General features: G+C 44.6%; 1 pseudogene; it reads left to right on the top strand.

The window, feature by feature from the left end:
- Window positions 1-49,275: 49,275 nt before the first annotated feature.
- On the top strand, window positions 49,276-49,393 carry LOC146038287 (5S ribosomal RNA; annotated as a pseudogene).
- Window positions 49,394-144,179: the final 94,786 nt, after the last annotated feature.

Genomic DNA, 144,179 nt, shown 5'->3' with positions numbered 1-144,179 from the left:
GGTTGTCCATTCCATCCAGCCCTCGCAAAGCTGATAAGGGACTCAATGTATACTTTCATTTGCTTGCTTAGAATTGAACCAGCTAATGCACTTTGGCAGCAGGGTTCAGCGCACTCCCAAAAAGTGTAAACCTATGGTTTGAATAAAAAATGCATAAAAAAAAGCAAAAAGAAGTATTAAATAAGAGTTTTCCAGGGAAAAGGTACTTTCAGGGCTTGAACTCAATCCAACCAAGCCTGTTCCAGCTACCTCCTTACTCTACTCCAGCAGTCCTATCACACAGTCCAGCCCATCAGGCTCCGGGCCTACAGGAGGCACTTTTCCATTGTCTTCATTTCCCTGCTCCTGAAGAGCTGTAGGGTGAAGCACCTACCATCAAGCTCCTCGCGTGACCCAGTGCCGCTACTTCTTGAACACAGCGCCACTCCTACTGCTACCCGGCACCGCTGCTCCCTGTACGCGGCACAACTACTCCCTGTACATGGTGCCACTACACCCTGTACATAATGCTGCTGCTCCCCATACACAGCACCGCTGCTTCTGTGATCCGGCGCTGCTGCTCCCCTTACAATGTGCCTCTCCTTCCGTGACCTGGGGCTCATCCACCTGTGTTCCCTGTGACCCAGCACAACTCCTTCTGTAATCCAGCACCTCTCCTACCATGACCTGGCTGTCTGCAAGGAGTGACTGAAGAGATCGGAGCAGGAGACTCCCTGAAATAACAGCGAACCTGCGAATGGCGGATGGCAGCAGGGAGCTCCGTCAGAACAGGGCACGCAAGCGTCTTGTGTGCGCACGCCCCCTTCCGACAGATGGCGGGGCCTGGTGACTGGTTAGGGCTGTCCATTCTATCCAGCCCTCGCAAAGCTGATAAAGGACTCAATCTGTACATTCATTTGCTTGCTTAGAATTGAACCAGCGTAGATGATGCACTTTGGCAGCAGGGTTCAGCGCACTCCCAAAAAGTGTAAACCTATAGTTTGAATCAAAAATTCATAAAAAAAAAGCAAAAAGAAGAATTAAAAAAGAGTTTTCGAGGCAAAAAGTACTTTCAGGGCTTGAACTCAATCCAACCAAGCCTGTTCCAGCTCTCTCACTACTCTACTCCAGCAGTCCAATCACACAGTCCAGCACGCCAGGCTCCGGGCCTACAGGGGGCACGTTTCCTTTGTCTCCATTTCCCTGCTCCTGAAGAGCTGTAGGGTGAATGACCTACCACCAAGCTCCTCGCGTGACCCAGCGCCACTACTTCTTGAACAGAGCGCCACTCCTACTGCTACCCGGCACCACTGCTCCCTGTACACGGCACAACTACTCCCTGTACATGGTGCCACTACTCCCTGTACACAATGCTGCTGCTCCCCATACACAGCACCGCTGCTCCTGTGATCCGGCGCTGCTGCTCCCCTTACACTGTGCCTCTCCTTCTGTGACCTGGGGCTCATCCACCTGTGTTCCCTGTGACCCAGCGCAACTCCTTCTGTAACCCAGCACCTCTCCTACCAGGACCTGGCTGTCTGCACTGAGTGACTGAAGAGATGGGAGCAGGAGACTCCCTAAAATAACAGCAATCTCCCTCTCTCCCTCATTAGTCTAGCAATCTCCCTCATTTCACCTAGCCCACATTGCACTGTTACATTTTTGGGGAAAAAAGGAATGAAAGATTGATATATTTACATTGAATCATCAGAATCATTTCTCAGCACTTTACCAAGTATAGTACAGATAGGGCAGGCCTTATGCTTGCTGGCGAATCGCCAGCAGCATGCTGCTGGCGATCCGCCAGCAACACGGCGCGCCATCTGACTGAGACGCGCGTGCGTCCCCCACGCACGTGCGTCTCAGTATCCGGGCGGCCGGCGGGCGAGGCGGACGCAATACTGTCCGCCTCCCGCTCGAGGGGGGCTGGGGGGACCCGAGGAGGCTGTGGGGGGGGTGCGGGCGCCCGGTGTGGGCACCGGGCGACCGTCGGAAGGGGACGGCAGCACCGTCGGAAGGGGACGCGCGCGCACCTCGTGCGCGCGCGTCCCCTTCCGACACACAGATGGCGCGGGAGCAGGGAATGGCGAATGGCGTCGCCATCGCCATCCCCTGCAAAGATGAGCCCGGCCCCATCTGTAGCTCTTACTAACTGCTTTGGGGCTCATCTACATTTGGATATAAGTCATTTTAAAAGATTCTTCGATCTCCTTTCACAATCTCTCCATATATAGAACTAGACACGCCCTTTGCGTGGGGTATGACACACCCCCTCATTGGGACGCTGTGCAAAATTCTACTACCAATTATAATCTCCCTGAAACTAGTTTTTAAAAAAAGGCCAGTATGGATGGGAGACAGTGTGCGGGGCATCTGCATAGAGGGACTGTAAATCTGTCAGATTCACAGTCCCTCTCTAGACCAACGCTAGCAACAGCACTGGTATGAGATTTCACTGACTGTAGCAATGAATTCATACTCTATAGGGGTGAGGGATTATAAATGCATTGTACCCAGCACTCCTCTTTAGTGAGAGCAACTGCTCCAGGGGGATGCAGTCAGCATCCTGGTAGTCAGGATACCAGCATTCACTATACTGATGCCGGCATCCTGACTGCCATCTAAACACCTGCCGACAGCAGTTATTCCAATCAGTAAGAAATTGTGTCCTGCTAGTGTGTGGCTGGGGAAGTGGGGATTAGGTTTAGGCACTAGTGGGGGGACTTAGGGTTAGGCTGCAGGGAAGGGAAGGTTAGGCTGCAGGGGGTAAAAGTTAGGCTGCAGGGGGAGGGAGTTAGGTTTATGCACTTAAAAGAGGGATTAGGGTTAAACTGCTGGCCAGAGGAGTTAGAATTAGGGGATTAGGGGTGCGGGGTTTATGTCTATGCTGTTACAAGGAAGGGTTGGGGGGGGTTGACAGGTAGAAGGTAGGCATACTTATCTGACCTTTGTTGGTATTCTGACTGCCAATAGTCATCGGTATTTATCCTGCTCCTGGTGCCCAAGTAACAGTGTGGGAGAGGGGGGCATGATAGGATAGCTTTTAAGAAGTCATCAGAAGTATATCAATGTAGGCAGTGTTTCAGAGGACCTCATTCCTCCTTCGTCAGTCCTGACAAAGGAGAACTGAGGTCCTATGAAACATTGACCACATTGATATACTGTTTCAGCGACTTTTTATAAGATCACATATGAAGTCCACAAATAACTCCTGGTCCACATAATAACAGCTAACACCCTGTCCCAGTAGGTCTGTCTATTTGGGAAGACATTGCTATAATCAAGGCCATAATTAGGGTGCTGCAGCCGGTGCCCCTTTCTGAGTACAGGATACTCTAGGGACAGAACTAGTCACTGCAGCAATGTCCTTTTCCTGAGCATCCAGTAGGTTATTGTTACTAACCAGATGGTCTCAAGGACCTTTCAACTGGAGCAAGGGCTTAGTCTAGCTGCTGGAACAATTCACTAGAGCAGTCCATCAGCAGCGTTCCCGTCAGCACTTATATAAAATTTGGCTAGGCATTGGTACACCAATGATACACTGTCCCCAGCATCTATTTAAAATCTGTGGCCAACCTCTACTGTGTCCTGACCATTTCCTCTAACTATGGCACCTTTGACACTTTAAAATAGTATGTAAAGCCAAGGGTGAGGGGACTGGAGCCATGGGGAAGGGGGCACAACCTTCTATTTTGCCTACGGACATCTACTATGAACTTATGCCACTGCCTCCAACAGTCCTGTCACAGCACTTCCCTCTTATGCCAGAATATCAGTGATATTAGTATAAACCTTGAACCCATATATTGAAATAAAGGAGGTAGGAAAGCAAGAAAAAAGTGGGAGAGGGACAGGGTGGAGGAGAGAGAGCACACCTGTACTGCCGACAAAGCCGACTCACGTGTTTCACTGCCACCACCCTTCTCTGAGGACACTGACAGCAACCCTGCTCCAGTGACACGCCAAGGGGGATGCTCTTTACCGCCGCACATCGCTGGCTACCGCTAACATAATTGTCGCATATGCTCTAAAATATGCGATAATTATGGCAAAAGACAGCTCTTGCATTAAGAGCTGTCTTTTGCGGTGAGCCGGCAATGCGCGGCGGGTCCAACTGGCTCCCCCTCCCTCCCTTACCCTGCTAATTTTGCTGCTGCTGCAGGGGGGGTGGGATCTCCTCCTCCCTGCACTCGGAAGATGATTTTCAGTGCAGGGAGGAGGTCACAGGTCTGGGCAGCACAGCTCTGTGCTGCCCGGACACAGGTGAGGGGGGTCGGTGAGAGTCGGTGGTGGTCGGTGCAGGGCGGCGTGGGTCGCATTAAGAAGCCCATAGGCTTCTATGGGGTATCGCCAGCATTTGCTGGTAATACCCCCGCAGCGAAAACCCGCCGTGCGTGTTTTGCTGCATATCAAAATGCCCCACACTGTATCAAACTCATGCTTTATCAAACCTGCACTCTATCAAACACGCCCTATATCCTGCACTGTATCCAACCTGCTCTATATGTGACCCACACTGTATCCAGCTCACTCTGTATACGACCCACAGTATATCCAGCACTGTATCCAACCTGCACTCTATCCAAACCACACTATGCCCCGCACTGTGTCTAATGCATAAATTGCCGGCGCGCACTGTCCATATTTTGAGTATGGGAGGGTGGCACCAATTACCTTTTGGGTATAAGCCCTAAGTGGAAACAAAATAAAACGAAACTTAAACTACAATACCATAAAAATATTTATTACAGTTTTCAACATTTAAAGCTTTTGTTTTACTAACGGTATATTTGTATTTCTTTTATAAAATAAAATGATTCCTACAAACTTATTTATTGCAATTTGATGCTGCTGAGGTACCAAGTGCAGCCTATGCCAGAAGACTGAAGGGTTAACTATGTTCTGGTGACCTGTTCTCTTGCCTTGTTCACACAGTCTGACACCATAGCAACAAGGACCATTAACTTGTCGCGATCTTGTCACCACCATGTTAAACCCTAATAGTTCAACAAAAGAAAAACATAAAACAAAATTTTATCCAAGTCGATCTTTTACACAAAGTAATTTCTCAGAAACATGAGCAGCACTACAGACAGCAATAATCTAAAATGAAATAAAAAAATGTGGATGGTGGGAGATCTCATTCAGCCATTTAATAGATGACAGAAAAATGGCAGGACACATAATCACAGCATTTGACCTTTTTGACTGACAAGTGAACAATTGGCCACCACAATATGATTATGATCCTTTTATTCAGTGCAAGATAAGAGTAAATCCTTTTTGTAAATCAGTTACCTGCATTTTAAAACAGCACAACAAATTACTTACTGAATTCTAAAGAAAACACTTGCAAAAGTCTTAATAATAATATCTTAAAGAAATAGTTTTTGCAATAACTGAAAATTATTATCGAGCAATAAGAGTATTTGATCTCTCTGGAGGACCTGCTCTCTACTACGGAGCAAGTGTGAGTGCCAATTTCCTGTTTGGAAGTAGAAAATAAAATGTTATTTTCCTTATGCTGTTATATGAAGTAATAGAATGTGTTTACAACTTATTTTTTAGACATGCATTTTTTTTTCAACGTCCATGTGTATGTTTAAAAAGGCCAGAAGAGTCAAACACACAGGGCCACTGACAGGGAGGGTGCTGTGGGTGCAGCTGTCCCGGGCCTCGGCCTCTGGAAAGGCCCGGGCAGCTAATTTTGCCCACGCAAACCCCCCCCCCCCCCCCCCCCCCCCCCTGACTGCCTCCACGGTGCAGGTCCGGAAGCACATGCTTCTTCATGCAGGACGCCAGCGGCCAATTAAAATGCTGGTTTCTTTTACACAGGGGTCAGCTTAAGTCCTCCCTTTAGGACCTTCCTTGGGGTACGACAACAAATTTTCTGTAGGTCCCAAGCACCTAAATAAATACTGACTTCTACTCAGGGCCAAATGTGCACATAAGGGTTTCTTTATGCACTGGGTGGATTGCCAGAAGTCTTCCCGATTACCTCACTCAAAGTGATAATACAGATGACCAAATGATGGGGCGTGTACTTACCTTCGAAACAGGCCCTATATTTACATCAAGGTTTATTTTATTCAACAACGTCCCTTCAACCTTTCAGCAATAGATCCAAGAAAACTTCAACACAGGTCCCTTTTGTGTATCAACTCACCTCAATAAGAGGCCCTATATGCCTCAAAAGGTTTCTTTAGGTTCCACCTTATCCAAGTTCTCACAGAAGTTCATCCATACAAATAGTAGTTTATTCCAATAAATAAGGGACAAATACTATGTATCAAAAAATGATGAAAAGCACACAACAAAACTGATAAAAACAACACCTTGATTGTAGAGTCAAAACTAACACCCCCCCCCCCCCCCTGTATCCGGAACAGGAAACGATAGTACCAGATGGAGAACACCGTAGGTCTCAAACAATCCCAGGTGCCCCTCCACTCACCAACATGTTTCAGGCATCCATAATGCCCTTTTTCAAGGTGTAAAGGGTGTGTCTTGCATACTGGTAATTATACCAGAACTAAAATGCATGTGCTGAGATTTCATACAAAACATGGTAAGTACCATCTAAAGTCATGCCAAGATGATGAGAACTTGTATCCCCAAGGCATGGTTAGTGACTATTGCTGAACATACTGTATATTATAGATATGGTCCCATGCAAAAGTGCATATCACGTTTTTGTTATTGTGCTGAGGCTGAGAGCTGTTTTTAAGAGGACTTGTCCACATTCATAATTGCCACAACCAGAAATGCGCATGACGCACTTCCACCCTTCCCTTTGGAATGTACAACATCCGGCTTCATGAACTGAAAATCGTGGAAGTCCATAGGCTTTAGGTGCTGTCAAGTTTGCACAGCTATGATGTAGCAAACCATGATTGGCTCTTTGTGATGCTTCTGATTGGCTGCTGGCCTGTGAGCTTCAATTTGTTTGAGACCAGTCTATTTTCAAAATACTACATTTCTATTGGATGTACCCACGGCCGGTGCAAGTCCCCCCCACACCACCCGTTCCCCGCTCCCCTCTGGGGGGGATTTCAGCGTGGCACTACCCATGGTCCAGGGAAGGGGGGGTGCGGATGATACTGCGGCACGGGGGCGGTGCGGGCATTACTGTGGCGGGTGCCCACACCCCCCGTGTCCAGGGGGGGCAGTGTTGATTCACGGGTGGGATGGGGGGGGGCGGGAAGCTCACTGACTCACCTGCTCCCCGCTCCCTGCTTTCTATGGTACCTATCCTCAGTGGCTCAGTACTGCCCTCCAGTGGCAGGTGCTCTAGGCAAATGCCTAATCCTGCCTAGTGGTGGTGCCGGCCCTGGATGTACCTCTAAAAGGTATTTACATCAGGGCCACAGAAAATGGTAGCCCCCACTGGATCATTTGGTGACACGAAGACATTTGTAACTACGCCTATCCTACCTGATGGGTACCTACTGTTTACATATATAAATCTTACGATGCAGGGGGGGGGGGGCGGCACTCGGCAATAACGACAGTAGACGGCAGCTCTTGTGACCGACGTTTCAAAAGCCCTTAGGCTTTTTTTATCAAGGTGCTGTGATGGTGAGAACAAGTTACAAATGATACAGTGCTTACCTAAGTAGTGTTGAGCTCCGTCCGTGGATCCTGCACGCACCGGCAGGGGGGGAGACGCTGGGGGATGACGTCACACCACCATCGAGGACGCGCAGGGCGCACGGAGGGGGGGGGCTCGCCACTGTGAACCAATGAAAAAACGGCAGCAATGAGTATGAAGAAAGTGCATAACAAAAACATACTAAGAGTATCCTGAATGCAAAATAGGGATACATAAGTGCAAAATACAACAGTTAACTCATTGCGGCATCTTGGATATATAGTGAGAAGATGCAATAAAAAGGATAAAAAAAATTAATGTAAGGGTTAAAAAGCAATGTGCATGCCAGCCTGTGAAGATATTATAACAAGTTATAAAGGTTCTCAAAATAGCGACTTAGGTCTACAAGAGGCAAACATCATAAATGGCATAAACGTTAATCTTAATGTTTAATCGACCTGTGTCGACACAACACTGTTAATGTTAAATACTCTTATTATGGTATAACCGATGTGTACATAAAGTAAACATATGGAAATTTCACAAGAAGCAGCTGAGACCCAGATTCTCATTGAGCCCTCTGGGGGCCAGGGTGCCCAATGTGTAGATCCATCTACACTCTTTTTGGAGTAGAGCGAGGGATCTATTTCCCCCTCTTGGGGGTGGTGGCACATGGTCAATGATTTTGTAATGCAGTGAGGTGACGGGATGCCGTGCCTCACTGAAATGGCGGGCCACTGGTTGCTCACTTTTACCTGTGGCAATTGCGGCTTTGATGGCCGACCTATGCGCAGCAGCGCGTTCTTTAAATTGGCGGTCAGTTTTACCGACATAGTGTCGGCCGCATGGGCAACTGATTAGATAAATAACGTATTTGGACGTACATCCCAGCCGGTGTCTAATCTTATACTGTTTTCCTGTATAGGGATGATGAAAACTATCCCCTGGCAATAAGTGGCTGCATGTGGCACAGCCACAGCAGCGATAGCATCCCAATTTGGGTTTGCTGAGGAAAGTGGGGGGCATGGCTGGAGGGTACTGGATGTTATTATGGACCAAGAGGTCTTTTAAATTTTTACCCCTCTTGTAGGCGCTCATCAATGATTTAGAGTGTAAGGAAGTGAGTGCTGGGTCTGTTTTCACTATTGGCCAGTATTTTTTGGCAATCCCATTGATTTTAGGGCTGTGGGAATGGAATGTATTGACCCAGATGACTTTTTCAGCTGTAGAGCTTTTGGTTTTAGCTGTCAACACTTCCTGTCGACTCAAATTGGCCACTTTGTTTCTGATTGTGGTGAGTTCTCCTATAGGATACCCTCTCTGTGCAAATTTGTCGACCATTTGGTCGAGGGCTGGCGGTACGTCTTCTGGTTCACTGGTGACTCTGTGAACCCGCAGGAGCTGAGAATGTGGCAAGGCTTTAATGAGGGAAACTGGGTGGTGGCTAGAAGCCAACAGCATTGTATTCCTGTCGGTAGGTTTAACATACAAAGAGGTGACAATTTTGCCCTCTTTAATGCCTATGTTGACATCTAAGTAGTGCTCCAAGTTGGGGTGCATGGTGTATGTAAACTTAATGGGGGATGTGGACAGGTTATGCTGATCTATATGATTAGTAAAGGTGACTCCATTCCCTGACCAGATGACTAGGAGGTCGTCTATATAGCGAATATAGAACTTCAGTTGTGGGCCTATAACAGGGTTGTTGGTAAACAGATACTCCTCAATGACAAACATATATGCATTAGCAAACGATGGGGCCACTGAGGACCCCATCGCGCATCCTTGTAGCTGTAAATAGAATTTGCCGTTAAATAGGAAAAAGTTCCTTTTGAGGGTCAATTCCAATAGATGGAGGAAGAATCGGATGGGAGGTCCTGTATACAGTGGGTTGCTATTTAGCAACTGTTGTACTGCTGCAATTCCATCTGCATGTGGAATGGATGTGTACAAATTGACAACATCAATTGTACCTATAATGCAGTCACTAGCAATCGTGCCCAGTTGTGCCAATTTCATCAGGAGGGTAGTAGTGTCCTTTAGGTATGATGCTTTCTCTTGGACACAGGGCTGCAGGAAGTAATCCAAGTAGATGGAAATTTTTTGGTAGAGTGACCCTCGGGCGGAAATAATGGGCCTGCCCGGAGGTTTCACCAAAGTTTTATGGATTTTAGGTGTCAAGTACAACAGTGGTGTGATAGGAAAGTCTGTTGTCAGGGCCTCCATCGTATGTTTGTCAATGATGTTTTCTGAAACCGCCGCGGCCAAGATTTCATCCAGTTCTTTCTTATATGTAGGGGTGGGATCTTTATCCAGCTTCTTGTATGTACTACCATCCGCCAATTGTCTTTCCGCCTCTGCTACATAGTCTGCTGTGTTGAGAATGACAACCGCGCCTCCTTTATCCGCTGGTCTAATTGAAATTGCAGGATCTCTGCTCAGCTCGTTGACTGCCTGCCACTCTGCTTTGGTAAAGTTGGTATGTGCTGGAGATTTAATGTCCAGTGCTGTAATGTCCTGTTCGACCAGGCGGCAGAAAGTTTTAATGGAGGGGTTGTACGATAAGGGGTCAAACTTTGACTTTTTTTGTAGACTTGAGGGGAATTTCGGTGGTTGAGTAGTCAGTGTCGGTGTCTCTGCAGGGCTGTTTTGGAAAAATTCTCTGAGCTTCAAAGCTCTATGGAGCTTAAATTGTTCAACCTTAATAGTAAAGGGATCCATTTTGTTATGCGGCACAAAGGACAGTCCCTTGGTCAGTACAGACTCTTCCATAGGTGACAGCGGTCTGTCTGAGAGATTGAAAATTAGTGCTTGGGGTGGCGAGGAGGTTGGAATCGGACCTTTGTTCCTCGATCTTTTATTCTGCCCCCCGCGCCGTGTGTACGGCCTGGGTCTCTTGGGGGCAGCGCGTGGGAAGCTGGTCCTAAAGGGAGCTGACCTGGGATATTGGCTGCGACATCTTGATCACTAGCTGAAGATCTGTCGTCTCGCGATGAATCGCTATCAAGGCCCCTGCGATTATATCTGGAAAATTTCCGTCTGGCTGTGTATCGCGGTCCTGTGTCGCCCCCTGTTAGCCATGGGTAAATTGCGTGCTTTGTATAATCGTCATTCACCTTGTCTTTTTTGCTCTTTTTATATTGGACTAATTCTTTTTTATATTTGTCCATTTGGATGTTGAGCTTGTCCAACCAATTGGTTGTAGTATCCAAGGTGAAGGTGTCGTGATGTTCAGTTTCAAAGGAGTCGAGTTTCTCACGGATTTAGGTGCTGTCAAGTTTGCACAGCTATGATGTAGCAAACCATGATTGGCTCTTTGTGATGCTTCTGATTGGCTGCTGGCCTGTGAGCTTCAATTTGTTTGTGACCAGTCTATTTTCAAAATACTACATTTCTATTGGATGTACCCACGGCCGGTGCAAGTCCCCCCCACACCACCCGTTCCCCGCTCCCCTCTGGGGGGGATTTCAGCGTGGCACTACCCATGGTCCAGGGAAGGGGGGGTGCGGATGATACTGCGGCACGGGGGCGGTGTGGGCATTACTGTGGCGGGCGCCCACACCCCCCGTGTCCAGGGGGGGCAGTGTTGATTCACGGGTGGGATGGGGGGGGCGGGAAGCTCACTGACTCACCTGCTCCCCGCTCCCTGCTTTCTATGGTACCTATCCTCAGTGGCTCAGTACTGCCCTCCAGTGGCAGGTGCTCTAGGCAAATGCCTAGTCCTGCCTAGTGGTGGTGCCGGCCCTGGATGTACCTCTAAAAGGTATTTACATCAGGGCCACAGAAAATGGTAGCCCCCACTGGATCATTTGGTGACACGAAGACATTTGTAACTACGCCTATCCTACCTGATGGGTACCTACTGTTTACATATATAAATCTTATATATAAAGCAACATGTACAACCAAAGTGAATCTTTGTTTTACTCTAAATAATATAAATAAAATAATCATGCTTCCAAAGGATTTAGCATTTTTGAACATTTCAGAAATGGTCACATGGGCATGGCTTAGTAAGTGACATGTATTGCAGTTGAGCCCTATTGGTTTTGTAAAGCCCACTGCAACCCCTAAGTTTCTTTAAAGCATTGTACAGATAACTAAGAAGCGATATTTCACTAGCAAGCTCATTGCCTATTACACATTATACTACACACCGTAATGCCTATTACATATTATGTCACATAAGTGAAGCTTACCTACATTATTATTATTATCGTTTATTTATATAGCAAAACAATTGTTCCACAGTGCCTGATAATACATAGACAAGCAAATAAAAATGGAAATAACGATTACAGTACAAATGCAAAGTACATGGTAAGTAAAAGACTGTTGAAGCAGACACTGCTCGTTGCCAGGGTGGAAGTTGAATGGTTGATGCAAGGGAGGGATACATGCTCATTGCTAGGGGAGTTTCATGCTCAATGCCAGAGGGGGGGGGTTACATGCTCTTTGCCAGGGAGGTAGTTATATGTTCTTTGCCAGGGCGGAGTTTTAGCTTGACGGTCAGTGGGAGGGTTTGCATGCTCATTGCCAAGGGGACTTGCATGATCATTGCCAATGAAACTTAAGTGCTCATTGCCAAGGGGACTTACATGTTTGTTGCCAGGGTGGGGAGGGGATACCTGCTTATTGCCCAGGGAGTTCTTAACAGCGCACCATGCTCCTCTGTCTACCGCATCTGGCCTCCAACCCACAGCAGGCCATGCACACATTCTGTGGTGGCCCCTCCAAAAATGATCTCTGCCTTGGAGGAGACAGACACTAGAGGTCCAACTGGGTTGGAGTGGAGGCCCAAATTCTATTTTTGCACCTGCACCAAACACTCACAAGTTCTGCCATTGGATGTGCCTTTGATGACATGTCTTTGTATACAAGTGGTAAACTTGAAATGCAGTAGGAAACTCACCTTCACTTAATAAGCATAAATTTGCAGTTGCGCTGCGATATAAAATGAGGTTGCAACTGCATTAGCATGCACCTCTGAATAAGGCTCATTGTCTAAGACTGCATTACTGACCAGATAAATAGTGGAAAGCTCTTCCTTGCCAACATTATTAGTTCCACACCCCATTACTATTGCCAATAGGGCTGGTTATACTAAAGAGGTATAACTCAATAGCTCATACTAAGGTGGCATGTGCTTTGAGACCCAAATTCTCAGGGGGTTATTGGGCCCATACAGCTGTGGATAAGGACTCTATTGTACGCTGTAAACAAGCGAGGAGGTGTAGCTTATGAAGGGTGTCACGGCCAAAGTAATGACACAGTTATATTTAACTTCCAAGTGTTTAGCAAGACTGTCACTGCATTCCAGAACTTGTTTCCATCAGCGCTGTGTGCGATCAGCCCACAGTGCGGGAATACAGATCCTAGTGCCCCTGTCTCTGTGGTGATCCAGAAGCCATCCAGCATTGCACTTACTGCATCTGACCATCAATTCATGTCTACCTGTCAGCACTCGCCTCCCACGGCTTCCATGCCGCTGCCATTGTCATAGGCCAAACTTCATGTGCTGTACAAACAGTTTCCTGCCTTCCATGAACATGGGAGCAGCTATGTTCTTCCTGGTCACATGTTATTGCTCAGTCTTTCCTGTGAGCCTCTCCACAGTTCTAATTGCCCAGCCAATCATCACCCCTCTGCTGCTATAAGTTTGCTGGGTAAGTACCTGTATGGAATTCTCTCTCTGAGTCTCTAGGCTGCTTCCAGGTGCCGCTATCCAGGGCTTTCCATCCTGCTCCAAGTCCTGAGTAGCTTGCCTGGCTCCATCAATGTTCTGCCATCGATATCCATCTCAATCGGTGCTCCGCCAACGATATCCATCTTCATTGGTGCTCCGCCATCGATATGCATCTCCAACGGTATTCTGCCCTCGATATGCATATCCATCGGTGTTCTGCCATCGATATCCATCTCCATCAGTGATCCTCCATTGGTCTCCAGCTCTATTGGTGTTCCGCCATTGATACTCAACATCGGTGATCCTCCAATGGTATCCAGCTCCATCTGTGTTCTGCCATCAATACTCACAATTGGTGATCCTCTTTTGTTATCCAGTTCTATCGGTCTTCTGCCATCGACACTCACCATCAGTGATTCTCCATCGATATCCAGCTCCACCCTCTAGACCCACATTCTCCAAGTCTTCAAGGGTCAGTATCACCACTCCATTCTTCTTGTACTGCACTCCCGAAATTGCATTATTATTTGGAGTTCATCAGTGTTCCCACACTGCATCTATATCCTGTCATACTTAGTGTGCTATTATCATTTGGACTCCATCAGAGTTATGACACTGCACCATAACCCATTATACTACAGTTGTTGTTATTACCTGTTATCTCTAGCTTCAGTTAGTTCCTCTTGTACTGAGGAGTAGATTTATTATTAGGCGATCAGGGGAATATGCGCTATCCCCATGTGTTATGGCCGGGGATAGAGCTTGCCCTGATCTATGACACCCATCGGGTAGGGATAACGCACTCTCATAACGAAATGTTTAGCACTAATGCATTTGTGCGGACTGCGGGGCCATTTCACCACGATAAAGTGGTGAAGCAAACCAAGATTAATAAAGAACGTCAGGGACATGTTAAAAAATGTACCCCTGAATCCTGTATGTGTTTATTGCCATTTATATATTTTCCAAGTCCCATTATTCATCACCTGTGCCATCTGTGGTATTAATAAAGACTTGAACTTTTAACTTGTGGTCCTCCTTCTAAGTTAACTGTCCTGGGTGCATCCTGGTAATATGAAATAGCCTTATTAAGGCACCACAGTTTGTGTACCAGTCAGCCCCAACGCCTAACAGGGCTTTCCAGCACTGCAAAGTCAATGCTAGGTATGGGGCATTAAAATCCTAACATTGAGGTTACTATCAAAGATGTCATAAACATATGACCGTCAGGGATTATTAACCACTGATATTTGCAAACATCAATGTTGACTTTCTTGAATTTAAGATGCTATCTGGTCTGCCAGATGCTGCAGTCTGGGTAACTGTCATCTTAACCCAGATCACTATGCTCTCTGCATCCCCTCCATTCTATCCGAATTGTAATAAACACTATGGTGGCCAATCAGTGTATGAAAGCAGAATATTAAGCCACAGGGGACTGGGGGCCAGATGCACTAAGCTTCAAAAGTGCTAAAATGGAGAGTGATAAACAATCAACCAATCAGCTCCTACCTGTCATTTTTCAAACACAGTCTGTGACATGGCAGGTAGGAGCTGATTGGCTGGCTGTTTGTCACTCTCCATTATCACTTTTGAAGCTTAGTGCATCTGGCCTTAGCCTGTTCTGTTCCACTCCAGCAAGTCCAGTACTAAGGACTAGTTGTATAAACTTTGTTACATGGACATGGGAAGTAAGACAGGCCCTAAGTGCTCATACATGTGTGTTTAGCAGCATTACAAGCTAAATGTGTATTAGCCCAGGGCACCTGGAACCTTTAATCAGGCCCTGTTCACCAACATTTAATAAATCTCCCCTTAAGTCAACTGAACACCTCCTCTCATTTGGGGAAAACCTGTTGAACAGTGATACTACCCATTGATTCTTCCCAAACATCAATAGCTGACTGGATTACATGTCTGGTACACTCCATCACTCTGTCTTAAGGTCTTTGCATGTGTGTATATGCGCATGTACAGGCCCCCCTATGCATACACCTACGCGAGATATATATATATATATATATATATATATAGATTCGGGGGTCGGTCGGCACTCAGGTTGTCAAGCTGCAAAGGACCGCGTTGCCTTCCCAATGTAAGGTGTTTACAAAAGCGATCGAAAAAGAGGCACAGAAGCCTCGAAACATCGGTTCTTTGTGACACCAGCACTAAAGTTTTCTTTTGGATTTAAACCCGTGAGTGCCGCCCGTTCTTTCTTCGCTTTTATATATATATATATATATATATATATATATATATATACTGTATATAGAGGGACATAGGCGGCACTTGGGCGTCTTGGAGAAGAAAAAGACCACGCACAGGTTCAAGATCTTTCGAGATTAAATCTCGAAAGATCTTGAACCTGTGTGTGGTCATTTTCTTCTCCAAGACGCCCAAGTGCCGCCTATGTCCTTCTATACATACTGTATGCCAGCCTGGAAACAGCCTGTTGCTGAGGAAGGCACGGGGTGCTATTTTGTCTATTAAGCAGTGGAGTGCCGGCTATATATATATATATATATATAGTCTCCAGTGCATTCTCTAGCTGTCCTAGTTGCGTAATGCATTGTATATTAATTCATGTACCAATTTGCCTTGTTTATGTATGCTTCTTTATTGCTGACTTTATAAGGTATATATGGTATTAAGTTGTTGATGGTATTGTTTCCATAGTATCTTCTGATTCACGCACACCGGGGGAGTCGGCCTTGACGCCGATCCTGAGCACATTGGGATGACGTCACTGCGATCAACGCCGGGAAGCGGCGTGCCTACACGTGGGTTGGGAACAAAGCTTCGGTAAGCTATATATACTGTTATTCTTGTCATTTTCACTGTATGTCCTGACGAAAGAGGTAATTAAAACCTCAGAAATGTTGACCACACGCTAAAATGGTGTATTATCTTTATTTGCGTATGATTAGACTCCCAGAGTGCCAGCCTGGTCCATTTACGGACCCCCTGGACTATCTATTATTTGTTGGCAGGGCCACCGGGAGCAGCTGTATGTTTATCTGAGTGCTGGACTTATTGCACTATATATATATACCGTATAATGCAATATCACTAGATTTTTGCGCTAGATAAGAGCGGCCGCTATTAACACTAGATCCCCTACTAGAGGGATCAACACAATCCAATGTAAAACCCAATAGTGTTATACAGCGCCCATATATATAACTTGCAATGTGATATTTTCTGTCTTTCCTACTTCTTAAACAAATATAACAATTACAATCAACCAAGACTTCTTCTTAAATATAAAACATTTATTATAAAACATTTAAAAATAGGTTCACTTGAAATATAGAGGTATTTTCTTGGGATTGGGGATCATACCAAGTCCCCGACGTGTTTCGTCTCTTTATGAGACTTCATCAGGGGTTTGATACTTTTCGTATGAATCTACAAAAGTAGAACATAATTGTGAATATATACAGTAGGAAAGACATTAATTCCATTTAACAATGATCTATTTTACAGCTTAACATGGAAAACATTGAATGAGAAAGAGAAACAGAAGGAATTGAGAACAGATGAATAACGGACGGAATGATGAAGAGTCTGTTATATTTAACAATAATTAAATTAATTTATGGCTACTTCAAATATGTAATAGAAAAAGTTTTCTTGGGAGTCCTTTTTAGAAAAATAGTATCGTACCTTTAGGGATTCGAAGATGTTTTAACTCTTAATGGAGATCAAATGAATTTCACCACAATAGATGTTTTTGGGGAATTGACGCCATCATCAGGGCCTAAGCTGGTACAGAGAAAGTGCAGTGTTTAATACCAATCATGAGCATGCTTATAGAGGTTTAGATATAGAGTTTTGCACAGTGATAGTCCCAGAGGGTTGCTGAATATCTCTGCAATTTCCGATATTGAGAAGGTTAACAGAGTGTGATGCAATGAGGTCCAAATATGATGCTGTCCTGAATACTGTAGCACTGCTCATGGACAGGGTTATGAAGACTAAACGCGAAATGTACTAAGGGGAAAAAGTGGAAAAATCCTTGTTTTACTGCATTTTCCTATGTATTATATCCCTGCCGCCACGGGTGGCGATACCCTATAGAAGCCTATGGGCTTCTTTTCGCCACCCAACACCTCCACCACAAACCCACTGACCCCCCTCTCCCCCACCATCTGGCTTACCTTAGTCCAGGTCCTCCTGGACCTAGAAGGTAAGCCCCTCCTCCCCCTAGTAAAGCAGCTGGACTTCCTTCCAGCTGCAGGGGGGAGGAGGAGGCGCAGCGGACAGCCTGCTTAGCTGTCCCCACCATGAGGGGAGCAGGAGGCGTCAGGGAGGTGACGGAGACCCCCCGCACACCACATTAAAGGTATGGGCGGGTGCCTCCGTCACCACACCGCGATGCCAGCCGCATATGTTAGTACATATGCGCTGGAATCGTGACGGTCGGGGGGCAAAGGGCGGCGATGTATAATAATACATCCCACCCTTAATGCTGGATAAAATATCTTTAGACTGTATAAATAATGAAGCTGTCCCTTTAACAGTAAAAATTAGAGATTGGGACAAAAAAGGCAAGCTTCAGGCAGGGTCACAGGGTTGCACGTGATCCCACTTGCTGGCGTAGGTTCACTTAAAATATAGAGGTATTTTCTTGGGATTGGGGATCATACCAAGTCCCCGACGTGTTTCGTCTCTTTATGAGACTTCATCAGGGGTTTGATACTTTTCGTATGAATCTACAAAAGTAGAACATAATTGTGAATATATACAGTAGGAAAGACATTAATTCCATTTAACAATGATCTATTTTACAGCTTAACATGGAAAACATTGAATGAGAAAGAGATGGAGAACAGAAGGAATTGAGAACAGATGAATAACGGACGGAATGATGAAGAGTCTGTTATATTTAACAATAATTAAATTAATTTATGTACAATGTAAGTTACAGGCACCGGGACTAGCGCGTGCGCCGCACCTATATAGTTACTGCGCATGCGCATCTGCTGTTTTTGCACAGCAGCCCGCACAAAGGCATCCCGGAGGGAGGGAACACCACCCAATGGGACTGCCTTCTTACTGGCAAGTCAGACTTTCATTTGGAAGTCACAGACAGTCATAAGGAAGCCAGTGCAGTCTCACAGACTGCATCTGGCTTCACTACAGTGGCAGATTTTACCTGGGGGGGCTGCAGCCCTGCACCCCATAGGTAAAAACCGCCACTGATTTTCTATATTATTGTTCTGCTCTCTGCTGCATTCTACTTGCTTAATTTTGTTGTAGTGTGTATGTTATGTATGCTGTATGTGGATAGCAGAGGTTTCATCATTGCCATCTCATCACTGCCTGATTTACAGGAAGTGCTCCTGCAGCCATTGTTTAGCATGACTTGCAGCTAGTAAAGCCACACTTCTACAGTTCTCCAGAGTCCTGTGGTGATTAGTCTTAACACTGCTCTGTTCATGTCTGTTGAATGAATCTTTATGCACATTACTATATACCTATCTTGATGTATGTGGGGAATTTCTATATTTACTTAATCTCACACATATGGTACATTTTATTTTTATATATATATATATATATATATATATATATATAGCAGATCCAGGGGACACTCCAAATTGCAGTAAAAAGGCTGGGTGCCCTCCCAGGAGAAGAGGGTGAGACTCGCTCCAATATATGGGTACAGGACGGGCGGCACTCCAGAAAGACAGCAATCACAGGTGGTATTCCAACGTTTCAAATGTTATTACAACATTTTTCATCATATACAAATATATATAAAAATTGGGGGATCCCCTTCCTGCGCTTACAGTATAGGAGCAGCACCTCTGAAGGGTCCTCTGTTAGGCAAGACCCAAATAACAGAAATGGGAAAGGGGGGTTTCAGAGGGCGCTTTTGATAATAAAACAATCACTTACAGTTGACATTAACATTTAATATGATGTATAAACATATAAAAATATATTTAAAAAAACCCAAATTAGGGTGTCAAATGTACACAAAGTGGTGAACAATCGTATGTAGATATAACTAAGTTCAGTTGGTCAATTCGGTCGAAAGCAAGAGGCCCAACACGTTTCGTCATGTCATGACTTCATCAGGGGCAGAAAGTGCAACCGACAATTACTATGTTTGTCCTATACAAGAGGAATTTAGACGGGAATTTCAATATCGGTCCTGATATAATTCTCATGGATCTTTTAATCGTTTTTAATGATGAGATTTCTTTTATATGGCTCAAATAAGAAGAATTTCCTTAGAAGTTTTTGTGGAAGAGCTTCTGTTGGCACGACGTGGAATAAAAATCAGTATGTGGGTGAATTCCTCCTTATAAGTTTGTATATTTCCCTTTGAAGGTAGTTCCATTGGTACCTTATTCTCTGTGCATGTGCTCTCCTCAGTGACTTGCAGTTTGGTCATTCGCCACGCTTCGGGTTCACGTTTATACTTGGGGGGTGGCGTGGGGGTGCATTTAAGCATTGTAAGCACCCATTAGGGTGCTTATACAATTTATAATCGCATCCCATCGCATTGTATGGCATTGTATGCCATATACAATGCCATACAATTTTAAGATTGACTGCATCTTTTTTATATTATTAGGTTAAGATGGCCCTGCTCACTTGTGCCTATACCTAACTCTCATTCCCTAGCCTGACCCACCCCACATACTCACCGATGGGATGACAGCTGACTCTTTATTTTATTTAGCAGGATTCATTATAAGCTGGGGATCTCAGCCAGCACATATGGGGCTTACCATTGTAGTATGTTTGTGAGCATAATAAAGTTGACATAAAAGGTAATAAACAGTAAGCAATGAAACTATCATTAGTTAAAAATGATGTATTAATATTTATTAATAAAGTGCCTGATTATTCTATTGTGCTTTACAATTGTAATTTTCCCTGCGGCATTCCATTTTCCAAGCCAAGGGACATTTTGTAATTGGATGAGTACAGATAAGAGAATCACTGTAAGTTGACCTGAAGTTTACAATATTTTCACCATGTTTCAATTAGTATTGTGCTAGAGTCGGGTATTCAATGTCAGGGTCACGGCAGTCGAGCTTGCTCGACCGCCGTGACCCAGTCCCGTTCTCGGTCAGCTCGACCGAGAACACGGAGGCGGGATTTAATGTCCCGCCTGCCGGGGAGCGAAAAGGGGGCGTGGCCGCGAGTTGCGGCTGGGAAGAGGCGAGCTGCAGCCGGCAGCTCATCACTTCCCGGCTGTTCTCGGCAGAACGAGCCCGACAGCTAGTGATGTCGGGCTCGTTCTGCCGAGATACCCTGCTCAATGCTGTCGGGGAAGACAGCATTGAATAGGGCCCGGCGGGCATCTCCCGGATGGGAGGTGCTCGCCGGAGATTGAATATCCCCGTTTGAGTTAATATAATTCATATATTCCTGTAAAATAACTCAGCTTTAAAGCTTAAATACACTTGTACAGTAACTATTAATAAAGCATCTCAACATTATCAACACTATCTCATTAATATCGCACATAACTGGATGTCCATAACATCTGGAAATCTAGCATGCATATGGCCAGAAAAGCACAGGTGGAGATATTTGCCTCCCCTATTTGAATTTTTAGTTGTGCTGTAGCCCCACTTTCTGAACCTGCAACTGGTTGGTTTCGCAATCCCAGCACCATGGGCAGATGTATTAAGCCTGGGGAAGTGATAAAGTGGTGGTAAAGTAATAGGTAATAATGCACCAGCCATTCATCTCATAAGTCAAGTTACTGATTGGCTGGTGCGCTATAGCCTTCCACATTATTACCACTTCATCACTTCACTTCATCACTTAATGCATCTGCCTCTCAGTGGGCCTTATTTTGGTTCATTCTTTCTGACAAAATCCTTCTTAGATAGGCAAAACCATGTGCACTGCAGGTGGGGCAGGTGTTACTTGTGCAGAGAGAATTAGATTTGGGTGGGGTTTTACTTCAAAGTGAGATCTATATTGCAGTGTAAAAATAAAGCAGTCAGTATTTTCCCTGCACAGAAACAAAATTACTCACCCAAATCTAATTCTCTCTGCACATGTTACATCTGCCCCCCCCTGCAGTGCACATGGTTTTGTCCATCTAAGAAGGATTTTGTCAGAAAGAATGAACCAAAATAAGGCCCAGTGTCTTGATTGGCAGAATGCCAACAGCAGCACCCATTAAAATCCTTCTAGATCCCAGAAAGTATTTTAAACCTAACCCTGACTCACTCCTCCCAAAGCTTAACCTCAGCTGTACCATCCCACATCCCAACCCCAATCATCCCCTCCCATAGTCTAACCCTAGCAACTCCATACAGCATAACCCTAAACCTCCCCTAATGCCTAACCCTTACCAAAGTACTTACCATCGAGTTCCTTCAGGATTCTGACAGTTGGGATCCCATTGTCGGTATCTAACTATCATGATACCAACTGCCAGCATCTTGACCGCATTCTGGTTTGCATAGTGGCAAATACATCACCTACTAGAATTATGGGGCAATGATTTGATTGAAGTTTAGAAACCCTTTACTATACTGTAGGTACTGTAAAGTAAGGCTTCTTTTAACAGTAGATATTGTAAACCCTGTGTGATTTGATTCCCTATAACATAATTCTGGTTGCTATAAACTATTATATTAACAACTATTTTGATAATTATCAATATATATGCTTAATAAGTTTTGAAAAGTTAACTAAACAAATAATATTTAACCAACAACCAAGTCATTGGTGCTCTGATAAATGTACGGGGACAATACAAAGGAGGCAACCATGTTGGGTGCTCTACATGGTTTACTCAGGTGTGGATAAGCAATAAATGAGTATACAATTATATTTAATAGAGATACAAGATAAAAAATGTAACTTACAAGATATACTGTACAAAATTATTAGTTCCACCGATTTTTCATCCTACAAATAAAAGTACCAGATAACTAAGCTAACTTGGACGCACTTCATAAGGGATACAGTATAGGATAGGTAGTATGTAGATAAATGATGGAGAAACCGTTTTCTATGCTTTCCTTCTCAAAATATCTCCCTACTTGACCTCTGAGCTCTCAACCACACTTTTTACATGATCCAAGTACCTGTTAAAGTACTTTTTTGGACTACATCCACTGTTTTTTACCCCCCTCCATCATACCACAAGATTTTCTCTAGTCTCCAAACCTTCAAGCATTTCCATGAAAATAAAGCTTGTTTGGTAATAAACCACCATCTTTACTATTTTAAGCTTTTTTACCCAATTACCACTCTACACAGTGTACATGTGTTCTCTTTCCATATGTTGACCCTACATGAGCAATGCTGTATGACATGATCATATTGCCCACAAAGGAGATGTATTAAGCCTTGTATATAGGACAAATAGAAAAGATGCCAATAGCAACCAATCAGATTCTACCTATAAAATTATAGAATGTAAGGAAACTATTTTAAAATGTTTGATTGGTTGCTTGTCCTCTTAAGAAGGTTTTTTTTACCTTTGCAATTTGAATGCAATTTGAATGCTTGTCATTCCATTAATACCCTATTTTGTTTTAATACTGTATTAAAAATTTTAAAGCCCCATGGAATATTCTGGTATTACAGTATTTAGTGAAATGTTGTTAAATAAATAATTTTAATTGCATTTGTAAATTTGCATTTCAAAGAATTTTTTGTCTTATTATTGTGAACATAACTGGAAAAACGACAGTCAATTTAATCTTCTTTATTGTAGGTTTGCAGTAAAAGTTTGTGCCAAATGCAGATTAGACTACATATTTCATGAAATAGTTTTGCAAATTTCTGCATGGTATAATATTAATTATTGCATGAAATGAAGCATTTAATAGATTTAAAATAATAAACAAAGTATCAGGGTTTATTATTTTCAGTACCAACTTTAAATTCTATAAGATTAGAGGAAGTACAGCCTTTCTTCTAGACAATTATGGTTTGTTGTCTGGCTTGACTACACCAAGACAACATGGAACACAACTCAGACAAGTATTAGACCATCTAACTTAGCTTTTACATTAGTTACTCCAGACCCTTGAGAGTAATAATTTGTGTGTTCACAGGTACTGTAGCAGGTATATCACAAGGGTTTGCTAACTTTTCAATTTGCATGTTAGTTGACTCAAATGATATAAGAAAAGAAACAATGTCCCTTTATGCAATGCAGGTCTTGTTTTGTTCCACAAATAGCCTGTTGATGAACGTGAGATGGCAAAGCCATCTTCATTAGGCGGAATTTAATAGCAAATCAAAGTTCTAGCGGAGAATAGACTGATCTAAACTTTAGCCTCCCCTGGGTTCTGCTGAAAGATTAGAGGGAGAAAGAGCAGTTCTTGGGTAAGTTGAATGTATCGTATTATTTTTCACTAATAGTTACTTTTGTTATAACCCCTGAGAATGATTTTAACCCTATGTAACATTGTGAAGCGTGGCAGTGACTTGTCTTTTATATTCCTTTTAGTTTTTTTTTTTTATTTGTTACAATTGTTTAGGTGCAGCACACTTTTAATATGACAAGTTTTATAGGTACTTGTGAGTTATCCGGGCGTCCGATTTTTTGATTGTATGCCTTAAGTTAAGGCATACAATCAGATGCGATGCGACGCGATATCGCATCGCATCGCATGCGATCATCGGATGCGATGACCCGATTTTTCCATAGGAATCAATGTTAAAATGATTCCTATGGAAAAAGGGGTCCTTTTCATACCCCTACTATCCAAGTGGGCATGGAGTTGGATATAAACCTGTGGCGAGCGTAGCGAGCCACCGAGCCCGAAGCGTGGCGAGCGAAGCGAGCCCCGCGAGGGGACGGTATTCTGTGTCCCCTCGCGGGGCTCGCTACGCTCGCCACGCTTCGGGCTCGGTGGCTCGCTACGCTCGCCACAGGTTTATATCCAACTCCATGCCCACTTGGATAGTAGGGGTATGAAAAGGACCCTTTTTCCCATTGAATTCCATGTTAAAATGGACTCAGTCCATTTTAACATTGATTCCTATGGAAAAATCGGGTCATCGCATCGCATCGCATCGCATCCGATGGTCGCATGCGATGCGATGCGATGTCCCGATCCGACCCGATTTAAAAATCGGACGCCCGGATAACTCACAAGTACCGTTTTATTTATTCATTTATAATTGTATTGACATGCAAACCGTCTCACAAAGCCTTTCATGCAGTATGTCATTCAAGCTGCTGCCACTTTAAATTAAGGAAAAGATGCAAATATTATTTCTTAGTTATGATTGAGATTGAGTTTAGTTTAGTCTATAAAAGTTGCTTTTGTTTCAGTTAAGCATCCTGGTTGTGTATTGCACATAGTACACAAACAAAAAATGATCCGCAGGAGGGGGAAAATCCTATTAGGATGCCCCCCCAGAAAATATTTTTCTTGCAAAAAAAATACACAGTGAAACATGTTTTCGCGGTCACAGTGGGGAAACTTTCAAGGATTTTGTTATTGCCTGCCTAAAGCAGGTGCAACAAAATCCCTGATAAATATTGGCTCGCAATATTGTGGCTAATACATTTAGACACCACCCCAAGACTTATAAAAAGTGCTGGGCAGTTTTGTGGGGCTAGGAATCCTATATGAGCACTTAGGCGCACACTTTTATGGATCTGTAAATTGGTTTGTGGTCCAAGATGGCATCACAAAATTTAGCAACTTTACTGGAGAAACATTATATAGAACAGTTCAGTTTCTGAAAGTCAGCTATGCATATAAAAGAACATGTGTATGCACTCATATGCCAAAACAATAATTATGTTTTATTTTTTGGGACATGATTATTATTTTAAAGAAATGTGGAAAGTGCCCTTCTGTTCCACATGAGATTTCTGTCCTAGGCAGCCTTAGGACACCTGTGCTACAGTTTTACATGTGTACTGCCCCATTCCCATCCTGCAGAGTTCAAAACATTTCTATCTTCTCAAAATTACTTAAAATGTACCCATCTTCTAAGGCTTCAGTCTATATTTTCAATTCCTTTTATTCTTACAAGGTACACTAACGTATTAGAATCCACTATGTTCGTGTATCTGCACCAAGGTAAGACAAGTATTAAACCACATACCCGTTTAACATGTACTAAAGATAGCATAGTTGTCCCAATACAGTCATTATTGATCTTGACATACATGATTTGGCAATAACAGAATCTTAGTTGACCTACTCACAAATAATCTGTATGGCTAACACCAGAGCCATACTTATACTTGCACATTTTGACCAATTTATGAAACAACAATTTCACGATATTGGATTATGCTAAATAATGATATAAGTGGGAAGAAGAAGAGTGATATTATTTGTTTATGAAAGAATTTAGCCTTCTATTAATATGTAGCTTTATTAGGGTAGCCTAAGAGGCTAAGCTAAACTGACAACTTATTCCCTCCTTTTTTGATTGAACCTAAGCATATCAACACATTGTTTAATTGTTAATGATAAAATGAGATGCAACCTTGAGTAAGGCAGATATTGTAATAGGCTGGTGAATCTTATTTGCACAGCTATATATTTTTCCTTACTGTCATATTACTCGTATTCCAATTGTCAACCTCAAAACATGAAATTCTAATTATATGTATTTTCTAAAACAATATAAAACATTAACTTTATGTAATATAGTATATATACCTGTTTACATACACAATGTTTACCATTGCTACTGGTCTCACAATGAAACACCTAATTACTGTACCTCTACACTGTTTACATTCATTAGTCACAGGCAAATACACAAAGCCACACACGCATTATTTACAGATACGCGTGCCTACCAGTTCTCCCTCACATACTCACAGACTGGCATTTCTTTCATGTGCAGGTGGTAAAAGCAACTGTGCAAACAAGGAATGAGATAATATATCACCTATTTGGCCTAGGAATACAGTAGGAATATATATACATACATAGGCTTCATGTAACTAATTCTAATATTCTATTAATGATTTAAAATGAAAGGACAAATGTGTTGTGTCCAGAGATAGCACACTTAAGAGGAGGGTCTCTTGAAGAAAGTTGAGTGGGGGCTGCAAACCATACACACTAGCACCTGTCTACGAGGATCAAACAAACAAAGAAAGGGAAAGGAAACAAATGTGTTAACTGATCTGCGTGGTCTATAGACGGTCCCAGTAGTGCCGATAGGCATCCGCTACATGCTTTTTTATTTTCAACTTCCTTTCAAACAATTCATCAAGTTAAAGGAAATCCTATTGTGGCTAAGTATATCAAAGAAAGGGCGGTTGTATGATTGTTACCAGCACACTTGCTCTTTTATTGTTGGTTTATGATGTTATATGATACTGTAGCAAGGAAAACACTTTCGGCATAAACAAGCAGATCTACAATAAATGATATCAGATCCCAATAGGTGGTGCTTTCATTAGTATTTCTTTATTTTGTTTGTATCCTATTTATAGAGAGTTTGTTTTATCATGCCTCTATCACACGTGTATAGTGTAAATATGCAGCAAACATATTTATTATGGCAGACAAATATCCTCATATTAGGTGAATCTATTACTGTGATATAATATAAAATACATGATTTTTTTAAAAATACAATGTTATAAAATAAGATAAAGATACTTTATTTTTGCGTTTAAAGAATACATATATAGAGTAGCTTTAAATAAACACATTTTGTATTTATTTAGCAATTATTTATATAGCTCACATATTCCGCAGAGCTTTCCAGAGAATATTTGCCCATTCACATCACTTCCTGCCCCAGTGGAGCTTACAATCTATATTCCCTACCACATGTACACACACACACATTAATTCTAGGGTTAATTTTGTTAGGAGCCAATTAATCTACTGGTATATTTTTGGACTGTGGGAGGAAACTGAAGTATCCAGAGGAAAACCACCCAAGCACTGGGAGAATATACAACATCTGCACAGTTAGGGCCATGGTGGGAATCAACACCATGACCTCAGTGCTGCGAGGCAGTAATGGACCATGGTGGGAATCATGCTAACCATTACACCATCCATGCTGACCTACAAAACTCTAGATATACATTCAATCTGTCTCCAAATCATGTTACATACATCTAAAAAACATATCCAAAATACGACCCTATCTTACACAAGACACTTCTAAATCCTTTATCCATGCACTCATTATATCCCGCATTGAATATTGCAATAGTCTCCTAACTGGTCTTCCCAAGATCAGACTCTCGCCACTGCAATCCATTCTTAATGCTGCTGCTAGGCTGATCTTCCTAGCAACATGCTCATCATCTGCTGATCCACTCTGCCAGTCCCTCCATTGGTTGCCTATATTTTACCGTATTCAATATAAAATACTTCTACTCACATAAAGCACTATTAACCATACCACATCAGCATACATCTCTTTACTTATCTCAAAATATCTCCCAACTTGACCACTCTGCTCTGCACAATACTTGCGTCTCACTTCTGCACAGATCGCTAGCTCCCATTCACTATTAGAAAGACTTTCATTGGGCTGCTCCCACCCTATGGAATGCTCTTCCATGCACAGAGACTCACCACTAGCTTCCGAACTTTCAACCGTTCCCTGAAAACTCACTTCTTCAGGCATGCCTATCATATATAAGTACCACACACATAACCCTCTGAGGGTGTGTGGTACATGGTCCCGACAGTATGGATCCCGACAGTCATTAGCCCAACGTCGGGATCCCAACTGGACGGACTCAGACAGCGAGGCAAGAGCAACAAAGCCCCTTGTGGGCTCACTGCGCTCACTGCGCTCGCCACGCTGCGGTCACGGTGGCTCACTACACTCACCACCTGTTCTTTTCTCCATCTATGGGGGTTGTGAACCCCCACGAGGGAGAATAGCCGGTGGACATCGGGACCCCGAGTGTATGGGTTTTGACTGTCGGCATCCCGACGTCGGGGTAATGGCTGTCGGGATCCCGACTGTTGGGAAACTGTCCGGCACCCCTCTGAGGCACTTATGTATTTTATAGCTTCTGTTCTGGACTTGCAACTTGGTGGGACTGCTATACTATTTCTGGGGACTGTCCTTGTGTTTCCCTCCTATGTCCCTATGGATTGTAAGCAGGGCCCTCTTACCTCCAAGTCTGTCTGTTGTTACCCAGTTTGTTTTATCACTGTCAACAATTGTAAAGCGCAATGGAATCTATATAAGAAACTGTAAAAAAATAAATAAATATACATATCCTTCATTTTTTTATCAGACGCCAGAAGCTTTTAGACTAGGTGATATAATGTATTTGAATAATTATGATTTACTTTGGAAGGAAATGGCAGTACTGTCTGATCTGCTGTTTATTATGCCAGTTTTTTTATGTTATTTAAACTGCCATTTCATTTTGATTTGCCGATGACAATAAATGTGTATCCTATTATATGTAGGGCTACATGGTTTGACATTCAGATGGCAAGACTTTGGTACTGGGAAAAAAAAAGATGACTCTCACTGCAGTTCCTCACCTCCCCCCTCCTACACAAACACACACACAATGTAGCTTTGGAAACATTAATAAATAGGCCCCATACCATTTAGATGGCAAAGACCCTTGTGCCTTCCCCAGGTTTGCATTTAGATGGCACCACAAAAAATAACCAGGATGTAAGACTAATGGGCCCTACACACAGAGCGATTTTCAGCCACTCAATGAGCGATTTTACATAATTTTAGTAAATCACTCAGAAAGTGGCTGACCATCGCTGTGTGTATAGCCCACACAGCAATATGGATAACAGCACTGCTGGTAAATTGAAAGCAATCGCTCAGAAGGTGATGCACATCTCTGCTGTGTGGTGGCCATCCAAGCGTTTGCTGAAGGGTCCAGGGGCTCCTGCGACAGAGAATTTACCTGGGCATCCCGGCTGTGACTGAAGAAGGACGAGGTTGCAGGGCTTGGAGGAAGCAGCAGGCAGAGGCGTAGCGACAGCGGAGCCGGTGGAGCACACGCTCCAGGCGCAGTAAGATAGCATGGCGCCGGAGCTGTGCTGGCACCGGTACCGCCAGCTCACTCGCCCGTTGCCCCCTCGCCCGTTCCCCGGCTCCCCTGCCCACTGTGTCCGGGACCGGGAGAGGGAGAGAGACGTCCACTGCTGGTGGCTGCTGGACCGCGAGTGCCTATTGGCTAGCGGTCCAGCACGGAAGATATGAATTTTACATAGCAGCAGTGCACGTCTCTCTCCGTCTCCCGGACACAGCGGGGAGCGGGGAGCGAGGAGCGGGGGACAGGACACAGGACAGGACGCACACTGGCTGGGGGGAGGTGAGCGGCTGGCTATGTAGGTGTACTCCCTACTGCAACTGCAACTGCACCCACCCTCCTGCAGTCACCCACCCTCCTGCAGTCAACCACCCTCCCACCCTACTGCAGTCACCCACCCACCCACCCTACTGCAGTCACCCACCCACCCTCCTTACTGCAACTGCACCCACCCTCCCTACTGCACCCACCCTACTGCAATACTGCACCCATCCACCCTGCTGCACACTACTGCAGTCCACCCTGCTGCACACTACTGCACCCACCTTGCTGCACACTACTGCACCCACCCTCCCACACCCTACTGCCATCACCCCCCACCCTGCTGCACCCCCCACCCTGCTGCACCCTACTGCACCCACCCTGCTGCACCCACCCACCCTGCTGCACACTACCGCTCCCACCCTCCCTCCCTGCTGCACACTACCACTCCCACCCTCCCTCCCTGCTGCACACTACCACTCCCTCCCTCCCTGATCAGCCCTTACACTCCGACAACTGGCGTACAACAGAGCGTACGCCGCCGTTTACGGACGTCTCTCGCCCGTCTTCCCACCGACTTCTTGCGGAGATCTGAGCGTACGCCAGCTTGCACGGACGGGTCCCTATTGTTTTCAATGGAAAACTCAGCTTATGTCACCGCTCGTGAGAGTGAGCGTACGTCCGTGTACGCTGGCATACCCTTCACATATATGGACCTGCAAATCTTGCCTTTCAACTCGAATTCTGACAATTGATTAATTAATCTATTTGTTATTCAATTATTGTTTCCTATTAACTCAATTGTCTACCTTAATAAAGACCCTAATAAAACAACATTTTAACCCTCATTACATGTATATTTGTTATGTTCTAATGTGGCATTTTAATCACTATCTATGTGTCCCCATATTGCTGTTACTTTTAAATCAAGTTATGTTGGTGTTTCTGTATATGTACTAAATTATGTCCATAATTAGTTTGTCCAAAATGTGTAACATGTATACCTACCCTGATGTTATGTGTGATGTTTTAATCTAACAACATTAAACATTCATGCATTTTCACTATGTGTGATATTACTCAAAAACACACACATTCACACATCAATCATTACCCCTCACCTCAAATTACAAATATAACTTACATTACACATCTGTATGTACCTACCCTTACAAGCCCTCTAACATATTTATTATTAAAAACACAGGCAATTTATAACACAATATAAACTTTTATTTATAACAAACATAATAAGGGGGGGGGATAAAAATAAATTAAATGCGGGCCTCCAGTAGGCCAAAAAGAATTTGCAAATAGAGGAGGGTCAGGAAGATCTCCCGAATAAGGGCTGCCACCTCCTCCTGCTGCTGTTCAGTGTCTGTAGTGAAGGGATAAAAAAAAAAATTAATATATAACATACACAAATGTTTGTTGTATTTGTACATAATAAAAAGTTGTGAGTTATGTGTGAAGGCCACATACATTTTTAAACTACATTGAAGATGGGTCTGCTGTAAACACAGTAATAAAAAATAATATGTTAACACACACATACTGTACATAGTAAATAACATTAATTAAATTACTCCTTCTTGGATGAATGTATGCTGTATCCCATTTGGTAGTTTGGTTTTGGGGGACTCTCCTCTAACCTCACAATTAGGCTGTGCTATTTAAGGGTTATGACATTGTTGTGGCTTAAGCACTCCTTACTATTTTAAATTTAGGACATTGCTGTACAAATTATAGGCCTACAGCTATGTTTGTAAAGCATGCATCCGCATGGCCTCACACACTATTAACAAAACAATCTCTACATTTATGTTGCACATCATGCTGGGAACTGGAGTTACCCAACACCTGGAGCCACATAACTACCACACCACTAATGTCGGATATCTCATTGGATGTACTGTTATGTCAATTATTCAAGGGGTGAGGCATGGCCACACTCAAAAAAACCACCAAGGGGACCCTTGTTCCTGGAGAAGGACAGGACACACCTCATGGTCGCCCTGCAGTGATATGTTGCAACTAATGTTGATGTTGGATACACATATGTGGTTGTTGTGATTGTTTATGTGTAGAAATGTGTAGGTAAACATTAGACACATTATTTACTTACGGCTACTTGAGCCATCCTGGTCGCCGCTGGTTGGGTGTGCGGTGGTTGGGGGGGTCAGGAGCAAGGGGGATGGGATTGGAATTTGGATGCTGGTAGTGGGTGTGAGTGGGGATTGGAGAGGTTTGGGGGTGGGTGGTGGAGAGGTGTAGGGGGGTTGGAAATGGGGTGGGGAGGGGGTAGGGGTGTGGGTGTGGGTAGGGGTGGGGGTGGGGGTTGGGGAGGGGGTGTGGGTTGGGGAGGGGGTGGGGGTTGGGGAGGGGGTGGGGGTTGGGGAGGGGGTGGGGGTGGGGGTTGGGGAGGGGGTGGGGGTTGGGGAGGGGGTGGGGGAAGGGGAGGGGGTGGGGGAAGGGGATGGCGAAATTGGGTGGGCCCCAGCTTGACCCATTGTCTCCTCCTCTTCTTCCTCCTCCTCTTCTTCCTCCTCCTCTTCTTCCTCCTCCTCTTCCTCCTCCTCTTCCTCCTCCTCTTCCGGCTGCTCCTGGGCTGCCTAATCCCGGGCTGCCTGCTCCCGGGCTTCTATGCGGGCTCTTGCCCGTGCTGAAATGTTCATGTTGATGGCATAGAAATCGAAGATTGGGTTTCATAAAAAAGGGGGAAAGAAAAATTCACATTAGTCATGCTCATAACCTTCCAAATTATCATTGCTGTTATATTTCAGACATTTATCATGCAAACTAATTGATATGCTACACCCAAAAACTGAGCAACTACTTAAACCCCCCCTATACACCCATATACACCCCCTATACACCCCCTATACACCCCATATACACCCCCTATACACCCCATATACACCCATATACACCCCATATACACCCCATATACACCCCCTATACACCCCCTATACACCCCCTATACACCCCATATACACCCCCTATACACCCATATACACCCCATATACACCCCATATACACCCCCTATACACCCCATATACACCCCCTATACACCCATATACACCCCATATACACCCCCTATACACCCCATATACACCCATATACACCCCATATACACCCCCTATACACCCCCTATACACCCCCTATACACCCCATATACACCCCCTATACACCCCCTATACACCCATATACACCCCCTATACACCCCATATACACCCCCTATACACCCCCTATACACCCCATATACACCCCCTATACACCCATATACACCCCATATACACCCACATACTCAGGAACATATTTATAAAAAGTACAGAAAACATTTGCAAAAAAACGCAGACATACTAGTAATAAAAACTTACATCGGGCAATATGGCGGCGAAGTGTGCAAAGCAACACTGGCTGCCGCCGGCGCAGGTCAGACCAGCGCCGCTCAACTTGCCCCAGGCTTCTGTGGACGCCGGTCGTGGAGTATATTAGGCAGCGGGCAGCAGTATACGCCCGCCGCTTGTCCATATTCGAGACATATGGGCCCCTGGGCCCCAGGTGACGGTCCATGACCTCAACCAAGGCCAACAGCTCCTGGGTCGAAAACGGCCTAGCCCTGGTTGAAGTCATAGTGGCAATGGCGCAGTTAATAATTGCAGGTACATATATCACTGTTGGTGCTTGCTGATTGGTCTAAAAAATTGTTTGTTTGGTATTAACTTTATTAATCCTTCTTACATTAACAAACTGGATGCGAATAGAAACTTACGCGGACCGTTCCGATATACACAGACCAAAACCAACAGCATGCATTCAATGTATAGAGAGGAACTGTATATACAGTGTGCGAAAAATAATACACGCAGCCGTCTACTAATAAATACGCTGCTTAAAGGGGGCACAATACACCGTTTTCCATGGAGAGACGTACTGTATATACAGTGTGCGAAAAATAATGCACGCAACCGTCTACTTATAAATACGCTGCTTAAAGGGGGCACAATACACCGTTTTCCATGGAGAGACGTACTGTATATACAGTGTGCGAAAAATAATACACGCAACCGTCTACTTATAAATACGCTGCTTAAAGGGGTACAATGCAACATGTTGGTGTATGACAATTTCATACTCATTACATATGCAAGGAAAGCATTATAACGTGATGTTTTGAAATGTGACTCAGAAAGCATACACGAACTCCAACAGATACCAGCTGACAACACTCATCATTGGAATGACAGGTGCACACATTTCACGATGTAGCACAAAATGCTCCACAACCTGTGTATGTGCATATACAGGTGATTGATCAGGTGCGTTGAGACCTGCGTAATTTAAGCGGCAATTATCGGCGGGAAATATCGGCGTAAATGAGCAAATACATTGCGGGGAAAAATATACGCCCCCTTGTTCATGGCGGGAGATTAACATATAAATATTCAGTCAGATGCAGGCCACAATTGCTGCAAACATGTCTAGTTCAGACGATTCCGCAGCTGAGGACGCTCTCCAGAGAGCAAGAGCAGAATCCTTGCTTGAAAGGTTGAGGCAGAGGGAGCAGGAGAGGACAAGGAGGACCCAAGACCAAGCGGGCCCCTCAGTAACAGGCCCTGTTCAACCTCCACCAGCTCCACAAGGGCCAAGCAACCAGCCAGAACAAGAGGTTGCATCTCTCCAAACAGGTGTGACCCAGCAGGTGCATGGTGAGAGAACTGGGGCCACCAGAAAACAAGCTGCAACATCGAGGGTGAGGACTGAGCAGGATACCACCACCAGAAAGAGAAACCCTGCATTTGTAGAGGCCGAATTGCGAATTCTAGTGCCCAGGGCACGCGAATGGATAGAATTGGCACCCAGGAAGCCGGGTGCCAGTGCAAGGAGAAACCTTTGGGACAAGATCACAGAGGAAGTGAACCAGGTGTCACCAGTGGTCAGAGATTGGCTAGCGGTGAAGAAAAGGTTAGTGTGTTTGTCAGGGCTATTTTTCAGCAGCCTCCAGCAGGAACTGAGGCCCTTATTCTAGTTCACTCAGACAAAATATTTCTTAGATGGACAAAACCATGTGCACTGCAGGTGAGGCAGGTGTTACTTGTGCAGAAATAATCAGATTTGGGTGGGCTTTTACATCTGCCTCACCTGCAGTGCACATGGTTTTGTCCATCTAAGAAATATTTGGCCAGAAAGAGTGAACTAGAATAAGGGCCTCAGTTCCTGCTGGAGCCTGCTGAAAAATAGCCCTGGTGTTTGTCCCCCTGATAATGTCATATGTGTGTACATATGTAACATGTATGTTTTGAGAATAATAGAAAGGTGTGTTTGTAGATAGTGCTACACTTCAATGTCACATGTGAACACAACCATGTCTAATAACCCACATTGATATATGAAACATGCACCATTGGTGTGATGTGAGGTTATGGGCACAGTTCTGCTCATGTGAAGTATGTGATGGGACAAGAGAAAGTGTGTTTTTGAAAGAGTTGTTGTAACATGTTCCATATGATGCTACTGAAACAAGAATGACCAAACTGTGCACATGTAGCTGGTGAGAAACTACACATCCCAGTATGCCATCCCATAGTTAAATTACTCCATAATAACCACATTGTCAAGCTATGGTGAAATGTGTAGTTTCACAACAGGTGGAGGTGCATAATTTGGCCATGGATGATGTCATTTCTGCATAGTGATGTATGTATGTGCATTTTGTGGCCTAATGAATGAGATGAGACACTGAAATGCCTCCTAATGGAGACATTAATGTGTGTGTGGGACACATATGGCTAAAAAACATAAGATCACCCACACTAGGAAATGTCACGTAGCTAGGGGTACCACCTAGTCCCTTTAATTCCGGACACATATTAATTACACAGGTTCTGTGGCTGGCTGACTTCAAGACTCCACTTCACCTAATTTTAAACTGCCACAGAACCTGTGTAATTAACATGTGTCCGGAATTAAAGGGACTAGGTGGTAACCCTACACGTAGCACAGTGGTGCACATATCTCATGGTGATATTTGTATTTTTAAACTTGTAGGTGGACTGACTTCAAAATGGCAATGAAGAGGAAGATGACTGACCGGTACAACCACAGCATGTCCACCGGGAGAGGGCCTATGCCCGATCATTTGGAGTATACCCCCCTGGAGCAGGACGCCTTGGACGTCATTGATGTGGCCGAGGTCAGGGGGATCTCCAATATGGACAGTGAGCTCCCGGCGGAGGTCTTTGATGCTGCTTTTGATGGTAAGTCACAGTAATGCATTGTATTTTGAAAGATATTTTTTAGTGCGTATGTGATGGTGACATTGTTTTCAATTATTATCCTAGCAGAAGCAGAAACCCAGGATGTACCGGCAGCATCTTCCTCTGCAGAGCCACAGGTGGAGCAAGTGGTCCAGCCTCCACCAAGAAGACACCCCCAGCCCCAGCCACAGGAGACATGGGATGAGAGCGTGTTGGTGATGCTGGAGAGGATCGAGCAGCAAGGGGTGGATGCTGCGATCCGTCAACAGCAGGTGGCGGAATTTCTGGCGGAGTGGAAGGCCACAAACAGGCTGCAGTGTGAGGCCTTGAACCGCATTAATGACACTCTGGCGGCTGGCATGCAAAGCATTGGCCAACACCTCAGCCGCCAGAATGAACTTCTTGCGGAGCAGCTGACCACCGCCAGGTCCCTAAGGGACAATCCCCCATCTGCTGGCCCACCCCAAGCTGCTCCTCAACCTTCCACCTCTGCTGACCCTCCTGTGTCCACTAGGGGAAGACGCCGCAAGCCAGCTGAGCCAAAGGCCCCTGTCCCCAAGGCCCCATCTAAAAGGGGGAAAAAAGGGCCCAAATAATGAGACCTGGTTCACTTCCTCTGTGGTTGGACCCCAAATGTTTAAATTGCACTGGACATCCACTTCCTGAGTTGGCCATCTATCCATTTGCGTGCCATGGGCATTAAAGTTCGTATTTTGACCTCTACAAATGCAGGATAAATTTTTGGTGGTGTGTATCTTGCTTAGTATTCACCCTGGTTGTTGCAGTACGTATTCTGGTGTCCCCATTTCTTTCACCATTGCATTTGCAGGGTAACACATGTTTGGAGATATGCAACCTCTTGTTCTGGCTGTTTTTTTATTTTTGTGTCTATTTTATTTGTTTATTTGATTTCTGACATTAAAGTGTGAAATAAGCTGTGATGATGAACAGCAAATAAATTTATTTGACCAATTAAATCAAAATTGTGGTATGTGTAATTTCTTGTGTGAAACAAATACTAGATTTATGTGTACTTACTGACCAGGGTATTTTTGAACATTTGTTGAAGTGTGGTCGAAGTTTCCCATGTGTAACCCTCTCCATGGCCATTCCCATGTTCCTATCCAACTTTTCCCTGCTAATTAGTTTGTGTCAGCACATGTGCAGAGCAACTTAATAGGTGAGAAAGCAGTTTGCGTGCAGGTGAGGTAGCTCCTACACTAGTAGGTAAAAGCAGGTCCAGAACAATGCTTTCCTCATGGAGTGGGTGAGGCAGACAAACAAGGGTGAAAAGGTAAATTTGTGTAGGAATGCATATGTGTCCTCCCTAAAAAAAGATGTGTGAATGGGCCAAACATGATAAAATTGCTTGTGAACAAACATGTATAACTTTTTAAATATATATGATTTTACAGTGTCATAAGCAGATGTAGGAATCCTTTGTTAGAGAGATGTGAGTGCAATAATGTGATTGGTGGCATCTTACATCCAGAGTGTAGTCAAATCCAATTCATAGCAGATGAGATAGTGGTACAGTTCTGTATTTTGGGTACTATACAAAGATTGTGTGCAAAATAGTGGGCATGGGCTTAAAACATTGCTGAAACATACTTTGTAGGTGTTAGATGTGGTTTATGTTATTGTATCCTAAATACAAAACCTATGTTTGTATTAGAGTGAACACGTTGACACATGTCGACTTGTGTAGATTGAGTGTGCTACTGTGTAAAGTCTATGAAAGCACGTAGTGAATGTGTCTAACTGTTTAGCAAATACCTACCTTAGCATATATAAGCAGGTCTTAAAAAGATTCTTACCTTAAATTAAACAAACCTTTAAATGTCGAGAAGTATAGAAAGATAAGCTTCCAATGTGTTTGAGTGCTGTGTGTGGCTTGCAGGTTGTGAAATCATGGTTTGGACTTAATAGACTGCAGCATTGGTTATTACTAGAGACAGGATTATATGCATTTGCATATTTGCATATGCATTTGCATATTTTGCCCATTCTCACTGGTTATTGCATATTTCACCTGAAATCTAGTGATGGTGCATATTTTAGGCTCTGCCCCCTTTCCACCCGCGAGTCACAGCACTGCTTTGCCCTGCTGCTGCTGGCCAGGTAGTGGTAGAGTGTGCAGGCTGGGGCAATATGTGCGCAGTGTGGGGAACCTTGGTTGTACGATATGTCTGACACTGCTCTAGGCTGCCAATCCATGTTGATAAAAGTCAGTCGGGGCAGATGCCATTACGAAGCTCCTGAACCTTTGCCTGCCCCTGGCCTTTACACCAAGAGACAGACTTCTGCAGCAGAGGAGGCGGGCTGAAGGGTTGTGACATCAAGTGTTGCGGAGGAAATGCCATGTCACAGTGAGTATGCAGCGCAGGGAGGAAGCCTTCCACTGTGCCGCCCTCACACGCTATGCTGACATTTGATCCATCGGCGCTGGAGATGAGGGTCCGTGCAGTTGATGCAACAAGAGCTTTGGACACTGCAGTATGCTGTAGCAGCCAGGAAGAAAAAAAATCCTATGTACAGCACTAGACATCTGCAGATGCTGTGGGCCTATTTTTGAGGTTTATTTGCAACTAATTGTATGCTGAAATTTAAATAAATAAGTAAAAAATAACTTTTTTTTATTATTTAATGTAGCATATTTTAACACTTTTCATGCATATTTTACGTATTTTTTATGCATATTTGCATGCATATTTCAAGCTTTTTATGTTGCATATAATCCTGTCTCTAGTTATTACATTCAGGTGTATGTGTTTGGTAGTAATCAGCGTAAATTAGCAAACCCAGGCGCACGCTGGCATGCGGTATCTGTAGGGGTGGTTTGAGATGGCGGTTGGCGGCCGCCTGTTTTGTGTCCGAAATGAACGGTGCCTTAGTCGATCGTGCGGTAGTAGCACCGCTCATTTTGGTGCACACCCCCGCTCCCCTCATCACGCCCCTATGCCGCCCCCAATGCCCGTACACTCGCGTATAGGTTTTTTCGCACGTAGAGACCCGTCCGTAAGCATTGTGGAGTGTTCGCGCCTGCGCATTAGCGAATGTACGCATGCGCAGATCATTAAAAACCCTGGGACGTACGCGTACGGCCCGGCTGCTCCAACCAGAATAAGGCCCTGTATGTGGCTCATTATCTGAGAGAGTGAAATCTCTCGTGCTGAATCTCCCATTATGAATCTCTGGCACAAACTCTGCGTATGTAGGGCCCTTTAGATATGGCCAAAGGAACAGTCTCCCACATTTACCAGTGCTGCTTATGAGTAATAAGGCTGGAGATCAATTTAATTAGATAAGAAAATGTAGTCAATTTGAACTTTTTTTCCAGGAGCGATGCTCACTTCAAATCCTCTAACAGAATTGAGGTCAGATGCACTAAGCTTCAAAAGTGATAAAATGGAGAGTGATAAGCAGCCAGCCAATCAGCTCCTACCTGACATGACACAGACTGTGTTTGAAAATGTCAGACAGGGGCCGATTCGTTCATTGTTTTATCACTCTCTATTTTATCACTTTGAAGCTTAGTGCATCTGGCCCTTGATCTCAGATACATTACTGAACTAAAACAATGTGGCCGATTTAGACCTGCCCACATTCCAAATTTGGCCCAATCCCCGATGTAGGGGAGTGGGCATGCACATAGTTGCTCAAAAAACCACATGCGCGCCCATGGAAATGCTGGGTGGACACCTGTGAATGCAGGCATGCCTATGCCTGCTGGGGGCGGGCAGCATATGTCAAATGACATCAGCGCCTGCCACCATTTCGGCAGGATAAAAGCAAGTATAGATTTAAGGTGCCAATACGTGGTGCAATTGAATGGGTGCAATGTGATGTGCTCTCCTGCACACATCACATTGCACAGCACAAAATGCATGCAATGCATTTCATTTTTGTACTACATTGAATTGCATTGAATTGCATCGGGTTCAAAACGCATGCAATACGATCGAGTACAAAATGCACGGTGCCTATCGCCCCACTATCCACGTCGGCGTGGAGTTGAGAACAGAAAGTGTGGCGAGCGCAGCGAGCCACCGAGCCCGAAGCGTGGCGAGCGCAGCGAGCCCCGCGAGGGGACGCGGACAGCTGTGAAGCCCGCGAGGGGACGCAGATACCTGTGAAGGTATCCGCGTCCCCTCGCGGGGCTCGCTGCGCTCGCCACGCTTCGGGCTCGGTGGCTCGCTGCGCTCGCCACACTTTCTATTCTCAACTCCACGCCGACGTGGATAGTGGGGGTATGAAAAGGTCGTAGGACGCGTACCGCCGCCCCTCGCGGGCTCGCTGCGCTCGCCACGCTTCAGGTTGACGTTGATCGTGGGGTGGCGTTAACAATTCGGGTGGCTTTTATACACTTCAGGGTGCCTATTTGGCCTCTGTGGCCCATTTAACATTGTTTCCTATGGAAAAATTGGGTCAATTGAGGCATTGAACAGGAAAATCGGGTCAATTGAGACATTTAACATTGTTCCCTATGGGAAATCTCGGGCATCTCGTCGGTCGCATCGCACCCGATTTTTTAGTGCATTCAATGCCCGAGATGGCCATGATGGGCGCCCTTCTAAGTAAAGAGTACCGAAAAATCATTTGATGGTGAGCAACCATCGTATGATTTTTCATCTGTGCAGCAGCATGTGAGTGCATGTGTAAGCACACACATCCACTTGCATCGTGTCATGGGGATTTGGTCCGTAGGAGGGGGGGGGGGGTCGAGGGGGTGGCATTTACCTGCTATCTAGGCAGCTCAGTGGCGTAACTATAAATTTTGCTCCCCCCCTGCCAAAAAGATTGTGGTGCCCCCACCCCCCTTCAGGCTCCTATCCAGCATGTTTCCCCAGCGTGCGACGTGATGACGTCACATGCATAACGGAGAAGCTGAAGCAGGAGAGAGGAAGAGAGACCAGCATACACTGCTGCTTCCCTTGGCTCCGACGCATCCCAGGCTGCCCTAGCATGCCCATCCGCCCGCCCATCCTGTAAACAGTGTCACAAACCGCAGATCTTACCATCGGAAACATCGCTCATTACCATCTCGATGGTCGGTACTGCGTGAGAGGCCTGTCATCCGCATGGCTTCTGATGTGTGGCGCGATGTCCCCTGTGTCCCCGCGGTCAGTTGCCATAGTTCCCTGCCAAGCGCACGCCGTTCCCGGGCAGCATGGGTGCCGCCATGACACTCTCAAGTCAGCTGATTCCCCAGACCAATCCCCGCTGTCCATCCCCGTCACCTCTGACCCACACACCTGTACCTGGATCAAGGTGTGTGCTCATTTCCCAGCATTGATTGGTGCTACAGCCGGCAGCCAATCACAGACAAGCAAGGGGGATAAAGCCGGCCTGCGGCCTTCCTTCCTTGTCTTGAACAATTGCTTACCTGCTCTCAGTATTCTCCTGTGACAGAGAAGTTCCCAAGACTCCGAGATCTCCAGGCTCCCCTGTGATTCTCTCCAGCGTTACCTGCACCCGCTATACCTTCCTGGGTTATCCATCTCCAGAAGACTCCTGCCTTTCCACCTCTGCAGTCGAGTACAGGTGCCTCGCCATTACCACCATTGGCTTCCAAGTCTTTCAGCGACATTTACCATCTTGTCCTGAACCAGCGACTGGCTCTGTCGACACCAGTGTCGACATTTCATCTGCTGTGCTCTATAGTGACTTTGCCACCTACGTCCTATTGCTCCAGCATATACCTGAGCCACCTACCAGCCGTCGGCACCATTGTCGGCACCACAGTCTACCTCAGTTGTCGACATCCTGTGCAATCCTCCGCAGTTTCCAGATTGCCTTACCTCCAGTATCATCTCCCTTGCCTGCGTCCAGTGGACCAGGGCAGGGGGCCGCGACCTGCCTGTCAGACGCAGCTAAGTCCAAAGTTCCTTGCGGGGCTCCCTGGTGAATACCGCTGGCAGGTTAGACTCCGCGCCCCTGTTCCTGGTCTCCGCCAACTCTCTGGTTCGCTGTGCCCTGATCTCCCCGTGTATGTCCTACATCAAACCTTCTGCCTTTGGCTCTCCAGCGCCCTCCACTGGTCCACCACGGTCACAGCCGGGAACACAAAACCCGCCTGCGCTGACAGTTTGTTCAAGACCGATGTACTCGGCTCAAGACCCCAGTGTGGGACCAGCGGTCATTCAAAATGTTACCGCTCGGATAGAGACTCAAGAAGCCACGCAGCAGCGAGTGATAAAATTCCTTCAAGAAGTATCCAATCGCTTGGACACATTGCAGCAGTCATTGCCGACTCCTGTGTCAACTACCCAGGGGAATCTATCTCCACCCGCTGCTTTACCTTCCCGTCTCCAGCTACCTGTTCCTAGCAAATATGACGGCGATCCAAAACTCTGCCGGGGATTTATCAACCAGTGTCAGATCCAGTTTGAACTTCTTCCACACAATTTCCCTACCGCCAGAATTAAGATAGCCTACATGGTTTCTTTGCTAACTGGCTCCGCCCTCAATTGGGTATCACCGCTGTGGGAGAGATCTGATCCCCTGTTGTCAGACTATGGCAAATTCTTACAGACTTTCCGCCGTATATTTGATGTACCTGGACGCTCTACTTCAGCATCCACAGATTTACTACGGGTCAAACAAGGGTCCCGATCCATGGGACAATATGTGATCCAGTTCCAGACTTTGGCCTCTGAGTTACAATGGAATAACGAAGCCCTGACAGCCGCGTTCTGGCTAGGGGTATCAGACCGCATTAAAGACGAACTGGCCACCCGCGATCTTCCTGATTCCTTGGAAGACTTAATCTCTCTTTGTGTAAAGATTGATCTCCGCCTCAGAGAAAGAGGTCTGGAGAAACAAAAGAAGTTAATTCCCAAGTTTACCCCTCGAGTACGCTCAGAGTCCCCTGCGAGTGAAGAACCAATGCAAATAGGTAGATCACGCCTGACTCCTGAGGAGCGTTCCCGTCGACAGCGCAACAAACTCTGCATTTACTGTGCTGCACCCAGTCACTTCATCAATGATTGTCCCGAGCGGTCGGGAAACTCCAGGGCCTAACCTGTAACGGAGGAGTTAGGTTAGGTCATGTCTCAAAATCTCCTCCCTGTACTGACTTTACCCTTCCAGTGTCCTTAGAGACCCCTGCTGGACTCAGATCAAGCTCCGCTTTGGTCGACTCCGGGTCGGCAGGAAATTTCATTTCTCAGCATCTTGTTACCAAGTTACAAATTCCAGTGATGCCTCTACATCCTCATCTCATTGTCACAGCAGTGGATGGCAGTAAAATTCCGGGCAGTGAGGTACGTGCCAGTACCGAACCGGTTCTGCTGAAAGTGGGCACATTACATCAAGAGCACATTAAATTTTTTGTCATTCCTAAAGCGTCTTATGATATTGTATTGGGCCTTCCCTGGCTCAGGCTCCACAACCCCACCATCAACTGGTCGCTTTTACAACTAGAGCAATGGAGTCATCATTGTCATCAGCATTGCATTAACCCTGTGATACCTGTGCGCTCTGCCGTGGCCACCTCTGTGCCTGGTCTCCCCGAAGTTTACAGAGACTTTGCTGATGTGTTTTGTGAACAATCAGCCGACACACTGCCGCCCCACCGTCAGTGGGATTGTCCAATTGACCTCCTCCCTGGAAAGACTCCTCCCAAGGGACGTACGTACCCCCTATCGGTTCCTGAGACTCAAGCCATGTCTACATATATTCGTGAGAACTTACAGAAAGGCTTCATCAGGCCCTCAAAGTCCCCAGCGGGCGCAGGATTCTTTTTTGTAAAAAAAAAAGATGGTGGTCTGCGACCTTGTATTGATTACAGAGGGTTAAATAACATCACAGTCAAAAACAGCTATCCGCTCCCCTTGATCACAGAATTATTCGATCGAGTGAAAGGTGCCACCGTCTTCACCAAGCTGGACCTCCGTGGGGCATACAACTTGATACGTATCCGCAAGGGTGATGAGTGGAAGACTGCATTCAATACGAGGGATGGTCACTACGAGTATTTAGTGATGCCCTTCGGCCTCTGCAATGCCCCAGCTGTCTTTCAACAATTCGTTAATGAGGTCTTCCGGGACATGTTGTACGTCTGTCTTGTGGTCTATTTGGATGACATTCTAATATTCTCCAGAGACTTACATTCACACCGCTCCCAAGTCAAAGAAGTCCTCCTCCGTCTCAGAAAAAATCGACTCTACGGCAAGATCTCCAAATGCACATTTGAGGTACCCTCAGTCCCATTTCTAGGATATCTAATTTCCGGGTCACAATTGAGCATGGACCCCGAGAAATTGGAAGCCATCACTGGGTGGTCTCAACCCACTACATTGAAAGCCGTACAACGCTTTATTGGCTTCGCCAACTATTACCGGAAATTCATCCGGGGTTTCTCCACTCTGATTGCTCCTATTACAGCTCTCACCCGCAAGGGTAGCAACCCGTCTGTCTGGTCCCCAGAGGCCTTGTCGGCATTCCAGTTGCTGAAACAGTCATTCATCTCTGCACCCATCCTGTCCCAGCCTGATATGGAACGACCTTTTTCCTTAGAAGTCGATGCCTCCAACATAGGGGTAGGTGCAGTACTGTCTCAGACATCCGAGGATGGGAAACAGCATCCCTGTGGTTTTTTCTCACGCAAGTTCTTACCAGCAGAGAGAAATTATTCCATAGGCGACCAGGAGTTACTGGCTATTAAATTAGCACTCGAAGAATGGAGGTATCTCCTGGAAGGCGCCAAGTTTCCAGTCATCATATACACTGATCATAAAAATCTCCTGTACTTGCAGTCGGCTCAGTGTATGAATCCTCGTCAGGCCCGATGGTCTTTATTCTTTTCCAGATTCTCCTTCAAGATCCTGTACCGTCCTGGTTCTCAAAATGTAAAGGCCGATGCCTTATCTCGCTCCATGGAAGAGGATCCTCTAGTACCCGAGAATCATCCCATCATTGACCCCATCGCATTTGCTCCCACGCAACTTTCTCCGGTACCTCCTCCTGGCAAAACTCTTGTACCCCCTGAGCTCCGCCAAAGATTGCTGTCCTGGGCTCACAAGTCCTTATTCTCCGGACACCCTGGAGTTCAGGGCACTTTTGAAATCCTCCAACGTTCTTACTGGTGGCCCCAGATGAGAAAAGACGTCAAAGACTTTGTGGCATCGTGTACTGTCTGTACCCAGCATAAAACCCCTCGTCAAATTCCTGCTGGAAAACTTTGCCCCTTATCTATTCCAACGCGTCCATGGACGCACATTTCAATGGACTTCATCACAGAGTTACCCAAGTCCCAAGAATACAACACCGTCTGGGTGGTAGTTGACCGTTTTTCGAAGATGGCCCGATTCATACCTCTCTCCGGGTTACCCTCCGCTCCTACCTTGGCACAGTTATTCGTGCAGCACATCTTCAAAAGCCACGGCCTGCCTACAGAGATCGTCTCTGACCGAGGAGTGCAATTCGTGGCACGCTTTTGGAGAGCCCTGTCTTCAGCCCTTCAAATTAAATTGAAGTTTTCATCTGCTTATCATCCGCAGTCCAATGGTCAGACAGAAAGAGTCAATCAGGACCTCGAGACATTCCTACGGCTGTACATCTCATCTTCCCAGGATGATTGGTCCAAGCTACTCCATTGGGCTGAGTTTGCCCATAATTACAGGTACCATTCATCCACAGGTCACTCCCCTTTCTTCATTGTTTATGGCCAACATCCCAGGCCACCCACCTTCGAGGCATTAACAACCATCGAAGTGCCAGCAGCTACCGCAGCCCTAAGACACTTTTCACAAATCTGGAAAAAAGTGCACTTCAATCTAAAAAAAGCTTCTGTTCGTTACAAGTTCTTTGCGGATCGTAAGAGACGTGCAGTACCAGAATTTCGTCCTGGTGACAAAGTATGGCTGTCTACCCGAAACATACGACTGAGGGTCCCCTCAATGAAATTTGCACCTCGATTCATAGGTCCATATATTGTCGAACAGAAGATCAACCCGGTAGCATACAAAATAAAATTACCCAAGTCTTTACGCATTCCCAACTCCTTTCATGTCTCCTTGCTACGACCTCTAATTCTTAATCGCTTCCAGTCTTCATCCCCGGTATCACCACAAGTCAGAACTGAGCGAGGAGTGGAGTTTGAGATAAAAAAGATCGTGGATTCTCGCCATCGTTATGGACGCCTTCAATATCTCATTGACTGGAAGGGATATGGTCCTGAGGAGAGAAGTTGGACCAATGCTGAAGACGTTCATGCTCCTCATCTAAGAGAAAAATTCCATCAGGAACATCCTTCCAAGCCCAAAGGGTGTTCGGTGCCCACCCTAAAAGGAGGGGGTACTGTCACAAACCGCAGATCTTACCATCGGAAACATCGCTCATTACCATCTCGATGGTCGGTACTGCGTGAGAGGCCTGTCATCCGCATGGCTTCTGATGTGTGGCGCGATGTCCCCTGTGTCCCCGCGGTCAGTTGCCATAGTTCCCTGCCAAGCGCACGCCGTTCCCGGGCAGCATGGGTGCCGCCATGACACTCTCAAGTCAGCTGATTCCCCAGACCAATCCCCGCTGTCCATCCCCGTCACCTCTGACCCACACACCTGTACCTGGATCAAGGTGTGTGCTCATTTCCCAGCATTGATTGGTGCTACAGCCGGCAGCCAATCACAGACAAGCAAGGGGGATAAAGCCGGCCTGCGGCCTTCCTTCCTTGTCTTGAACAATTGCTTACCTGCTCTCAGTATTCTCCTGTGACAGAGAAGTTCCCAAGACTCCGAGATCTCCAGGCTCCCCTGTGATTCTCTCCAGCGTTACCTGCACCCGCTATACCTTCCTGGGTTATCCATCTCCAGAAGACTCCTGCCTTTCCACCTCTGCAGTCGAGTACAGGTGCCTCGCCATTACCACCATTGGCTTCCAAGTCTTTCAGCGACATTTACCATCTTGTCCTGAACCAGCGACTGGCTCTGTCGACACCAGCGTCGACATTTCATCTGCTGTGCTCTATAGTGACTTTGCCACCTACGTCCTATTGCTCCAGCATATACCTGAGCCACCTACCAGCCGTCGGCACCATTGTCGGCACCACAGTCTACCTCAGTTGTCGACATCCTGTGCAATCCTCCGCAGTTTCCAGATTGCCTTACCTCCAGTATCATCTCCCTTGCCTGCGTCCAGTGGACCAGGGCAGGGGGCCGCGACCTGCCTGTCAGACGCAGCTAAGTCCAAAGTTCCTTGCGGGGCTCCCTGGTGAATACCGCTGGCAGGTTAGACTCCGCGCCCCTGTTCCTGGTCTCCGCCAACTCTCTGGTTCGCTGTGCCCTGATCTCCCCGTGTATGTCCTACATCAAACCTTCTGCCTTTGGCTCTCCAGCGCCCTCCACTGGTCCACCACGGTCACAGCCGGGAACACAAAACCCGCCTGCGCTGACAAACAGTAGCCAATAGCTGGCTCTGTGTACAGTCAATTGAATCAGTTGGGGAATTTGACATCTCTGCCATGGCCCCACCTGCGCTGCGGCTGACTCGCCTCCAGTGCTCAGTCAGTGGGCAGCAGCATGTCAATGCATCGAGCGGGTGCCGGCACCCACACAGACCATGCTGATGTTTGCGCCCCCAAGCGGCTGCTGGGGCTGCCTTACAGTAGTTACACCACTGAGGCAGCTAATATACACAGCCTAGCGAGCAGGTCTGCATTACCTCCAATGTGTGAGGCAACAAGCATCAAAATAACTGATCCAAACTCTGTGGCTTATTGATTTTTTGCATTGCACTTTACACATTCTTAATATTCACTCTCCTACTTACATTTGTTAGTTCTATGTATCCAATACCTTCATAGCAAAATTACAGTGGTAATTATCCGCCTCTCCACGTTCATCAGCCCACACGGCCTGTCAATCCCTCACGGTCATACCAACCCTCCCCTGGCTCTTATAGGCCAGAGCAGGACATTAATATCGGCTGTGTTATCCTCCTGACAGCGTCCTTTGAAAAAGCTCAAGCGAAACACGTGTGAGGTACGCCTCTGACACACCTCCCTCCTCCGTCTTCCACACCGATCACAGCGATCACCTCAAGCAGCAGCTCCCGCTACATGGCGCCGGGCGCCACTCCTCGGAGCTAAGTATTCTACTTAGATTCAGTGCAGTAAGATATCGCATTGCCAGACCTGCTACTTATATTATATGCAGCGTCATTTGTATTTATTTGTATCATTTGCAGCCTCATTTGTATCGCTTCTAGCCCTCTGCTGTAAACGGCTTGTGCCAAATAGGCACCAGACGCCGCATCGCAGAAACCTAGCACCGCATCCTTGAGTCATTAGCGACTGGTCTGTACATTTTACTAAACTACACCTGCACTCTTTAGTGCAAGCGGCCTCTGCCACTGTATTCAAGCTGCCTAGTTTTCTAAAGCCCTACACCGATTATTCGCATCTGTCATTTTTTACAGTTGGACATTTATTACTCCTTCTGCTTGATGTGGATACTTTATATCGGGCTCCTGTTTACATGCATTGTACGCCGCATTTTTCTATCCAATCCGCCAAATGTTATTACCTGACAACTTGTTAATGGGTATCACTACCTAATAAATTATGCTATACGGCTCATGCTAAACGTGCTACAGGATACTTGTATGTATTTTTCATCTCTCAGCCTCCCACATAAATTACGTAGTGAGTAACTGCATTGAGATTATTTTTCTGGCTCCTGTGAACATACAAGTGTACGCTGCATTTCCTATCTAACCTGCCATACGCATCTCAGTCAACCTGTAAAAATCACTTGCTATCAGTGTATTGCATCAGTGTCCCACAGGACACGTGTATTTATTCCTGTGAAGCTCCAGTCATTCGGCACGGTGTGCTGATCACATTAACATTACCAATTAACTTGCTGCAAGATTTCCGTAGGGAGAAACCGCATACTGTTGCATTGTTTTATATGTATCACATGATTTAGATACCATATATTCTGTCTGTATCTTCACAACTTCCAATGCTCAGTACGTCTGGTCATTATTTTCTCAGTTAATGACAGCCACAAATCCCCAAATCTGTCTGTGAAGTATACAGACTGGACAATTCAGCAAAAACTTCCTCAAGGTGTCACAATAGCCCCAGTCGGAATTATCAAATACTGACACCTATGGTGACTAACGTGATTCACCAATGAGGATACAAAACACTACTTTCGGATCATAAACCCCTGCCAGTTTAGTCTATCCGAATTAAACCTCTGGCGACACCATCGAATGTTGCTTCACCTGAGTCATCCTCTCGTATTTCCGGGGAAGGGTCAGCAACCCCTTTACTCTCTCATCCACCATTTGATACCGTTAGTAGATGGTGGACAGCAGAAGTAAGGGTCCGCATTATTGACACCAACCCCTTCTTGATACTAAACCTATATCTCAGTGCTCTCTCATCAGTCGCTTTAAATCCGTCCCCCCTGCAATGCATGCAAGCAACAGGGTGGACCACAGTTATACGCCACTGAAAGCAGAAGCACCCTACTTTCACTTGGGCTACAACGCTGGTGCCCCTTTATCCTGTCAACATTACTACCATTCCTCACTGGATCGCCTGAACCCATCCCGATCTCAGTAGCTAAGCAGTGATGGGCCCGGTTAGTACCTGGGGGGAGACCCACTGGGAATACCTGGTGTTGTAATTATCAGGCAAACAGGGGATCACCTTCTGGACCCAGCCCGAGCTTTCTATATCCCTTATTTTTCACACTTTCTAAACCTTTAATCTCTTCGCACTCCCCCATATTACATGCTGTGACCCACTAATACTTGAATACGACGGAGGTTCCATTTTTAGATTTGCATTATTATTGCTCATGAGGTGTGTTAAGCATCCTTAAATTATACCTGTACCAACCAATCCACACTTCGGTGTCAATGAATTATTTAAACCATATCTGTTTATAAGAATCTAGTTTATAGATACAGTGTATATTTATCTCAACATTGCGCAGACTTTGTGAATTGTACCAAGGACCCCCCTTTTTTTGGCAATTAGCCTTTGGATTTATATATCCACACTTTTTAGTGTCTCCCCCTTTTTTTAGTAGCAACCCTAATAAAAGTTAAGCTTTATTACACTCAATATTCAATACATCATTCACTCGTTATTATCAATATTTTTTCAAGTGTGCCCCAAAAAACCTTACGTATGTTCCTTTGTGGTCATCTTCGTGACCCCCTCCCCTTTTTTTCAGTCCAAACACTGAACATCCTTTTGGGAGCACCGCCAACCGGACACCGCTTAAAATCTTCTCCAACAAGCGGTAATTATGTTGGTCTTTTCGATTAATTGATTATTTAATAAATTTCAATTCATTACGTCTAACCAGTGCCAATCCTTCCCGCTAATCTACCAAACTCTGTGGCCTCAGTTCCCACAGCATCTCTTCCTATTGAAATAGAATGCTAACAGTGAAAATTCAGGGTAAGACTGAACAATGTGTTTTATTATTCAGAGAAGAGAATCTAATATTGGACATTTGCTAGAAAACGTACACTAGATGGATTATTCACACATTGCGGGTTATTCTAGTTGGTTCAGTCCCCTGTGCATTCGCAGTGCACAAGGGGGGGTCTGGGTTGGCGGCAGGTCGCATTACCCATTGGATCGCCTAGTGTATCATGGGCATTCCCATGAAAATGCTGGGTGTTCACATGGTAATTGCCCGGTGACGCGGGCGCGGGAGTCGGGCAGATGACATCAGCGGATATCAGCTGCCCGCCTGCTTCCCGCACAGGGTGCTCACAGATCAGAGACAACATAGAAGTGTCTCTGATCTGCGAGTGCTGGAGAAATCATTTAATAGTCGCCGACCATTGAATGATTTCTCCCCTGCTGCGAATGGATTACTATGCAAATAATCCATTCACAGCCATGTGTGGATTCACATGGGATCAAGGTGTGCAAGGGGGGGGGGGGGGGGGCAGCACTGCATGTGGTGGCCAGCGGCTGGTGTTCTCACAGAGCTGTGAAATTCACAGGCTTGCGAGTCAACCAGAATAAGGTCCATTGTTAGGAGCCACCTCTGGCAAGTCTGTGTTACTGCAGAATGACTCCTGTATGTGTGGCCTGTCCAGTCTCAGCTGCTACATAATTAGGCCATTACCTCTATGTGTATGGTTGTCCAGCTGCAGTTAATCTGTGAATTAGGAGGTTTATCCTATTCTGGCCATTCTGATTGGGACTTGCTCTCTATATTATCCAGCCTGTCCTAGACTCAATGCAGACAAACCTTAAGCCTGTCTGGGTGCATATAGACCAAACCTGTGTTATCCTGTATCCTGACTCAGTCTTTACCTGTATATCCTGATCCCAGAATCCTGACTCAGTCCTTGCCTGTAGATCCGGATAATGTTCAGCCCTGTGTTCACCTAAATGGATCCTGTTTCCCAGAGTTTTCTTAACCATTCATGCGCCTGTGCTGTGTTTGGTCCTGCTGATACTTGCTCCATTGGAGCTTCTGTTTATATCTGGGGATTAGACCCATGTCCTGTCTGTAAACCGGAACTGCTCCTCAGTCCAGTCCCTGTAGTCTGTAAACCGAAACTGCTCCTCAGTCCAGTCCCTGTATCTGTTTGTCCCATATGTGCCACTCTAGCGTCTATACTGCTCTTGCAGATTCTGTAGGAAGTTGTTGTATGTCAGTGTGTTACTGGTATTAGCTGCTTGTTACAGCTATTCCTGCAGTCTGTGTATTGCATTTGCACAGCTCCACAGTTCGGTCTGGTTGCCAGTAACCAGTGTAGTTCCTTTATACTGCAGTTAGACACTATCAGTGATCATTACATTACACTTTGGCCTTTGCGGTCCAGTAACCTCTACTTGCGCTTACATCTGCAGTACAGTAATGCTAGTGTGCACCATCTGCCGCAGTGGTCCGATGCCAGTCACACAAAGTAGTGTATTCTTGTTCCTTGTTTGTCTTGTCTGTCTGGTCCTTCCTTTGTATCCCAGCCTGACTCTAATTCTGTACTTGCCTTGCCCAGTTTCCTGTAGCAGCCTTATCCCCTAGTAAGTCCTGGCAGCACCAAAGCACCTGTTGGACCTAATCAGACCCCTGGGGAAATGTGGCTGTTAAAGGTGAAGTTTTACAATGCAGGAGGCTTTTAGGACTGCTGGACATTAGCAATAGCGCCACCTAGTACCACCTGGTGGACATCATAACACACACATTTAGAAAATGGTCAAAATTGTGTGACAACCAAGAGTCTTGTCAAATAATATATTGTCACTACAACATTAAAGAAAATGAATAAGTGAAATTACATAGTAGAAGAAGAATACAGGTTGAGTATCCCTTATCCAAATATCCATTATCTAAATTAAACCATTATCTCCAGAATGTACTTTTTTTGTGCTAAAAGCTAATGGGGATATCTGTAACTGGCACTACTGGGGACATGACATGTAACTGTCATTAAATATGTGCAAGAAAATGATTACTTAACATTCAAAATCACACGCAGTGATCCCAATTCGGCCCCTGCCCCAGTGTTTGTGCATGCACACTTCTGAGCATGTTCAAACCCTGACAGCAAATGGCTGCGGTGAGTTACACACACATTTTGGATAAGGGATACTCAACATGTAATAACAAATCACACAATGATATTAAAAGCCCAAACTTAAAATAACAGAGGGACAGAAACTGTTCCGCAATCAGCTAGTACGGCATCCTCAGCACCTATAATGTTTCCTAGAAGGCAGCAGGGAAAAAAGAGAACATAATAGCAAGGATGACTAGGATTGGAAATGACCTTATTACATAGACGGCACTAGTAAGTATCACTGGTTCCTCTATATCAGAATAGCAGTCATCCTGATCACTAAGAAAGCTCCTTTTTAGAGCAGCTGTCTCTTCACTAGTGTAATATTGAATTGCTTTGCGAACTATGTCTATACTGCCAAAACTCGGTTACATTGGGGTTAGCACAGTCAACACAGTTGACATGGACACCGCGTTAAAAGCATGGCTTGCTGCTTTAACCATACTTCGTGGCACACTATTTCATTCTCCCACCATGCCCTAGAGGATGGTAGGGCATGAAATACCGCCTGTCGCCACATGTTGGGTCAAAAAACAGTGAAAAACCCCATGTCGACCTAGACACCTGTCGACCATGTCCCATGTCAACCTAGACACCTGTTGACCTTGTGCCATGTTGACCTAGACACCTGTCGACCTTCCAGTATGTCAACCCAACAGTGTCAACCTCATGAGTGTCGACCATCTTAAGGTCGACCCACCCACCGTATCCCCCTCCTCCCTAAATGTGTCTGTCACTTTTTTTGCAATAGATCCCAAACTTGTAAGTTTACCTGTTTTTCTGTATGAGCGGTTTCTCTGTGTCTTAGGGCCTTATTCTAGTTCACTCTTTCTGACAAAATCCTTCTTAGATGGACAAAACCATGTGCACTGCAGGGGGGCAGATGTAAAATGTGCAGAGATAATTAGATTTGGGTGAGTTATTTTGTTTCTGTGCAGGGTAAATACTGGCTGCTTTATTTTTACACTGCAATATAGAGCTCACTTTGCAGTAAAACCCCACCCAAATCTAATTCTCTCTGCACAAGTAACATCTGCCCCACCTGCAGTGCACATGGTTTTGTCCATCTAAGAAGGATTTTATCAGAAAGAGTTTACTAGAATAAGGCCCTTAGTGTGTGCCTCTTTGTCCTCCCTTTGTGTGTATTCCCATTGTCCAAATCTCATCTGTTCCCCCTTCCTTTTCTCCCTGGCTGTCTACTTGCACCACAGCTCTGTTCCTGGCTGTCCACTTGCACCCCTTTGTCTTCCACATCTTGCCTCTTCAAAGTTTGATTGATATAATTGCCAGTCAGAATATATGCAGATAAACAGAAGCACAATTGGGTCCACCATATAGCTGAACCTAAGCATGACATGCACACAAACACAGGGAGAACATACAGTAAATTAAGGGAAGATTCATTGAGGTACAATGTTTGCTACTCAGGTAATTGTCAGCACTACCAGTTTTAGTGAGCTCAAGAATCCCAGATAGAGGACAACCCAGCAATGGAATCAGAGATATCTGCTGCGATCCCTCCTTCATATGTCCAGGGGGGTATGTAATATTTGTGGCTTACCTTTGAAAATTGGTGTTTTCAAGGATATAGATGCAAATATAGGTTTCCTAGTTAGAATATCTCATTTTAAAAACATCTGACATTCCCCTTACCTATTCAAAATGATGTCCTAGCCTTCTGTTTATTGTATAACAAATATTATACATATTATAAAGAGATAATACATCCAGCACTCCATGCCTAATGCACAGGTTGCTGACTGCTGAGGTTGGAGTAGAGCTGTCTGATGAGGTTGGGGTAGAGCTGTCTGCTGAGGTTGGGGTAGACCTGTCTGCTGGACTTGGGGTAGAGATGTCTGCTGAGGTTGGTGTAGACCTGTCTGCTGGAGTTGGAGTAGAGATGCCTGCTGAGGTTGGAGTGGTGCTGACTGCTGAGGTTGGGGTAGTGCTGACTTCTGTGCTTGGGGTTGTGCTGTCTGCTGAGGTTGGGGTAGAGCTGACTGCTGGAGTTGGGGTAGTGCGGTCTGCTGGAGTTGGGGTAGAGCTGTCTGCTGGAGTTGGGGTTGTGCTGTCTGCTGAGGTTGGGGTAGAGCTGACTGCTGGAGTTGGGGTAGAGCTGTCTGCTGGAGTTGGGGTAGAGCTGTCTGCTGGAGTTGGGGTAGAGCTGTCTGCTGGAGTTGGAGTTGGGGTAGAGCTGTCTGCTGGAGTTGGGGTAGAGCTGTCTGCTGGAGTTGGGGTAGAGCTGTCTGCTGGAGTTGGGATAGAGCTGTCTGCTGGAGTTGGGGTTGTGCTGTATGCTGAGGTTGGGGTAGAGCTGACTGCTGGAGTTGGGGTAGAGCTGTCTGCTGGAGTTGGGGTAGAGCTGTCTGCTGGAGTTGGAGAAGTGCTGTCTGCTGAGGTTGGGGTAGAGCTGACTACTGGAGTTGGGGTAGAGCTGTCTGCTGGAGTTGGGATAGAGCAGTCTGCTGGAGTTGGGGTTGTGCTGTCTGCTGAGGTTGGGGTAGAGCTGACTGCTGGAGTTGGGGTAAAGCTGACTGCTGGAGTTGGGGTAGAGCTGTCTGCTGGAGTTGGGGTAGAGCTGTCTGCTGAGGTTGGAGAAGTGCTGACTTCTGAGGTTGGGGTAGTAGGGTGTGGACAAAATGTATTATTAGCTTAGAGAAGGAGATAGTTAGGGGTGCCTGTTAAAAAGGGATTTTAGGCTTGCTACCATCTAGATACACTTCTGGTCTAAATCTCAAATAGGGACATCCAGTTGATTTTGAAAACTGATTTTAATTTTATATATCTGTATACAGTATACATTTTTTCAGTTGTGGGTACAGGCTCTTAGACTGATGTTTCCTCCCTATATCTTCTGCTGTGACTCATCATTATTTGCTTCAAAGGCCTCCATAAGCCTCTTGATCTTATATTCCTACTCTAACAATGTTTGTGTTTTGTATTAAAATTATCATTTCTATTTATGCATTATGTAAATAGTTTAGTTTTTACTGTATGTTACTATTTTACTATTCAAAAATTGTTATACTCATTGGCATACCTGAGGGCAGCAGTCAAGTCCTACCTGCCAGTCACCTGCAGGACAGGCCATGCTATTGGGAGATTTAATTAGCAGAGAGCTGCAGCAAGTAACTCCCTGCCTGATCATCAGTCCTAGCCAGCTCCTATGAGCTATGGCTGATGCTGACCAAAGAAGCCAGGGGTTGCACATATGCAGACAAGCTGCCACCTGTGCGCATGCACAGGTCCCATTTTCACTCAGCTCCATTGTGCAGGCACACTATGCACTCTTCTCTCCAGACAAGGCAGAATAACCCCTCCATACACATAGGAGAAGGCATTGGTTATACCCTATAAATTAAAGTTAATAAGAAGAAGAATAAGCAGAGGTAGAAGATTTGATGGTACTTGTTTCCTAGAACGGCGCCCACGATTTTGATCTTAGGCATCGCAAGGGAAAAAATTGCGTTGGTCGCATCGCATGCGTCCAAAAAATCGCATGCGATGCGACCGACGCGATTACCGCGATTTTAGATAGGGAACAATGTTAAATGGCCCATATGACCCGATTTCACATAGGGAACAATGTTAAATGGCCCACAGACCCCAAATACCCACCCTGAAGTGTGATATGGCCCCCCCAATTGTTAACGCCACCCCACGATCAACGTCAACCCGAAGCGTGGCGATCGCAGCCGGTACGCGTCCTCCGACCTTTTCATACCCCCACTATCCATGTTGGCGTGGAGTTGAGAATAGAAAGTGTGGCGAGAGCAGCGAGCCACCGAGCCTGAAGTGCGGCGAGCGGACGCAGAACACGCTCCCGCAGCATGGCGAGTGCAGCGACCCCCGCGAGGGGACACGGATTACTTAACATGTATTCCGCGTCCGCTCGCCACGCTTCGGCTTCGTATTCCGTGTCCGCTCGCCACGCTTCGGGCTCGGTGGCTCGCTGCGCTCGCCACACTTTCTATTCTCAACTCCACGCCGACGTGGATAGTGGGGGTATGAAAAGGTCGGAGGACACGTTCCGCCGCCCCTCGCGGGTTTGCTGCGCTCGCCACGCTTCGGGTTGACGTTGATCGTGGGGTGGCGTTAACAATTGGGGGGGCCATTTCACACTTCAGGGTGGCTATTTGGGGTCTGTGGGCCATTTAACATTGTTCCCTATGTAAAATCGGGTCAATTGGGCCATTTAACATTGTTCCCTATGTAAAATCGGTAATCGCGTCGGTCGCATCGCATACAATTTTTTGGCCGCATGCGATGCGACCGACGCGATTTACATTTTACCATGCATTTCTATGTAAAATCGCGGCCATCGCAACGGTCGCATCGCATGTCATTATAATGGCATGTGATGTACATGCGATGCCCGCGATGGGCGCCGTTCTATGAAACAAGTAGTGAATTGATTTATAGCTATATATTTTATATTCTGAACGTTACTTGATCAACACCAATATGGATATATTAAAAAATATATGTTATTTTTATTATTGCGCCAGTTTTATACTGTGCTTATTAACATGGACGTTTTTAGATAATAGCAATACTGTGATGATAAATGTCTACCACAGTGTAACTCTGTATATAGGATCAAACAGGCAAGTTTATTGGGTGAGGCAATATGCCCCAGGCAAGATTCCCATTGTTACTGAGAGGCACCCTAAATTCGCGGACCATTTAGCTCTGCTTGCCCCCCAACTAGCTGCTAGCCCTTGATTGTTCATAGCATAACAAATACAATGGTCCATCATCTGAATAATGTATATGTCCGTTATGAATCTGTATAAGGTGGAAAAAAAGAGAGCGGAGATTTATCAAACCTTTGAGAGGCGAACAGCTTTATATAGTTTAATAATTAACACTAGGGCTATTGTTATCATCGCTTCACCTCACCTCAAACGCCGCCCCGGATCTGGATATTTGGGGGAAATTAATCCCTTTAACTCCAATGATAGTTTCTCATAATTTGCACATTAACTCTCACAGGTGGTACAGGTGGTAAATTAGTGAATGGTACTCACTAAGTGACCACTCTATGGTATGTCGCGGGAGATGTTTGGTTCCTTGCTACTGAAGTTCTACAGTTCTGAATATAGCAAAACTATATCCTGATGATGGATAAAGTCCTATGAAACGATAACTGAGGTCTGAGCAGGGAGGCTGAGAAGGGGTTTATGTGTGTCTGAAGCTCTATGTTTTCTGGGACGGCATGACCACTGCCCCATCATGATGCAGTTATTCTCTATTGGAGTGTCACAATTCCAAAGAGGCGAGTATTGGGATTTATGTTACTGGAGCAAGCAAGTGAAAATATAGGTTATGGCATTGGTAAAAAAAAAAACATAGTGATGAGTCCACGGTAGTTCTGTCTTCTTCGGCTGTTTTAATTTTCGTTAAGCCATCACTGATCGCCCTAATATATCTCCATCACAAAACACAGACCCTCAAACTGACAGATCTCATTAAACTCAAATGTATACATTTCCTCCTTACATCCCAATAAACCAAAGGGTCCATCTAAGAATGAAAAAGTATGGTTCCTGGCAAAGGGATCCAGCAAATGTCAGTGCAGCCTTACAGACATTGATTTGTCTTGCATTAACCAGCTGCCCACTGCCAGCAACTGAGCAGAAGAGGAGGGAGAAACTGCAGGACTTCAACGGATGGGTAAGGAGTAAGGAATACTAAATACCAGTGGCATATTCATTACTACCATTAGGACACCATGGTACTGTAAGTGTGCCAATATAATATGAGCCAATCAATTACTAAAAATGGATAACTAGGTGGGTATGAGGTTAAACATACTAGTCATTTTTAAGTTCAGATTCCCTTATGAAAGTGTGCAAAAAACTATCTCTCTCTCTATCTCTCTCTCTCTCTATCTTTGTCTGTCTGTTTGTTTGTCTTTCTAACTACATATTACAGAATTAACAAATACATAAGTTTATTAAAACTTTTTAATGTTTCTGTTCTAAACATCTTTAGAAATATAATTTTGTCACTGAAATAATGATGCATAGTTGTTTACTATTAAAAAAAACATTGATAAGCTTGATAAGCAATGATTTTTTTCTGTTTTTTTAAATCATACAGAGATTTATTTGAATTGGTTATTATTTATTAGTTGTTAATTAGTAGTTCTAAGAATACGCATTCCAATATACAGTATTTCAAGTCACTAAATTATATATTTGACGCCACAATCACACTTCTAACATAATTACAATATTCATTTCCTAATTTATAAATTACTCAGAACAGGTTTATAGCATTCCTAATGTCAGAAAGAAACAATGAATGATAATAAACTATTTTGAATGACAGAGAGAGAGAGAGAGAGAGAGAGAGAGAGAGAGAGAGAGAGAAAGAGAGAGAGATGTTTGTAGCATTCACCTAGATGCATTACAAGTCACACACAATATCACAGCATGGTATACTGTATGGTATATCAAACAATAAACTGTAATACCAATAGAAATTGTTTTCATAATCGACTATAAAAGACTGTGCAACACTATATACAAAGATTACACTTTATAAATAATAAACATGATCATCATGATTTGGTCCTATTTTTGTTGTCTTATTATTAGTATTAATAATAATAACAATAATAATATAATTATAATATATATTAGCTTCTTGCATAATAAAATATACAGTTAGTTTATAGATCTTAAATAGAAATTGAGTTAAATATACTTTTATTTTCTCAAACTAAAAGTTACAATAAAATCTCTTACAAAAGCTAGAACACTTATATATATTTAAATATATATAAACACTGTATATATATATATATATATACTTGTAGTACGGTCCGGCACTCCGTCCTCATGGGCAACTGCCCCGGTGCCCGTCTCGGTGGACAGCAGAGATGAAGAAAAAGACTGGCACTCGTGGGTCTTTTTAGAAATTGTATTAAACTGTGGAACAACCAACATTTCGGGGCTGCGCCCCTTTGTCAAGGTGTGTGTGAACCACAGTTCACACACACCTTGACAAAGGGGCGCAGCCCCGAAACGTTGGTTGTTCCACAGTTTAATACAATTTCTAAAAAGACCCACGAGTGCCAGTCTTTTTCTTCATCTCTATATATATATATATATATATATATATATATATATATATATATATATAATTTATTTCTCTTAATTGTACACATATCAATTTATTAAATAAAAAAAACAGTTTATTTGCACTCATTTGCATTGCATTTATGGTAATTTGTCCAACACAAAAATGTTCATACTAATAATACTTAAGAAACACCTGATCACATTTAAAAAAAAAAAAAAGTGGCACAGAGATCAAATTCTACAAACAGGGAGGAAACAGATCAGACAAAAGACCTTTAACCTGAGCACAGAGAAAGAACACTCACCTGGGAAAAGAGAGCAAGCCAAACCTATTTGGAATGCTAAAAAAATGAGACCCGTGCACAACTTGGTAGGAACAATTAGGAGGTAAGAAGTCAGATAGCATGCAAGTAGTTGTAGCTGCTACCAAACCTATGAAGGTAAAGAGTTTCAAATCAAGATTCCTCAGTCTAGATGGCCATTTACAGTTTGAGAGGTGAACTCCAGGGAATTTTACTAATCCTCTAGGTAACACTCACTGACCTCTGAGGATTGGCCTTTCACACAATCTGACTCTGAGCCAGGAACACAGTGGTGTAATAATGTACTCAAGCTAATTAAAGCTGCTTTTCTTAACATTTCTATGGAAACCTGACCTAGCCAGAGGCAACAAGAATGGAAAGGGCACATTTCAATGACAAAAAAACAGTTCATTGGATTAGCTCTCTCATTGCAGCTTGTTTCTTCATTAAATTATAAGATAAAATGAGAAAATTAACCCAGGAAACAAACTCATTTAACTCATTTTGAGCTGTTCAGCAGATATTTAGTTTTGGTGCCAATTCCCACTGAATTGATATCCAGTTCTTGTTTTCCTTTTCCAAATCAAAGGAAGGCACCACCCTATAAAATCTTTATTTTAACAAGGTGTACATTCCTGGACCTATTTTTAGATATATATCTGTGAACTGTATTAATAATTATTATGCAAGCCAACTTGTATCATAAATGTGTTATCCTTAACATAGGCCTTACTCTAAAAATAAGTGTTGTTAACATATATATATTACTTAGACCGTTGTGTAAAAAAGTAGTTTTAGAAGAAAAATATGTATTTTTTAAATGAAAGTAGTATGAAACTTTTCCTAATTTCCTGGTCAGGGGCAACTATATACTGCACAGGGATTAGCTGGTTAATGGCTCTAATAATAGTAGGCCAAGTAGCCTGTTAATCAAATATGAGCCATTGACAGCATAAATCTACTAGAAATTATAAAGTTCTGTTGCACCCTCTTTGTTATGATCATTACTTTCTTTCATTATTTTCTGCTTTATATTGTGTTTTATGCATATTGTGCATATGTAGTTTGATTATGTCTATAGTTAGATATGTCTAAGATTGAGCTGATCATCTTCCCACCATCCCAAATAACCTCAACTCCCACAATTTAGTGATCTATTGACAGCATAACCATTTCCTGTAGCCCATGCCTATGCTGTTATCCCTGACTCTTTCCTCTGCTTCAATCCACACATTCAGTACACATCTCAGACCTGCAAATTCTATCTCAAAAATATTTCCAGGATTGGACCCTTTATATTAAGACCCGAAACCATCACAAATCTTCTCTAGATTGGTATACTGTACCCTTCTCTTTATCTGGCCTCCCTGACTAACACTTCTCTCCTCTCCAATTGGCCCTCAATGCAACTAACCTCCTCATCTTTCTCATCATTCCCTACACTGGTTCCCCTTCTAATTCATAACCCAATTCAAACTTCTTGCATTCAATAACAAAGCCACAACCATTCCTCTCAATGTATCTTTCTGACCTCATATCCCTTCACACTCCCACCCTCTTCACTCCAAAAATGAATGCAACCTCACCTATCAACTAGTTACTGCCTCCTACTCCCACAGCCAAGATTTGGCACATGCTTCTCCCTATCTCTGGAACTGTCTTTCTGCCTATCAGACTCTCTACCTCACTATACAGCTTCAAATGGCTCTAAAACCCCACTTATTTATATAAGCCTTCTATCTCTCATCCTTACATTACGCTCCATGCTCCTTGTTTACACCTGTCTGTCAGTCTGCCAATCCCAGTTAGAATATAAGCTATCATAAACTGGGCCAATTTACCTCATTTGCTTATACCATCATCTCCTTCCCCACTGCCTACCATGACAGAACCTTAAGCTGGCCATACATCAGAAAGATTGATCTTAAGATCGATTGCACTCATGATTGTGTACAATTTCCCTTGAAATCCCCAGCAGTCCTTGGTGGTTTTTGGACACACAATCTACACACAATCCATCATACAATCAGTCATACAATCCATCTGCTGCATGATTTTGTACACAAGATGTGCACACAATCTGCATACAATCGATCATACAATCAGTCATACAATCCATCTTATGATTGATTGTATGATTGTGTACACAAGATGTGCACACAATCTGCATACAATCCATCTTACAATCAATTGAGATTGTATGATTGGGTACAATATCTTTCTGATGTATGGCCAGCTTTAGGGTTCTGCCACCCAGCATGCTTATTTGGGTATTGTGGCTGCTGATGCAACAATATTTATAAAGCTTTTCCCCTGTCCTGCAATGTTCTGTACGGTAAGTAATTTCAGTTTCAGTACTTTGTAAGGCACTGCAGAACCCTTGTGACGCCATATGAATATAGGAAAATAACAATATGAACATTTTATTTCCAAATATTGGACCATTCCCAGCTTCAGGTGTACTTGTGCCATGTTTGAGAATTTTTATGGCACCCCTGACTGGATATTATGAGTGGAATTACAATACGGGTGATTCATTGATTGGTGTCTCACCCACTCAAAACACTGGGAAAAGCCAAATTCACATAGCACACTGAAAAGGCCACATCCACAAAACATACCGAAAAGGCAAAATCCATATTACACACTGAAAAAGCCAGACCCACAAAATACACTGAAAATGCCAAATCACATAAAAAAATATTGACAGAGGTGCTACTCACTATGAAATGAGGACTTCTTATGTGGGTCCCTCACGATGGAGGCTGCAGTGGAGGGAGGAGCAGGAGCTACTCAGTGAGCAGTGAGGCCATGGACAAGGAAGCACTGGCAGGGATGATTCTGGCATTAAAATAACAACCAGCAGGGGCAGAGGGTAGAGGAGGCTAGTAGTGAGAAGGCTCCCCAGCATGATAGTGTCATTGTAGGATGATATAACAGCAACCACGGTCCTGCACCAAGCAACAGGATGTAGGCAGGATGGGGACAGCTGGGAAGAGTGGTGGTAGTCAGATGACTTCTTAAGCTATTTCAAATGTGGCACCGGTTAGCATGTCAACTGAAGCTTGCGGTCTGGCAGGCAATTAAAAGCTGCTGTGCTACATTTAAAATTCCTCTTCTCTGCAAGTTTTTGGGTCACTGGGCCACAGAACCCTTTCAGCTTTTATGCTTAGTTTGGATGAAAGTGCTTCGAGCCAGCCCTGCTCCAAAACATTACACTTAGATTAGTTAGGTACCAGTATAATTAAAATTGATCTATCAATTTGCAGTTTATATATATATTTTTAATTCATAAAGGGTGGCAATCTGCTTTACAGTGAGTCTCCTCGAAGAAACATTCTTCTTTTAGTGGATATCTATAAATGTTTGAGAAGTTCAAGGAGGTTCTACCACACCTGTTGTCACCTCTTCCCAAAGATGGAAGAGCACCTTAAGAATCAATACTTCAACTCTGAGGATGAAGTTAAAGCAGATGCTTGGTCCTGGTGTCAACAACAAATGCCAGCTTTCTTCTCTGACTGGTTTGTACGACTCTTCAAGTGTTGGCGCACATGCGTGGAAAGGGATGGGGACTACAGTATGTTGAAAAGTGAATATTGCATTACATAGGGAATAAACTTATCATGTACAAAACAAGTGTTCATGTGTGTTCAAATAAAAACTTACTATTCAATCCAGCCTCATATTTAGAAAATGCCATTTTCAACAATATAATGGTCAACTGAAAATAGCATTTACTGAATCATGGTTTAATTCTTGGACAGTTGACTACATTTGAAAAAATTGACCACTTACAGTACAAGGCCATTATAAGTGGAAAGTAGTAGGGTGCTTTTTTTAGACTGTGCAATTTTTCATCAAAACCGGGATGCAGTTACAATCCCGGCGGTCGGGATCCCGGTGTTCAGAATCCCGACGCCGGAATCCCGACCGCCGAAATGCCGACACATTCTCCCTCTGTGGGTGTCCACGACACCCCTGGAGGGAGAATAAATTAGCGTGCTGAGCGTAGCAAGGCACCGGGCCCGCTGCGTGGCGAGCGCAGCGAGCCCGCAAGGGGGGGGCGATCCACGTCCCCCTCTTGTCGGCATTTCGGCGGTCGGGATTCTGGCGTCGGGATTCTGAACGCCGGGATTCCGACCGCCGGGATTCAATACTGAATCCTCAAAACCAGCTAAAATTGCACGTTTTCCACAAATCGTACATGTAATAGTATGTGATTTGCTGTTTGCCTTGACCAAAAAAAATCATACTATAAAAATTGCATCCAGTCTTCAAATCACACCCAAAACACCCAAAACATGAACAAAAATTGCAAGAAAAATTGATCTTTGAGCTGGTCCTGGTTTCCCAAATCAAATACGGAGGGGGGGGCGTTGTTGGGGTTCCCTTGTATTTTAGAAAAGAGCATTGGGCTCTTTGACCAGTCCTGGTTCCAAAAATATGGGGGATAAAAGACTAGGGGTTCCAATTGCACCCAGGGCCGGCGCCACCACTAGGCAGCTCTAGGCATTTGCCTAGGGCGCCGGCAACTGGAGGGCGGCAGTTCGCCCCTCACCCCCAGCATGGAGGGTTAGCGCACTGGTGGCGTTGGCGTCCCTGCAGTGCTGGAGCGGGCAGGTGCTGGGGCGGGCAGGGGTGTCCGTACCGCGGGGTACCTGCGGCTCTGTCACTGTGTATAAAGCTGCTGTCGGTAGCGGCGGCAGGGTCCCTGCAGTGAATAGAGAATAACTAGCGCTATGCGGCGGCGCGGGAAGCGCTTCTGGGTTTGAAAACACTTGCCGCACGCTGATTGGCTGAGATTTAAGAAGCATCAAGTTTACATAATAATAGTTATTATTATTATTATTATTATTATTATTATTATTATTACCAATGAACACAACACTATTGTACAATATAATTCACCATGTACTGTATTTGTGCTTTGATCCAACATCATTGTCTCCTGGGTGAAAGTGCTATGAATACGTATTTTTTTCAACTATGCATCTCTAGTTATGATGAAATCATCCCAAAATGAAAAGTATCTATTTTTTACTTTAATTCCACATTCATTTTTCAAATCAGGAATAAATACAGCACCATGCAATTGCTATTGTGACCATAATATGAGGGTTGCCAACCCTCCCGGAATGGCAGACCCCCTTCCCGAAAATTGGGTCCCCCTCCCGGCCCCCCGGAAAGGTGGGCCACCCTCCCGGATTCCGGCAGACCCCCTTCCGCCCCTAACGTACCTGGTTGCAGAAGCTTTGGTACTCTTTACCTAGAAGGGCGCCCGTCGCGGGCATCGCGGGTACATTTATGTATGGCCGCGACGCGACCGACGCGATGCCCGCGATTTCCCATTGAAACCAATGTTAAACTTTGAAATCGTGTCGGTCGCGTCGCGGCCGTCCATAAATGTACCCGAGATGCCCGCGACGCGATGCTCCCGATTTCCCATAGGAATCAATGTTAAAAGGCGCGATGGACCCGATTTTACTGTTAAATGGCTCAATCCACCCGATTTGGCCATAGGAATCAATGTTAAATGGGCCACAGAGCCCATTTACCCTTAAATGTCCCCCAAAATTTTTAACGCCACCCCACGATCCACGCCAACCCGAAGCGTGGCGAGCGCAGCGAGCCCGCGAGGGGCGGCAGTACGCGTCCTCCGACCTTTTCATGCCCTACTATCCACTAGGGCGTGGTGTGAGAATATAATAGTGTGGCGAGCGCAGCGAGCCACCGAGCCCGAAGCGTGTCGAGCGCAGCGAGCCCCGCGAGGGGACGCGGATACCTTCACAGGTAGACGCGTCCCCTCGCGGGCTTCACAGGTGTCCGTGGCGAAGTGGACACCTGTGAAGCCCGCGAGGGGACGCGTCTACCTGTGAAGGTATCCGCGTCCCCTCGCGGGGCTCGCTGCGCTCGCCACGCTTCGGGCTCGGTGGCTCGCTGCGCTCGCCACACTATTATATTCTCACACCACGCCCTAGTGGATAGTAGGGCATGAAAAGGTCGGAGGACGCGTACCGCCGCCCCTCGCGGGCTCGCTGCGCTCGCCACGCTTCGGGTTGGCGTGGGTCGTGGGGTGGCGTTAAACATTTGGGGGGACATTTAAGGGTTAATTTGGCCTATTTGGCCCCAAATCGGGTCCATTGAGGCATTTAACAGTAAAATCGCGGTCAATCAGCCGTTTTAACATTGTTCCCTATGGGAAAATCGCGGTGATCGCGGTCATCGCGGTCATCCCGATTTACCCGCGATGCCCGCGATGACCGCGATCACCGCGATTTTTACCCCCGACGCCCGCGATTTCAATCGCTGGCGCCCTTCTAGGTAAAGAGTACCGAAGCTTTAAATTGCTTTTCGGTGGAAGGGGGCGGGACTAAATATGCTAATCATTCATATTTACCCCCCCCCACCGGAGACCCACATATTGCGGGATTTGCATTACTGGGGGCAGGGACTGATGATGTCTCCATCAGGCCCCGCCCCCAGAAGTGATGCTGACAGTCTCCTCTCAGGGCTTCTCCCAGAGAGGAGACTGTAAAAGTCGGCTACCCTGGACAATATACAGTATATGTGGATGGTGACTTTGGAGCCTGAGACATAATTTTCCACTATCATAAAATTACCCTGATAGAATTTAACATAAAAATGGAGTTACAGACATTGCAGCATATATGGTAATGTATAAGAGACCTGCTCTTGTATTTTACGGTGGCTTTTAAAGATACATTTTAATGGCTATCATGGCATTTCGGTAAGAGTTGAATTATAGATGGTGCCACTATTGAAACGGGTATGGTATGAATTTCCAACAGTTGGAATTCGAAGGTAATTTCTATGACATCAGAACCCTGAGTTTCGGGAGCCTGACAGGGAGGCAAGCGGATTCAAGACACCTATTCATTCTCCCTATATGGGGGTCATGGAACCCCATGAGGGAAAATAGTCAGTGTAAGTTGGGATTCAGATGTCAGGGAAATGACTGTCTGAATCCCAACTGCACCCACCAAAACAACCAGAACGCCAACAACTTTTGGCCCCAAAAATCCTTACTGTTCACTCGCAAACTCATAGAGTAGTGGTTCCCAATTTTTTTTGAATCACGGCACCCTAGAGTACCAGAATTTTTTTGCGCCACCCCTCGGCCAAAAACAAAAATGTAGAAAAAATATAAATAATGTATAAAATGAAGTAAATTGTGTTTACATGTGATTCCTTGGTTCAGTTATGTGGAAAAAGCAGTGTTTTCTTCTATTTGTACATTTACATGATTGGCAGCCACTAGCACTGGTTTTGTCCATACAAATGATCATAAATAATTTGAATTGTTCCTGCACCACCAACCTGTGGCACCCCTGCAAGTGTCCCGAGGCACCACAGGGAGCCACGGCACACAGTTTGGGAACCACTGCCATAGAGCATTGAAGCCAATATCATGCAGAGATATCAGATCAGCATGATCAGATATCACAGTGTCCCCATCTATGTTATTGTCTCCTATATTTAAGTAGTTGCTGCACTTTAGTAACTGATGCTAAATATTTTCCACGGCTAACAGAATTAGTTCAATAAGACAATACTCACATTCACTAACACTAATGCTGGCCACACATCAGACCAACTTTCCTCCAACCATCCAACTAGTTGCTTGGTTGGACTTAAAATCTGGTACTGTATGGGGGCAAATGCCAATAAGCAATTTGCTCACAAACTCAGGAGAATGGACAAAAACATTCAGTGAAATTGTTTAAATCAAATAGGTCCAACTACTGTACATTGTCTGAGTGACAGTTGTTGTTCATTTTCTGATTTAGGAAACAAATTACTTAATTACAAATTACATTTGCTCCTATCAAGTACCAGGTTTTTATTCCATCCGACCAACTAGTTGGATGGTTGGAGAAAAGTTGGTCTGATGTGTGGCCAGCATAAGGATAACAGTGGCAGCACAGTTACAAGTATACTATGCTACCCAAGTATGCTACATGTGTTAAATCCTCCTCCTGCAGGTGCTAGTCATGTAATTAGGGAGCTTAAAGGAATAACATGTTTGTCATGAACTCTCCAGCAATGTGGATATTAGGTGATGTCATCAGAAACTGCACCCTTCTTCACAATATCATCACAGAGCTAAGATTATTATTTCCCTATAAGTAATAAAGTGCTATTTTCATCCAATCCACATCACAATATTTAGCCGCATATAAGTTACATTTTGTACATCTAAAAACAAAAAACAAATTACTGTATACAGTACAACACTGTTACAAAAGTTACCAGACCTTGCATCTCGAACCACAAATTGAATAGAAACATACTCACTCTGTTTAGATAAGAGACACAAAAATCTAAAAGAGTAAAAATGAAAATGTGCAGTGTTTTCTATGTGGAGCTAGAGAGTTATATAGAACCTTCTCGACAATATTAGGTTTGGGGAAGCACAATCACATCACAAAAGATTTACTTTCACACAGTTAACTCAATAGAGGGCAATAACAGTCTATTACAAGCAGAACAATACAACGTCAAAGGAATATTTAAAAGAACAAGACAGAACCTTTAAATCAAACAAACAGAGTTATACCTGCTCCAAGGGAAAGCACCGTAGAGAATACAGAACTGTGTTTACTAGTCAGGTGACTAATTTATTTTGAGTTATTTCAGAGATTGTTAAAATATAATTTGCCATCCACAAACTTAGATCAAAACAATAAAAGACAATAAATGATTAAAACACTGAAGATGAAAACTCATAAATGTAGTTATTGTTTTGAAGCTCTTGTACGGTAGTTTGAAATATACCACCAGACCAGTTTATTTGATTCTTATTTGTGGTGTGTAGCCTTTATCAGTCTTTATCAGCTGTATCAGGTGATTGACAAAACAGGGTTACAAAGCTCTTTGATATAAAGAGGCCTACACACGGGGTGAGGGATCTGAGCAATGTAGATCTGCAAGATCGCTCAGCAAGATTGCTCAGCACACATCACTGCACAGTGCTTAGCGATCTTTCAGGACCAGTGTTCTCTGGTGAGAACACTGACCCTGACCAGCGATAAACTAGATTTATCCAGCATGCTGGACATTAATCACTGGGCAACAGCAACGCGCGGTCCCATGCATCGCTATTTACCGCTATGGCCCCAACACACAGAGCGATGTAGGGGCATTTTCTAAGCAATCTAGTGAGATTGCATAGAAAATGCCCTGAAATCTCCCCATGTGTAGGGGCCATAAGAGGAAATGTGTTTTACATTATCCCTGGTACTTGTATACATTCACGGCTCCCACGATGTGCATCGTACAGGGAAAAGTCGCATCGCATTGCATCGCATGCGATCTGATGCGATGCGATGTCATTTTTCACTGAAATTATGGACATGAGTTGACATCATGTAAAATGCACCCCAAATGTCATTTTTCCCACTGTACCACCCCCACTATCAACGCCAACCCGAAGCGTGGCGAGCGCAGCGAGCCCGCGTGGGGCGGTGGTACGCGTCCTTCGACCGTTTCATACCCCCACTATCCACGTCGGCGTGGAGTTGAGAATAGAAAGTGTGGCGAGCGCAGCGAGCCACCGAGCCCGAAGCGTGGCGAGCGCAGCGGATACCTGTGAAGCCCGCGAGGGGACACGGATACCTGTGAAAGTATCCGCGTGCGCTCGCCATGCTTCGGGCTCGGTGGCTCGCTGCGCTCGCCACCCTTTCTATTCTCAACTCCACGCCGACGTGGATAGTGGGGGTATGAAAAGGTCGTAGGACGCGTACCGACACCCCTCGCGGGCTCGCTGCGCTCGCCACGCTTCGGGTTGGTTGATAGTGGGGGTGGTACAGTGTGAAAAATTACATTTGGGGTGCATTTTACATGATGTCAACTCATGTCCATAATTTCTGTGAAAAATGACATCGCATCGCATCAGATCGCATGCGATCGCATGCGATGCGATTGCATGCGATTTTATCAAAAATGCCGAAAAACACGGGGAAATCGCATCGCATCACATGCCATCGCATGCCACTACATATGGCATGCGATGGCATGCGATGGGAGCCGTGAAAGTACACAAGTACCTTATCCCTTAACTAGACAAATAGACAATCTGCAAAGCTACTGAACATATAAGTGCTATTGTGTTGTTTGTAATTTTCCCATACACTATGGTCTTTGGGTACCCATGAATGGAGAAGGATTCAAATGCTGATGTCTCAAGAATCCTATTCATGTTTAAAAGATTATATACAATAAGATCACCCATATTTCCCATGTATGTACACAATCATAGAATATACTTTACAGTACAGGTGTAAGCATCTATTTGCACATATATATATATATATATATATATATATATATATATATATATATATATATATAATAAATAAACATGCAGACTAATATAATTAAACATATACATACATATGTAAAAAGAAACACAGAATTAGTGTTCTGTTAATATTTCTACTTTCTCCCTGAGGGAGCCCGGATCTAGTGGAGAGCTGTGATCCTTATAGCTGGGAACTAGTGCTACTGCAGTCACTTTAGTGGACTGAACATTTTTTTCATTGATCTCCCCGCACCAGGTAGCTGTATCTTGCTCTATACATTAACTAGATACCTTCATATAATGACATGATTACATTGACACATCTATTACAAGGTCAGTAGAGATAAATGGCATATGATGTCTGCATTGCACAGTCTGAGAAAGGTACAGTATCAAACCTTGGAGAGAGATGCGATAAGTACCAGGCAATCATCTTCTTACTGACATTGTTAGAACTTAGAAGCTGATTGGTTGGTACTTTATCTTTGTTAACTTATCTTCTCTCATATAGAGAGAAAGTTAGATAGATAGATAGATAGATAGATAGATAGATAGATAGATAGATAGATAGATAGATAGATAGATAGATAGATAGATAGATAGACAGACAGACAGACAGATAGATAGATGGGCAGATTGGCCATAGACCTTACAGGGAAGATTTCCGGGAGACTGATACACCTGGGAGGCTACCTTCATCCCAAGGCCTTTTTTAAAAAAAGATGCGGTCCTGTCCAGAATAGTAGCCATGTCCCCTCCTGTCTCACACAAAATGACCTTTGACAGTTGACAGAGCAGAGTACCCATACTCATCCAATTCGTTCACCGAACTATATCCAATGTGAACGGAACAGGGGTAGGTTATATCTGGAGTGTAACAAATTTTGGGGTGTTTCTGGACTCCCCAAGTGTACTGGATATTCTGAGAATGATGGTGATGAGATGTTTGTCTGCTTGATGGAGGTTTTGGGGTCTGTGTTTAGTCTCCGTGGGGGGGGAGATATTATTTGATATGTGAACTGAGGTTTGTTACAGCAGCTTAAAGGTCTCATTGCCACTAGTCTGCTAAACAAAAAGATGGAGCGCCTCTAAACTTTGCCCGGGGATTGCCAGCATGCGGCGGCATCCTGCCCGTCTCCTCTTCAGGGAGACGGGCAGGCCCATTCCTCTTCAGGGAGACGGGCAGGAATAGGAGGGTTGGCAGGGTGGCAAGGGGCACCGAGAGAGGCGGCGTGCGGCGGAGAAAGCTCCGTAGCCACAGGACATGCGACCGTCTCATGCACGCGCGCCCCTTCCTAGAGCCAGCCGCAGGCGGGGGGGGCTGGTGATAGAATATAAATAAATAGAAATAGGCCGGCTCCATCTGTATTAAAACGAATGGCTTCCACACAGATGAAGTGATATATTTAATCCTGCCTATTCTGGTGTTGCTTCCGCCTACATTTGATTTGGTGCTGTCCACGTGAGGCCACTTCTAAAAAAAATTCAACGGCCACTTTTAGTTTCCAATCTGCCCCTGGATGGATGGATGGATGGATGGATATATAGATAGATAGATAGATAGATAGATAGATAGATAATTACTTAGACAGCAAAGTCAAAAATCATAAAAGCACCTTTACATGTATTACAATAAATCATAATTAGATATAAAATGTAATTGTATGAGGATTAGATGTTCAACACAAACTGTAGTCAGCAAACTGATGCCAAACCCCAGGGTCTTTAATAGTTAAATTATTTTAGTATAAGAAAAAAAGTGAATCTGGAATTATTTTACGTCCACATTGAATGTGAACTTGATTCCCCTTAATGGAATAGGAAGGCATGGTAGTTAACTAAACTTAATTCATATAAAAGACAATGTGGTACAGGTCAGGAGATTGGGTTAACTGCAAAAAGCCTTTTGCCCAGTCCCCAGGTGATACCTGAAACAAGGAGGCACTCACTTTGCAGGCTTAAGCACAGAAGATATGCTGAATGTCACACAGCGACTCTTTTGCATTTGACCCATCAGCCAAGCTGAAAAGCAAAAAAAATCAGCCTCTTCTACTAAGCAAGTGAATGACTTGAATGTCAGTGAAGCATTGTTAGACATCTATCTTTATGCATAAGAACTATCATGTGTTTAGTGGTGAAAAGGAAGCCTTGAATACAGGCAGTATCCCATTTTTCCCTTTAACGACTCAATTTAGAGTAGCTATTCAACTCTTAACAAGATAGTTTGTTTTAGAAGTTTACATCAAAATAAACATATGCACATTCGACTAATCGAGACAGCATATTTCTGCTTTACTTTTTATATAGTATCATTGGAAAATGGACACATCACTAACACCTGGAGCTTCAGTATAGGCAAATATAACAATTCCCAAGAGAGTTCCCTGCATTAACCCTAATTCCACCATGTATCCTTCTCTGATGACACTTTTCTATAGGGAAATGGAATTGCTTTTCATTATTCTTACGTACTGTAAATATATTGTAGCTCTGGAAAGAGATTATAGGAGAGCAAATTATTATATTGACACAGCACAATTATTCGAAGCACAGTGGGGAAAGTATACGAAGTAGTGAAAAGAGTGGAGACGTGTGTCAGTAGAGAAGTTGCCCGTGGCAACCAATCAGTTTTAGAGGAACATGTATTGGTAATAGCTGATTGGTTGCCATGGGCAACTTCTCCATGGGCATACAACTCCACTTTTTTCACTGATTCATACATCTACCCTAATGTGTCATGAAGAAAAAAAGTGTTGCAGGTCATTTACAATGTACCCTAAGAAATTTGGGATAATAACTTGCATGTTTGGTTATAATTTTGCACAAATTACTGTATATGTATTTCTATTCAGGTTTGTATTTAAAAGCCTAAGCATAATCCATCATACTGACTTTCTTGACTAAAACTAAATATTATCACTCTTCATGTACCAGTGCCACCAAAAATGATAGAATACTTATTTCTAATTATTAAGCAATTCTTGTTTTACTCATTAATAAGTAATCTATTAGATGAAGATAGGAAATCCTTAATTATAAGTAATTATAAGTAAGTAAAAAAAACACTTATTTTAAAACTTTGTACTATTAATCTATGTATGTGAAACTGATAATTAAATTTTTTTATGTTCTACCTATCTAAAGCTGTGTACCCATGGTTCAATTCAGTGTCATTTTCAATTCAATTTGGAATTTAAAATGACACTGAATTTAACAGGGTTAGCTGCACCCGCCGGGTCCGGCGACTGTCGATATGGTATCGGTATTGACGTGCTATTGACAAGCTCCTGCGACCAGCGATCATAAGGGTGCAAAAAACAGGAGTGCGTACCCGGTGATTTATCGCCAATATGGTCGTGTTCCTCAACAAGACGGGCCTAAGACCAGATACTAATTGCCCCAGATGCGGAGCCTGTGATGCTCACTTTTGGCATCTGCTATGGGTATGTCCTGCAGTGCTTGCTTTTTGGAGGGGTATATCACAGAACCGACTCTTCCACCCATAACGCCTGGAATCTCTATGTTTGGTCTTGACCTTGAGGAGACCCACTTTCTTGTAATATATAAATATGTACTATGCCTGACTACACTGGCTAAAGTTATTGTTGCCAGAAACTGGTTTGCTAAGTCCCCACCCAATATCTATCACTGGCATGCTCTAGTTAATGATGTCTCAGGCCATGAGACCCACCGATCAAGAGGTACACTTCCAAGTTACTTTGCAAAATGGGACAGATGGAATACCTCTAGATTAGCTTCTGACCCACCAGGATGATAAATCCAACACACTACCAAGCCCTTTGGACAATATGCTCTATATGGTGCTCTGAGGTTGTGCATACTCTTTTCTTTTTCATTTTATACATATCCTAAATTACAGTATGTTATCCATTGACATTTAATGCACATGTCACGCATGACAACACTGTAAAAGGATTACACTGACGCTCTGTTTAAATTAAAGGGTACTTATGTATTATCTGGGCTGCCGATTTTTTGATTGTATGCCTTAACTTAAGGCATACAATCAGATGCGATGCGATATCGCATCGCATACGACCATATCGCATGTGATGCGATGCGATGACCCGATTTTTCCATAGGATTCAATGTTAAAATGGACTGAGTCCATTTTAACATGGAATTCAATGGGAAAACTACTATCCAAGTGGGCATGGAGTTGGATATAAACCTGTGGCGAGCGTAGCGAGCCACCGAGCCCGAAGCGTGGCGAGCGAAGCGAGCCCCGCGAGGGGACGGTATTTTGTGTCCCCTCGTGGGGCTCGGTACGCTCGCCACGCTTCGGGCTCGGTGGCTCGCATGCGATATGGTCGGATGCGATGCGATGTGATGGACCCAATTTAAAAATCGGCAGCCCAGTTAGTACATAAGTACCGATTTAAGTCTTTTGTATTCAATGATCTCCATACTGCAGAGACACATGTCTTTCACTTGTCTACCACTATGTATTTTTTTGTTTACTTAGAATTAATGTAATTGTTATTGATTTTTGTGTATGTTAAAAATAAAATATTCAATAAATATTTACACAAGTGAAAAGAAAAAAGAAAAAAAGCTATCTATATACAGTAAACCAATTATGCTTTGCTACAGTATAGATAGCTACGTAGATGATACAACTTATTTACATGTAAGACCCTTTAATTGATAGCATAGTGTACAAGTTTGATGGTGAGATCCATTCTCCACTTGTGCAGAACATGTCCTGCAGTCCACTAAGCCCCAAGCTGATGATAGGCTTGGGGCATTTGGTGTTGGGGAGGGTGCATGTTGTTTTTGTAGGGTGTGGTATATGGTCCCAACAGTCGGGATCCCGACAGTCATTAGCCCGATGTTGGTATCCCGACTGCCCAGACTCAGACTGCGGGGCAAGCACAACAAAGCTCCATGCAGGCTCGCTGCGCTAGCTGCGTTTGCCACGCTGCGGGAACGGTGGCTCGCTATGCTCGCCACCTATTCTATTCTCCCTCTATAGGGTCGTGGACTCCCACGAGGGAGAATAGCCGGTGGCCGTCGGGACCCCGAGTGTCGGGTTTTTGACTGTCGAGATCCCAACATCGGGGTAATGACTGTAGGAATCCCGACTGTCGGCAAACTGCCCGGCGCCCGTTTTTGTATGACTACAGAGGTCAATGTTTCTACCAATGCAGATTGGCTGTGGATCTGAGATTAAAATCTGTGTAACCCAAAGGTTACTCTAATGACCGATCAGGTTCAAAGATTAATAAAGGGAATGAAAGAAAGATACTTACAAATAAAAACATGTACTGTATTTTGGTTCTCTACAAATTTATTCATCTAAACTGAACCAATACCCCATTCAGATCCGATCTGTGTTCCAGTGTAGATCTACATGTGGTTCGGAATTTGAATTTTGAATTTGAAATCAGAATTTGGGCTTTTTGGATTGCAAAACTTTCAGCTTTTTTTTTTTCTATTTTCAGGAAGCTAAAAACCCAAGATTTGGATTTTAAATCTGAATTCTTAACAAGAACACTTGTGGGCATACATGTTCCTGTTCCACAAAGTGCAGCAGAGAGCCACCTCTCCATGCTTCTCTTTGAACCAGATGTACTAAGCTTCAAAAGTGATACATTGGAAAGATTTAAATCACCAGCCAATCAGCTCTTAACTGCCATACTACAGGCTGTGTTTGAAACACAGGTTAAAGCTGATTGGTTGGTGGATTTTCACTCTCCATTTTATTACTTTTCAAGGCTTAGTATATCTCGCCCTTAGAGAGAGAGAAAATAAGTAGACAAGAATACTTGTGGGTAGTTTGGCAAAACCAAAACATGACAATGAAATAAGAACCAAAACTGCCACTCAAACACAGGACTCACATCCTACTTACAAATGTGCTATTTAATATTAAACAAAAAATAATATACAATATGAATCTTTAAGACTTGCAGATCAACTTGATAATGTATCAAAGAAATTTGGGATTTATTGATAAATCTGTAATTCCTAGATCAATTGCTATAATCAATTTATTTAACTACTGTTATGTACTATTATGAATCTCTTATTACTTCTTTAAATTTAACTGATGGCAGCAATGAAATACTTACAGTAAAAATATAGTAAAGTTGTTGTATAAATATAAATGTCCATTTTAATAGAAAAAGTCTACAAAATATGTAAATGTTGTGTACATCTAAGTGTAACACATGAATAGGTAAATGGATTTAGTAAAATCTGTTGCAATATACATTGTAATGAACGCCTCTGGGAAACTGTTATTACTGAGATACTTTTTTTAGGGTTCTTTGGTAGATCACTGAGAACTGCATTGGGAATGCAGTTTCACCTGGTTATGCAGCAAGGATTGACCAATCAGGTGTTGCTGGTACAGGGAGCATTTGATATTGAGAATACAAGGATCAGCAACTTGTGTCCTGGTAACCATACAAATCAACAGAGCAGTGGCATAACTATAAATTTTGCTCCCCCCTGCCAAAAAAGTTTGTGGTGCCCCCCCTTCCATAATGCCCCTTACACTATGCGCCACACATCGTAATGCACCTTACACTATACACCACACACACATAATGCCCCTTACACTATATACCACATACCGTAAAGCCCCTTACACTATACGCCCCACACTGTAATGCCCCTTACACTATACGCCACACATGTAATGACACTTACGCTATGTACCACACAGGTAATGCCCCATACACTATACTCCACACATGTAATGCCCCTTACACTATACTCCCCACACCGTAAAGTCCATTACACTATATGCCACATGCTGTAATGCCACTTATACATTATATATATATATATATATATATATATATACATACACATACATACATACAGAGGAATCACAGATTACTCACAAAATATCAGCGATGAGGGTATCAGTATTATGTGATGGCTCTGTGTGCATGAGTATAGGGGCAGTTCTTTATGTTGCTCTATGGCAGGGATGGGGAACCTTTTTTGTGCCAAGGGCCGTTTGCATGGGGAAAAAATCCTTCGGGGGCCATATGTAAAATTTTCTTTTACAGATTGTCCAGCTGCAGCCGCCCACGCTCCGGTGGCTGCCGCGGAATAGGACTGACAGTCTTCGGCTGCTATTGATTAAGAGGACTCTCACAGGAACTACTGACCTCTCTCGAGAATTCCCCTATACTTGACTACCGGTAAAACCAGGGGCCGGGTTACTCAGACCGGCTACGGGGGCTGCATACGGCCCCCGGGCCTGAGGTTCCCCACCCCTGCTCTATGGCATCCTATGTGTGGACCAGGAGCAGGGGTGGAGGGGCACAGGGTCTAGGGGAGCAGCCAGCACTGATCATGCTGCTCTCTGGCCCCCTGTGTATAGGATAGCAGCAATAACAAGGTGCTGCTGGAGCCAGGAACAGGAATGTAACTCCAGCTGCGGCAGTGGGAATTCAGTGGCGGGAAGACTGGGAGCATGTTGCACCGCATGTGGGCGCCTGGCAGGGGGACTCCAGCAGAGGCAGCGGGACACTAGCAGTGCGGCGGCAGGACAGGGAGCCAGTGCACAACATGTGGGCGCCCGGCAGGGGGACTCCAGTGGAGGTAGCGGGACACCAGCGGCGCAGCAGCAGGACTGGGAGCCGGGTGTACAACATGTGGGCGCCCGGCAGGGGGATACCAGCATAGGCAGCGGTACTTCCTTGCACACATGGGAGTCGCACTACTTGCGCTCCCTGCAGACCACGCTGCTGCTGCCTCCTCCAAGCCACCGCGGGGACTGCAGCAGCTTTGTTACGCCACTGCAACAGAGGAACAAATATAAGATGACAAGAAAGCTGGCTACAAACTTTTCATCTGTTAATAATTGTTACCTATATCATTCAGGGCGAGACATACTAAGCCTTGAAAAGTGATAAAATAGAGAGTGATAAACCATCAGCCAATCAGCTACTATCTGTCATTTTTCAAACACAGCCTGTCGCATGGCAGCTAGGAGCAATCAGACAACAGGGGTGGTCATTATCGACCCATGGAAGTGCATGATATAGTCTCTTATTCTGGTTAGCGAATTTACCCATATGTTTGCGCAGGGAGTTCAATGTTGAAGCTCTGCGCATGCGTAGTCTCCTAGGTGCTCGCAGGGGGGCGAGTTGGAGGCCAGCAGGGGGAATTCACATGCGTTTCCTGGGCGTACCCATAAAAATGCTGGGCATCCCCATGTGAATGCAGGCAGGCACCTGCCTTCTGGGGGTGGCCAGCTGACATCACCAGATAAACTATAGATGTTTTGTTTTATTCGCAGTGCAGCGGTGACATGCGCAGTTAGCCAGTACATGGGGCAACATAGCTTATGCGAATCGTAGGTGTAACTTGCTGCACCAAGCATGCACTATCGGCCGTATTGCAGCTCCGATGAGTGTAGCTTTATCTGTACCTTGCAATACAAGGAGCACAAATGGTTTTGTTTTGCACACGTTGTGTACAGTAGCTTTTAGTTGTATAAATAAATGGTTAAATTACATCTCATTCAAACTGCCTGGTAGCATGGTAACTTTATTTATGGTTTTATATGTGGAATTAACTGCCTGATTAACTCGGTACTACATCCCTTTTATGCATCACTCCGAACACTAGATGTTATGCTAATAAGCTCACTCTCTTTGCCCAACTAATTATCTTATCTACTTGGCGAATGGTATACACATACCATTGCTTGTGCCCTCTGACATTTAGGTAAACTTCTTGAGAACACAGATAAAACCGATAGGGAGTTACTTTATAGGACCCTAAAAGCTACTACAGAAATTAACAAGGCCCATTAGACTTTCTGTCATGCATATGATGGGAAAAATATCCCAGTATAAGATCCACCTGATTGTCTTGCTGTGACAGCAGCAGCTATTGTTTGCAGGAACTGCTGGTTAGTGGAAATTTCTGGTACAGCATTGAAACAGAGGGTGCTTTGTGATAGGCTATCAGTGACCTGCAACATAGGAGTACAAAGTACATCCCAGCGCTATGACAAGAAGGAAAAGTTCAACAAAAGATGACTGGCCTGTTCCAGTGTCCCATTTCAAGTTTAACATTTGCTTTCTTGCACAAAGATTAACTATGGGTGTTGATAGCCAAATTATTTTTGTTTTGTTCCACTCCCATACCCCGACCAAAATGTTTTAGTGGTGTGTGTGTGTGTGTGTGTGTATGTGTGTATGTATGTGTGTGTGTCTTTATGCCAGCAAATGTAAAGACAATTTACATCTGTATTAATAAATAAAGAATGTAAACGTTAATAAATGCAGTAACTGCCTCACAGTGACATTAACTTCTTGTTTCAAAAGACTGCGGACCAATTATAAGAATTGGAGAGTGATAACATGGAGAGAGAGATAAAGTACCAACCAGCCAGCTTTTCCTATTTTTCAAACACAGGGGTTGATCCTATTAACCCTGAAGGGTGCGAGTTCCTGTTTGGGTGCCGTTTTCACGCTGGAAACCTGAATTAACCCTAACTCGCACCCTTCGCAGGGCCGAATTGGCTGAAATTTGCTTGTACCCCTTTGGAGGTGCGAGCACTTTTCAGCGAATTCGGCCCACCGTAAAGTGTGCCCGGTGTCGTGATGATTCGCACTCGGCAAATCATCCGCGCACATCGGGGTTAATAGGATCGACGATACAGCCTGTAAAATGACATGTAGTAGCTGATTGGCTGGTACTTTATCTCTCTTCTGTATGTCACACTTGTTATGCTTAGTGCATCTCCAAGGCCAGATATGCTAAGCTTCAAAAAGTGATCAAGTGGAGAGTGATAAACTAACAAACCAACCAGCTTATAACTGTCATTTGGGGCAAACAAATGTGAAAAACCAAGTCGACATTTTGACTGTTGACCTTCCCAATATCAACCTACTGCTTGTGTCGACCTAATGACCCTGTCACCCTAAAGCCATGTCAAGCTTTTTCATGGGTCTACCTAAGGCCTGTCGATCTTCAGTGATCGACCTAATGCATGTCGACATTGTACTGTTGAACGCATACCCTCCGAGCACAGGTGGATGGCTTCACAATCACTGGATTAGCATCAGTTTTATATGTGATTCAAAATCAAACCATATCTGAAGCCCGGTGCTGGTTTCAAAAATTTCAGAAATACGGGGGACCCCTATGCTTTTTGTCCCCCATATTTTTGGAACCAGGTCCTGCACAAGGAGCCCGGGGCTGGTTATGCTCAGGAGGGGGGACTTCACTCCGTATTTTATTTTTATAAACACAAAATCGCACATTACCTCAAATTCGCACATTTTCATGCCTAAAAATCGCCCATTATCGCACTTAATGACACTTTTCTTTCCGGAATACGCACCTCATTAAATATGCAAATTCACAGAAAAAAATGCGATTTAAAAAAATGTGCGATAATGGGAGATTTTGAAAGTGGGAAAAAATCGCATCCTATTACATGTCACCCTTTGTTTTAATGTCTTTTATGACTTAGAGATTCAAAGAAAGATGCAATTTGCTGAAGGTTACTTAACGTTTTGCATTGGTTAAGGTCAGGCTAGAGGCACGGACAAAAATGTGGGTACAAGCAGACATTTCTTTGAGTGGCAATCTCAGCCAAATGCTAATACACTCCAGGGGATTTGAAGTTCAAGATTGCATTTCAGGTCATCCAGATAAAAATCAGTCTAAAGTTTGCTGAAGTTCTTTTCAATGACCTCTTTTATAGTCACAATTAGACACAAGGGATGTGAATAGGCTTGACATGCAAACACAGAGGAAATGTCTTGGTGGTACACACTGTCATAAGTCACTGGTTCACAAAACTTTTGTATGTTATTGCATAAATCAACGTGTTAGAAATGCTTGAAGCACTAACCTTTGATATTGCAAATCTGAGCTTTGTCCATTCAGTAGTATTACAGCTTAAACCTGACTATAATGCATTAGGTTACAAAGTATGAATAAGAAATAAGCTACATTGTAACCAGTAAGTGCAAATTTGATCATTATTTTTTGTCATAGTCTTCATCTAAAAAACAATCCAAAGAAAGCATGTTTCTCCCTTTGATTGTTTATATTTCAGTATATTATAAATAGTCCAGGCATGAAGATTTCTATAATGATTACCCACATGTAATAAATAAAATTCAATGTTCTAAGACAGGGGTGGGGAACCTTTTTTGTGCCAAGGGCCGTTTGTATGGGGAAAAAATCCTTCGGGGGCCATATTTAAAAATTTCTCTTACAAATTGTCCTACTGCAGCCAACCCGCGCTGCGGCGGCTGCCGCTGACTAGGACTAACAGTGTCCAGCTGCTGTTGATTAAGAGGAATCTCGCGAGAATAACCAACCTCTCGCGAGAATTCCCCTGTACTTGACTCCGGCAAAGCTGCCAGGCGGGTGGGAGGGCCACTCAGACTGGCTATGTGGGCCGCAGTCGGTCCCCGGGCCTGAGGTTCCCCACCGTTGTTCTAAGGTATTTATTCCACATCATACTTTTCCTTATGTATGCATTTCACAAATGCAAATGCTAATAATGATAATAAAAAAGTAAATAGCAATTAAGTAAATATGTAACAAGGTGGGTGTCCCTGTTTCCTACTTTAAAGAAAGATCACATCTTATGATTGCCATTTTTGTCACTCTGTTGTCGTTAACCTTAAAGAAACATCACCATGTCCCATCATTATATGCTGATTGACAGCTTAAAGCTGACTGTTCTCTTCCAACAACTTCACGATAGAAGATATCTTATGAGTTTCATAGGAGATTATTATAATTAGGTCTGAAGAGAGTAGCAGGATTAAACAGGCTTCAAATGTACTCCTTAAAAAAAACATTTTTAGTCTATACCAGTGGTTCCCAAACTCTGTGCCGTGGCAACCTGGGGTGCCGCGTAGCACTGGCAGAGGTTCGATGGGTTTGTGATCCAGGCCCAATTCAATTATTTATTGTCAATATAATAGGCAAAACCAGTGCTTATGGCTTTCAGTCATAAAATATTTGGACAAACAGAAGCGAATCATGTACATAACCACATAACCACATAACTGAACCTAAGGATGACATATAAACACAATTTATTTAATTTAAAAAAAAAAAGTTCTAAAGTACTTAATAAAAAACTTTTGGTCTAGGGGTGCCAAGGAAAACTTTCTGATACTATAGGGGGCCGTGATTAAAAAAAGTTTGGGAACCACTGGTCTATACATTTAACAATGCTAGTAGTTTCAAGGGGTGTTTTATATCTACAAACACTAATAGCAAATACCCTTTACATAAGTAACATTTACAGTAATTTCAAGTTTGTTTTCCAAATAAATAAATAACTATGCAATGCTGTAAATATCCTTGCCTATACTGTTTACCTGGTATGTTGTTTACCTGGTTCAAAGTAAAGTCCAAGAATTCATTTTTTCTAGTGTATGTGATTCCTTGTCGCAAAGAACATTTCTGGCACACATACAGTATTTCTATGTACAGTATGTATATCAGTGGTTGCTTTCACAACTCTATTTATTATTTATTTACAGTTTCTTATATAGAGTAGCAGATTCTATTGCACTTTATTATTGTAGACAGCGATAAAACAAACTGGGTAACAACAGACAGACATAAAGGTAGGAGGGCCCTGCTGCAAGCTTACAAACTATAGACAATAGGCTTCTCTAGGAGCATATCCATAACTGTGTGGGACTTATAGCCAGGGCCGTCTTAAGATTAGTGAGGGTCCCTGGGCAAACTAATTCACTGGGCCCCCTCATGAAATAGTTTGCCCTGGAGCCCCCTCCCCCACTCACCTCCATGTGGCAGCGGGGATCTGGTAACGGCAGCGGGGATCTTCAGCTTGTAGAGCTATTTGCCGCACCGAGCAGGAAGGAAAAGACTGGCCGGAAGCTGATTGGTTGAATTCTCTCAACCAATCAGCGTCTGGCATTTCTTTTCAAATTCAGTCGCGCTTCCAACCTGGCGGCAAATAGCGCTACAGGGCAGGCTCCCAGATGCTGTGGCTGGACACTGTGGGGAAGTTGTCCATTGCTGCGGCTCTTTGGCATGCTGGTAGTGGGCACCCTGCTGTGGGAGGGTGAGGACTGTGACCCGCTGCTTGCACACACAGTACATCCGTGACCGGGATGTCTGGAGCAGGGGTCGGCAGCGTCTGTGGGATGCTCCGCAGGACCCCGGCTCTGCCCATCACTCAGGGGGCTCTCCACTGGCTACACTGACTTCCGCTGGGGACCCAGAGAGACGCCGGACTCGCACACACACCGGACCAGTTACCGCGCTATGGGGTAACAGGGATCGGGAGATGGGACGGAGCCCTGGGATCCCCAGCATGTAGCTGCCACATTCTGGCTCAAGAGCCCTGCGCCCACTACTACCACCACTACTATTAATAGTGCTGCCTGGAGCAGGTGTCAGGCTCATTACCCGTCCAGCACCAGCAGTGCCATTTTTCCCATTGGGATGGGCCCCTACAGTCCTAGGGCCCCTGGGCATCTGCCCATTGTGCCCAATGGGAAAGATGGCACTGCTTATAGCTTTGGATAGAGATAAAGTGGACAGTAACAGTAATTATTTGTTTCTGGCTCTAATGTCTTATTTTCATTATGGTAGATACACCAATATCATTGTGGCGGATGGTCAGTGTTCCGATACTGATCATTGTAACCAAGCAATTTGAAATCTTAGAAATCTGTTAAAATATTTTTATACATTTTCTAACCACAATGAAGTCAATGCAAAATCCATAGTCAACACAGTTCATTACATTTAAAATATATATATATATAAAATTTGAAATGCAAGTGCTGAGAAACACTGGGAAGTGTGAGAGGAGTGATGCTGAGAATGCTTATCTATGAGTTGTGAATTCATGTCCAGTGTCCCCCTTCCCCTGCCAGGCTTTGCTCACTGTTGTAACATACTCCATGCTGACAAGGTTCATGTCAGACAGAGCCCCCTGTCACTTGCTCTATTCATTTTTTGCTTTACTCTGAGAGCTGTCACCACCCCCTGTAAAGAGCTCTTCAGTGCAGACAAGGCTCGTACCAGCCCTGGCAGCAGGGTGGAGACACATTAGGAATACAGTTAAAATTTACAGTTTTTTTCTTCCACTGCTTCACATGAAGAGAATGGATGGTTGTGTTACACAGGTATCTGCAGATTTGTTCAATATAGAGGGTAGTTCCATAATATGTGCACTAATAAAACATAGTTATTTAAGTTTTAAACAACTACCGATAATTTCAAGATTGCTAAATAAGGCAGTTTGAGAGCACTCAGAATAAATACAATCAGATTAACTCAGATTAATGCTAAAATAAATATTAAATCTGGGAATAATGAATTTTAAACAAGATGTGCATCTACCCTTATGCTTTAGTTTTGCCAAAAACACCCCCTGTGTTTTGATTTGATTTACTAGTTTTGCCAAAACCATCTTCACATGTTTTAGTTTTGATTTTGGGTCCGTTTTTAAAAAAAATGCTAAAAACTGCAAAAATCATGTAATTTGGGGCAGTTTTGTTTCTACAGTATTATAAACCTCAACAACATTCATTTCCAGTAAATTTCAGAACAGAGCTGCAGCACAAATAAACAGCCGTTATTTCCTATTAAAAATGTGTTTCAAATTAGAGTATTAGAGTAATAACCAATAAAAATGTTGCTTATGCAAAAAAGGTTGTTACCAATGCTCCCTAAAATGAAGCCCATTATGATGAGAAAAGTGGTGCAAGATGGAATTGTCCTTAGGCCCTCCCACTCTCATGCTGTATATTACAAATAGCATGCTCAGTTTACACACTTCAGTGACAAGGACTGAAAAGCTTGTTTTGGTGATGCCACCACAGAATTATTTTTTGGAGTGACTACCTTTGATCATAAATGAGGAGGCTGATGTTGATGATGAGTGTGGTAGAGGTAAAGATGACATGACCTGGTCCAAACTGCTGGTATCTGATGCAGGACTACTTGTTATTATTTTAGAAATGATTATCATTTTGTATGTCATAAACACGAACAAAGTAAAATGAGGGCGGTGCCTATATGGTTAAATTCCTGAGCTCTATTAACATTGGTTCGGGACAAGTTCAGCGGTTTATTGGTTCTTGACAGCTCCATAGATTCAAATGATGATTTTAACCTGGGGGTCAATTGGCAGTTCTTATCATAGACGCCCATGTTAAATATTTAATATTGGCGACTATGGAACCACCAAGAGCCAACCAGCCACGGAGCTCACCTGGAGCCCACGGCTGATTGGCAGGGGGAGGACCCAGTGTCACTGGCATATCCCCCAGTTATGGTGAGGAGCCCCAAGTGTAAACATACTTGCGGCTCCTCCAGCTCATTATGGATATAGGACCCCTCTGTTTGTTATTTTAACCCCTGGATGACTACAGTACATGGAAAGAAGAGGACACAATCTATGCCGGATTGGTTGGTTAGTATTATTTCCTTCCACAGGTACACATATGTATTCTACATGAGAAGATCACGGGCCTACTTTGGAACCTATAGGAAAGTATGTATGTAGTATGAATTAAAGGTTTATTTTTCTAAGGTGTGTCTGTCTTTTATTTGACTATTGGTTTTGTTGTAGAACTACAAGTACAAGCAGGCCCTTTAATGAGCCACATCCTGGGACTTGTGATTCACCAAGTCCCTGAATGCGGGGGAGGCTAGCTGGGACTTGTAGTTCCACAGCTTTACCCAATAGTTTTACATCTATTTTTACAGAAAAAAATCAGCCCAGTGCCCAACGCCCGGGGGCACCGGGGACTAACCTGGGCTTCACCTCGGGCAGGGGATAACTCCTTTATTGGGGGGGGGGTCCCCACTCCATCAGAGTCCCTGTCCAGGCTGACCAGCCTTGGGTTAACGCTTTGGCCGGGGGAACTTGTATAAAAAGATTCCCCTGGTTGCGGCATTAGCCTGCTGGCTGTTTGGGTTCCGTGCTGCTAGACAAATAAGGGGGACCCCTATTCATATTGTCCCCTATATATTGGGAAACAAGACCAGCCCATGAACCTGGTGCTGGTTCTAGAAATACTGGGGATGCCACTTTTTTGTCCAACTGAATCTCTAAAATCAGGACCAGTTCAACGAGCCCGGGGCTGGTTATAACTGGATGGTGGGACCCCATGCCATTTTTTAAATGTACTTATTCCCTTTTTTTACACAGGGCAGCATTGCTTGGATCTGACTGATCATGCAATGCTGCCACCTCGTACTTGTTTGTCGGCCGTAAGTATGGTCGCCAAATAAGAGTGCCTACGAACGGCTACAAAATTGACAAAAACGAATCTGGAGAATACGACAGCTTTATAAATTTGCTGTATTCTCCATTCCTATTTGAAGGTTGTATATGGCCAATCCCGTTCATACCCCTTCGTATGGGAAATGGCCTTAATCTGCCGTTGTTAGTAAAATCCCCCCTAGTATCTTTTTTTTGTTGCGCACTGATTGGTCAGTTTTAAAGGAAACACCTCTAACTCTTTTATTTATTGTGAAATATTTCAAATTCAGATGCAGTTTTGCTAATTTTCTGCCCCAAGGACCCCCCTTTAGTAGACATTGTAGTACTATCAAGATTGCAGCAGCCACTGCACTAGAACCTGGTTGCTACTTCTGGCCTTCTCTCAACACACCGTGATTCATCCACTAACAATGCTTATATTATTAACATGGTGGCATAGCGGTTACTGAGCACTGTTGCAACATAGTGCTACTGCCTGGCACCAAACACATAAATTAAAAAAACACACTGCAACTCACACAGTGTTTATATTATTTACATGGTGACCGAACATTTTTGTAACAAAATGCCACTGTCTGGACCTTTTTTTATTTGTTTATATTTCGATTATTTTTTACACTGCCATTTATCACTTTGCTTATATTACAGTAATGGTGGCACACACCAAAAACTTTTGAGCCACAACTGTGCACCAGTAAAGGATTAATGCACTGAAACTAGAGGGAGGAAGATTCAGGGGAAATTTGAGGAAGAATTACTTCACAGAAAGAGTAGTAGATAAGTGGAATAGCCTCCCATCAGAGGTGGTAGACGCAAATACAGTAGTACAATTTAAACATGCTTGGGATAGGCATATTGATATCCTTACAAAAAAATAAGGATCAAATATGGTTTGAGGTAACATGTTTAAAAAAGGGGCAGACTAGATGGGCCAAGTGGTTCTTATCTGCCGTCAAATTCTATGTTTCTATATTTCTATGTTTAATGCTGACCTGTGTTAAAACAATTACGAGTTCTGGGCTACACTGTGTAACCTGGAAGATCATGTTTTGCCTCGTTTTAGAATCCGGGCCTGGTGATAAAACCGAAGCCATAGCTCAGATTCACTTGGAAACTAGAGGTTTCGGTTGGCTTGGTTTTCTGAGAAACAAGCCGGCACATCGGGTGTGGACAGTATTGTCGCCCCAACGTAGGTCGACAGTCATTAGGTCGACAACTTTGGGTCGACAGGCAGCAAGGTCGACAGGGTTCTAGGTTGACATGGGTGAAGGTGACCGGTTGTCTAGGTCAACATGGGACAAGGTCGACATGGGTTAGGTCGACAAATGCGTTAGGTCGACATGGATTAGGTTGACAGGTCGCAAGGTCAACATGGGTTTCTCACAGTTTTTTTACCCGAATGTTGACACAGTCGACATGGACACAGTTGGAAGTCAACCGCAACTCATATGAATGGCAGGCTGGTACAGTGAATGCACGGTACTTATCGGTATACGTCATGCGGCTATGATAGAATGGCATTTCTGGCAGTATGGGATGGAAGGCTACATGCCCGTACAGAATGACTCTCACTGGAAGGAACACACACCACCCACGGCTCTCTGTCCCACTCAGGCAGTGGTACATACATTACAGGAGGAACTCTCCGGTACACTCTAGGAGGAACGGAGTCATCAGTCCCCACCTCCCTGATACTCCAGCACTAGCAGAGAAACACTAGAGGATGCACACCCAGTGTAATGCATACACAGGAAACAAGGTACTGAAGGCCTAATTCAGGTTGGCTCGCTAAGCGCATCGGTCCTTCACTGCTTAGCGAGCAGGTTAATGCCGCCCGCCGGGTGAACGGACACCCGCCCCCCGGCAGCATGTGAATACATGCTGAATACGGCAGGATGTGGCAGCATGTGAATACATGTGTATGCTCACACTTCCATTTGCATGCAAGTGACTTCTAATTGGCCGAGAATGTGACGGCCCCTTGCGGACTTTGACCCACCTGCATTTGCATGGGGATGCCCAAGGTTTTCCTGTGCACGCCCAGGAAATGCTGGGTGTCCCCATGCGCCAGCACCCTGTCCACCCACTGCCTGCCTCCCTCTATGTGAATGCCTCGGCGACTATGATAGTCACCAAAAGCATTAGCACAGCAGCCCTGCACATGCGTATATTCAAGGATACATATGTGCAGAGCCGCAACATAGCTTAATCACCCCCTGAGTGCACTCTATTCCAACATTTTTTTCCTTCCTCTCTGCAACCAGTGGTGGATTTTCCATTAGGCACATTAGCAAGTGCCTACTGGTGACACTTGCTTGGAGCTTGCCACAGCATGCTTACTTGCATGAGAGCACTGCAAACCCAATGGCCAGATGATTATTATTTTTTTTTTTTTTCATTACACCTTATTCTTTAAACTTGTAACTGGTGCGGGGAGAGGGTGGCCAATGATCAATAAAGATTACAAGCAGGGTCCTCCTACCTCTATGTCTGTAACAACCCAGTTTGTTTTATCCCTATTTCCCATTGTAATTAATCATCTCCTTTTTATCAGATGCAACTAGCTTGCAAATATCATTAATTTAAATAGACATTGGTTCTTGATCAGCACTGGGAAGGAGCAGACACATTGGGACACATCTCATGCCACCACCTTTTTAGGTTTATGAGCCAACAAATGGTCCCAGGGTCAGCTGCCACAAGAGGCAGTTTCAGATGTGGAGCTGCAGCACAGTTCAAAATTCAAATAGGGGAGCCACACCCACTTCCAGTGAGTCAGTTTGAAATGGATGTTGGTGGCAGTTGGTGTGGTTCCCCTGTTTGAATTTTGAATTGCACTGCAGCCCCTCCTCTGGTGCCGCCACTGTCTTCCACAGCTGTTTCGTCCTTAAGTATGTAATAAACCAATTCTGGTTTCATACTACAGTATTTCTGCATTACTACTGTGAAACACACACATACAAGCAGAGCTTAAAGTAGAGGTGAGGGACTGCATAGGATCCTGGATGAATACTCCGATATTATTACAAATTAAACGGGTCTAAAATGAAAGCGCTCCCTATAAACTTCCACCCTGATCTTCTTCAATCCCTAAGAACTGAATATCAATATTCCTGGCAAACTAGTAGTCTTAAATACTTGGAAATTCACATTACCCCTGCAATTGGGAATTTAATCCCCGCTAATTATGCTCCGCTCCTCCACAAGATCTCACTGATGTCCACTGATTGGATGATGTTGCACATCTCATGGCTAGGTAGAATTGCGGCTCTGAAGATAATGATATTACCTAAGATTCTATACCTATTCAAAACCATTCCCCTTCTAATCCCCTTGTCTTTGTTAAATAACTTCCAATCAGCTTTTACTTAATACATTTGGAAAGAGGCTAAACCCATATTGGCCTGGAGGACTTTGTCACTTTCAAAACGGGAAGGATTAGTGCTGTACCCTGACCTGCACAATTACCAAATTGCTAGTATTCTCTCCCAGATAGGGGCTTGGTTTGTGACGGATTTCCCTAAAGTGTGGGTGACCTTGGAACATAACTTAATGTCCCTCTGCCCACTCACAGACTGTCTGTGGCTCCCAATATCAGTTGATATTCGCCCACTGGTGCCAGTTTCCTCTGTCATACAGACTTGTAAGTTATGGATGGAGGCGGTAAAATTAGCCTCAGATATATCATTACCTTGTACTCAGTCGCTCCAGGCCATTGCCTCCCAACTACCAAATCTCTCTTTCACTTCATGGGTCTCCCGGGGGGTCCCATCACTTGCTGAGGCTACATCCTTGGGAACTTTATTAACATACGCACAACTTCAGTCCCAATTCTCCCTCACCCATAGGGACTTAATCAAGTTCCTTCAGCTCAGACATTGGCTATCTGCTGTTACCCCAACTCCCCATGTTGTGCCCACACTCCCTCGGTACATTCAGAATAAATTGACATGTGCAGGTAGTAGAGGGGGACATCACCTGGTGGTATAACTTATTGATGGCTCCGTCGAGCTTCAAAAAATGTCCCTCTTTACTAAAATGGAAACAGCACTTGAACGAATCAATTAGTGAGGAAGAATTGCGCCAAATCTTTCAAATTTGTTTTAAAGTGTCTAAATGTATCGCCCATACCGAACAATATTATAAACTACTGCACCGTATGTATATGACTCCGGTATTACTGCATAAATTCAGCCCAGCTAATACCAATCTTTGTTGGTGAAACTGTGGATATGTAGGCTCCCAATTCCACATATTCTGGGAATGTCCTTATATTTCCAGGTTCTGGACGGCGGTCTTTGTACTTATCTCAACGTTATTGAAAATCCCCATTTCTCCGACCCCGAAAGCAGCAGTTTTCCACTTGATTAATGGAAGTCTTTCCATTAATGATAGATACAGATGTATGTTATGGGTCATATTTTGATCACATCAAAAACTTTAGCTGCTCAGTGCTGGCGTTCCACCCGAATCCCAACAATCCCTCAAATAGAACAAGCGGTTCAGTATCACTGCAAATATGAGACCGCAGGAGTGCGTTACTCTTCCTCGACCTCTCATTCATTAATCAAGTGGCATAGCTGGACTGAATACTGGACCTCTAAAATATGACATGCCATTGCAGAGTACAGAGTCTAGATTTTGGTTACTATCTATATTTATATTTGACTATTACAGAATGGGCTTTTAACCCCCCCCCCCCCTATAGTTTAGTCTATGTATGCCAATTATCGTTTTTGAATGTGCCTATAGTAATAGAAATATTGGTATGTAAATGAACACTTGTTTCAATGTGTGCCCTCCCTTTATTTAAATTTTTTATTATTTTCCCTTCCCCAAATATCTTTTCCATTATATCCTTCTGTAATTTATCATTTTGTTTAATAACGTGTAAAACTAATAAAATTTAAGTTTTAAGTAATTAAGTTAATGTTTAAAAAAACAGAAGCTGTGGCGAGCGAAGCGATCCACCAAGCCCGCAAGGGGCATCTTTGCGCTCGCGCCCCTGTCGGAGCACCAGCAGTTGGGATTCCGATGTTGGGATACTGACCATCAGTATCCCAATTGTCGGACAGCCATACCACACCCCATTTAAAGATGTACCTAAATGGGATTCTCTGCAAAGTGGAAGCGAAGGGGTCATAGCAGCTGCACTTTATATCAGCCCCACTGTGAGGAGACTTGGAAAACATGCAATATTAGTGAGATCTGAAGACTGGATATGATAAGCAATGCTCTAGGGCACAGGTTCTCAAAGTCGGTCCTCAGGACCCCTTACAGTGCATGTTTTGCAGGTCTCCTCACAGAATCAATTGAAATAATTAGCTCCACTGTGGATCTTTTTGAAATGTGTCAGTCAGTAATGAGTACACCTGTCGGGTGACCTGGAAAACCCGAGGACCGAGTTTGAGAACCACTGCTCTAGGTGACACATCACATTTGGAAAGTGAGCAGGTCCATGATGAGTAAATATGTCACCACAGTTTACAGGAATACTACCCCCCTTCCCCAATTTGTTGTATAATTACAGCCAGGCAGTGGCTTAGCAATAGTCCCATGAGGACTCCTAGGTGGCTTGTAGGTGATGGGTGGCTTGTGGACACTGGGGGTCTGTGGGGGCTATTGCTATCTCTACCAGGACCTGCAGATACTTGTCTGTCGTCCTGCTGTCATTGGAAATGTCACTGCCAAAATGGCCACCACCTCAGCATTATTATTGATGCCAGAGAGAGGGGGGAAATCCCCTCACAACAAGCAGGTACTACAGGATGGTGCAAAATAAACTCTTTCCAGCTGGTGGAGGGAGCACTTTATTTCCAGTTAAATGACTGTGGACAGCATTTGAATTAAAATAACAAACTTCAAGGCTGTCCAGTCAAATATAGGCCCAGGTTATTAGTACCCTCCCTGTCTCCCTCTTTTGGCACAACTGCTTATGGACACACAAATCACATCATCATTCAAATAGCTAAGGTTAAAAGAAATAAAATAAATAAATAAAAACAGTAGCCAACCTTTCACTTTCCTTAACATGCCAAATAGTTTGTTGGCCCATTAGGAGGAGAATATCAAGAACACCCCCTCCCCCCAGATCAATATTTTTTTTTGTTGAGACAGAAATTCTTGTCTCCATCTCTACATTCTTGCATTCAAAGCTACTGGGAGGTAGTGGAGATGAATGGGTGGTGTTGTTTGTTGTGGCACAGGTAAAATTTCATTGAAATGGAAGGAGTGCCTTTTGGGGATGTCCCTGAGAACATGGAGTTTAGTAACAAAGTTGAGATGCACTTCTTGGTGCTACTGGGGTGTGATTATGTAGAAGGGGGCACATTTTTCCAGACTGCAACCCAAATGCAACCCATGCTGAATGAGGGCCTGTAATTGGACAGCCCAATGATCTTTAAGCCTGTATTTCTGAGCGGTAAATTAATGCTGGCAATCGGATACTGGCCTATTTACAGATGTATACATATTATCCTGCTTATCCTGGATTATACCATGTTTACTGATTCAACATTTCAGTTTCCCTTTTTACCTGTTCCTAATTCATTTATGTGAAAAACAAGAGAGATAAACTACCAACCAATCAGCTCCTAACTGCCATGTTGCAGGCTGTGTTTGAAAAATGACAGACGATGAATGATTGGTACATTTTCTCCCTCCACTTTATTTTTCTCCAAGGTTTGATACATCTCCCCATCCGTGTGCAGATAATTTGTTAGCTTTATGAACAGTACTTTCCAAAGTATCTGCAAAAAACAGTGTGCTGTACCACTGTGTTTTTTATAAGTAGAATCAGAAATACTGACACAAAAATGACAATGAAGTGCAGAAACATTCCACTGGATGGCAACGCTCAGAAGTGGGCAGGGTAAGTGTGTAGGGTAAGTGAGCAGGGAAATCTATGCCATGGTGACACTATCAACATCTTCATACTGTTTCCTCAAATAATAAATCAATAGTAGACAATTTGGGGGATTTGGTAATTACACCTGCAGATTAGTAGCATCCTTGCCTGTCTGATACATAGGGGGGAATTTACTAAAATGGGAAGTTGGGATGTTGCTATGGTAAACCAATCAGAATCGATTTATTATTTATTAAGCACCGTCTAGAAGATAATATCTGAATTGTTGCCTATAGTAACATCCTATGGGAAATTGAATTCCCATCTTAGTAAATTCCTCCATAATTACTGTCAGTTAAAACATATTATATTGAAATCTATCATCGTGGCTGTAAAACGTATCTTTGTAGGTAATGTATATTTTTATATACATCCTATGAACAATTACATAGGAATTACAATATAATATCAAACTATAAAATCCAGTATAGTGGTTTAAACATTTATAACTTTGTAGGATTTAAGTGCAGCAAGTACGTATACAAGTATAAATGCTGCTGGAAGAAGAGGAAGTGAATAAAAATTCAATAAGTCTGCACAGAGAGGCAATTTTTACCGAGCCAACGAGTTAGAATAATATTGTTTAATTTTTATGGCAGAAAGAGATGTCAGTTGCAGTTTACATTTCGCGGCCAGTAATTTTATTTGCCTGCCCGCGGCTGAGAGATTTTCACAAACAGACACAACAAATAATAATAGGGTCTATGTAAGAATAAAAATGAGAAGGTTTACTGGGATGAAAGAGGAATAATAAATGTAAGAGACCTCATATACGACCATAATATAATAAATTAGGAGGATTGATGGAATTGCAAACTACAGTAACGCGCAATGGTAGACTGCCTGTTTTATGGAGCTTGATAATACAGTGTATCAGTGGCTCCATGGGAATTCTCACAATATATTAACTGTGGTGCAAGAATAAAGCGTGCACAGTAAGAGGCATGTCTCTTTTGACACACATTCTCTTCCCACACTTACTTTACCAGGGAAACTACTCTGCTGCAGTTTAATTAAAGTGCAGTGCAATGAATTAGTCCAGTCCCCAGGCCCCTGACAGAGAGGAGCCTGGCAGTACCACAGGAGCTTGTTCGTCCTCACTGACACAAATGACAGCGGAAAACCTGGGAAAAAAAGGGTGCAGCCATGACAGTGTTGCCGTTCAAGTCCTCACCTGTCAATCAACTGTTATGCTAAAAGCTAACTATATATTCCTGTGACATTAATGCAGAATGTTGTAAAGCAATCAAACCAGAAAGACCTTCAGTCACAGTTTACCATAGGATGGGAATAGTTTATGATTACAGATAGATAACTGACTGAAAATAGTTTTTTCTTTGAATTCTGAACATGTCTACAAAAATATTGCCGAGGCGTTCAACGCAGACAAAGCATTATTTCCCCTGAGCCTCAGTTAGTCTGTAATTTAATGGACATTCAATGCAATCATGAGAATGCTATTGTTTATTGATATACTTATTCTGTTTTTATTTTATATACTGTGTGTTCATTGATTTTCAAACTTGTTTTATATAAAACAATTATCAAGGTTCGGGTAATACAACCCATTAGCACCCTAGTACAATGGTAAATAAAGCTGTTTAAAAAAATATGTTAATACTGCTTTATAAATGTTTTAAATGTATAGAAATGCGTTTTACCATTCTAAAAATGCTTGCCATTTAAGTATACATTGTATGTTTAGTACTGGTTAACACTGCAGTGGTGGGAGCCATAATCAGTTGGGAGGACTTCAATGATGATCTTTTGTCCAAATGCCAGACATGATACTTTAGGGACTGGTGGTTAGTGTCGCCACACCAGTCACAGCAGCGACTGATGATCTCCTCAGGTGTCATGTTAAGCATGTGACCCTGCCCTATCAACACTTGATGTTTGCAATGCAAATGATCATTTGTCATTGTCGTGCATAGACAAGACTCAGGTGGCATAGAATGGTGCACCACTGTCTCTCATAATAAACGGTGTAATTACAAACATTCCTTTTGCTCATCCCGGTCCCCAAGGAAACCATTTTACACAAGATTATGAGTGGGCAGGTGAAACACATTGATTAAAGAAAAAAAAAAGTGCTGACATATTTAGAATTGAGTATAAGCATAACAGACTGTATAATATAATTATCATAGTATATGTGTGCGCTATATAAGGACCTGTTAATAACTAAATAATAGTATATTGCTTCTGAGCAAAAGGGGTATAATCATTTTAATTTTATTAATTTTGTTATCTAAAAAACCTTGCAAATAATTTGATCCTTAATGCATTATATTTGAATATTTAAAGGGAATTTAATATTCACTATCAAATAAGGTTACAAATAGAATAACAGCAATGAACAGTAGCAGTTTAATAATAATCATAATAATAAGGTATTTATAAACAAAAGTTCCATAACATTTTATAGACTTATATTACATGCTCTACATTGTAGTAATATGTCAATGTTAATATACTGTATTTGAAATATGTTAATTACTAGGGTTAGTTTGGGTTAATACATTATGCGAGTTTCATAAAGAAAGTCAGTTGCTCCCAGATGTCTTAAACATTTATTTGACAATGTCACCATCATTTGGAGCCAGCATCATATATGATTAATTAACTATACACATATAATAATTGATCATTGTTATGAAACGTTTTTTTTTTTATTTCTTATTACAGGTTGAATATCCCGTATCCGTGCATCCCTTATCCGAATTATTCCAAAAACCGTGGTTTTCGGAATCATTCAAATTTTTTTTTTAACCCCCCCTAACCCTCTTTTCATACTTACCAAGTCCCAGGGCGTCCACAGCAGGCCTCCGGCATCTTCTCCAGGGTCTCCAGTGGTCCCAGGAATGCATTGCGCGAGTGTGCGCGCGCGCCGGTGACGTCACCGGTGCGCGCGCACACTCGCGCGATGCATTCCTGGGACCGCTGGAGACCCATAGAAGATGTCGGAGGCCTGCTGTGGACGCCCGGGGACTGCGTGGACGCTGAGGGACCACCGGACACCACCAGGGGACAGGTAAGTATGGCTAAAAAAAATGATTCCAAAAACCGAAAAATTCCCCTATCCGGAATGCTCGTGGTCCCGAGCATTTCGGATAGGGGATACTCAACCTGTACATGTGACAATATGTTAACATTATTTTTTTTGTGTAAGAATTGTAATATTGCACAATTTTTAGTAGTTGTGATACTGTTTGTATTTTGACATTGGACACAAATATTTAGGAGATGTACAGGTATCAGTGTTTGAAAATAAATAAAGAACAGTTAGCTAAAGTACCAACCAATCAGATTCTATCATGCATTTGACTGTTAGGAGTAGGAATGCCAATACCAGGGCAATTTTTATATCCTGGGATCCAGGATTGAAAAAATGCACAATCCCAGGATTCCCAGGATTCCCGGGATCTCTGGATTGGCATTCCTAATTTAAAAAAAACGCTCCCATTCACCCACACTGGCCGCCCCGCACATTTACTTACATTGTCGGGCATCCGGGAGCGGGGCAGACAGCAACAGTGCGGTGGTGCCTGGTGACTTCGGATGCGAGTCAGCAGCAGCATAGCGTGCTGGCAGAGCGGCCGGGAGGTGAGCGGCAATGTGCAAGGGCAACAGTGTTCTTCATGCCGCTTTACACAAAAATTTGTGAGGCTTGAAGAATTGTAGTGGTGTGGAAAGTGTTCATGATAGGAATTTAAGCAGTAGATGACGTAGTGTGTGCCACCCTTCTTTGTCACAGTAGGCCTATGTAGTCACATAAGAATGGCAGCACACACAGCTACAGTACATATGCTAAATGAACAGTTGGTGGGTCCTGTCCATGGAAGAGCTCATCACATTTTGGAGAGATACAGCTTCTAACTGAAATTTTAAAGGCTTACTAAAAAAATGACATTCAGATGGAGCAGCTCTCATTAGAGCTGCTCCTGGCGATAGAATCACCATCCCCCACCGCTCGCCAGCCACCAGAATGGGATGCGCACACAAGAGACGCTCGTGTGTCCCATTCTGACAGAGCCCACCACTGCTTCCCTGCCTCTCTCCGCCGCTCCTCCACCACTGCCCGCACACCCCCCCCCCCCCAACCCTGCCCATCTCCCTGAAGAGGAGACGGGCAGGGATTCTGTCATCCGCCACCGAATGAAGGGGACGCTCGTGCGTGTGAGACGCTTGCATGTCCCCATCAGATGCAGTGCCTCTCCGCCAGTGTTTGCCAGCTCAGAGAATTTGGTGATTCCCTGGGCTGGCTGACAGGTGATACATCTGTAAGCTGATTAGTTGTAAAGAGGAACTTCTCCACTTTATCTCTCTCCCAGATAATGGTTCTATTTTTAACTAAGCCTTGGTAAGACGTAACGTTCAATCCAATCAGCTCCTAACTTTCATATTACAGGTTATGTTTGGAAAATGGAAGCTAGGAGCTGAGTGGTTAGTACTTTATCTGAGTGGTTTGTACTTTTCAGTCTATTTACTAAGCATTAGAGAGAGATAAAGTGCCAACCAACTAGATATTAACTTTTAATTTTCAAACACAGCTTATATGGCAGTTACGAGCTGATTGGCTGGTACACTAATTCTAACAACTATTTCCAAAGCTTAGTAAATGGAGCATTTAGTAAATTGAACTTTAGTCAATAAAAAAACCCTTATGCTCACTACATTTATGCTGGGGCAGATCTTTACCATTATCTTTACTTCATTTTTCCTGTACTGTATTATATTTATTCTATCTGTTGAGTGCCTTGAGTCCTATTGGAGAAAGAACGCTAAATAAATACAATTATTACTACAATTTATAAATTATTATTAATAAACATGCCTATTACATTATAAAGAAACACAATTGTGGTACCCATATTGTAGTTTGCTTTATATATAGAGAGAGATGTGAAGTAGTAGAGAGAGAGCGAGAGAGAGAGAGACACGATGTAGTCTGAGTACTCAATTTAGGCAATGGGAGTATTTGTACATAATGTAGATAATAAATGGCTTATTTGAACTTAAGCTGGGTACACATCTATACAATCCATGTTTTCTTGTGAGCGTTTGATCAACCATACACGCGACCGACCTTCCACAAACACCAGCCGATACGCGCATACACACCTGTACAATTTTACTTGCGACGTTCGATCTACTCCCGTCCAAACAATCGCAAGAAAAAGATTGTACCACCATACACACTCTCTCGATTCGGGCTATTGACACATCAGATATAAACAATATTATCATAATGGGCTGGGTTACGGACATACCAACACAAAGAGGCGTGATTACAGAACCTAACCAAAAGTGATTTCTTTTACATCAGTGCTGGCTGGTCAGAGAACACGCACATTCGTTCGTTCGTTCCGTTTGTTTTCTATCACTTCCTCCCATCATGAGTTTGAGGAAAAGAAAGGTTCGTGCTTGTATTCTTGCTGCTATGGCCACAACACTGCATTCTATAAAAAAATAATAATGAGTAAATATAATGAGGGAGAGGTGAACTCTTCTTGTTTACAAGCTGTGTTGTAGGAGAGATCATGCAGCTAGTCAACGCCCATCATGGGCGTTCCAGCTTTGGGAGTATAATAGCAAGAACGGCCATCATATCAATCGAACGTGCATACAGACTGCACTTTTGTTCCTATATAGGCCCGGCCGGTCGGATGAAAATTTAACAGCAATGAACCTTCGACCGACTGAGTATGGACGGACAAGTACTTTTTTTGGGCCGTTTATCGATCATACAGAGGGAATCGGGACAGCGTACACACCTATATAATCGAACGGCCGTTTGTCACAGATCGAAAGAATGGCCAGACGATTGTATATATGTGTACCCAGCTTAAGTTAATCCTCCACAACTCACAGTTAGATATGAATGCTTTTAGGGTAGATCTTTTTTCCACAATATACCCTCTCACCAAATACTCACGATAAAAGGCCAAATCCCTTTGATATTTTACTATTTTTAGGTCGATAAAAAATAACATGCGTAAAATAGATTATCTGAATGTAGTTGATCCTAAAAGATACTTAAGTCTAGCAGCTCCTATCCATATGGTCTCAGAGGTGAGCTCCCAGCAATAGCTACAATTCCCAAATGGATTCCACAACATGCTTCTTTGTTTTTAGATCTCTTCCCCAAGGATGTGGACTCTCTTCTATTTGAGAGTGCTAATATTGTGCATCATGCATCGAGCAATAAATAGGGTTTACTTGCAATAATTGATCAATGACTGGACAGTTTGTCTTCATTATGGTGCCTTAGTTTGGTCAATACATGTATACATTTACATCATTTTTATTTTTTAACTAATAATTATGATTATATAATCAATGCTGGCTTTAAATTGTTCCTTGTAATTTTACCTTTCAGGATGTGCGTTTTTCTTCCTTTTCATCCTAATCTGGGTGCACTTTTTAGTATTAATATTTAGCTGTCAATATTCTATCAGTGTTCCTATGTTCTAGGCATTGGTTCCACAAATAAAAGCAGTAATTTGTCCCCCTGCCTGTTAGTGTGATGTCCTATATGGTAGCAGCAATATCAACATGATCCTAAAGTAATTGACATGTTTAGCATGTTGACAAAGACCATGTTGACATTCATCATGTGTATACTGATGAAATGTCAACACAAGGTAGATCCTGATGGTGCCGTGCTGAGTTACCTGAGTCACAGCTTCGGCTATGCAGTGGTGTCTTTTGGTCCAGCTGTGTTAGCTGATAGGTAGTTTCAGCTGAATCATCTGACCAGTGGTTTCAGGGGTGAGAACTTTTACTCACCCTAACCCTGGAGCATAATCATTACCCTACCCCAGCAGACTTGAGCAAACCCCATAGCATAACATAGATGTAGGCATTCTGCGGAATGTCGCATGTTTACAATTGATGTTTCTACTTTTGGGAACATGTTGACTTTATGCGGATGTCGACATATTCCACATTGCTCTTTCAACAATGTCGATACCAGTACTGTGGACATTATGGTGTTGTAATTAGTGATGGTCAGTGATGGTCAATGTGCTCGGTAGAGAACTATTGGGACTGGCATTTGTGCTTTATTTGCCAAGGCCCTTCAAAATTTGTGCAATGGTGTCTGGCAGAATTATATGTCACTCCTGGTGGGATTTCTGTCATTTTTTTTTTTGTGTGTGTGTGTGTGTGTGTTTTTTATTGCCCTTATAATACACTTCCCTTTATGTTATCTACTAAGTTCAAAGGCATAGGATTAACTACATTAAGGTAGTTTTATAATGGCATTTGTTTCTTCTGCACATACTTGTGGCATACAGTACTTTTTTGGATAAATCACACAATACAGAGATGCCCCTTTCAGACCGCACTTTTAAAACGGTAAATTGCCGTTTTTTTACCGTTTTAAAACGGTAATGTGTGCGGTCTGAAAGGTCCAGTCCCACTTAACCGGTTAGAAAATGCCGTTTTTTCTAACCGGTTAAAATGCAGGGTCCTACCCGTTTCTGAACCGGTATTTTAGCGCAAAAATCGGCTCAGAAACGGTATTTAGGACCCAGCCAATGAGCTGGGTCCTAAATTCAGCACAGTGAATACTTAATGAGCGCTCATTAAGTATTTACAGCACTGGAGCCCCCCCCCCGCGCGTGTCGACACCCCCCGCGCGCGTGTCGACGCCCCCCGCGCGTGTCGACGGCCCCCCCGCGTGTCGACCCCCCCGCGCGTGTCGGCGCACCCCCCCGTGTCGACTTACCCCGTGCCGGTATCTCCGTTGTGGTTCCCGGCACTGCAGCTCAGTATGCTCGGAAAGCACTTATGAAAAAAGTGTCTTTCAGAAAATGGCTGCCCCCCATACGGAAGACAGTTTTTTTAAACAGGGTTTCCTATGGGGCAGCCATTTTCTGGAAGACACTTTTTTCATAAGTGCTTTCCGAGCATACTGAGCTGCAGTCCACAACGGAGGTACCGGCACGGGGTAAGTCGACACGGGGGGGGCGCCGACACGCGGGGTGGGGTGGGGGGCGCGTCGACACGCGCGGGGGGCGTCGACATGCGCGGGGGGCGTCGACATGCGCGGGGGGCGTCGACATGCTCTCGGTCGACACGCGAGGGGGGGGGGGGAGCTGCACGGAGGGGAGGGCTGAAGGCTGCACTGGCTTTGACCCTGTATTTGGAAAGTTTCCAAAAACGGGTCTGCCAGTGTAAAAAAATCGGCACTTAAACGGTAATATACCGTTTAAGTGCTGCGGTGTGAAAGGGGTTTTATCTGGCAGACCCGTTTTTGGAAACGTTTCCAAATACAGGGTCAAAGCCAGTTATGCGGTCTGAAAGCAGCATAAATAATACATCATCAATATAGCAGTTATTAATTTGTGTGTAATTGGGTGACATTCTTCTATACCTGAGCTGGAGAGTACTGGCAGCACTCCCACTGTAGAGAATTCCTGCTGAGCATCTTGACATTAGTGAGACAATACAGCGCATGATAAACATTGCTCCTACACTGTGTAAATAGTGGACAATGCATCAAGTTGACTAATTATGATTCGAAACACCAGACACACTGCCTTGGGGATTGCTCTGCCTTGTCATTTCAGCTCATTCACTTTCTGTAAAGCTAACAATAGGATGCTCTTGTTTTGCTGTGAGTGGTAAAAAGGGTAAAGATTATGACCTTTGCATATCAGCAATTTAACTTTCATCTTTTTTAATACCATTTATCAAAGAGAATATGGCATCAGGTAGTTCTAATTTGCCTATTATTGTCAATAGCATGGCTGCACTTTGGACACGGTACATACCTGAATGTTTGGATCTGTAACCAAAATTAATGAAGACATTTTAAAAATCCATCTAAAATTACTATAGTTTCAATTTTTAGGCAAATAAATTGACATTTTCATAAAATGATTTTTTAATAAACAATATAACCTATAATCTGTTACTAATATTTTTCTTTACTTTTTCATTGATTTGTTCTATACAGTAGAGGCAGTGCTATTTTTGTATAAGTAGGTCCAGGAACCGTTGTGGTGGACAGATGTGGGCTGGGCTGTGGGTAATTTCAGCGAGGCTCCAATAAACCTCGGTTGAGGCATCAATATGTGCATAAACTAATTTAAACAATCAGCAATAATAATAATAATATTAATAATAAAAATAATAATAAAAATAGTGCAAAGCACAAAGAAAGAAACACTATCCAGTGTAATCTTAGATACAAATAATATTGCATCTTTGAGTAACTTACTGTTATAAGAGGTATTAACCTCTCGAAGGAAGAAAAGATACAGAGAGAAGATGAGGTGATGAAGAGACAAAGGGCCTTATTCTGGTCGATGCGTAAATTTCCGAATACTTTCGGATGGCGTTTTTCAGCCGTCTGCGCATGCGTGGGGAACGCTATGCGCATGTGCCACGCATGGTCTACGTACTTGTTCTCACTAATACCGTACAGAAATGTGCACCGCAATCACTCGGGAAATATGGGCGTATTATGGGCGTCATTCGGAAATACACAGGGGCGTAGTTTCAAAGTGGGCTAAACTGGGCGTAAACATGGGCGTGCACGAGGGAGTGCACTTATTCTGGTAGGCGTGCATTCAGACAGCACACCGAATGCACGCGAACAAAAAGGCTAGAAATATGTGGTGTCCATAAGCAAGTATTGCTTTGCGGACACCACTCGTTCATGCGCTAGGCAATCGGAACGCCTAATCAGGACGGCCGCACCTCAACCAATGTCAGCTGAACACAATACAATCACCTCCTTTACTCATTACTCATTAATTACACTCTTGTCAGTGCTTCAATTGGAACCATTGCAGCTTAAATGGACCATTACTAAACACACACATATATGCTGCAGTTTTCACACACTTTTACACTGCAACCAATGGACAGAACTAACTATCAATAATAGAAATAGACATGTCACTTCTACATGTAACAATTAAACCACACATTTGGGGATAAAAATATACATTTATTACAATAAATTCAAAAATAAAATGGAAACCGTAACAAAATAAAAGGTACCATGCCAGGAATGTACAAAAATAATATATAATAAATAAATGAATTTGTGACATACATAACCACAGCAGAATCATTAGGAAAACATCAGGTGGCTTCACATCAAAAGTATAGCACCAACACTTCAAGTACAGCAGACAGTAATGGTAGCCGAAAGAGGCCAACAGGGGAACCAAACAAGACATTCGAAACGAGGGCAAATGTGGGTACCCTCTGCACGGGATTGGACACAGGAAGCTGACACACACAGCTCAATGAAAGATTTGGGAAGACATAAGGGTGGAGATTAATGCGGACACAAGTTCATTTGCGGGCACGTTTGGCTCTGGTAGGCTCCTTGCCACGTGCAGCAGCTCTTCGGCCACGGCCACGTTCGGATGGTGGCCCAGGTGGAGCAGATGCTGGTGAGGGGGGGGATGGTGTTCCCCCTCTGCCAGCAGGGAGTGCTGCTGGTGGGAATGCACCAGAAACAGATGACATTAGGACCCTATTGCTGGAAACTAGCTCCACCATAAGCTCATTATGGTGAAGGAGGAGGTCATTTTGGTGCAGGGCTTGATGTGCCAGCACCTGCAGGCTTGCAGCCATGGCCTGCTGGGCCTCAGCCATAGCCTGCAGGCTCCCAGCTATTGTCTGCTGGGTGCTGACCAAACCCTGCATGACCTCCTCGGTCCTACGCATCCACTCTGATGCCAAGTCTCCCTGCTGGTGAATGTGGCCAAGCACCTGCACCCACCTGTCGTATTCGGGGTTGGCCGGTGGCTGCTGCTGCTGCACGTGCCTGGCACTGGTGGCAGGTGGCACAGACTCCGCCACCTCCTCAAGAGATTCTTCACCAAGCGGTGGGGATGCTGGTGAAAGAGAAAATTACAATTACAACACATTCCAAGAAAATTAGTACCAACTACTTATGCCATGGCAAATAATGACCTTCAACAAAAGCAGCAAAGACTTCCGCTGGGGACTCGCTATCCATGGTGCTCACCCCCCGGACCTCCTCTACTGCAATGCAGCACTCTGCCATCTCCTCCAGGGGGGTGAGCTTCAGCCGGCCTGGCATGGTGCCAGCCCCAGAGGTGTGGCTGTGTTCCCACCGCTTGGTCAATTTCTTCTTGAGGTTGGTTTTGAAGTCGTGCCACCTGCAATCAAAGTTTACATATTACTACATGTCACTCCTCATGTTTGCTGTAGCAACCATTGCAATCTGCAACAGATTACAACATGTGCTTCATTACACACAACTTACAATCATTGAAAATATAAAAACAACCCTTAGAAGATACATTCACACTCACCCTACAATAACTATCGATTAAATGACATAGCAAACATGTCTGTGGCTCCAAGCAACGTGACAGGCTATTTCCCAACTCCATCTAACATCTATTTTAAACATTACTGGTCTTCTACACATGAACTTGCCTCTTCTTAACGTGCTCCGCCTCACGAACTTGTGGAGCCACCGCATTAATCTCCGCAGTTATGTCCTCCCAAATCTTCCATCTCCTTGTGTGTGTCAACCTGTCCTGTGGACAGTCGATCCAATCCCGTGCGCGGGGTACCAGGATGGCAAGCTCCTGCGGTTCGTATGCCATGTTTCTGCTGCTTGGTTCCTCCGTTGGCCTATTTCGGCGACGGACACCTGTCGCTGTACTTGAAGTGCTGGCCAGGCTACTCTGTTGGGAAGCCACCTGTTGTGTTCCCAATGATTCTGCTGAGGCAGAAGATGGGCCAGCTGCTGCTTGGGCTGATGTGGATGGCCCAGCAGCCTTCTCATCTGCCCCTGGCTGGTCTGTGCAGAGGGGCACATAGGAGGTGATGGAGTCCATGCCTTTGAAAAGATCCTGGCACTCCTGGTCTCCTTCAGATTGTGAGCCAGCCATGTTTGCAACAACATTGCAGTTTTCTAGCACACCTTTATATCCTATTTCTGTAATTGGCGTACATCAGCGACACCCTGCGTTCCGTGCGGCAGCGTTCCGTACGGCAGCGTAGACCGTGCGGCGCATAGGCCACGAAAAAAACAAACAAAAAAAACCTGGCAAACTTAGTAAGTCTGATTTAATAGCTAATTGCAGATTTGTGCACCAATGAACACCTAAAACTGTGGTCAGACATGAAATGTATATGTGAATGTACATTTGTACTATGCACTTGTTTGGTCTGTACTACAAATGACACTAACCCATTCCATATGTAAATCCAGTCCACCACTCAGGCAATAGTAATCAGTGCTTGCATCAAAATCACATGTGAAAGGTCTCCAAATACTGGCTTGATGCTAGGTACATTTCATTCCACATCTCTAGTGTGGGCCGGTAGAAGGTAAGTGTACACATGGCACCATGGCCTAATATTGGGAAAAGGTCTTGCACTATTTGCTATGTTTCTGCTGTATAGCTTTCACTATAATAAAGCTGTCTAGTTTAGTACCTTGTAGAGTTAGGTGTAACTGGCTAGTGATGCAGACTATTTCACCTGTTGTTTTCACCCATGTTTGGTGAATGTAATAGATTATATATAATGGGTTGCAAACTTCTTTCACCCTGTCGGTTTTGGAGATACTAAGTAATGGCATGGTCTGCTCAACTATGCAAAGGTACAGCAAGTGTGGTTTGGCGATGCAATGGGTTAGCCGTCTGTTGTGGCGCATACACGCTGTTAATGAGAAAATGAACAATAAAGTTAATACCAAATATCACTCTGAACAACCAATGACAGGACATGATTGCTTGAATTGTGCCATTGCTAAGATGGCGGCCTATGGGAGAGCAGCACCCTTCTCGCCTGCGGAGCTGAGGACACTGGTCTCCGTTATGGAGACCAGGCTGGGGCGTGCGGGGCCGTTCATAACGAACCGCCAGAAGCGCCAGGCGTATGCCGCTGCCCGCAGGACCATCGCCCAACTGGAGCGGCGATGGTCTGATCTGAGGCACCAGCAGCCCGAAAAGCTCCAGCAAATAAGGGCCAGCATTGCACGATGTAAGTGTTTACACATTAAATGGCCAATTGTACATTAATGCTTCCATGACCTTTTTTTAGCCAATAAGGTAACCTGGTTGATCATGAGTTAAACATGGCATACACTATCTGTGTGGTACTTCATGTTTGACATGCTGTAATGTGGGTCTAATATGTCATTGTTTTTGCTGCATGATGAATGAACAAATCATGTGCCTTATTTAACACTCTGCATTTTGATTTTTCTTACAGCACGTGACCGTGCAAGACAGGCCCGTGAGCAGGGCCAGGAGGAGGAGGCCGCTGAGGAAGTGGCCAAGGAGGAGGAGGCACCTGAGGAAGTGGCCCAGGATGAGGAGGCACCTGAGGAAATGGCCCAGGAGGAGGAGGCACCTGAGGAAGTGGCCCTTGAGGAGGAGGCACCTGAGGAAGTGGCCCTTGAGGAGGAGGCACCTGAGGAAGTGGCCCTTGAGGAGGTGGCCTCGGAGGTCTTTGACGAGGAGGAGGCATGTGAGGTGGTGGAGGTAGAAGGAAGTGGTAGGTAAACATAAGGCATCATTAATAATTGGTGGTACTACTATTTGTTAGGTACCACTGGTGAATCTAGTGTGTTTTACTCTATTATTAATTAATAAACAAAAGTGGGTTACAACAGACACACTTAGGGGTTATAGTCCCAAGCATAAAACGTGGAATCTGGAGGCTCACGTAGGTGAGGAGTGTTTATTTATAGAGGGCCTTTCTATACAAGCACAAATAAAACATCAATGGAGTATGGTCAGGCGTGATTTATAGTGGAGTCACAAGTGGCCAGTTCCCCTGGGCCCCCGCTCTAGCCAGTTGGCCCGTGTTGTTGCCATGTATTTTGCAAAGCGATTTTGTAGGATGGATTGACTTTAGAAATTGTTTGGTGTAAGGAAGCGGATTAGTGCAGCAGTTTCACCTATCTGGCAATGTGACAATGATTCAGGAAGTAAGGGGTAGAGGGACTAGGCTAGCCTTTAAATGTGGTATCCATCCATCCATCCATCCATGTATCTATCTATCATGCAGTTTAGCTATTAAGCAGTGACATGCAGGTATATATATATGGCAAAATGTGGCATGTTGTATTGGATGTAGCTTTCTAGTAGATTGGTGAGTGTTAAGGCAGGAGATTTTTATCAGTCACATATTCAGTAGTGTAAGCCAGTGTGTGTGTGTGGGCCCATTTTTATTTTTACCATTACAAACAGTATTGCCTATGTAATTGTTTGTATGTATGATTTCTCATGCTGTAGGTACTTAGGATTGACTGTACAAGGTCAACCTGAATAGCATAATTAATGTTGTTCCCCCTTTAACATGCCCAGAGATCCCCAGAGGCAAGAAGGCGAGGGCTTAAGAGGGGCCCTACTCAGGCTGCGGCAGCACCTTCTGGTCATGGCCGCAGAGGTGGAGACTGTTTGTGACCTGCTGCTCTAAAAAAAAATTCTGGTTTCATATTTTGTTATGTAATAATAAATATTTATGTTGAAAGTTCGAAGTGGTCTGTGTGTTATTGTTTTATTTTACAGTATAAGTATAACTATAAGTATATAACTATAAATAATGGTGTTTAGTTATGTAAGGTGCAAAAGGTATATACATATACATACATAACACATGGGCGTAAAGGGGCAAGAAAAAATGTTGTGAACTTAGCATGATGTAAGGGTTAATCTAAAGTGGTAGTCAAGTGTTTAATTATCAATTAGATAAATAATAGATGACCATTAAAAACAATCCCTTTTTAATGAGCTTGCCTAATTGCATAAGCGGGTCATGGTACAGATTTGGGTCTTATGAGAATAGTGGTGATTTGAGCGTAAATACACCGCATCGGTGCGTACGGCCAGGTTCCCGTCCGTTCTGACGCTGTAAGACCGTGCTTACGCTGTAAGACCGTGCAGAATCTGTTCGTGTCCACCGCACACGCAAGGTTTGTATGTTGTCCGTACACACGCCCTCTTCTTAAAGAGTGAGTCCGTCCGAATGCGGAGGCTTGGGGGGCGTTTCTACGGACGATGTCCGCACAGCGTGGCGTTCGGACCGCTACGTAAGAATTCGGGAAAGTACGCACCGATCAGAATAAGGGCCAAAGAGAGAGAGAGAGAGAGAAAAACAGAGAAAAACAGAGAAAAAGAGAGAGGTTGATAGGGGTATGCCACCTTTCCTGGAACTTCAATGGAATTTCCTTTGTTCGTCACCTGAGGGAGGATGGGGGCTGCCACCTTAAAACTCTTTTTCATGGCTGCAACCTCCTCCAGGACTTCCACCACATCTTGTATTCTCCTCACCCATTGGGCAGCAGCTCTTTTGTATGACTGCATGACTGTGTATTAATTACTCTAAAGGCAGGTATTCAATGCTGTGGGCGAGTGGTGACAGCGAGCAGAGCTTCCTGCTCGCTGTCACTACTCACCCTGTCAGTATTCAACGCAGCCCCCTCATACGCCAATTCACCCTCGCTCCATTTTTTGAGCGAGGGGAAATTGGCGTATGCGGCTCCTGAACCAGCGAGACTCGCGGCTAAATACAGCTAGTTTCCTGCATTAGCCGTGGGTCTCGCTGTTTTGGGGAATTCTCGCCATTCTGTGACGGCGAGGATTTCCCCAGAACATTGAATAGAGCAAGCGGCCGGCGCAGGGGTTAAACAGCGAGGATCGCTGGTTTTCTGCAATCCTCGCTGTTTAACCCCCTCGCTGGCTGCTCGCCGCAGCATTGAATACACCCCAAAGTGTCTATTAAGTCTGTCTCTTATAGCAGAAGAGCTGACCCTCAGAAAAGAAGAAAGCAAAAAGAATGGAAAAATGAAGCGCTTCATATTTCCATTCTTTTTGCTTCCTACAGCACTTCCATGGCATCTTGTTGTATAAAATGTTGCCGCCCACCATGTGAAGATACAAGATGATACGAAACTCCTGGATGGGTGGTGCCAATGCAAAAGAGCTGAAAGGCCATTGCCCGCAAATGCAGGATTTTAAGAGGGGGGTTTCCAAATCTAATCTAAAATCTCCCACTATGCAGGGCATTGGAGTAAGTATGGGAGTCTGGGGGAATGTTGACAGCCCCAAATATTGGTCTTTTTATACAGTGGATACTATATGGAATACAGTATTGGTTATTAACAGTACAGATGGTATATAGTATAGGCTCATTCAAATATTTAGTGGTCAGGAAAAGGTTAAATATATAATAAATAAATACAGAAACATAATAGAACCAGTACTGCACTTTCTAAGCTCACAATATCCCACTTCATTATAAGGCTCCTGTCACTTCCTCCTGGCATCCACTCTCTGGTCCATTGCAATGTTTGAGGGTGCAGATCCACACATACAGTAAATGTGGTAGAAGAAGCTGCTCCCACAGGGCATGTGCAGCAGTTCTGCTCTGTGTGGTAGCTCCATTGTTCATACTGTATTACAGTATATACCAGTGCTATTGTTGTCACAATTTAAGGCACTTGCCAAGAGGAGGGGGGTTTCCAGGCAACCAGAAACCCCCCTGTGTTTGCCTATGCCCACTGGGTAGAGAGAATACAAGATACTATGGAAGTCCTGGATGGGCAGCGGCCATGCAAAAGAACTAAAAGGCTGCTGCCCACCTGGTGAAGAGAATACAATTTGCTGTGCAAGTCTTGGGTGGATGGCAGCCATGTTAAAGAGCTGAAAGGCCACCAACCTCCAGGTGACAAGAATAAAAGATGCCATGGAAGATATGGAGTTGGAAGCCATGCAAAAGAGCTTGAAGGCTGCGGCCAGCTATGGCTGGTGGTGTCCCTCTGCCTTTGAAAAAGCCCTCTGTTAGGGCGAAACGCATTAGGAGAAGCCCAGCAAGTGTCTCCCTGACTTCCAGCACACCTGACTTGTACCTCTCAGCGCTCACCAAAGCTACACAGGAGAGAGCATCCCAAACTGAGCAGACGCCTACCAGCCGAAGGGAGTAACAGCAAGCGCCAGCGGAGAACTCCAGGGTGAGAGCCCGCAGTCGGCTGCACCGGAGAGAGAGACGCCAGCCACTGCTTATTCAAACAACAGGCTCGGGCAAGGTGGGATGAGCAGTGACCAACCGTAACATGCAGGGTCCAGCTCCCCACTCACCAACACAGGGTCGGTGCTAATGTGTCCGGCGCCCTCCTGCAAACCATACATTTTGCGCCCTTTCACATTGCCATTGCAACAAGTTGCAGCCCGATTATGGGAGCGTATGCAACATGTGATCCTATGGAGGATCTCTGGTGCATGTACATGTATGCATACACCTTCTCAGTGCTGTGTCCGCAAAATGTTGCAAGCACTAAAGGTGGCCATACACACTGCAAGAATCGTGTACGTTATGGGCTAGATCGCATTGCACGGCATGCATGCAATGTGTGTGTGATGCTATCCGAAAGCAGTACAAAAAGTATGTGCAGCACTCAAGACTGAGGGGGAAAGGAGGAGAGAGAAGGAAGAGATGGAAGAAGAGGGGGCGGAGTGTTGAGGACTGGCACAGCACACTGAGAAGAGGGAAGGAAGGGGAGGCGGCGCTGCTGCCTGTTCGTCATTCGATTGACAGGCGCAGGGAGCAATGGGTAGGGGGCGGATCCGGACATGACATGTCATCCAGGCATTCACACACAGCGCTACATGCCTCAGCGCAAGTGTCCATCAGGAAGAGGGGGCAGGTCGCAGGAGGAGGACAGTGTGTGCGCGGTGCAGGGAGTAGCTCTTTATACTGCCGCCGCCTGCTGTCAGACAGGCACTGCGGGTGGCGTGCAGGAGGCAGTGACAGTGAGGGCTGAGGCAGCTTTAGCAGAGCAGGGAAAGAGACAGCGCCTTTTCAGCATGGCGTCTCCCTGCTTTGCAGGAGCTGCTGAGTGGGTAGCGCCGGCCCTGCACCAACACCAACCGGAGGGACACCCCAGCTGTGACTCACTCCAAGTCCATCGAGAGCACAAAAGCGCAGGTGAGAGAAGCGCTAAATTTGCGCATACAGAATCTATTACTCCATCTAATACCCTAAACAGGGCTACCTTCTTTTTGGATTGCTGCTATATATCCTGCTGCTATATATTCAACTAATTGAAAAATATTATCCAGAGACACTAACTGTAATACCCACAGCTAAAATACCTGAGGTTATATTTGCATTTGACCATATAAGTTAGCAGGTCGTGGATGCTGGACTGGGAGCATTTTAAGTCTTAAAGAAATATACACGCATTTAATCCCAATATTTTATCAATCCATTTTTTTATTATATATGTATTCAAAGTGATGTCAATATTTGTTTTATGTATGTTTTTTCCTAGGTGGCCATCTGGAATATATTGTATATTTAATATATAAAAAATATCTTTATAATAAATGTGATATACCATTGATCAATTCTAATTTATTTTTGTGAGTGTATTCATCCATGGTGCAATAACTAATTGGATAATAGCACAGTAACTCTAATCTTTTTTTGTCCCTCTCTGCCTTGCCTGAAACAGGTTCCGGACAACCGTTGGCCTACATCGCTCCTGTTCCTGCTCCCCAGACGTTTTCAGGTCCGGCGGGTCCATTGATGGTCCATGTGAGCAGATTTGCCTGAGTTTGTTTGATATAAACCATGTGGTATCCAGCCCACAGAGTGCTAACTTTGGTAGAGCCTTTATTGACATGTACCGTGGATATTCCATTAAAACTCCTTTTAATGCACCATGAAGCGCTGTTTTTCCTCCATTTTCTAATAGATTTCTACCTCTGTGGGTTCCAGAGGATTCTCCTCCTGAGATTGATAAAAACCTGCTGCGGGTCTTACAGTGGACTCTGGGGCTACTTATATCCTTCAGTTGCTACATCTAAGGATTTTATTTGGACTGGTATTCAGATGATACAGTTTAGCGCTTATTGTTGTATGTCTTGCTAATATATAGTTGCACTTTTGAATTCTTCTGGTCCTGACGAAGGGTTAATGCCCTAAACGGCATAGACCGTTTGGAAGAAAAATAAACTTCACATCTTGATTCACAAGTCCCGGAGTGACGCCTGTATTTTTGGAGGTTGTATTGGTGGCTGCACAGCCACAGGGGAAGGCACCCGGGCCCCTATTATCACCAGTAAGCGAGGAGTGCCGGACACACCACAAGTTCTATATATATATATATATATATATATATATACTCCTGGTGATGGACATGGTCTTTCCGAAACAGCTGTAGAGCATGCTTGGCTCCTGACCCCTTATGCAGTATGAACTTTGCTTGTACATCACCTCTGTTAAGTATATGGGTCTATTGATGTTAACCTCTACTGCATTGTGGATATCCTGACGTTTTCTACATAAAGACTTTTTTTATCTGCTAAAGTGGTCGTGCCTGCCTTTACTTACTAACCCTTCTATGGCGTTTGGCACCTCTGTGTGTGCAGCACTCCAAAAGACAAGGATGGATGCTGGTTTCTTGTTAAATAAACCGGTGCCCTCCGGCAGAGGTGAGAGGAACAGCGGCACTCAAAGAAACAAACACCAGGCATAAATTGATAGCCTGGCCAATGTTTCAGAGCCCTGTGGCCCCTTTATCAAGGTGCAGGATGAGGCTCATCCTGCACCTTGATAAAGGGGCCACACATCTTTGTAACGTTGGCTAACAATTTATGGCTGGTGTTTTTTTCTTCAAGTGCCGCCGCTCCTCTCACCTATACATATTTCATATATAATATATGTATATATATAGATATAGAAATATAGATATATAGATATACTGTATCTATATATATATATATCTATATATATATACAGTCCAGAGGGCTAAGCACACCAAATACAGCAATTACTGTCCCGGTGCTCACCAGAGACCAGCATCGGTCATATGTAGAGATGAATTCTCAGAGGCGAGAAGGCAGCACACGGTGGGTAAATCAAACTCCGACAGGAAACTTGCAACGTTTCGATTTTATTAATTCAAAATCGTCATCAGGCACAATGAAAAGAAACAAACGCTCACCTTATATCCCCTAGTCCACCGTGCACGTAAACGCACGTTTCCCGCGATAGCATACTCACGTCAGCAGTGTGCGTCACTGACCGGATCGCTACCATGGATACCAACATCAACAAGTAACATCGGCACCATGGCAACGGGCCATTGACAGTGACATCACCGCTGCCAGACGGAGAAGCCGATTGCTGTCAAACAGTGCGAAAAAGTGATTAAAAGCAGCTGGAGGAAGGACACTGGTGAAGCGCCCGCAGTTACAATACACACAAGGCAATTGTTACAATAAGATACCATGTACCCACGTAAGATCATAACAATATAACTTTAGCGATCTTGAAGACATAAAAATGATATAACGGTTGGCAAGATTATTAACCAGCAAATCTAGAAAAAATGCAACAATACACCAGAAAAATATATGACAGAAAAAACTATATAAAGCAGAGAAAAAATATAAAACAGAAAAAAATAGAAATAAATAAAAATAAAAATATACAGCAAAAGATATCAATACAATTTACAGAAAGGCATGAAATCCAAGATGATTATTAAGCCGGTGTGGCACCATGGTTTTAAGACGGTGAACCCAACGGGATTCACATTGGAGGAGAGCCAATGACCTATTACCACCACGAAGTCTAAGTGGAACATGGTCAATAATAATGTACCGCAGGTTGGCCATATTGTGGCCAGCCAGCGCAAAGTGTCTTGCTACTGGCTGGTCACTAGAACCAGATGCCAAGGCCGCTCGAATGGCCGCCCTGTGTCCGGCCATCCGTTCCCTGAGAGTTCTATCAGATTTCCTTACGTAGTGGAGTCCATAAGGGCATGAAATAAGATAGACAATGAAACGAGTGGTGCAAGTAACACGATGTCTGATAGTATATTGTTTACCACTGAAAGGGTGACAGAAACTGTCACCAACAGTCATATATCTGCAGGAGGTACAATCTAAGCACCTATAACACCCATTACGTCGGCCTAGAAAACCTGTATTGTGGGGTTTATTAGACAGTGGAGTAATGTCAGTGCGGACTACCCAGCCCGTATGTTCTTCCCCCTAGTAGAGCAGGGCATCAGGGAAACATTCTTCATACCTAGTGATCCATCTGTAGTAAGCAGGGACCAATGTTGCTTAGAAATCCTGCGGATGCCATCACTGGCCATATTATAATGATTAACCCAGGGCATTTCCTGGGTCAAAGAAGGTTTTTTTTGCTTGGATATCAACAAAGAGGACCTGGGTAAAGCCAGAGCTCTATTTTTAGCGCTGGTAAGTAAGTCCAGATCATATCCACGTACCAAAAAATTATTTATCATAGCATCAATCTGTACTACAGCCTCAGTACTGTTACTACAAATTCTGCACGCCCTAATGAATTGTGAATAGGGCAATCCAAATTTAAGTGGTTTAGGGTGGTAACTAGCTGCATGGAGGATAGTGTTGCGGTCCGTCTCCTTTTTGTAAAGAGAAGTACTGATAGCACCCGCATCAAGTCTGACCGCTACATCCAGAAAATTGACAACTTCAGAATGGATGGAAAATGTCAACTTAAGAGGTGATGTCGACTCATTATGTCAACTAATCATGTCGACAAATGAATCCCTATCCCCAGTCCAAATTAAAAAAATATCGTCTATGTACCTAGCATAGAAAAAAATCATGCAAGATACATATTGGTCAGAAAAAAATATTTCATCCTCAGCATTGGCGTACGATGGGGCCACATTGGACCCCATCGCACACCCAGAGCGTTGCAGGTAGAAATCTCCATCGTGTACAAAAAAGTTATGGGTAAGAAGCAACTTCAACAGGCTGCATACAAACTCAATGGATGGGCCTTTGTACAAAGGATTACCCACAAGAAGTTTGTTCACTGCTTGTATACCATCGATGTTCGGTATAACAGTGTACAAACTAGACATGTCAATGCTACATAAAAAGCTATTAGGTGGAACAGTGTCTAGAGCCATTAACTTGTTAATAAATGAAGTGGTATCCAGCAGATATATGTTGTGACTAATAATACAGGGCTGCAGCAAGGAGTCAAGGTACACAGTACTATTCTGAAACAAGGAGTTATAGGCAGCAATGATTGGACGCCCCGGGGGAGTAGTGGCATGTTTGTGAATCTTTGGGAGGGTATACATGACCGGTACAACTGGCCATGCAGGTATTAAAGCCTCCCCCAAAGATTCACTATTAACATGACCAGAAACTGCCTCACCAATCAGGGCTGTTAACAGAGATTTGTACTGCATAGCAGGATCACGTTGCAGGCGTTGATATACATTACAATCAGACAATTGGCGCTCAATTTCATTTCTGTAAGCCGACAAATCCTGTATCACCTCCCCCCCCCCCACCCTTATCGGCAGGGCGGATGATGATATCAGGATTGTCGGAAAGATTTTTAAGTGCCAAAAATTCCTTGGAAGACAAGTTACCTTTAATATCTTTATTATTATGTTTCAAGCCTGTTTTGATAAATTTATCAACATCATGGTTCACATCCTAGAATAAGATTTGATAGACACATTGTTAGTAAGAGGATCAAATCTAGACCTAGGCAATAACCTGCGCAACTGCTTAGGACATCAATGGTAACATCAATGGTCACATCAGGTACAGTTACTGAATTGGCAGATTCCGCTTTAAAAAAGTGTTCATGTAAACGTAATTGTCTGTTTACACAATATTTTTCGATCTGCCAAGAAAAGTCATCAAACTTAGTGGTCGGGACATACGAAAGACCCTTACTCAGGACCTTATATTCATCAGAAGTTAATTGATAGGAAGATAGATTAAAGATTACCGCGGTCTCCTGTTCAAGGGGGGTCTGCCGGGCCTTCTTCTTTGTCGCCCATTTGCCGCCACGTCTTGACCTGGAGCCAGGTCGCTGAGTAGTTGAGTATGGGTCCGGACCCCTAAAGGGGCAGATGATCGATTGGAAGGGCCACTGGAGTGATCATTATAATCAGAGTCACTAGTAGTGTAGTTGTCACGTGAACGACCAGATCGAGCAGACCGATTGGAGTACTGGCGATAGGTTTTTCTTCTATTGGGTCCCCGATGTCTACCATCAGGGTTAACCCATTGATACACCAGGTTGCGTTCATAATCATTGACAACTTTCTCCAATTTTTGCCGTTTAAACCGTAGCAGATCTTGCTTATATGTAGACAATTGTCGTTTCAGTTTTTCATACCAATTAGTGGCAGAATCAGCAATTAGGAGAGTTTTGTTGTTAGATTCAAATGATACAATTTTATCACGAGTGACCTTCAATTCTTGCCCCGCCTCCTCAATGACAAGCAACATCAGGTCATAACTACATTTATTTAGGACGCCTATCCAGCGCTTGCAAAAAGATAGGTTATGACGCCCAATGGTAGGACAGTTCTTAACCCGAAATCCACGGGGAATATGTTTGTCTTTATAGTAGTTAGACAGCGTGACCCCATGGTAAAAGAAATCAAGTTCTTTTTGTTTTAATTTCAACAACTCACGGTAGATCAAATCAGGAGACTTGGGGACTGCATCATCCAGGGGGTCTTTAAACAGTATGTCATCAGCTTCCGACTCAGAAAAAGTTACCGACACTCCCTGTGTGACTTTAGCCAGGTTGATGCATTCATACGGGACATCCTCACCGGGTCCTCCCTCAGCCATGGTTAAACATCTAGATTCAAAGTCCTGGATAGTAGATAAAACGATGTCCTGGGATAATCAATAATAGTTGGGTGCTGTCAGCCAGGTATACCGCACTCCTGTGATGGGGCAATACCAAATATAGTCCAGAGGGCTAAGCACACCAAATACAGCAATTACTGTCCCGGTGCTCACCAGAGACCAGCATCGGTCATATGTAGAGATGAATTCTCAGAGGCGAGAAGGCAGCACACAGTGGGTAAATCAAACTCCGATAGGAAACTTGCAACGTTTCGATTTTATTAATTCAAAATCGTCATCAGGCACAATGAAAAGAAACAAACGCTCACCTTATATCCCCTAGTCCACCGTGCACGTAAACGCACGTTTCCCGTGATAGCATACTCACGTCAGCAGTGTGCGTCACTGACCGGATTGCTACCATGGATACCAACATCAACAAGCAACATCGGCACCATGGCAACGGGCCATTGACAGTGACATCACCGCTGCCAGACGGAGAAGCCGATCGCTGTTAAACAGTGCGAAAAAGTGATTAAAAACAGCTGGAGGAAGGACAATACACAAGGCAATTGTTACAATAAGATACCATGTACCCACGTAAGATCATAACAATATAACTTTAGCGATCTTAAAGACATAAAAATTTTATAACGGTTGGCAAGATTATTAACCAGCAAATCTAGAAAAAATGCAACAATACACCAGAAAAATATATGACAGAAAAAACTATATAAAGCAGAGAAAAAATATAAAACTGAAAAAAAATTGAAAAAAAATAAAAACTGCTGCTGAGGATGAAATATTTTTTCTGACCAATATGTATCTAGCATGATTTTTTTCTATGCTAGATACATAGACGATATTTTTTTAATTTGGACTGGTGATAGGGATTCATTTCTCGACATGATTAGTCAACATAATGAGTCGACATCACCTCTTAAGTTGACATTTTCCATCCATTCTGAAGTTGTCAATTTTCTGGATGTAGCGGTCAGACTTGATGCGGGTGTTATCAGTCCCCCCATTGTTAAAGCCACCCCACTATTGACGCCAACCCGAAGCGTGGCGATCGCAGCGAGCCCGCGAGGGGCGGCGGTACGCGTCCTCCGACCTTTTCATACCCCCACTATCCACGTCGGCGTGGAGTTGATTTTATATAGTGTGGCGAGCCCGAAGCGTGGCGAGCGCAGCGAACAATGCGAGGGGACGCGTATACCTGTGAAGTTATGCGCGTCCCCTCGCAGGGCTCGCTGCGCTCGCCATGCTTCGGGCACGGTGGCTCGCTGCGCTCGCCACACTATATAAAATCAACTCCACGCCGACGTGGATAGTGGGGTTATGAAAAGGTCGGAGGACGCATACCGCCGCCCCTCGCAGGCTCGCTGCGTTCGCCACGCTTCGGGTTGGCGTCAATAGTGGGGTGGCGTTAACAATGGGGGGCCATTTCAACCATCAGGGGGGGTTTGCTATTAAAATGGGGGGGTTGGGGGCTTTTTACATTGAGATGAATGTAAAATCGGGTCTCAGGGACCATTTTACATTGATTCCAATGCAAAAATCGGGTCGATCGCGTCGGTCGCATTCCATGCGATTTGGTTGGCATGCGATGCGATCGACGCAATTTTTCCGACCCGATCAATACAATCAAAATCGGTGGCGCCGTGCTAGGAAACAAGTACCCATCAGTATTATAACTATCCTTAACTTTGCTGCAACTCTATACCAGTCACTCAGCTGGCTCTGTGTATACCAGGGCTGGGCAATTGCGGCCCTCCAGATGTTGAGGAACTACATATCCCAGCATGCCTTGCATCAGTTTCAGCATGGCCACATAGCAAAACTAATGCAAAGCATCCTGGGATGTGTAGTTCCTCAACATCTGGAGGGCCGCAATTGCCCAGCCCTGGTGTATACCATACAGCATTTTACTCAAACTCCTCACTCTCAAAGTTTTTTAACCTCACTAATGCTCCCTAAACCTCAGATGCTCTCTCCTGCCCTCTTCACTTGGCTAATGTTTATACTCTTCTATTCAGGATTTCTTCATTGCTCCTAGCCTATGGAATGCCATTCTCCCTTGCCATTTGCTCACAGTTGCTGACTTTCTGACAGCCCCCTTTGGTAGGGGACAACTAGGTAGGCACAACCAGGGACGCAGATAGGGGGGTGCTGTGGGTACAGCTGTCCTGGGCCCCGGACTCTGGAAGAGCCCGGGCAGCATATTTTGTCCACCGCAACCCTCCGCTGTGCTGCGCTCGGTCATCGGGACTCAGCAGGTCCTGAAGCACAGGCACATGCAGGACACCGGCGGACAATTAAAATGCTGCACAAGCTTTTGAGCCAATCAGAGCTTGTGTACCGTTAGCCAATCAGAGTGGCTGCCGGTACACGAGCTCTGATTGTCTCACCAGCCGGTGCTGCTTTTTAATTGTCCACAGGCATCCTGCTTTGAAGAAGCCTGTGCTTCGGGACCTGCTGAGTTAGGCGGTAAGTGAAAAGAGGGGCGGGGGGGGGGGTGTGCACGGACTGGAAATCAGTTCTGCAACCCAAAATTCCTTGTGGCAGCCCTGGGCACAACAATGGAGATATGTGGGAGCATGGAATTGTATAGTGGTTGAGAAAAGCGCGTGATGCATCAGAATAGGCTATGGATGGGGGTGTGACTTCACCATCACATCATAATCAAGCTCCCACTATGCAATAGAAAGATCACTTGCATTGTAAAATTGTAGGCAAGTTTAACATGATGTAACTCAGCATAAATCATGCCATCGCCCAAACCCCCCTTAGTCTGCCCCCATTACTCATTAAGTGTTCAGCTATGTGGCGGGGAGCAGGAAAATCTTGTCTACTTTCTAGGGTTGAGGGAACACCACCTGATGTTTGGGAGCCTCTTGGTCATTCTGAGATAGTAGGCAAGTATGGCTCAGCCTTGTTACCCCATGCTTCTAAACCTACAGCATCTGCCATCTATTCACCATTATGTTTCTCTATTTCCCTATAGATTGTAAACATTTATCAGCAGAGCCCTCTCTTTGTAGATCATTTTAATATATTGTCACTATATGTATGTATTTTGTGACAATAATTAACCCTTGTGTGAATGTGTGTGTAAATGTGGTAGAGAAAATAGGGCCCCGTTTGTCAACAATTCATAACCCCTTTAGCACTCGCTAATGGTAGTATATCCTACTCTCACTATTCATCAAGCAGTGTTAAACTGTCAATCCCACTGCAAACATATTGTTATTGTGACCACTCTCTCAAGACCATTGTGGTTCATGCTGTCACGGCTAAAGGGCTGGATGGAGTCGTGTGGTGCACAGGAACTGGAGACGGACCAGGAGGAGTAGGATTGAAACGTGCCGGTTTAATAACGGATTTCATAAATGATAAACTTCACTCAAATACTTCTTTAAGTGACAGTTGGATAACTTAAATAGAGTCCAGCACAATACTAATAACGGGCAGGTAAATCTGGAAACGTATACTTGATGAGCCAGAGTACATAGAGGAAGATCCGGAAAGAGGTTGATTTGATGATAGAAGAAATAGATCCGGATGACTGAAAGATGATGGAATGAATGAGTTGAATGAAGAAGGACAGCGGAAAGCTGAGCAGGGTAATTCTGGGACACAAGCAGGAACAAGCACTAGGTAGGACTTGCAGCATTGGTGTCAGGAGAAAACTTCCTTGTAGAAAGATGCAGGGAGCAAGGCACCAGAGTCAGGAGAGAAAGAGCCAGGATCCAGGAAACAGCTAGGAGTTGTGAATGACTCCAAAGACTCATTGCACTGACACTGAACAGCCTAGGCAGATCCCCTATATCCCCAGGGGGCGGCTGCCATTGGCTGACAGCGCAGGAAGAGGAGGGAACCTCCACTCTGGGCCAATCTGTCTCCTGCCCTCAACCAAGATGGCGACGCCGGCCTCCCCTGCTGCCATCCCTACCTGGAGCTGCCCCTACTCGCACGCCGCAGCCTGGGACCTGCACACGCTAGCCGGCGGCGGGCGCGGACGGGTGAGTACTGTACCCGCCGCGCTCCGTCGCGGCTACGTGTGACAGTACCCCCCCTTTTCAGGGTGACCCCAGGGCGCCTATGGGCCTTGTGAGGATTTCTCTGAAGAAATTGCTTTATCAGCTTCGGAGCGTGAAGATCAATGGAATCCACCCAAGAGTTCTCTTCGGGACCAAACCCAACCCATTCCACCAGATACTGGGTACGAGATTTGCGGCAGCGAGAGTCTATAATGCGTCTTACCTCGAATTCAGCCCCACTCTCGGAGTTAATCTTGGGCGGTTTGGGAATCCTATTTTGATAAGAGTTCAACCTTAAAGGCTTGAGGAGGGACACATGGAAGGAATTCGAAATCCTTAGGGAAGGAGGAAGTTGAAGTCTATAAGCGACCGGATTAATGACTTGGATGATAGGGTATGGCCCAATGAACCGAGGAGCCAGCTTCATAGAGGGCAGACGGAGGCGTATATGGCGGGTAGACAGCCATACCCGGTCTCCGACTTTCAATCGGGGCGCTGCCCTTCTTTTTCTGTCTGCCATCCTCTTGTATCGGGCGGAAGATTTAAGAAGAGCGGTGTGGACTTCTGACCAGATTTTAGCAAAGCGTTGTAATGAAGTGGTTGCTGCAGGAACTTCGGAAGAGGATAATTCTGAGAAATCCGGAGACCGTGGATGTTTGCCGAATACTGTAAAGAAGGGAGTGGTTCCGGAGGAAGAGTGATAGGAGTTGTTATGCATATATTCTGCCCACGGGAGAAGATCCACCCAGTCATCTTGGGAAGACGAGACAAACAGTCGGATAAAGGCCTCCAAGTCTTGATTCACCCGTTCTGTCTGGCCGTTGGTCTGGGGGTGAAAGGCAGTGGAAAACTTGAGTTTGACCTGTACCGCGGCACAGAGAGCTCTCCAGAACTTTGCAACGAACTGTACTCCGCGGTCGGATACAATCTCTTTGGGCAGTCCGTGGAGTTTAAAAATGGTTGAGATAAACAGCTGGGCCAGTACTGGAGCAGAGGGGAGACCTTTTAGTGGGAAAAAATGGACCATTTTAGAGAATCGGTCAACCACTACCCAGATTGCAGTATGACCTTTTGAGGGAGGTAGTTCACAAATGAAGTCCATTGACAGATGGGTCCATGGTTCTGTGGGAATGGTTAGAGGGCGGAGAGGACCAGCGGGAGTTGTTCTGGGCACCTTATGCTGAGCACATCTCACACAAGAGGCGACGAAGTTGGTTACGTCGTGGCGGATGGTTGGCCACCAATAAGAACGTGACAGGAACATCAAGGTCTTTTGTGCTCCTGCGTGCCCTGCGAAGCGGGAAGAATGTGCCCATGTCAATATTTTCTTGCGGAGTTCGGGGGGAACAAACGTTTTACCTGGAGGAGGAGATGGCTGTATGGTTACTTGGGCGAAGACCACCGGATCGAGGATTGGACGAGGAGGTGTCTCTAGGTCAGAAGTCGTCTCAAAGGAGCGGGATAGAGCGTCCGCCTTAGTATTCGTGGTTCCAGGTCGGAATTTAATTTGGAAATCAAAGCGTTCAAAAAACATCGCCCAACGGGCTTGGCGGGCAGTAAGGCACTGAGCCTGTTTAAGAAAGGACAGATTTTTGTGGTCTGAATACACAGTGATCTTATGCCGTGCCCCCTCCAGAAGGTATCGCCACTCCTCTAACGCAGCCTTGACTGCAAGCAACTCCTGTTCCCCGATGGGGTAATTCCTCTCTGCCGGAAGGAATTTTTTGGAGAGGAAGGCACAAGGGTGTAATTCTTGATCCTCACCTTTTTGTGACAAGATGGCCCCGATCCCTTCCGAGGATGCGTCCACCTCGAGAATGAAGGGCCTGTCGAGGTCTGGTTGGAGGAGGATTGGTGCCGTCACGAATGCTCTTTTTAACTGCTGGAAGGCAGAGGATGCTTCGGGCGACCATCGGCTTGGATCAGCTCCTTTGCAAGTGAGAGCAGTGAGGGGAGCAGCGATAGTAGAGAAGTTCCGGATAAATCGCCGGTAATAGTTTGAGAACCCTAGGAATCTCTGAATTCCTTTGAGCGTTGTGGGGGCTGCCCAGTCTTGGATGGCTCTCACCTTCTCTGGGTCCATCTCTATCCCAGTGGCGGAGAGAATGTGACCCAAGAATGGAATGGACGTGACCTCAAAAACGCACTTCTCCAACTTACAGAACAGTTGATTTTGGCGAAGACGTCGTAGGACTTCGGACACTGTCTGTCTGTGAAGTTGAAGATTTGGAGAGAAGATGAGTATATCGTCTAGATAGACTACGATGGAGTGGTACAGCAAGTCCCGAAAGATATCATTTACAAACTGTTGGAAGACGGCGGGGGCGTTACAAAGGCCGAAGGGCATCACCAGGTATTCATAGTGACCGTCGCGCGTATTAAAAGCCGTCTTCCACTCGTCACCTGGACGGATCCGGATCAAATTGTAGGCCCCTCGCAGGTCCAATTTAGTAAAGATTGCCGCCCCTCTGATCTTGTCGAATAGTTCTGCGATAAGGGGTAAGGGATAGCGGTTTTTAATGGTGATGTCGTTCAGGCCCCTATAGTCGATACATGGCCGAAGACCGCCATCCTTCTTTTTCACAAAGAAAAACCCGGCCCCGGCCGGAGAAGTAGATGGTCGAATGAAACCTTTGTTTAAGTTCTCTTGAATGTACGAGGACATGGCCTCAGTCTCGGGTAGCGACAGAGGATAGATGCGGCCACGAGGAGGGAATTTCCCGGCCACCAGTTCTATCGGGCAGTCCCAAGGACGGTGAGGAGGCAGGGTGTCGGCACCTCCTTTACTGAAGACATCTGTAAATGAACGGTATGGTGCGGGTATAGACAAGGGTGGAGCTGAAGAGGATGAAGGACAGTTATCCTCATGTTGTGGATGGGTCTGGTAGACCGGAAGGATCTGAGGAATGCAGGTAGACTGGCAATCTGTTCCCCAGGCCTTGACCTCCATATTGGTCCAATCGATGTGTGGGTTATGTTTAGAGAGCCAGGGAAGGCCCAGGACCATTGGATGTGAGGACTGTGGAAGAATGAAGAATTCGAGGGTCTCTTGATGTAGAGCTCCTATGAGCAGTGTCACCGGGGTGGTCTGATGGGTGATTTGTCCACTACGAATTCGACTCCCATCCACTGCAGTGAGGACCAGCGAATGATCCAGGGGTTGCACCGGCAGGGCATGTTGGGTGACAAAAGAAGACGAAAGGAAATTTCCCGCTGCCCCAGAGTCCAATAGGGCCTGAACTCTTTTTCTCCCTTGGGGACACACAAGGGTAACCGGAATGGTGGAATCAGAAGAAGAGGGAGATGGAAGCAAGACTCCTAATCGGACCTCCCTCGTGGAGATTAGGAGCGGTCGTTTCCCGGCCGCAGCGGGCAGGAAGCCAACAGGTGAGCTGAGGAGCCACAGTACATGCACAGATTCTCTCGCCGTCTTCGGGACTTCTCTTCGAGAGAAAGACGAGAGCGGTTGATTTGCATGGGCTCATCTGTTGACACCGCAGGAGGCGGGGTTGGTCTGGAAGCGGGTGCGACATTGGAAGGGAATCGAGGGCGAAGGCGATCAGAGCGATTCCTCTCAAGTTGGCGTTCTTGGAGTCGCAGATCGACCTTGTTACATAATGAAATGAGTTCAGCCAGGGTGGAAGGAGAATCGCGAGTTGCTAACTCGTCCTTGATGCGGCCGGCTAGGCCGTTCCAGAAGGCAGAGACGAGAGCCTCTTCGTTCCATCTGAGTTCGGAAGCCAGGGTTTGAAATTGCACAACATATTGTCCCACTGGGCGACTGCCCTGACGAATTCTTAGGATCTCCGTGGCTGCGGAGGACACTCTGCCAGGCTCGTCGAAGATGCGACGGAAGGAAGCCACAAATTCTTCATAGTTGTTGAGGATGGGATCCGCACGCTCCCAGAGGGGGGACACCCACTCCAGGGCTGGGCCCGCCAGTAGGGACACGATGTAAGCCACCCGAGTCTTGGGAGAGGGGAAATTGGAAGGCTGGAGGGTAAAATGGACGTCACATTGATTCAGGAATCCTCGACACCCCCTTGGGGACCCGTCATATTTACTGGGGGTTGACAGCTGCAGATGGTGAGGAGCAGCTGGCCCCGGAGAAGCAGCAGAGGCCGAAGCTCCGGAGGTAGGTGCTGCCGAAACTGAGGGAGCCGCCTGAGGTGGTGACAAGGTCTGGAGGAATTGAGCCACTTGACGCTGGGTAGCCTCTACTTGTTCCAAGCGAGCCATGATGCCTTGAAGAACATCCGTCATGGAGGCCTGTGCTTCACCCGATTCCATCGGGTCAGTGCAAACTGTCACGGCTAAAGGGCTGGATGGAGTCGTGTGGTGCACAGGAACTGGAGACGGACCAGGAGGAGTAGGATTGAAACGTGCCGGTTTAATAACGGATTTCATAAATGATAAACTTCACTCAAATACTTCTTTAAGTGACAGTTGGATAACTTAAATAGAGTCCAGCACAATACTAATAACGGGCAGGTAAATCTGGAAACGTATACTTGATGAGCCAGAGTACATAGAGGAAGATCCGGAAAGAGGTTGATTTGATGATAGAAGAAATAGATCCGGATGACTGAAAGATGATGGAATGAATGAGTTGAATGAAGAAGGACAGCGGAAAGCTGAGCAGGGTAATTCTGGGACACAAGCAGGAACAAGCACTAGGTAGGACTTGCAGCATTGGTGTCAGGAGAAAACTTCCTTGTAGAAAGATGCAGGGAGCAAGGCACCAGAGTCAGGAGAGAAAGAGCCAGGATCCAGGAAACAGCTAGGAGTTGTGAATGACTCCAAAGACTCATTGCACTGACACTGAACAGCCTAGGCAGATCCCCTATATCCCCAGGGGGCGGCTGCCATTGGCTGACAGCGCAGGAAGAGGAGGGAACCTCCACTCTGGGCCAATCTGTCTCCTGCCCTCAACCAAGATGGCGACGCCGGCCTCCCCTGCTGCCATCCCTACCTGGAGCTGCCCCTACTCGCACGCCGCAGCCTGGGACCTGCACACGCTAGCCGGCGGCGGGCGCGGACGGGTGAGTACTGTACCCGCCGCGCTCCGTCGCGGCTACGTGTGACACATGCACAGTGCAATAATTATCACTCACCTGCGCAAACATCGCCATTGCAATCCCTTTGCGTCCACCTCTGGCTCAGGTCCTGTATGTCTGCAGGCTATTAAAAATGTTAAGGCGGTACTTGTTTCCTAGCACGGCGCCCACGATATTCAGTTGTATGGCATTGTATTCCATTTAGAATTGTATACAATTGTATATGGCATACAATGGCATACAATGCAATGCGATGCGATTTTAAATTGTATAAACACCCTAATGGGTTTTTTCAATGTTAAATGGTCCCCCTATACGATTTTTAATTGTATAAGCACCTTAATAGGTGCTCACAATGTTATATGCACCCCCACGCCACCGCCACTATCAACGCCAACCTAAAGCATGGCGAGCGCAGCGAGCATGCGAGGGGCAGCGGTATGCGTCCTCCGACCTCTTCATACCCCCACTATCCACGCCGGCGTGGAGTTTATTTTATATTGTGCTCGAGCTTCAAGCCCAAAGCGTGGCGAGCACAGCGTATTACTTTACATGTATTCCGCGTCCCCTCGTGGGGCTCGCTGTGCTCGCCATGCTTCGGGCTCGGTGGCTCGCTGCTCTCACCACACTATCTAATATCGACTCCACGCCGACGTGGATGGTGGGGGGTATGAAAAGGTCGGAGAACGCTTACCGCCGCCCCTCGCGGGCTCGCTGCGCTCGCCACGCTTCGGGTTGGCTTTGATAGTGGGGTGTCGTGGGGGTGCTTTTAACATTGTAAGCACCCATTACGGTGCTTATACAATTAATAATCTTATTGGGGGGGGCATTTAACATTTAAATCACCAATTAGGGTGCTTATACAATTTAAAATTGTATACCAACGCATTTTATGCCATTGTATGCCATATATAATGGTATACAATTTTAAATTGTATAACATCGGGTGCCATCGCGTCACATCTCATCGCATCACATAAAATTGTAAGGCTTATGGTATACGATGCGATGGGCGCCGTGCTAGGAAACAAGTACCGTTTAGGCTAAAAGTTTAGCTTTTCCTCTATATCATTTATGATGCACATTGTTCCTGTAAGAATGAGTTACACACCATTGTTAGTTGAACCTAAAATCAACCAAACAGACAAGATGTACCTTACTTTTATTTAAGCTACACAGTTCCTTTGGAATGTAAATGTCGATGCAATCCATTGCTATATATCAACTTCTCAATATTTCTTTTTATGGTATCTTTGAAAATATTATATTTCCCTTGCAGTCATATTTTATTTAGCTTTCCAATGCACATCACATTAATGTAAAAGGAATATTAAGCTCTTAACATGAGAAGCGGCACACTCAGCTAGATTCTATTTGCATGTCATATTGTGCATTGCACGCTTGCATAATAGCATGTATAATAGCACGTATAACAATAGCTGGTGACTTCAAAAAGCAGAGGTCTGTATTGAAAATGAAACAGGGCACCTAAACTGACTTGCCTGAGTTGTCTTTAACCTTAGAATTTACAAGTTCAACAGTTCAGTACTTATGATGAAGTCTTTGCAGGAACGCTAAGAAAAATACCATGGAGACTGCAATACAAAGTAATGGAGAACTTTTAGAATGTAATCAATTAAAAAGCAAAATCGATATTTCACAAGCAGGTTTTAGTTATTAAATTGGCAAATTACAGTGACATGAACAGCTGTCTTGCATTGTTATGTTACCAATAGTATTGCTTTTAAACTACTTTTATACATGTCTAAAATGATTGAGGAATTGTACTAACTGGATGGCATCAATGAGTGTTTCATGACAGGATAAGCATATACTTTAGCATTTTCTACAAAATAATGCAGATGGAGCGCCCTCTTAATTAAAAAGCTGATTTTTGAAACTGCAGCTATAGCATACCTCCAACTGTTGCGTTTTTTGCGGGAACGTCCCTTTTTTTGGGACATTCCCGTGTTCTACCCAGTGCCATTAGTGTCCCGCTGCACAGAGGGACAGTTGGGAGTCCCCACTGTCACCTGAGGGGCTGGGGACATAGCCAGCAGCTCAGAGAGCCACTAGCCATGCAACTTCAGGGGATGAAAATGGAGGCTTGGCCCCGTGGGAATAGGCCACGCCCCATATCACTAGGCCACGCGAGTGATCCCTCTTTGATGCTGGGAAATGTTGGGAGGTATGGCTATAGGCAGTTTTGTCTTAACAACATTGTAGGCCCTGGGCAAAGCAATGCATTTGGGGCCCCTCCACACTTACAGGAAAAACTGCAAGCAAAAATAAATCATATCATACTACTCCTGTGGTCCCGTGTCATCTGTCCACTTGCCTTTCTACAGTGAATGGCTGTCAGTACTCTGATTGGAGAATAGCTCCAGACATCCACCTTTCAGCATGCTGACAGCTATTCATTGGCTGCAGGCTGGGAGGCAGGTAGAGAATGCTAGACTTTGATTGGTGGATAGCTCCAGACATCCACCAATAAGCATGCTGACAGCCTTTCACTATCTGGCTGCTCTGATTGTATGTAATTCACTACTACCTCCCACAATGCTCAGGAGGCAGATGCCCATTGTCATGCTGGTTGAAGGTTGAGGATCCGACTCTGGCTTAACACTTGAAACAGCTTTGGTGGAAGTAGTGAGGAAAGTAGCTGGTCAAATATTTTGCCTACACATAAACCAGACCACCATGGGTAGAGACTAGAATCTCTAAGCAGGGGTGTGGAATCTAACTTGCCAGTATTCTACCCCAGGGACCCCCACATTAAGGATTAGATTTTGCTGTATCTGGCAAGAAAGTCACGGCCCTCTGCTTGGGACACCTGCAACTAGCCAGGAAGCTGATGGCGTGAGAGTAGATAAGGGTGGAACGATGATAAGGATAAAAAGAGAGGTACGGAAAACAGGAACCAGAAACACTGGAGAACAACTGATTACTTGAAGCGTAAATACTGGTAATAACAAAAGACTTTGTACCAGGACTTTGCCAATAACTGAGACTTGATCCGTTGACACCGGATATAATGAAAAGACTTTGGCAATAACTGAGGCTACAGGAGATTCCGGGCTACTGGTACTGAAGAAGTATGACAAGAGATGTTCTGTGATGCTGCAATACTCCTAGGCCAGTGGTCCGGGAGCTCGGTCCCCATTACCCCACACAGTGCATGTTTTGCAGGTCTCCTCACAGAATACCAAGTGAAATAATTAACTCCACCTGCGGACCTTATAAAATGTGTCTGTGAGTAATTAGTACACCTGTGCACCTGCTGGGTTACCAGCAAAACATGCACTGTGTGGGGTAATGAGGACCGAGTTCCCTGACCACTGTCCTAGGCTGTGAGCAGCTTATAAACAACGTGAACAAGATGAGCAAACATTAATTGCATACTGGTTACTTGATAATTGATGATACAGTGGTAGGGTCAATGTCAAATTTAACCAAGAGTTGCCACAAATAACTATATCTATAAGGATCAGCTGCTGTGATCTATTATGATCATTACAGTTGTTATAAGATATAGGGGCAGATTTATTAAGCTTGGAGAAGAGATAAACTGGAGATAAAGCGGAGAAAAGGTAAAAGGAGATAAAGCACCAGCCAATCAACTCCCAACTGTCTTTTTCAAACACAGCTGATTGGCTGGTGCTTTATCTCCTTTTACCTTTTCTCCGCTTTATCTCCAGTTTATCTCTTCTCCAAGCTTAATAAATCTGCCCCTTAGTTTTTTTATGACACATACAGTAATAGGCACTTTACTAGTGTTTTGATATAACACTTAACTTATTTTTTCGAGCACTATAAATGTGTGGATATATTTTGTTTGTTTGATATTAACCTCTATATTTCATGCAATGTTTCCCATCTTTTTGGTCTTCAGCAAATCAAACAAGACAAAGGGTGTTTTTATTAACATTTATTTAAAGTGAAGTTCCAATAAGTGTCTGACCTGTGTGCACCTACTTAGTACAACCCCTTTCTTCTCTGTGTATATTTGTTCCTGCCAGTAGTCAAAGGAACTGCCTGGCGGTAGTCAAAGGAACTGCCTGTCATTAAAATAATCCTCTACAATTTTATGGATGGTGACTGTATCAGATGGAGTTACAGTACAGGTGTCATTCATTTTGGGCAATTCTTTACACCTTACCAGATGTCAAAATGTTTTGCTGACTCATTATCATCCCCTGTGGGGAAGTTCAGTTATTTCCTGGCAGCAGCTGTTGCAGGAGAACCTTAAAGAGGAGGCGTTGTTGTGTCATGTGCTACATGAGCTTAAAACTTATGCACCAGGAACTCTTTGCGTCATTTAGTATCTGGGATTGTTCCAACTTAAACCTAAGATCAATCATTGCCAAAATGTAGTTATCTGATTTCAAGATGTTGACAATCCTTGCAGCCAGGTAAAGTGAATAAATTACTTAATCTACATGTCTAACAAGAGGAATCACTTTATTTAATCTCATCCTTCAGTTTCTTGAGCTGCTTTTCATAAACCTTATTAGGGGAGTCAATTCACTCAAGCTGGCTGTGTTATCTCACTTCACAAGTGACTGCCAGGAAGATAATTGCATCCCGCTGGTGAGGATGCTATATTTTTCAAGCCTTTATGTCAATGTGGGCTGATGGATGGCACATGTGTTGTTTGCTCATCTATACAGTATGTGCCAAACTCCTTGATGGTTGGAATAATATAGCATGGTGGGTGGTGTGGACCCTTGATCATGTCATTGTGGCCACAATTACCAGCATTGTAAATCAGGGGCAGGGCTACAATAATGCAATTCAAAACAAATTGCGTCATCTTTTAATTGACCACCTGCTTGTGTGGCTGGGTGCAGGGGGTACTTGGGGGGGGGGGGGGGTGTAGGACCTGGAAGTCTTGTCTACTTTCCCAGAGGGATAGCAGGAATCCAATTTTTTGGAGCTTCCTGGCTTTTCCAGGAGAGTATGCAAGTATGAGCTGCTCACCATGCCTCAGTGCAGCTAGCAGCTCCATCCTTCCCCTGATCCCCCCTCTCCTCTGCCACCTCCCTCTTCACTGGTCTTATCCACTCCTCAGGCTCTGGGTATCTTTGCCCCCCACCCCACTATGTCAATTTCCTGCCTCCTCTGCTCACTGCCATCCTGGGTTCCCCCTGCCTCTGACATCAAATCTATATCACGCTTTGGTTGGTGGGGTTGGTTGCCAGCAGTGGGTGAGAAGTGTTCAGATGACCACTCTGCACTGAAATATGTTGTTACTGCTCCAGGTGCCTGGGGCCACTCTCTTCTGGCCATGTACCTGCTGGACCTTGTGCCCTCACAGATAATGCGTGGAACATCCAGAGGAATATAATATTCAGGATTTCCATAACCCTGGTCGAAAAGTAGCTGCTGGTGGTGAGGGGTCTGGTATTATATGTCAGTGGTCGGTATCCCGGCGGTCGAAATACCAATGCCGGAATCCCGACCGCTGTAATACCGACAAGGGGGGCCGTGGCTCGCCCCCCTTGCGGGCGCGCTGCGCTCACCACGAAGCAGGCCCGGTGCCTCGCTACGCTCGGCACACTATTTTATTCTCCCTCTATGGGTGTCGCGGACACCCATAGAGGGGCAAAGTGCCAGCATTGCAGTGGTCAGGATTCCGGCGTCTGTATTTTGACTGCCGGGATTCCGACCGCCAGCATTTCGACCGCATCCCGTGGTGAGCACCCAGCTGCTATGGAGGTGCCTTGAGAAGAAGGAAAGGGAGAAAGGAGCAGGACACCTTCCTCCTGCATCCAGGGCTGAATTTCCTCAGGACATGTAGTCCCACCCTTTTCCCCCAGCTCAGCAGCTGCAGTTTCTTTCCAAAACACTCTGTGGTTCAGGGAAGCTGGTCTATCTCCCTGTAAATGGCTCTGCCTACCTGTATCAGTTTGCTCTGTCACATCACCCTATGTGCCTTCTCAGCATGCCGTCGTGCACAGCCATATACAAGGCATAATTATAGGGCAGGCCCCAGCTCCACTGTATTATAGCCAGGCTTTTTTTTTTTCAATGAAGCTGAAACACTCTCCTTCAATGTATAAAAATGACTAGCCCAGGTGTAATGTTTCACCTATTTGAATGCAATTTCAGCTTGAAGTCTGCTATCTTGTCCAGGCACCGTGTCAGTCACTTATTTTTCCAAACCATACTAATCCCAATTCCACAGTTTTATTTCTGCCAGTCTTCTATTCCTCCCCCTATCATGACTAAAGAAAGCAAAACCTTACACAATTTTTTTTATATACCATTCTAAAGCAAAATCATACTTCCCAACTTCTGGTCCTACTGGTTCGGGACACATACGCAGCAAAGCCGTGCGTGTGCCCGAAAAGGGGGAGTGGCCCCATTTTCCACTGCTCTGCGTAAATGAATAGACTTTGTGTGCATGCGCACAGCATCTATTCTCTTCAGGCTGGGGGGGGGGGGACTGCCAACTGCCGCCCCCCACCGCGGGACAATGGTGACCCTGGGCGGGTAAAACCCTGGGCTGGGAAAATATTCTGTTTTGACAATACAGACTTTAATCTAGCCCCCAATCCTACACCAGAGTGGAAAGTGTGTGATTTGGTTCTATACAAATCTGAATCCACCCAAATTTTGTGGATCCTAGCTGACCAAAACCTGACAAGAATCTCACCAAGTCCCAGTTCGGAGCTACCTGCAGTTTAGAATTTGAATTTTAAATCTGAGTTTCTGGTTTGGATTGCAAAATAAAAAAGATTTTTCCTGTTCTTATAACACTTCCGGTTCCACCTGCAGAACCATTAGCATCTCCTTGGGCTGTTTTTCACAACCAGAAATCGACAGGGTGCTACCCTTGTTGCCCTCAGACATCAACGATGAAATGCCCACACTGACAGGGGTGGAGGAAACAGTGGCATTAATTCTACAGGTATCATCAAGAACCCCGAAGACAGAGGCCAGACACAGAGGGACCTGACTCCTGACAGAGCACTACTACTTAATATAAGGACACACATGATGACACGCATACCGCTTCACATCTACTGTAGTTTAAACTATTTCAGCAGAACATCAGTACAATTACAGATCTGCATCCTCACCAGATTTCTCTCTGAAAGTATGAATCGTGACTTTTGGGAGTTTTTTGTCAGCCAATGTGAGGCAAAATATTTCACTTAAGCATTTACAGTCCAATGGTCCATTTAGGTCCATTTTTTGTGGTGTGAACATCCACAGCTTGTGTGTGCATATTCGCACCCACAGCCCATTCATTTTACATTGTTCCATCACCGGTGTGAATATTCTTACCCATGATGCATGCACACGTGCATACAAATTGCAGTTATGGTAACCACGATTCATTTGCGACACTAAGGAATATGTATCACAGGCCATTCTTATTCATTATATCTCACATACTTTCAGGATGTTTTTTTTTTTTTTAAATAACAAAAATAATTTTTGAATAACAAAAATATTACAATGTTATCCTTCTATTGTCTTAGCAGGTGTCCAAGAAAATATACTAAACTATGATTGCAAGCAGGTAATTTTGAAATGCTAAGTATATTCTTCTGTAAATATAATCTATTTCTTCTTAGCAGCCAGTGCCAGAGTTCTTTATGGCATTATGGCTTTGAAGCAGTCTGTACTGCTGTGTAAAGGAAGTCTGTCATCTAGTGGACATTTAACTCATGTCATCTAAGTGCACTTCATTTTAAATTACACTGTTTTCTGTTTTTCACATGCATTATGCAGATAAAGAATCATCTTATAGTATTTTTATATATTTCAGGTAATTTCTCATCTAGGTATCTATTTTTTTTTCATATTAGTATTATTTATTATTTGTTGTTTTTTAACATTTATCAATATTGCACTAGCCTATATAGTTCCGCTTTACAATTGAGTACACAGTAATAAATCTAGACTGGGTATTAACAGGCAGACAGAGGGGGGGTATTCAATGCTCCGGCGAGCGCATGGCAGCGAATCCTGTTTTGGATTCACCGTTCGCTCGCCGTGATTCACTGCCCCCCCGCAATTCGCCTCCAGCCCATCACTATTCAATGCGAGTGTTCAACTATACTGATGTGAGTGTTCAACTTTACTCTGTAAAGCGCTGCGGAATATGTATGCGCTATATAAGAAACTGTTAATAAATAAATAATAAATAAATAAATGCGTCAGGGGCTCGCTGCCTTTGATGGCGAAAATGACCCCCTACGCCGAATTGCGCTCCCGGCTCTCTCCCCTGCTTCTGCGGCTACACTGCCACTGCAGGGGATGGAGAAGAGTCATGGCTGGGGAGCGAGCTGATGCAGAAGGGAGCCCCCGCACAGCCTGAGGACGGGGACGGGTCCAGCAGCAGTAGCAGAACTCCGGCTCCAGCAGTCCCAGCACTGACATCTACTATCACCACATTGCGGCTGCCGGAGCCGGAGGTCTGCTGCTGCTGCTGCTGGACCCAGCCCTGTCCTCAGCCTGTGCTGGGGCTGCTCAGCTGGCTGTGACTGTCAGTTCGCTGAGGGGGGGGGGGGGGGGGGGGGAATTAAAAATAATAAAACATTTATTTAAAAAGTACACATAACAGTTCACCAAAAAAAAAGATGTCAAATGCAAAATGGAGAATCATGGCGAAAATCCCTGGAGAAAGCAGTTTTCCATATTAGCATTTAATACAATCTCGGCGAATTTGACTAAAAACCCCATTGAAAACCACCGGCGAATTGCTGCGAATCGCAAACAGCGAATCGTCAGGCTTTCGCTGTTCGCTTGCAGCAAATTGTCTCCATTGAATAGGGGGAATCATTTTTTTGGAGAGAAAATTTGCCGTTACACCGGAGAAATGCCAGATTCGCTGTAAACTACGGCAAATCTGAGGCATTGAATGCTGACCATAGAGGGAGCAAAAAATTTACGTATACATAGTTACATATGGCCTTATTCTAGTTCATTCTTTCTGACAAAATCCTTCCTAGATGGACAAAACCATGTGCACTGCAGGGGGGCAGATGTAACATGTGCAGAGAGAATTAGATTTGGGTGAGTTATTTTGTTTCTGTGCAGGGTAAATACTGGCTGCTTTATTTTTACACTGCAATATAGATCTCACTTTGAAGTAAAACCCCACCCAAATCTAATTCTCTCTGCACAAGTTACATCTGCCCGAACTGCAGTGCACATGGTTTTGTCAATCTAAGAAGGATTTTGTCAGAAAGAGTGAACTAGAATAAGCCTATTGGGGCAGATGCATTAATCCTTAACAAGAGATAAATGCAAGGGTGATAAAGAGAGAAAAACTTCCAGCCAATCACATCCTAACTACCATGTTACAGGCTGTGTTTGAAAAAAGTCAGGAAGTAGGTGATTGGCTGGATGTTGATCTCCCTTTATCACGCTTGCATTTATCTCTTGTTAAGGCTTAACACATCTGCCCCATAGTTACATAGTAGTTTAGGCTGAAAAAAATACATACTTCCTTCAAGTTCAACCTTAGGTTAGAGGGTAGGGTCTATTTGTTACAGTATATCCCTAGCCCAGAATTGCATGGGTTCCGTGTGGCGCCCCGACAGTCGGGATTCCGACAGTCATCACTCCGACGTCGGAATCCCGACTGCTCCCTTGTGGGAGTCCACGACCCCCATAGAGGGAGAATAAAGTAGGTGGCGAGCGCAGCTATGTAAGCTGCTGGCCATCCCCCAGCCCCTCTGCTTGAGGGAATAGATGCGTATTCAGGGTGACAGGAGGGACTCCCAACTGCCCCCGCCACGGGACACTGCAGGCCCCGGGCGGAGCACAGAACGTCCCAAAAAACGGGAAGTTCCCGCAGTAACCGGGACAGTTGGGAGGTATGAAATTGCACTCTGAATTCTAGATGTGGTCTAACCAATGCCTTGTAAAGTGGCATAATTACATTTATGTCCCTAGCCTACATGCCCCTTTTTATACAGGCTAGTATCCTGTTGGCTTTATTTGTTTCTACATGACATTGAGCACTGCACCCCAGTTTATTGTTGATTTGGACTCCTACTGTAGATCATTTTCCAAATCTGATTTACCCAATGCCACACACTTAGATTATACCTAGCACACTGGTTATGTCTCCCAAGAAGCACAACCTTGCATTTATCAACATTAAACCTCATTTTCCAATTTTTGGTCCACTCATCTAGTTTATTTAGATTGCGAAGAAGCGTGAAGATTTCCTTGTCTGTTCTAATCACCCTGCAGTTTTGTGTCACCCAAGACTTTTTTCAAACACAGCCTGTAACATGGGAGTTAAGAGGTGATTGGCTGTACATTTATCTCTCTTTATCACCCTTGCATTTATCTCTTGTTAAGGCTTAAAACATCTGCCCATAATGTGTAATGGGAATTACGGTGTGTGGCATAATGTGTAATGGGCATTACGGTGGTTGGCATAATGTGTATTGGGCAACACATATTATGTCACATGGTAAGGAGCATGTAATCCACTGGTAAAAAGCATGAAATCCTCTTGCAAAGAGCATGCAATTCCCCATGGCAACAAGCATGTAAACACCCCCATGGCAAGGAGCATGTAAACCCCTCTGGCAAGGAGCATGTTAACCCCTAGCAACGAGCAAGAAACCCCTGGCAATGAGCATGTAACTCCTGGCAACAAGCATGTAACTCCTGGGAATGAGCATGTAGGTATGTAGGCATTACAATGTTTGTTATAATATGCAATAGTCATTACAGTGTGTGGTATAATGTGTAATAGGTATTATGGCATGTGTTATAATATGTAACAGGCATTAGGACATTTGGTAAAATATGTAATAGGTGTCATGGTATGATGCATAATGTGTAATGTGCATTATGGTGAGTGACATAATGTGTAATGGGCATTACGGTGGTTAGCATAATGTGTATTGGGCAACACACATTATGCCATATGGTAAGGAGCATGTAATCCCCTGGTAAAGAGCATAAAATCCCTTGGCAAAGAGCATGCAATTCCCCATGGCAACAAGCATGTAAACACCCCCATGGCAAGGAGCATGTTAACCCCTCTGGCAAGGAGCATGTAAACCCCTGGCAACTAGCAAGAAACCCCTGGCAATGAGCATGTAACTCCTGGGAATGAGCATGTAGGTATGTAGGCATTACAGTGTTTGGTATAATATGCAATAGGCATTACGGTGTGTGGTATAATGTGTAATAGGTATTATGGCATGTGTTATAATATGTAACAGGCATTAGGACATTTGGTAAAATATGTAATTTTACAGCTTTACAGTGTGATGAATAGTATATAATAGGAATTACTGTGTGTGGCATAATGTGTAATGGGCATTACGGTGTGTTATAATGTGTAATAGGCATTACGGTGTGTGGCATAATGTGTAATGGGCATTACGGTGTGTGGCATAATGTGTATTGGACATTATGGTGTGTGGCATAATGTGTAATGGGCATTATGGTGTGGGACATAATGTGTAATTGTTATGGGCCCGTGTGGCCACCACTGCCTCTCCTCTGTTTCCCTGAGCTCTGGCGATACTCACTGTGTCGGTGGCTCAGGGTCGGAGGTCAGCGGCGGCCATTTTCTTCTGGCCTGGCTTTCTGCTGGGAAGCATTGGGGATGTTGCTAGGCAACGCCCCGAGCTTCCGTCCACCTCCCTGCTGCAGCTGATGATGTCATCAATCAGCGGGACAGGCTTTTTGAATAAATCCCAGCCCTCTAGCTGTGTGATGCCGGTTACAGCATTGTACTAGTCTGTCAGCGAGTTCCTGGTTCCAGCCTTGGTCCAGTTCTGTGTCGTGCATACTGCTGCAGTGTCCATTTGCCTGAGCCTGCTGTGTATCATCTCCAGATAAGTCAGGGGTGTTACCTTCTTGTATTTTGTTCCATTTACCATCTGTGCATTGTTGCAGTTGCCTGCACAGGAGTCAAGTTTGGCCTGATAGGGGTTACTCCCTCCTGGTGCAGGTAACTAGGGTTATTAGCTATTTGTACGATCTTCTGTGCATTTTTGCACCTGCTATTTTGGTTTTGGGCTCATACCCAGGGTACATCTCTCCTGCATTGTTGCATTTGTGGTTCTGTTCCCACATCTGGGTTCTCTGAGTGCAGTACCTCAGTACCCGGTTACTGCGGAATTCCAAAGTCTCCTGTAAGCAGCCTTGTACCACATAAGGCCTGTCAGCACCGGCTGGGGCTGGACCTAATTTGGTCCCACAAACGTGGCTGTTAGAGGTGAAGTCTTAGCCCATAGGAGGCCGTTGTATTCCGCAATTGGGTATTCCACACTCAGACTACCTTACAGTAATGGACAATACGATGTGTAGCATAATGTGTAATGGGCATTCAAACAGTGCACATGGGCGATGGAAATGCAGTCAGTGTGATGACAGGGCGGCATTTGCCTGATCACGGGGCTCCGAAATCTTGCAACCCAGTGATCAGGTCTGTATTACCTGTTAGGGCATTTGAATGAATAGATTGTGAGGATAGATATTCTAATTAGCATAATCCTGTCAATGCAGTGTCCTAATTGCATCCTGTGGCCTTTCCTGAAAGTGATGTGATGGGAGTTTAGAAGATCAAAAGGAGCTTAGTAAATTGAGCGCTTTTGAGGTAATGCATCCTCTCAATCTCAACTATTTAATAAACCTGCCAGAGTAAATTTTATCCACGGTATCGGTATGTCATGTGGGATTTGCTGAAAATTGGTTGAAAAAATTATTTGTATGTTCTATAAAAATAACTACTATTTCTGTATGGCCTATGGGGCATATTTATATGGGATTTGGGGGATATCAATACCGTAGGAAAAAAGCAAATTGTCAGTGCTGCAACGTTCACACCCTTTGCCTGGTCAAATGCCCAATTTGCACAAAAGTGATCTCTAAACTACGAGGGGATTATTCTTTTATTCAGCCAAGCGAAGGAATTTGCTGGCAATTTCAACTTCAACCTTATTCAAAAATATAATTTCTCATTGTTGCTAATTGCGATATTAAAAAGTATGGATCACTGGCATTTACCATCGCTCACATTTTTAGGAACTATGGCTAACGGAATCTCAAGATGGTGTTAGCTACCTTTCTCCAAGCATCAAAAGGTGAAGCTGCAAAATGAAAAATGTAGATTTACTCACATGATGTGGAGATGACAGTTTTACTCTTGAGTGTTGTTATATATTCCCTGAGTACTGAAAGCTATTGAACATATTATCTGTCATTTAGCTGATAGCATATGGCTGACCTGTGAGCCTGTCTACATGCAGAGTGTGTCTGTCTTGTGAGCCTGCCACAGGACTGGGATATACACTGACGAGGATAGAGAAAACCCCCAGAACTGTGCATCTGTCTATATCGTGTTTCTGAATACTGAATAAATATCCTTACCGAACAGCCACTTTCAGTGACAAACACAGGATTTTTAGAGGGGGTTTCCAAAAGTAGACCGAAATCATCCACTCTGCAGTGCATTGGAGTAAGTATGGGAGTCTGGGGGAGTAGTAACAGCCCTGAAAATCAGAACCGGCCTGGCCCCGTACACACCAGAAAGATTAGCTCACGATTAGGGCTAATTTCGACCGTTGTAACGACGGTTGTGCATGCATTGTGGGTCAATCGTTCGTTTTTCACTCACAATCAGGATCGTTTGCGACGGGATGCGCGCTCCCGTCACGTCGTGTGTCGCATTGGAGATTTTGCCTCCTGCAGCAGAATCTCCAATCCGACCGCAGGTCGGGTGCTGATTGTATGCACATCTGAAGCACATTGTGTGTGCTCCCGTCGTACGGACCGTCGTTCCAATCCGGCTTGTTTATAAAGACACTCCCACCGCAGCCATTTTGCCTCGTGGATGCCGCAGACAGCACAGCTACGGAGGTTCTCGGCGTGGGAAGCTGCCAAAACAAAAAACAGGTATGTGAACTGCACGCAGCCCTCTACAAAAGCCCTTCCCCACTGTCCACCAATGGTGCCCACCTGTAATGTGTCCCCACTGCCCACCACTGTTTGTTGGTCCCAGCACAGCCCACCCCACCTGTATGTGTCCCCACTGTCCACCAATGGTGCCCCACCGCAGGTTGCACAGTGTGCCAGGCGCAGCAATGTAAACAGGCCGCCGCAGGCCACCCCACCTGTAATGTGTATCCACTGGCCTGCTAATTAGGACACAGCAGCCCACCCCACCTGTACTGTGTATCCACTGGCCTGCAAATTAGGACACAGCAGCCCACCCCACCTGTACTGTGTATCCACTGGCCTGCTAATTAGGACACAGCAGCCCACCCCACCTGTACTGTGTATCCACTGGCCTGCTAATTAGGACACAGCAGCCCACCCCAACTGTACTGTGTATCCACTGGCCTGCTAATTAGGACACAGCAGCCCACCCCAACTGTACTGTCTTCCTAATGTCCTTTTAAGAAATAATAATACATTTAATTTTCCTTCATTGTGTGAATGTATATTTATTGTTAAATATTTTTTTTTTGGGCAGACATGTCACAAGCCATACAAAAAGAAAGAGAGTTCATTGAGGCATTCATCGAACAATACAGGGAACATGAGTGCCTTTGGAAAACCAAATCAAAGGACTACAGCAATAAAGTAAAGCGCAGTCAAGCCCTGGAGGACCTTGTCCAGTTCAGCCGCAGTCACAACCCAGATGCCAACTCCGAATGGGTCAAAAAGAAAATCCAAAACCTGCGGACTGTGTTCCTCAAGGAACACAAAAAGATACAGGCGTCCAAAAAATCAGGGGCAGGAGCAGCAGATGTCTATGAAACGTCCCTTTGGTACTACGACCTGATTTGCTTCACCTTGAGCCAGGAGTTACCAAGGACGGGGCTTTGCCTCATGGTAGAGAGCGAAACAGATGACGTGGTGCCAGTACAGGATGAAAGTTCACAGGCCTTATCGGTAAGTACCATCCCACTGATTACACAAGTTTTTTCAGTTTTTTGTCTCCACTTTAAATTCATTTGCCGGCCAATTATATGTGGTCCTCCTGCCAAGGGACAGCACCCACTCCATTGAAGTAGGCCTTGTACTCATCCCTGACCTGTTTGGCACGCGCACTCCCTCGATACTGCAGTGCCGGCGTTTGCAGGGATGAGATTGGGGCTACTTCCCTTGGCTCTTCTGGGTCCTCATCAGGCGCTGGTCCACTTTGGCGATTGGGCCTTTCTTTCCGGCGCAACAAATTGTGCAGGACACAGCACGCCATGACGGCCCAATCTATTTTGTCCAGGCGCAGGTTTATGGCCGTGTGGAAAATGCGAAATCGGCTAGCCATGATACCGAACGCACTTTCCACAAGCCGCCGTGCCCTGGACAGCCTGTAATTGAAGACCCTTTTGTCGTGGTCTAGTCCCCTTTTGGCATATGGCTTCATGATGTGTTCATGAAGTCCAAATGCCTCATCCGCCACGAACACAAAATTCAGACCATGTTTGGTTTCCTGGACTGTCGGCAAGTGCATGCTGTTGGAGACGAGCCTGTGGTAGAACTTTGTGTCCTTCAAAGTTCCACCATCTGAGGCTCGCCCATTCCTGCCGACATCCAGAAAAATAAATTCATAATTGGCATTCACCACAGCCATCAGCACTATGCTGAAGTACCCTTTATAATTAAAGTAATAAGATCCACTGTGGGGTGGCTGGTTGATGCGCACGTGTTTGCCGTCAATAGCTCCTCCACAATTAGGGAAATTCCAAGTGTCCTCAAATTCCGCAGCAATATCTTTCCACTCTTGCACGGTGTTGGGGAACTGGGAGAAAAAGAAATAGAAAAAAAACATTAGTTTGACATGTCTTTGTGTTTTTTTTTCAACAGACCACAAGTACAGAAAAAGAGATCTGCACAAACCCACCCCTGGAACAGTCTGGCCCTGTATCCTCAGGTACATTTAGCGGAGTGCCAGAAACACCCACACCGCCGGTAACGACCCAAAAAAAAAAAAAAAAAAGATGTAAGCCGGTCCATGAACCAGAGGATGAATTGCTACAGCGAGCTGAAGAGGTGCTGCGTAGGCCCCCAGACCGTTTTGACACATATGGGAAATATGTGGCAGAGAGCTTACGCCAATTGGAACCCGCACAACAGATGGCTTTTGAACGTGTCTGCAGTGAGCTGGTGTTTATGGGTCGCATTCGCCGTTTGTCATTTCAGACGCATTTGGCCGGCCTTGTAGCGTGGGAAGATACACCATCCACCAGTACCGAATTAACATCGCCCATCCCTGCCTCGTTGCAGGAAACAACACCAACTAGCGGACAATCCTCTAGCATATCAACCACACCTCCTCGCTACACCCATCTGTACTCTTCATTGCTGGAAGAGGGTACGGGGACTGATGACACCCCTGTTTTATTCCAGGATTTGTCGTAAGATGCTATGCATTTTTTCTGATGCTGCATGTTGCAGCTTCTTGTTTGGCTGTATGTTCAGTATTATACTTTTTTGGGCACTTTGCTTATATTTTATCTGTGATGTCACCATTGCTGCATGCAGGGTGCAGTATTGCAGATGCTGCTTGTTGCACAAATACTGAAAACACCTTCCTGCAGCTGTGGTGCATAGTTCAGAGCAATGGGGCCGGGACTATTGCTTCTGTTCTATGCACCACAGATGCATGAGGGTGTTTTTATGATCTGTGCTACATGCAGCATCTGCAATGCTACCTGTGACCGCATGGCAAGGTGACTTCTGTTTGGTTGTATGTTCAGTATTATACTTTTTTGGGCACTTTGCTAATATTTTATCTGTGATGTCACCATTGCTGCATGCAGGGTGCAGTATTGCAGATGCTGCTTGTTGCACAAATACTGAAAACACCTTCCTGCAGCTGTGGTGCATAGTTCAGAGCAATGGGGCCGGGACTATTGCTTCTGTTCTATGCACCACAGATGCATGAGGGTGTTTTTATGATCTGTGCTACATGCAGCATCTGCAATGCTACCTGTGACCGCATGGCAAGGTGACTTCTGTTTGGTTGTATGTTCAGTATTATACTTTTTTGGGCACTTTGCTAATATTTTATTCGTGATGTCACCATTGCTGCATGCAGGGTGCAGTATTGCAGATGCTGCTTGTTGCACAAATACTGAAAACACCTTCCTGCAGCTGTGGTGCATAGTTCAGAGCAATGGGGCCGGGACTATTGCTTCTGTTCTATGCACCACAGATGCATGAGGGTGTTTTTATGATCTGTGCTACATGCAGCATCTGCAATGCTACCTGTGACCGCATGGCAAGGTGACTTCTGTTTGGTTGTATGTTCAGTATTATACTTTTTTGGGCACTTTGCTAATATTTTATTCGTGATGTCACCATTGCTGCATGCAGGGTGCAGCATTGCAGATGCCTCAAAGCTTCACGTGGTGCATAGTGCACATCAATGGTGCCGGGACCATTGCATCTGCACTATGCAACACGTGATGTAGCCAAAAAGTGCATTTTTTTCAAAAAAATTTACTTTTCTCTACCTCATGCCAGGACAGAGCTGTAATAGTAGCAATACTGTTTTTGTACCTTTTTTATATTTCTACAACAAAAAATTGTCTCTACCTCAGTACATTTGTAAAAAAATATTGCAGTCTTTTACTTATTTAATAAAAAAACAGTTATTTTCACTACACGTGTCTAGTACATTTTTACTTACCTTGCAATACTGATGCTGCAGGACCTTCACGATGGCTTTACAGGTCTCCGGGATGATGAGTCCCAACGCTTGCGGGGAAATGATGGATCCAAACTTTAGGTCCGCCAGCGATCGTCCTGTAGCCAAGAAACGGAGGGTCACCACCAGCCGGTCCTCAGCAGGGATAGCCATCCGGTACTTGGTATCCTGCTTCTGGATGTGGGGGGTGACCAGACGCAGCAGCTCCTGGAAGGTCTCATCGTCCATGCGAAGGAAATTCCGATAATCCTGGGGATTATTCTCGCGAATCTCCATCAGCAGGGGCATATGAGACCGCGCCTGTCGGCCCAGGAGCCACTGCTTGGTCCAGCAAGATCGAGCCTTCCTGCGCTGGGCCCTCATCCTCCTCACCCTGAGCACAGCGTAGGAAAGCAGGAAATCTTGCTGGGCAGAATCCATAACGCAAATAGCAGTATGGGAAAAGCAAAAAGCAAACTTTGTAGTGCAAAGCAAAAACAAAGCAGCCAAAAATAGCAATGTGCAGCGTTCAGCAGGTATACACCAAGCCTCACTAGTCACAAAGCAGAAATGAGGTCCTGCAAAATGGCCCCTAGTCTTTGTACCCCCTCTGCTAGCCCAGCCCATATTCTTTGTTTTCTTT

The sequence above is a fragment of the Crinia signifera genome, chromosome 1 (assembly GCF_055691185.1).
Source record: "Crinia signifera chromosome 1, ASM5569118v1, whole genome shotgun sequence".
NCBI lineage: Eukaryota > Metazoa > Chordata > Amphibia > Anura > Myobatrachidae > Crinia > Crinia signifera.
The sequence above is the reverse complement of the archived record's forward strand: the minus strand, read 5'-3'. Positions and strand labels throughout refer to the sequence as shown.